Source organism: Canis aureus, chromosome 5, assembly GCF_053574225.1.
Source record: "Canis aureus isolate CA01 chromosome 5, VMU_Caureus_v.1.0, whole genome shotgun sequence".
Classification (NCBI taxonomy): Eukaryota; Metazoa; Chordata; class Mammalia; order Carnivora; family Canidae; genus Canis; species Canis aureus.
Genome location: NC_135615.1, coordinates 76,436,932 through 76,575,351, shown reverse-complemented (window position 1 = coordinate 76,575,351; position 138,420 = coordinate 76,436,932). Strand labels below are relative to the sequence as shown.

At 47.0% G+C, this 138,420-nt stretch overlaps 7 protein-coding genes and 2 long non-coding RNA genes across 32 annotated transcripts; 5 read left to right on the top strand and 4 right to left on the bottom strand.

The window, feature by feature from the left end:
* Positions 1-19,870: 19,870 nt before the first annotated feature.
* ELOA (elongin A) lies at positions 19,871-36,548 on the top strand. 2 transcript variants are annotated; one of them, XR_013380570.1, is made up of 12 exons: positions 19,871-20,029; positions 25,069-25,125; positions 25,962-26,068; positions 27,226-28,393; positions 28,756-28,870; positions 29,659-29,814; positions 29,921-30,018; positions 31,336-31,516; positions 31,833-31,944; positions 32,650-32,828; positions 33,883-34,191; positions 35,111-36,548. XR_013380570.1 is itself a non-coding variant. In XM_077899158.1 (11 exons), exons 1-11 carry the CDS (start codon positions 19,877-19,879, stop codon positions 33,942-33,944), a joined length of 2,388 nt encoding a protein of 795 aa, XP_077755284.1. In that variant the 5' UTR covers positions 19,871-19,876; the 3' UTR covers positions 33,945-36,548. The 2 variants fall into 2 exon arrangements, 1 of the variants encoding a protein (XP_077755284.1); XM_077899158.1 differs by having other exon boundaries at positions 33,883-36,548.
* A 9,462-nt stretch (positions 36,549-46,010) lies between these two features.
* PITHD1 (PITH domain containing 1) lies at positions 46,011-52,385 on the top strand. Its single transcript, XM_077899156.1, has 6 exons — positions 46,011-46,225; positions 46,946-46,989; positions 47,346-47,423; positions 49,955-50,059; positions 50,779-50,887; positions 51,461-52,385. Exons 1-6 carry the CDS (start codon positions 46,028-46,030, stop codon positions 51,560-51,562), a joined length of 636 nt encoding a protein of 211 aa, XP_077755282.1. The 5' UTR covers positions 46,011-46,027; the 3' UTR covers positions 51,563-52,385.
* Positions 52,386-54,291: 1,906 nt separating this feature from the next.
* On the top strand, positions 54,292-58,692 carry LYPLA2 (lysophospholipase 2). The gene is made up of 10 exons (XM_077899157.1): positions 54,292-54,450; positions 55,773-55,875; positions 56,193-56,224; positions 56,351-56,416; positions 56,885-56,932; positions 57,019-57,089; positions 57,232-57,305; positions 57,380-57,481; positions 57,585-57,758; positions 57,846-58,692. The coding sequence occupies exons 2-10, from the start codon at positions 55,798-55,800 to the stop codon at positions 57,894-57,896; spliced, it is 696 nt and encodes a 231-aa protein (XP_077755283.1). The 5' UTR covers positions 54,292-54,450; positions 55,773-55,797; the 3' UTR covers positions 57,897-58,692.
* Positions 58,693-58,739: 47 nt separating this feature from the next.
* On the bottom strand, positions 58,740-63,435 carry GALE (UDP-galactose-4-epimerase). 2 transcript variants are annotated; one of them, XM_077899150.1, is made up of 11 exons: positions 63,417-63,435; positions 61,260-61,385; positions 60,998-61,113; positions 60,803-60,916; positions 60,372-60,548; positions 60,031-60,144; positions 59,864-59,930; positions 59,676-59,761; positions 59,519-59,596; positions 59,247-59,361; positions 58,740-59,102 (listed from the first exon to the last, which is right to left on the bottom strand). In XM_077899150.1, exons 2-11 carry the CDS (start codon positions 61,378-61,380, stop codon positions 59,044-59,046), a joined length of 1,047 nt encoding a protein of 348 aa, XP_077755276.1. In that variant the 5' UTR covers positions 61,381-61,385; positions 63,417-63,435; the 3' UTR covers positions 58,740-59,043. The 2 variants fall into 2 exon arrangements, with proteins under 2 accessions (XP_077755276.1, XP_077755278.1); XM_077899152.1 differs by lacking the exon at positions 63,417-63,435 and adding an exon at positions 62,871-62,971.
* Positions 63,131-81,670, top strand: LOC144314703 (uncharacterized). Of its 6 annotated transcripts, none has more exons than XR_013380569.1 (6): positions 63,139-65,540; positions 65,635-65,718; positions 66,847-66,997; positions 67,680-67,827; positions 71,599-71,774; positions 78,152-81,670. It is a non-coding gene; the product is annotated as an uncharacterized LOC144314703 (long non-coding RNA). The 6 variants fall into 6 exon arrangements; XR_013380566.1 differs by having other exon boundaries at positions 63,140-64,875; XR_013380568.1 differs by having other exon boundaries at positions 63,140-64,924.
* HMGCL (3-hydroxy-3-methylglutaryl-CoA lyase) lies at positions 63,584-79,035 on the bottom strand. Of its 3 annotated transcripts, XM_077899155.1 has the most exons (10): positions 78,878-78,940; positions 78,100-78,173; positions 74,726-74,809; positions 72,785-72,892; positions 71,624-71,719; positions 70,370-70,518; positions 68,118-68,181; positions 66,493-66,681; positions 65,041-65,166; positions 63,584-64,189 (listed from the first exon to the last, which is right to left on the bottom strand). In XM_077899155.1, the coding sequence occupies exons 4-10, from the start codon at positions 72,851-72,853 to the stop codon at positions 64,088-64,090; spliced, it is 795 nt and encodes a 264-aa protein (XP_077755281.1). In that variant the 5' UTR covers positions 72,854-72,892; positions 74,726-74,809; positions 78,100-78,173; positions 78,878-78,940; the 3' UTR covers positions 63,584-64,087. The 3 variants fall into 3 exon arrangements, with proteins under 3 accessions (XP_077755281.1, XP_077755279.1, XP_077755280.1); XM_077899153.1 differs by lacking the exon at positions 78,100-78,173 and having other exon boundaries at positions 78,878-79,035; XM_077899154.1 differs by lacking the exons at positions 78,100-78,173; positions 78,878-78,940 and adding an exon at positions 78,174-78,840.
* A 9,003-nt stretch (positions 81,671-90,673) lies between the features above and the next one.
* FUCA1 (alpha-L-fucosidase 1) lies at positions 90,674-102,474 on the bottom strand. The gene is made up of 8 exons (XM_077899145.1): positions 102,068-102,474; positions 99,908-100,042; positions 97,931-98,068; positions 95,865-95,970; positions 94,188-94,388; positions 92,862-93,052; positions 91,660-91,759; positions 90,674-91,436 (listed from the first exon to the last, which is right to left on the bottom strand). The coding sequence occupies exons 1-8, from the start codon at positions 102,457-102,459 to the stop codon at positions 91,299-91,301; spliced, it is 1,401 nt and encodes a 466-aa protein (XP_077755271.1). The 5' UTR covers positions 102,460-102,474; the 3' UTR covers positions 90,674-91,298.
* Positions 102,475-102,520: 46 nt separating this feature from the next.
* On the top strand, positions 102,521-128,175 carry LOC144314697 (uncharacterized). 12 transcript variants are annotated; one of them, XR_013380563.1, is made up of 11 exons: positions 102,521-102,732; positions 103,507-103,710; positions 105,127-105,274; positions 106,078-109,131; positions 109,653-109,805; positions 111,755-111,880; positions 111,969-112,099; positions 114,762-114,847; positions 116,876-116,926; positions 124,163-124,259; positions 126,634-128,175. It is a non-coding gene; the product is annotated as an uncharacterized LOC144314697 (long non-coding RNA). The 12 variants fall into 12 exon arrangements; XR_013380554.1 differs by having other exon boundaries at positions 105,119-105,274; positions 126,704-128,175; XR_013380552.1 differs by having other exon boundaries at positions 105,119-105,274.
* Positions 106,283-127,797, bottom strand: CNR2 (cannabinoid receptor 2). 4 transcript variants are annotated; one of them, XM_077899147.1, is made up of 3 exons: positions 113,784-114,150; positions 113,298-113,437; positions 106,283-109,386 (listed from the first exon to the last, which is right to left on the bottom strand). In XM_077899147.1, exon 3 carries the CDS (start codon positions 109,339-109,341, stop codon positions 108,259-108,261), a length of 1,083 nt encoding a protein of 360 aa, XP_077755273.1. In that variant the 5' UTR covers positions 109,342-109,386; positions 113,298-113,437; positions 113,784-114,150; the 3' UTR covers positions 106,283-108,258. The 4 variants fall into 4 exon arrangements, with proteins under 4 accessions (XP_077755273.1, XP_077755272.1, XP_077755275.1 ...); XM_077899146.1 differs by lacking the exons at positions 113,298-113,437; positions 113,784-114,150 and adding an exon at positions 127,332-127,797; XM_077899149.1 differs by lacking the exons at positions 113,298-113,437; positions 113,784-114,150 and adding an exon at positions 114,740-114,825.
* Positions 128,176-138,420: the final 10,245 nt, after the last annotated feature.

The following is a 138,420-nucleotide window of genomic DNA, read 5'->3' as shown; positions in this document are numbered from 1 at the left end:
AGCCACCCAGGTGTCCCTGTAATAGCTGTTAGAGCTGAGATAAAGGGACCTTAAACTCAGACCTGCCATGTACTGTTGAGCTTGCGCATTAACGCCTCTGAGCTTCGGTTTCCTTGTCTGCAAAATAGAGAAAATACTATTGCACAAGGTCATTGAGAACTAAATAAGATCATTCCTGTACAGTGTCTGCCATATGGTAGGTCCACTACAAGCATCAGCAACTTCTAAACAGTCTTTGTCACCTGTGTAGCTCAGTGGTTGAGCATCTGCCTTTGGCTCAGGTCCTGATACCAGGATGAGGGATCGAGTCCTGCATCGGGCTCCCCATGGGGAGCCTGCTTCTCCTGCTGCTTGTACCTCTGTCTCTGTGTGTTTCTCATGAATAAATAAATAAAATATTTTTAAAAATAAAGTCTTCGTTTAGAATCAAATTCAGTCGAGTAGAACAGAACAGATAATATCTATCTAGTTACTCATCTAACAAATATTTATCAAGGCTGCTATATTACAGGCACTATTGAAGCTCTGGGTATACATACTCTTGTGGAACTTGGATTTATTGATTGATTGATTGATTTGATTTGATTTGATTTATTTGAGAGAGAGAGAGCAGAAGTGGGAGAGCAGGGGGCAGAGAGAGAGGGAGAAGCAGACTCCCTGCTGAAGAGGGAGCCTGATGCAGGGTTTGATCCCAGGACCCTGAGGTCACGACCTGAACTGAAGGCAGACACTTAACCGACTGAGCCACCCAGGCACCCCTGGAGCTTGCATTTAGTAAACAAATGTATAACTTCAAACATTGATGAACTGGTATGAAAGGTAACTGGGTAGAGCATGATGGAAGGTGTTTGGAAGTTAGGGGAGTTACATTCCAGCAGAGAAAGGACATGAGGGAGGCGGCCTTGTGAATATACAGGGGAGGCGCTAATTCTCTACAGAGGGAATTGGCAAAGAACTTGATGTGGGAAAGGACTCGGCTGCTTTGAGAAGCAGCAAGGAGGCCAGGTTACTGAGCACAGCAAGGGAATGAGAAGATGGAACGAAAAGTGACTGCGGTTGAAAAGACTGCATTTGCTGTATGGCAGGACAGTGTCAGAGGGTGGGTATGGAAAGGGGATTGAGGTGGTCTGATGGAGGTCCCCCTGCTGTGGCATTTCATCAACTACCTTTCTTCTTTAACTTTTTATTTTTAAAAGTTTATTCATTTACTTTAATAGTCTCTTCCCCCAACATGGGGCTGGAACTCAGGAGCCCATAACCAAGAGTTGCATGCTCCTCTGACTGAACCAGCCAAGCACCCCTTTAGCTTTTTATTTGGAATAATCTTAGACTTCCAGAGTTGCAAAAAGCTACAAATGAGTACAAGTGAAATGAAGAAAATGGGTAGATTGTATCAATGTTAGTATCCTGATGTAATGTTATATTATAATTTTGCAAATTATTACCATTGGGGGAAACTGGGCAAAATGTACAAGAGATCTCCATTATTTTTTTACAACTGTCTGTTAGTCTGTAATTATCTTTTTTTAAATAAAGATTTTATTTTATTTATTCATGAGAGACAGAGAGAGAGAGACAGGCAGAGAGAGAAGCAGGCTCCATGCATGGAGCCTGACGTGGGACTCGATCCCATCCCAGGACTCCAGCATCACGCCCTGGGCGGAAGGCAGGCGCCAAACGGATGAGCCACCCAGGAATCTCCCTAGTCTGTAATTATCTTAATAAAATTTTGGATTAGAAAATAGTAGAGAGTGGGGTGCCTGGGTGGCTCAGTAGGTTGAGTGTCTGACTCTTGATTTCGGCTCAGGTCATGATCTGAGGATCTTGAGATTGAGCCAACATCATCATGCATGTTTTTACAAGATTAGCAGTGAGGAGAGCAGGCTGCAGGGGCAGATGATGGATTGGAGACCCTTCAGTGAGAGTGAGCAACTTGGACTAGCTTGGTAGTGGTGAAAACATGGTGAGCAGGGAAGGATTCTGGATATTTTATTCTGCATCTATTTGAAGATGATTGACAGGATTTGTTGATGAATCAGATTGAATAAAGGGGCTCTGGAGAGAGAATGGCATCACTTTTGGCACCAAGGTTCTTGGTTTAAACACCATGTTTTGTTTTAAGGTTTTATTTATTCATGACAGACACAGAGAGAGTCAGAAATATGGGCAGGGGGAGAAGCAGGCTCCCCACGGGGACCCTGATGCAGAACTCAATCCCAGGATGGTGGGATCATGACCTGAGCTGAAGGCAGATGCTCAACCACTGAGCCACCCAGGTGGCCCTGTTTTTTTGTTTTTAAGATTATATTCATTCATTTGAGAGAAAGAGCACGGGCAGGGGGGAAAGGCAGAGGGAGAGGAAGAAGCAAACTCCTCACTGAGCTAGGAGCCTGACATGGGGCTCAGTCCCAGGACCTGGAGACCATGACCTGAACTGAAGGCAGAGGCTTAACCATCTGAGTCACCCAGGTGCCCCAAGAGTTTGGTTTTATTTATTTATTTTTAAAGATTTTATTTACTTTTGAGAGACCCAGAGAAAGAGGTAGAGATACAAGCAGAGGGAGAAGCAGGCTCCCTGTAGGGATCCCGATGAAGTATTCGATCCCAGGACCCCGGGATCACACCCTGAGCCGAAGGCAGACCCTCAACCACTGATCCACCCAGATGTCGCAAGAGTTTTGTTTTAGACACATACTTGAGATGTCTAAATGAAGATATCAGGTAAACATAAGTGGAGGAGATAGATATAAAGTTGGGAGTTACCGGAATACAAAATGAATTCATTTATGCATTGTGTATAGCAAAACACTTCTCAAACCATTAGCAGGCTTGCAAATTTCCTAGAGCTTAAGAAAACATAGATCCCTGGGCTTCTGAAGGATTCTGATTCAGTAGATGTGGGGTGGTGTTGAGAACTTGCATTTCACAGGTGATGCTGATGCTGCTGTTCTTCCAAACATACTTTGTGTAGAACCTGATGCTGGCCTTTCCCCCTGCAAATTCAGTTTTTCCTTCCTGTCTCTCAGAGAAGCAAAATACCATACTTTGGAGGACAAATGACTGAAAGTCATATGCCTCAGTAATGATTACTTCTGAGTTGAGTCTCACTTATTTCATCTTGCCTAAAATCACAACATGAGTGAATGGCTAAGTCAGAATTTGAACCCAGATCTCTTGAATGCTTTACATTATACCCCACTGCCGTATGCAGGCTGTGTAACCTGAGATAAATCCTCAAGCTCTCCTTCTGTTTCCTGCCAGGCTCAAAAAGAGATAACCTATGTGAATGTGCCATGCCAACTCCAGCACAGTACATCCTTAAGAGGTGTTCTCATCGTCATCATTTGTGTTTGTCAGCATGCCTAACATTTCTGACCTGAAAATAGGAAGGACTGTTTCAGTTCTCATTGCGGACTCAGCCTCTGTGGAGAGAACGTGGGGTGTATAATGAGCTCCTCTGTGCTCCAGAATGTTTTTCTTTGGTCTCTGTTTTAGAAATTGCCCCATGGTGATCAAAATCATAAAAGCTTTCAAATATGGCTTATCATGCCTGTCAGCTGAGCACACACGATGTGTGGTGGCACTTAGAAAAGGAGATAAGGGAGGACCAACATTTTATTGACAGTACTTCCTTTGTTCTAGACCATTTACATATTTGAGATAATCTTTGCAGTTGCCCTATGAATTATATAATATTCCCATTTTACAGATGAGGAAAAATAGGCTCAGTGTCACTACCAGGAGTGGGGGAGCTTGAATTCTAACCTTGTTCCGCTGACTCAAAACAGCTTTCACATTATGCCCTGACCCTCAAGAAGAAAAGAGAGACAAAGGTACTTGGACTCCCTTTTATATGATTCCTCTTAGTAACTAAGTGTAAGAGCAGACGGAGAGTGGGCCCCTCAAAAAGGCATGAAAACTTAAAAAAAAAAAAATCTGGAGCAAACAAGACATCCTTGTGGGCATCTTCCTTGGGACCCCTGGGCCAGAAAATCTGTCAGGGACCATTGCCACTTTTTTTTTTTTTTTTCTGTTTCTGTCTATTTCAGGCTTTCCCTTCACCCAAATCAGCTAAGTTGCCTTTTGTTCATTCACTTAACAAACAAACGGCTCGTGCTGGTCCCAGAAGACAGACATGGTTTCTCCCCCAGCTGTAGCAGAGAAAGGGAGCTGGGAGAGTATAAAAGAATGTATAAAAAGTGATATATATTAATCAGAGAATTACCATTTGATCTAGCAATTCCACTTCTGGGCATATACATGAAAGAATTGAAAGCAAAGGAACAGATGTCCGTAAGCCCATGTTCATAGCAGCACTATCCACAATAGTCAAAAGGTGGAAGCCACCCAAGTGCCCGTCAGTGGATGAGTATATAAACAAAATGTGGTACATCCATGACAACAGACTGTTACTCAGCCTTAAAAAAGGAGGGAAAAATGAAATAAATAAAATAAAATATAAAATAAAATAAATGGAGTGAAGTTCTGTCACATGTTACAAGTCGGAGGAATGTTGAAAGGATTATGGCAAGTAAGATAAGCTGGCAACAAGAGGACAAGTATTGTATGATTCCATGTATATAAGGTCCCTAGGATAGTCAGAGTCATAGAGACTGGAAAGTAGATCAGGGGTCCCCAGGAGTTGAGGGGAGGGGACAGACGGGAGCCATGGTTTAATGGCTGTTGAGTTTCAGTTTGAGATGATGAAAAAGTGTAGATGGCTAGAGGTACTGGTCACTTGACAATGAGTGTACTTAATGCCACCAATTTGGACACTTAAAAATGATTAAAATGATAAATTTGATGTTGTGTCTATTTTGCCACAATAAAAAAAAGTAGTACATTTGGGACTCTGTCTTGAGCTGAAGGCAGATGCCCAACCACTGAGCCACCCAGGCGTCCCGTTGAGCCACCCAGCCGTCCCTTGAAAAAAATGAAACAAAAATTACAAATATAGATTCATCATATATTTAACCAAAGAAAGTAACCCAGATGGTCAAATGATAGCCATCATGGTAAGAGCAACTGAGAGCGTTCCCTGGAGCTGGAAGAGAAGAGAGCAGGTACATCTGTTCTGGTTAGTGAGGTTGGAGAACCAGAAGGGCTTCCTCTAGAGAACGGCATGTACACTAACTGAGCCCTGAAATACTTAGCCTGGAGGAGGGGTGGGTATGTGTGGAGGACACAACCTTGCAGACAGAAGGAAAGCAAGGGAAGGCCAGAAGCAGGAAAGGCCCTTGATGTAGTTGAGGACCTGCCTGAAGTCTGTGCAGTGGAGCACAGGAGGAGGTGGAGTAGGGAGGGCAGATAGGGTTTGCAGGGCCTTGCAAAAGATTTTAGGTTCCTCCCGGGAGCAGATAGAGTCCACTGAAAGGTTTGAGCATGGGATTTTTATTTCTAATTTGCAAGCCCATTAACTCAGTTGACATAAGTAGGAAGGGAAGCAAATTAATGTTATTGAGGGATTACTCTGTATCAGCTAGCTGTTTTACTTACCATTCAGCTGTCACTAAACATAACACCTGGCACAGAAGAGGTACTCAATAATGATCTGAATGGTTGACTTTATGGATGAGGCTTGGGGAGGGAAAGCCATTTGACCCATGACAGTACTGCATGTGGGATTCTGGCCTCTGTGCATTAAAGGGTCCTTCCCTGGACCTCCTCTAGTCGCTGTACACCTCTTCACAGGGTGAGAAGGCCATGTGGCCCAGAAATTGTGCCAACACAGAGCCTCTCTTCTAGACCATGCTGTAAGTGCTAAAATCCCCACCTTTCCTTCCTCAAATAGCCTCAGCCCTCTTCCAGACCCTCTTCCCTGGGTCTCTCCTCCCAAGAACACTAGTATGTGTAGCCCCAGGTCCAAAGAATTGCAAAGGGGCAGTTGTTTATGGGAGTGTGACTTTGGATTTGTGGCTGAGATGGCCCCACAGGTGAACCTGAGGCCCTGTGCAGGGCAGAGCCTAGGGCAATTTACTAGTTTCCTAATGCTACTGTAAAAAATTATCAGACTTATCCTCTTTCATTTCTGGAGGTCAAAAGTCTGAAGTGGGGCTCACTGGGCTATAATCCAGGTATTGGCAGGGCTCTTCTCCTTTCTGGAGGCTTTACAGGAGAATCTACTTACTTGCCTTTTCCAGCATCTAGAGGCCATCTATGTTTCTTGGCTTGTGGCCCCTTTCTTCAAAGTCAGTAATCATATCACTCCAGCCTCTGCCTGTGTGTCACATCTCTGATTCTTCTGCCTCCCTCTCTCACTTGTTAGGATCTTTGTGATTGCATTGGGCCCACGTGGATAATCCAGGATAATCTCCATATCTCCAGGTCAGATGATTAGCAATCTTAATTCCTCTTTGCTGTATGAAATAATATATTCATAGTCTTCAGGGATTTGGCTGTGGCTATCTTGGGCAAAGGGGGTATTATCTGCCTATCTGTGTATCTGCCTACACAATGGGTGGGAAGAGATGTGGCTAGGTCAGGGACTAATTTTCCTTGTGCCACCATAATCCCAACAACTCTGAGAATTCTAAATTCAAACCTAGCCTTCCAGGTCATTATGAAGGTGTATTTATTAAAGTAGGAGAATAGAATAGAAACTATATGTAATGATTGTTAGTTTATAATTTTTAGCTCTCTGGATCTCTGGTGTATGGGCCTCCCTTTGCACTCCTACCACCAGCCCTGCATATAGTAAGGGGAGGCCTAATCCAAAGTCACATGACAAGTAAATGTATGACTTAGAACACACATTTCCACACAAAGAGAAGGAAGGCAATAGGTTGCTACCACTGCTTTGATACTGTGTTTATTTCTCTGCCTCCCCGGGGGTTCCAAGCCTGCTTATTTTTGAATTTCCCATCCAGAGCTTGGCTTCATGAGCTTCTGAGTCTACAATTCTCCTCTAACTAGTTTCCAGTCTGCTCATACCTTGCTCAGACCATTTATTATCCCATGTGATGAATACCTTTTATACAGACCCTCCTCTGAGTTGAACAAGTTCATTCATTTATGGATTCACCAAATAATTGGCACCTCCAATGGGGATAATGGAGATGGCTGAGTCGCTATCCATACCCTCAAGGGGCTCACAGTCGGTGAGGCCCCCGGACAACAAAATGGACAGTGACAACAGTAGCTACAGTGGCAGGTGTGATGATCATCAGGGCAGATCCAGGACTGAGTTGGGTCGAGCCTTTTCAGAGAAAATGGTTCTCAAGCTGAGTCTTAACTAGGGCAGGAGGCAGAGGACTGGAATTTGAGTTGAGACAGTGGCATGTTCATAGGCTGCAGAAGGGCACGTTTCAGGTCGAGATAATAGAACACAGTGGGAGGTAAGAGGAGGTAGAAATAAAGTTTAAAATACCAAGAGCTAGATTGACCCTAATAGACCATACACTTCATGAAGGGCCTAAAAGTTATTTTTGCTTAGCTTCTGTGCCAGCAAAGTGTTTGGCATATAGCAGATGCTCAATAAATATTTGAGGATAGTGTAAGTGACATGGAGTTCCTGAAAACCATGCAGAGGAATCTGTGTTCCGTATCCTGGAGCCCGGTGGTTCTCAACCCTGGCTGCATGTTAGAATCACCTGGGGGAGTTTTTAAAAACTAAAAATCTGGGCCCACCCCCAACCAGTTAGTCTGAATCTCAGCATATGGGGACTTGGTTCCTTGGGATCATCTTAAAAACTCCCTAGGTGACTCTAATGGCAGCCAGAACTGAGAATCAGGTCTATAGGCCATAGGAGGCCATGGAAGGGTTTTACCCAAAATCAAATCTCCATGTTAGAAATACTCTGAATTGGGGATCCCTGGGTGGCGCAGCGGTTTGGTGCCTGCCTTTGGCTCAGGGCGCGATCCTGGAGACCTGGGATCGAATCCCACATCGGGCTCCCGGTGCATGGAGCCTGCTTCTCCCTCTGCCTATGTCTCTGCCTCTCTCTCTCTCTCTCTCTCTGTGTGACTATCATAAATAAATTTAAAAAAAAGAAAAAAAAAAAGAAATACTCTGAATTGACAGCTCCATTGGAAATGAATGGGACTGGGTGCCAAGGTGATGGTTGTTGAGAGGCTATTTTGGTGATCCAGGTGAGAGAGGACGAGAGCCTCAACTCAAGGAGATGGAGAAGCAAGTGGATTTGGAGAGGGTTTAGGAAGATAGAGTCAACAGGATCTGGTGACTGAGGGTGGATGGGTAAGAATCTAGGATGGCCTCCCTGACATCAGCCTTGGGCAATTTAGGTGAATAACGTTAAGTGTGACTTAACATTAATTGGGTGACTGTTAAGCTCCAGGCTTTCCCTAATCTTCCCCTTGCCTCAGGCCCTGAGTTTAGCTCCAGTTTAGCTCCTTTTCTTCTTTACCATAGGTCACTACTACACATTCTATCCACTTGGGGTGAGGGGATGACACTTCTCCACAAAATCCGATTCATAGATAAGTCTCTAGCTCCTTTCCTCCATCCCAAAGACACACTCTGGGCCTGTTTTCTTTTAAAAAATTAAAGCAGTTCAGGAATAGAGGGGCAACAGGGAGAAGTTTTCCCCTATTGTCATCTAAGCAATACTCATGTAAGAACATTTGGAAGTATGGAAAATAAATTTAATCAGTTCAAGCCCATGTAAATCTAATTGCTGCCATCATCCTGATGTGTTTCCTGCCCCTCTCCCCCATTTCACTAGACATAGATGATTCTGTTTTGTTCCTTTTATAGTTGTAATCATACTGGTGAAACTGAACTGATAATAAAAATGATGAGGCAGCTTGAGTGTGGTGCAGAGAAAGCAAGAGAGAAGTATACCCAGTGGAGACAAGAGCATGGAAAGCAAGTTCTCATACATTGTGGGTGCGAATGAACGTATGTTGGTAGAGCCTTTCTGGAGGACAACTTGACAGTATCTACCAAAACCTTATATATGCATGACCTTTACCCCATAATTCTACTTAGGATTATCCTACAGAAATAAATGTCCAAGTGCACACAAATTTAGATGAACAGAGTGTTTAATACATCAATTTTTAATAAAATAAGAAGAAACTGGAGACAACCTAAGTGCTTATAAGGAGCTAAGTTAAATAAATTACACCGTGTCCATAGAAATGGACCAGTGCAGATATGGAAAGTTCTCCATGGTATGTTGTTAGGTGGCAGACAGTATGTGGTGTCCCCGTTGGGTATTAAAGGCGAACACAAATGTTTATGTCCTGAAAGGGAGGCAGTGACCTGTGAACAGTGGTGATCACGAAGAGTGAACTGGTGAGGTTCAGAATGCATGGACTTGATCCCCAGAAGCTCCGGAGGCCTGCCTGTGTCTTCCTGAGATCCAGGCTCTACAGTGAGGCCATGTGGCTCAGTCCCAGTTCTGCTTCTTACTAGCTATGTGACCTTTTGCAAGTCATTGCTCCTCTGTGCCTTCATTTTCTCACAAGTCAAATGGAGATCGTGATTGTCCCCATCTCATAGGGTTGGAGTGAGAATTAAATGATGCAATTCGTGCATAACATTTAACAGTGCTTAAAGCCTATGAATGTGCATCATCAGTATTAGTGACATCAGATTCCTGAGTGTATTCCAGCTTTGCCATTCACTGAGCAAATTTCTTCACTTCTCTGAGCCTTGGTTTCCTGTAAGGCTTGTATGGATTTGGAATAATAGTATGTAAATATCCTGCTGAAGAAATTGTCTCTGGCTGTAGTTCTCAGCCCCGTTGCTGAGTTGGTAATACCAGTCTCTGGATTCTGTCCCTGAGAGTGGATCCCATTAAATCTCCAATTGAGAGGGAGCACACTTCAGTGCTTTCAGAGCTAGAAGTAATTGAAGTGGGCACAGCAGCCCCAGTACCAAGGGCTGGGGGCCTGGTAGGGATGTGGTAAGAGGCAGGGTTCTGCTGCTACTGAGCTCCAGCACATGTTGTCCGGTGGAGACCGGGCCAATAGCTGCCAGATTTTACCATCTTTGAAGAGAAGTTGTGAAATTTCCTGATTTTTACTCTTGGCAAAGTTCAATTTTGTAAACGCTGTGAGGGCAAACAAAACATGGCAGCCAGGTGTATGTAGCCCTCCCAAGCTTCCAGTTTGCTGGAAGCTTTCCAGCTTCCACTCCAGCTTTCCTGTGTTTGGGTTAGCAAAATATTTACTGAGTGCCTGCCGTACCTGTGCTCTTTCTAGTGCCTGGTCATATTTACCATCCCATCACCTCATGTCTGCTGGCCCAGTATTCCCATCAGGTACTAACTCAGCTGGGTTTGAAATGGCATTTCATTGTGGCTTTAATATCCATTCCCTGGATTACTACTAAGATTGATCATCTTTTTATGTATCTGTAGATGTTTCCTCTTCCTCAACAAAATTTTTGTTTTGAGTCTTTGGATCATCCTCTAGTTGCTGATAGATTTAGGGCTTCCCTAATGGAATTTTTCTTTTGAATAACATCACACCCACTAGACTGGAATCCCTGTTTAGGTTTGGGGCTGTCTGTACACCCTAAGAGGCCCAGCACCGAACATAGTGCCTGCCGCAGAGGAGGGTCTCACTAAAGAGTTGAATGAATCAGGTGCTATTTCAAGAGCATGATATTTATTTACTTTGCATTTCTTGGCACACGTGTTACTGATTTACCTATCAACCTGTTCAACAAGCACAACCCCCCAACTCTGATGAGAAAACAGACTGAGAGAGACTTATCTGTGTCTTGCCCCATTAAGACCAGAAAGTAAAAAAGAGGAACTGGCTGGCCGGAAGGGAACTGTGATTCTTTTAGGTGATTAGGAAAATATCTTTTGAAAGGAGCATTAGAGCTTGAGAGAGGGCAAGATTGGATCTCTGATAATCATCAGCATAGAAATTATCCTAACGTGAGGCTGAGGATAATAATCCTGAGAGGTGAGTGTTCTTTGGGAGTAGGTGCATCACATTACTACCTAGAATTGAATGTGTCTTTTTCCCCATGACATAGAGGGCCCTCCCACCTTCATTGCTCAATCACAAAGTGAAGCCTCTAATGTGGTGAAGTAGAAAGGACGTGTTTTCACAGCCAGAGACCTGGGTTCCACTGCCAGTGGTTTCTCTTAACTCACCAAGCCTCAGTTTCTTTTTCTGTAAAATGAGAACAATAATAACCTGACTTACAAGGATATCCTTTAAATGAGAAAACATATAAAAAGCACTCACTTATGTTAATAATACAAAGTCTCCCATTTGATTTTTGCTGTTGTTGTTACCACAACTAGCATTCCCTCATACCAGGTCAGAGGGGCCTGTTAGCTAGCCGGGAGAAATCCAACACCATAGTTGACTCTGAATCAATCTGCCAGTCTTAGGCAACTCTGTTCTCATGAGTGGTTTTCCAGTGGATTTTCTAATCAAGCCTGGTCTTTGTGGTGGCATTTTCTCTGATTCTTGGTTACACAGCAACTTCTCTAGAGAGTAAGTTCCTTGAGGGCTGCAGGGCGGTCACGCTGGTTTGAACACAGTGGTTCTGTATGGCTGGCGGTCATGCTGGTTTGAACATTGTGGTATTGTATGGTTGGTTTTGCACCTGTCCTCAGATTACCTGCTTTTTGTTTTCGAGGTAGAAGGATAGGCCAGTCTCATAACCCTTTTAATCAAAACCCACTGGAGGTATTTGTGGATGTGTTTATCAATTTCAGGTTGTCTTGACGAATATTAGGGCAAAGGGAAAATACACTGTGAGCACTGCTATTTTCTTGGATGTCCTTCATTTACCTTCCACTCAAGCCATGCTTCCATTTCCTCCAATACTGCATATTCACAGACCTCCAGTGCCTTTACACCTGCTCTTGTCTCTCTGGGAACTTTCTTCTACTCACTTTTCCTCTGGCAAATTCCTTCCTTCTCATCCTTAAAGAGTTAGATCATACTATATGTTGGTAAATCAAACTCCAAAAAAAATATATTTAAAAAAAACACAAAAAAAAAAAACTAGATAAAATGATATCTTTCTGAAACCTGCTCTGGCCCTCCAGGGCAGTTAGACCTCTCTTCGTGATACATATCCATTCACTCACTCAGTTAGCTACGGCTTATTTGAGGGTCTGTTGTATACCAAGCAGAGGCTGTAGGACTCATTAAAAAAAAAAAAAAAAAAAAAAAAGTCCTTGCCCTAAAGAAGTTCACAGATTACCAGGAGAGATGGATGCAGACATGTGGACAGACATGTTGATTGTGTTAGGGAAACACTGAGGAGGAGCATCACACCAGTCTCTTGGGACAGATGACAGGGAAGTTTCCTAAAGGTCCTGACTAGTCTTAAGAGTGTGTACTGGGTATACAGGTGAGGGACTAACTCAGGCAAAGGCACAGAGGAAAGAAATAATGTGGTGTGTGCAGAACAAAAGTAAACAGTTGGTTTTGCTGGAACATAGGTGGGAGCCAGAAAATGTAGGACTTTCTAGCATCATATGAAATTATCATTTCTGTAGGTCAAAAGAAAAATAGTCAACTGTCATCAGTTTCTTTCTTTTTTGTTTTTTTTTCAGATGTATTTATTCATGAGAGACACACACACACAGAGAGGCAGAGACAAAGGCAGAGGGAGAAGCAGGTTCCCTGCAGGGAACCCAATGTGGGACTCAATCCAGATTCCAGGATCACACCCTGAGCTGAAGGCAGACACTCAACTGCTAAGCCACCCAGGTGTCCCCTGTCATCAGTTTCATATGGTTCAAGTTAATATGTTACTGTAAGGGTCTTGAATCTTAGTGTTTCTCAAACTTCTGTCATTCTTTTTTTTTTTTTTAACTTCTGTCATTCTTGAACCAACTTCATGATTTTAACCTTCTAGGAATTCCTACCCCCTAAGTATCCTGTTACTGGTTTTTATATAAAGAAGGTCCGTGGGATGCCTGGGTGACTCAGTGGTTGAGCATCTGCCTTCAGCTCAGGGCATGATCCTGGAGTCACGGGATCAAGTCCCACAACAGGCTCCTGCATGGAGTCTGCTGCTCCCTCTGCCTGTGTGTGTCTCTGCCTCTCTCTCTGTGTGTCTCTCATGAATAAATAAATAAAATCTTTAAAAAATAATAAAAAAATAAAGAAGGTCCCTTTTTTACTTAGGTAAATTTATTTTAAAAGGAAATTTTATGTCAAAATGGAAAAAAATATATCATTTGACATAAAAAGAAGCTCTGAAAACAAAACTCTTGCTCGATCCTCTTGCCCGCCATGCTCTGCCTAAAAATTGTCCACAAATATAAGAGGTCTAAACAATTGTTAGAGAAGTTTGCAGTTGGAAAGCTTGAGAGAGTGGACATCATTTAAGAGCCCAAGAAAGTTCATGGCAGGGACTTTGAGAAGATAGAATCAAGAAATATTTGGGAATGAAAATCACCATGTTTAATGAGATGTAGTAAGAGAAAAGGGGACTCAAGAATGTGCGTTTAAATGTCTAGCCTGGAAGGCTGAGGTTAACATGGTAGTGCCAGCTCTAGATGTGGTGAAAGAGCAATTTTGGGGGTGGGGTGGGTGAGGTAAATTTTGCACATCTGGCATTTGAGATACCCAAATAGGTACAGACAGTCCTTGAAGCTGACAGTGTAAGCCCTCTGATAGAAGAGCTATGGAGGTAGTCATTTTGGTGGCTATACTTTGCTGCAAATCCTCCCAGCCTGAGAATAGGGGATTTGCCCACCACTGTAGAGGAGTGTTGAAGGTGTTGAAGGGGGCATCGGTGTTCTTAGTCATCTCTGCCTCAAGAGCTTCTAGGAGGAGGAGGGGGAAGAAAGGAGGCTTAAGGAGAAGATGGCAAGTTCCATCTTGAACCTGCTGAGTCATAGGGCCTTGGGAAGGAGGGCCATCCAGGGGGAAATCTCCATCCAAACAGATTCTGAACTCCATCCTGGCACTCTGAAGTTTGAGGCTAAACCTATAGATTTGAGAGTCACCAGCCTATAGGGGATGGTAGAAACCATGAGAGTGGTTGAGAATGCCCAGAGTGTGTACAATCAAAAAAGTTGCAGGCCCGAGACTAAACCCAGAGGAACTACATTATTTAAGGGAGAGAAGTGGTGGAAAAGGAGACCATTAAGGAGATAGAGAAGTAACAGAATTAGGAGAGTGAAGTATCATGGGACCCAATAGCCTGGAGTTTCCCAGAGAGGAGCAATCACTGATGTCAGATAAAGCAGAGAAGTCTGCCACTGTAGAACATCTTGCGATTAGGATTTTACTGGTGACCTTAGAAAAGTTGTTTACAGTAGAGTGGTGAGAATAGAAACCAACATTCATACTCCATTGAGGAGATGAACAAGCATAGGCATCAAATGTAGGCTGTATTTTGAGGGAGGTATAACATAACCTTTCTTACCTATTCACTCAATATTTATTGGCCAGCTACCATGTCCCAGGCACTATTCTAGGTGGTAATGAATAAAGCAGTAAACAAAAAGTTCCTGCTTTCATGGAGCTTACATTATAAGTGTAGAAAAAGAGAGACACTATATAAAATATATCAGGAGGAGGTAAATTTTTTGAAGAAAAATAGTGACAGGTGTGTGTGTGTGCACATGTGCTATTTTATATAAGGTGATTAGAGTAAGGTCTCTGATCAAGTGACTTTTGAAAGGGATTTCTGAGTTTGTTTTAAAGGACAATATTAGATTAATTGTAGTCCTTAACTCCTGGTAGGTACATTGTCTACAATGTTAAAATATTTAATTATCTTATCACTCCTACCTAGAATCCATGAAAGATTACAGTAAAATACACATTCCTTGGCATGGCCTCTAAGACCCTTCTTAATTTGCCTTCCTCATCAAATGCATCTTCTCCTTCCCATTCTATTCCAGCCATACTTGCCAAAGCTAAATTGATCGATTGAATGAATGAAGTATCATTTGGATGGTATCTTCCCAGGTGGCTTTTCTGGCAATGGGCAGTAAGGTCAAAGAGCTTGAGCCTTGGTGCTGGACAAACATGGCTCTGACACCTGATGGTGCTGCTTACATGTTCTATGACCTTACGTAGGTTCAAATCCTTAGTTTCCTCATCTGTGAGATGGAAATTTCATGAAATCTATACTGTAGGATTAAGGATAAAGTTGAGGGGCACCTGGGTAGCTCAGTTAAGCATCTGCCTTCGGCTCAGGTCATGATCCCAGGGTCCTGGGATTGAACCCCAAATCCTTCGGGCTCCCTGCTCAGTGTGGAGCCTGCTCCTCCCTCTCTTGCTCCCCCTGCTTTTCTGTGTGTGCTTGTGATCTCTCTCTCTCTGTCAAATAAATAAAGACTTAAAAAAAAAGTTGATAGTTTATGCAAATTGTTTAGCATAATACCTGGCAAATTGTAAGTGCCAAGAGTTGGATTATTATTATCACCATTATTATTACTTTGATTAGCCCTCATCAGTTAACAGATGAGGAACCAGGGCTGGCCAGAGTCAGATAGTGAGTCAAGGATGGAGGAGAGGTGACCAGCTCTAGGTATTTAGACATGTGGGCAGGCCAGTGTGAGCTTTGGAGTTTGGAGTTTGTCATTTGCCACATTTGAGCTGGTTGCTCAACCCCTCTGAGCCTTGGGTTCTCCCTCCTTAAAAAGTCTCATGAGATTGCTGGAGGGTGGAGAGATGACACATATAAGAGTGGAACAGAGCTGGGCCCACCTACCTGGAAGGCAAGTAGCAGTTCCTCCTGCCCTGCCATGGTGCTGCCTTCTTAATCTCTACTTAACCCAGTGGGTTTTATTTATTTATAATTTAATCAAGCCAGACTTAATCCAATCAGTGTATCTCCTTCCTTGCCTGCCCTCCTTTTTCTCTCTTAACTCTCCAGCTGTCAGTTCCAGGCTCACTGTCTTTGGCTCACGTGTTTTTGAACAACTTCCTTCTAAGGATATTCTCACCAAAGACTACAACCACATTCTAAGTTTCAGGGGCTGAGGGCACGGGATCACTTATATTTCCCAAGCACCAATATCCTTATCTGTGAACTGTATAGTGAGGATTAATTAAGATAACATTATTGGTTGTTAGCCCCCTGCCGAGTATGTTCACAAACAATCTCATTTAATCTACAAAACAGTGGTTTTGGAAGGCAGATCTTACCTGCAACTCCATCAATATTGAGTGCCTACTATGTTCTAAGTACTGTTTTAGCCATAGCGATGCCTCACGGAGCTTTCACAATGGGAAGAGATTATAAAAACATGAACCACTAAATAAGGTAATTTCAAATTGTGATAAATGCCTGGGTGGCTCAGCAGTTGAGCGTCTGCCTTTGGCTCAGGGTGTGATCCCAGGGTCCCAAGATCAAGTCCCACATCGGGCTTCCTGCATGGAGCCTGCTTCTTCCTCTGCCTATGTCTCTGCGTCTCTCTCTCTCTGTCCCTCATGAATAAATAAATAAAATCTTTAAAACAAAACAAAACAAAAAACAAAAATAAAGAGCTAAGAGGCGGCATTTAGGTTACTACCTAGAGTTTATATAAATTCATATAGTACAAAACTATCAAAGTATATACATGTTACTTTAAATTTTTAAAAAATTTTAAAAATTATGGTATTTTCTTCTCCTGGTAAATACAGATTCTCAGTGGACTGCTCCCCAAGGCCATTACAGAATGCTGAAGTCGGCCCTCTTTAGACAAAGGGCCTCAGAGAGTTTCTTGGCCTGATATTCTTACATTGTTAGTGGAGAGTTTCATCTACCTTCAAGGCAGTCTATGAAAGGTGTGGATTTCGAATCTCAGACCATTCCCTGGAGCTGGTAGTCTCTGCTTGCATTGCGTATTTGAGGAAGGCAAATCCAGCCTACAAAACCAAGAAAGATGCCATCCCTATGTAAGTAACCAACTGAGCATGTTTGAAGGATGTGAAACAAAGATGAATGTAGTCAATTCAGAAAAAATGAGCCCACTGGGGAAGAAAACAGTGGCTTCAGCTGTGCAGAATGAAACTGCCCAGATGGAGGGTTTTATATCCTCCTTTACAGCTAGAATACAATATTTTCTTCACCAAAGCAATGAATTTTCCCCGATAATAGCTGCTTTTTAAAAAGGGAAAAAGCCTACTGTATACCAGTTGCTTAGCATAACATATTAATAAGCTTCACAAGAAATATATAAAGTACGAGGAAACAATTTCAGCCAGCATAAGTAAATTGACCACCAGGAGCCACTGTCAGCACTGGTAGAGTTGGGGATTGGGGCTTAGGTTGTCACTGAGCCCCAGGCCTGCATCCTTTACACCCACATCCAATCAACCAACTGCCTACTTGATAAGATAGAGGAGTAGTAGTGCCCAGAACAGGAGAGGTCCAAGAAGGAGGTCCTACCACCAGTAGTCCTCCTTCGACACAGCATTCAGCCCACAAAACCTCACCTAACCAATTCTATGAAAGGCAAGGATTCCTCTACTATTGAGGACAAGATGGTTGGTCGTTTTTAGCTTTTTTTTTTTTTAATTTGTTTTTCAGTGTTTTAAATGACTCTAGTACCAGTCAGATTAACTTGCTCTTTTCCAAAATTAAAATACCTTTGTTCTCATTATAGGGGTGCCTGGCTGGCTCAGTTGGTAGAGCGTACAACTCTTGATCTTGGGGTTGTAAGTGCGATCCCCACATCGAGTGTAGAAATTAAGAAGAATAAAATCTTTTTTAAAAAGTTATTTTCATTATGAAAGTAGACTATAGTTGTTGAAAAAACTCAAAAGTGTGCCCAACAGAAGATTCCCATCTTTCTCCCACAATATAGCCTTAAACTTGCCTTCTGAGCAGAATGAGATAGATCTTTTAATTTTTCTCACAGGGGGCTCTTTGGAGTGGGTAAGAGAGCTATGGAGTCCCCTGCAAGTTTTCAGATGATAATCTGGGCTGGCCTTAGTTTAATAATGATTAGTTCAGTTTTCAACAAACACTTCATGGAATGTCACCTGTGTACTAGGTGTTGCTGATCTAAGATGGACAAAATAGCCTCTGACCTTAGGGAACTTATTTTTGTGTGAAGCACCCAAGGATTGCAATGTTAACCCCTAATGAACTTATACAGAATACTATTTTTTAGGACTGGTTAAAAACTTTCTTTTTAATCAGAATGACACATAATTTACTGATCAGAGAAGTATTCATATATTTTTTTTAATTTTTTTTTAGTATTCATATATTTAAGTGTCAGAGTTCTTTACTTTGCAGGTTAGCAAGCTTGACTCAGATGGAGCAGAGGAGTGGGGTGCATCCTCTCCAGTAATCCCTAGCAGCATGCATTGTTTCTTTTCAGTCTGGTTGTCGAGATCTCCCTAGGTAACACGCACAAAATGTTCCGTGTGCCCCAAGTATATGCCAGGCTAGTTAGTCAGCAATTCTGCTTCAAGAATCCTCCGGTTTTCCATTACACCAATGGTACGTTTTCAAAATGGAAGGAATTGAAAATGTAAAAGCATTTGCTGTGAGGAAGAGGCGGCTCTAGGACCAGGACCAGAAGCCAAGTCTCCTCAAACCCTGCGTCATGCCTTTTCTGTTACACCCCAGAAGTGAGGGGTCATTATGGACTTTTTAATCCACTGTCGATTATAACATCTGTATTGTGCTGTGCAGCAGAGATTTAAAGCTGGACAGGTTGGTCAGTGCACTTGATGAACAGCACGGTGGCAAGACAGAAGAATAAATTGGCTACCTACACCCTGAAAAGGGTCAGTTGCAGAGGGAGGGATACCAAGCTGAGTGGTGGGAATACAGTAGGGAGGGCTTCTCAGCACAGTGAGTGAATGAAAGCTCATTTGAAGAAACTATTCTCCCCTCCCACCCTTTGTCCGGACCTGGGATCTGGAAGGCTCTCTGGGCTTTCCCATATTGAGTGAGAGGGTGAGAGATCAGGCTAAGTACATCGCCAAGTTGCTGCTGGAGATTGGCTTAGGATCTAATGTGATCCAATCAAGCGAGATGTAATCAATGCTGATAATTTTAGTTTTCAACGGTTTCTTTGTTCTTTTATTAGTAATATAGTATTATTTAGTGCTTCTAGGATGATGTCTTGTGCTGGTCTGATTCAGCCCTTACTGCTTCAGGGAAACAGCCATTCATCTGTTCACTCAAGATGAATTTATTTGGTGCCTAGGTACCAGACACTGCTCTGGGGGAGAGCGAGACACAAGGCTATTATCTTGCCTCACGTAGCTAAGCTGTTTGACTTTTGACAAATCCCTGCCTCCCTCTGGCCCTCAATTCCTCGACCTACTCAGCGAGGTGCCCTCATGGTGAAGGTAAACCATTTAGACTCCGATGCCAGCTTCATCTCTTTCCTGTTGTGTGACCACAAGCGGGTTAATGTGGGCTCCCTGAGCCTGTTTCCTCATCTGTAAAATGGGGATAACTGAACCCGTCTCACCGGGTGGCACTGAGGGTGGAATACAGGGACCCGGCACCGGCGCTCGCGGCGCTCGGCCCCCGGTGGGCGGGTCGCGACCCGGGTGGGCGGGCCCCAGCCCCGCGGACAGGTGGGAGGCGGGGCGTGGCGAGGGTAGGACGGCGCCTGGCGCGGCAGCCGCATTCCGTCGGAACCCGACGGCGGAGAGGTTGGCTCGGCTGGGGCTCCGCGCCGAGGGCCGAAGCGGAGCCGCCCCCCCGGCCCGCGCGTCCCCGCCCACGCGGCTGCCGAGCCGGTGCTGGGAAGCCGGCCCCCCCGCACCCCCGCGCCGGGCCCTGGGGGCGTGGCCTGCAGCCGGCCGGCCGCCCCCTCCCCCTGCGCCCCCGCCCCCCCGCGCCGGGCCCTGGGGGCGTGGCCTGAGGCCGCCCCTCCCCCCGCCCGGGCCCTGGGGGCGTGGCCTGAGGCCGGCCGCCCCCCCTCCGCTCCCCCGCGCCCCGCGCCCCGCGCCCCGCCTCGCCCCGCCGCCGAGGCCCGGAAGGGGCCCGTCGCTTCCGTCTCCGCCGGGGATGCACGGAGGGCGGAGCCGCGGCCCGAGGACGCGACGCGAGCCCAGTTCCGGCGAGGAGGCCGCGCCAGTGACAGCGATGGCGGCGGAGTCGGCGCTCCAAGTTGTGGAGAAGCTGCAGGCGCGCCTGGCCGCGAACCCGGACCCCAAGAAGGTGAGCGGGTGCGCAGCGCCGAGCGGGGCGGGCGTTGGGCGCGGCGCGGCCCCGTAACGGTCGCGGGCCCGGGCGCGGCGCCTTCCCGGCCGGCCCGGGCCGCGGGGGCTCGGACCCGGAGCCAGGCCCCGCCGGGCTGCGGCCTGAGTCGGCGGGTTCGCGGCCGGGGGGCGGCGGCGGGCGGGGGCGGGGGGCGGGGGGCGCGCTCCGTGCGGACGCGGCGGGCCGGCGGGGCCCCGGGCGGCTGTTCCGGGGGCCGAGCCCGCGGGCGCCGATCCCCTCCGCGAAGTGTGGCCGCTTCCCCGGCGTCCCCGGGCGGGCGCTGGGGGACGAGGAGCCGCTTCTCCGCGGGCCCCGCGCCTCCGACGGCCGTTCCTGCGGCTCTCCGCTTGCTCTCAACGTGGACCCTTCCGCTTGCCCAGAAATGCCCCTCGCAGCAAAAGAGAATAGCCCTCCCGTCCCCTAGCCGGCCGGCACGCCCAAGAACTTAGGTTGCGATTGGAACACCCTCCCCCCACCCAAAAAAAGGTTAGAAGTTAGAGTCCGATTTCCTTCTGGCCTTGATAGGAAGGTAAGACCCACCTTTGCTCCTTGCTGTGAGTGATGGGCAACCATTTTTAATTGTGCTCCGCTAGTTTTCTGGGGTTTTTTGTTTGTTTTTTGTTTTTTTTAGCTGTTTTTGTTAGGTTAAATGCATTCCTTCCTCCCTCTCTCCCGACTTTGTTTTATCCAGCTTCTCGGTGTCTGGATGTTAGAATTTTTTTTTTTTTTAAGTGAAATACACTGATGAAAACACTTACGTGTCAGACGTTCTCAGTGTGCAGTTCCTAAGAGTTGGATCTCTGAGCCCCAGAGTGCGTTTTGAAGAGGAAGTAGTGGAGGGAGCCCGGCGAGATAAAGTGGTGGTGAGATTTGAGTTCTAATCCATTTACCAACCTTAGACGTTGGGGACTTATTTTGCTGAGTCTGTTTCCTCCCCTGCTTCTATCTAGGACCCAAGTCAGAGGGGAAAGGCCAGGCTCATAGGAAGTGCTCGGTAGATATTAATCGCCATTCTTTACAAGTCTTTTTTTTTTTTTTTAATGTGTTGTTTTTCTTTTTCTTTTTTCTTTTTCTTTTTTTTTTTTTTTTTTAATTTTTTTGAAGGGCTCCTTCCTCTTCACCTTGTTCCCAACCTGTCGTAGATAGGCTTTTTCCCTCCTACACAGCATCTCACCATCAGGCCACTTTTTTTTTTTTTTTCCTTCAAGATTTTATTTATTTATTCATGAGAGAGAGAGAGAGAGAGAGGGAGGGAGGCAGAGACGCAGAGACTTAGGGAGAGGGAGAAGCAGGCTCCATGCAGGGAGCCCGAAGTAGGCCTTGATCCCAGGTCTCCAGGATCACGCCCTGGGCTGAAGGCAGGCACTTAACCGCTGAGCCATCCAGGCATCCCTCATCAGGCCACTTTTTAACTCTTCTCATGCATAACTAGCTCAAAGAGCCACTTCTTCAGGAAGCCATTTTAGTTTTAAATCTGTGAAAACTTAAATGCTTTCCATTGTTCATATTATATCTCTCATTGCAGTTTCAGTACCTAGTGCCCAGACATATTTACAAGTTTCTTTTTACAATAACTCTTTGTGGACATCTAATAAATGGTCATTATTTCTGAGCACTAGCTGGTTTCCCTGAACACTGTAGGTTTCTGACTGATTTTTAAAATCTTAAAGCAGTATTATGTTACACCCTCCCCCCCTACCAGTTTGGTCTTTATCACTATGAGGTTGGGAAAAAAAAAAAAAAAAAAAGGCACCATGTAGTATCTGTAGTTATTTTTCCATTACAATTTGAATTTTGAAGTAGCTTTTCTAGTTGATATGCATGAAATTTCAAATTAGGAAAAGATCTGTAGGCATCTCATCCTACTTGAATTATTAGTGATTATTGTGAGTGTTTGGGTTCTCACTCCCAGACAGCAAGCCACCTTAAACCTCTGCTTTTGCATTGTGAAGATGAGAAAATATTGGGAGATCCTTTTTGCAAAGGGCACAATAGTTGGCGTTCAGAAGTGAGCTAACTGCAGAGAGAAAACTGCAAGCTGGCACACTGGCCTTCTCAACCTTCTGTTAACCCAACAAGCTCCCACAGGTTGTTCTTGAAGTTGCAAGATGATTATATAGCAGGATTGAATTTGCATTTAACTCATGATTTCAAACCATTATTAGCCAAAGGGTTGATTTCAGACCTATATTCATGGATTTCCTCACATTAAACGTCAGTGTTAAACTGTAACTTTGTTTTACCTCTAAGTCCATCAGTGCTCTGGACATACTTGGGGAAAAGATATTAGACTAGGGTTACTTGGCTTCTCCTATTTAATTGGAAACTAGTTTTCATGGGTGGTAAAGTTACTTGTTCTGTATTACATTTTGAGTGTGAAAACTACCAACAACCCAGTTGATAGCAAGTGGAGAACAAGCATGTCAACATTATGAACATCTTTTGCTCTTTGGGTTGAAGGAGTGTGCAAAGGACAACTGAGCTTCCTAAGCGTGTACCATGCAAATGTTTGGCATTTCTCAATAAGCTGTTATCAGTTCTTGCAAACTCTGCAGTTGGTCCCTTGGTTTGATAACAGCAAGTTTCCATGTACCCAAGGATGCCCAAAGTGCTTTTACCTTGTTTCTGCTTTGTACTTTCTTGAACCTCATTGAAAATAGAGGGGCTCTGAAGCCTTTTTTCTCTTATGTTTTGGTAAGTCTTATGTTTTGGAAATTTCCAGGATTTTAGTTTTGTCTGCTTTCAGGTCATCCCTGCTAACCTAGAGCAAAACAGAAAGGGAGCATTTACACTTCGAATTAGTGTTAGGCTTTGAGATGAACACTCTTTCTGTGACTTCTGGCCCCATCCTTGTATGTTAGCTTTGTAGAGGTCCTGGGACTCTGTTCCCATGGTGACCTCCTTTACTCTGTGCACTCTAAACTACCTAACAATGTAATACTGAGGAGGAGCTCTTCTGCTTTGTTTCTAGGCACATGAGCTCCTGTTCTGTTTTCTTAGGACAGTGGGGTTTTTTTGTTTGTTTGTTTTTTGTTTTGTTTTGTTTTTTAAGATTTTATTTTATTCGTGAGAGACCCACACACAGAGAGAGAAGCAGAGACACAGGCAGAGGAAGAAGCAGGCTCCATGCAGGGAGCCTGATGTGGGACTGGATTCCAGGTCTCCAGGATCAGGCCCTGGGCTGAAGGCAAGAGCTAAACCGCTGAGCCACCCGGGCTGCCCTCTAAGGACAGTGTTAATCGCGTTGGATGTTTCTCCTGTCTTTGTAGTTCATGCTATTGTAGACACACTTGACTTACTAGCTCATTAAAGCAAGTTACCTAACCTTACTGGGCTATTTCAGTGTCTAAAGTGGGGAGAAAAATATCCACTTAATAGAGTTAGTTAATGAGGTTGAAATAAAGTAACACATATAAGAACGTAGCATAGTCACAGACACATAGTAGATGATCAATAAATGCCTTCCAGGGAATGGCATTAGGGGAGACAACCAGCTTTTAGCCTTTACAATGATCCTAAATTTTCCTGTAAGAATAGGAATTGGCATTAATTTTTGTACCCATAGCTTGGGTGACAAGAAGCACACATAAATTTTATCTTGAGTTGGATGATGGTGGTGATCACATTTGAAGTGGAGGATAATTTTCATTCAACTATGAAGGTGAAAACTCCCTGGATACAGTACTTGGCTTCTCATTTCCCAGCCAAACAGGATTATCACTTGTGATCCAGTTGTTCTGCCTGGAGACGAAGTTCAGTAATTATTGAAGTAGAATGACCAGAAAAACATATTTGCTACTCCACTTAATAGCAGTATGGCATACTAATTATAGCTTGGCCTACACATGGAAAAAGAACAGATCTTGTTTTCTGGTGCTTGAATGTAAAAGTAGTCACAGTTATCTATTCTGAACTATTTGTACTTTGTACCATTCCTTGAATGGTAAGTATGTTTGTGTACACGTAAACATTTCCTGAAAAGCGGCATAGCCAACCATGACTTTGGGTAGAAATGGAGTAAGTAGGAATTAGTTGGGAGAATATCTGGTCCACAATCAAGGGTAGACATTTAAAGAGCTGTCAGTTGATGAATGAAATGATTAATAATAAACATTTTTTTAAAAAGCATATACTGGGCTTTTATGTTTCAGGCACAGTGGCCAAGGACTGCACACGATTTGTTTCTGTGAATCCTCACATCTTGTAAAGTTGTAAAGAGACAGGATCAGTTTCTATTTTGCAGATGAAGTAAGGTTCAAGCAGGTTAATGACTTGCATAAGATCACCCAGTAGGGTGATGACAGGACCAAACTGAAGCCTGTCTCTGACTCCAGAACTCTGTCTCAACAGCTCTGCTGTCCTGATTTTAACCTAGTTTTAGAACTACAGAAAGGAAATGTGGCCAAAACCAGATCACTTTCCTAATCTACCCCGACATTTTGCATTCACAGTTTGTACCAGCAAACCTCTGATTCTGGTGACTTGAAGTTAGTCTTGAAATCCCCACTTGTATCCAAAAAAAAAAAAAAAAAAACCCAATTCTTTTAAACTGTGACTCTTCCTGGAAGCATAATACTCTTTTCCTGGAGGAACCTCTTCTCCATTTTGCTTTCCTCTATGCTGGGTCCGTGAGTGATTTCCCTAAATTGGCACCTTTCTCAGAAGTTCTCTCAAAACTGGGGCAATGATAGTTGTTGATAACTTTTATTAGAGTTGGTAGGTTTGGTTCTCTTATGTCTTACGTCCCTTTGTGTTAAATGGTAGTTGAAAAGCAGGGAATCTAAAGCCACAGACCTGAGTATATGTGGCCCTATTTGCATCCTGGGGCAAGTAACTTTTCTGATTCTATCTTCATACTCATAAAATAGAGATAATAACCATGCTTATTACTGTACAACACACAGAACTCAGTAAGCACTTACCTATCATATTATTATTTGTTCCAGTGAGTGATCATGATTTTATAGAAATTAATGTTTATTTTATTCTCTCTGCAGCTCTTGAAATATTTGAAGAAACTCTCCACCTTGCCTATTACAGTAGACATTCTTGCGGTAAGAAGTGTTAGATATTATATAACTATATTCCATCTCCTTCCACTGGGAGAGACTGTACAATAAGATTAAAAGCATGGACTTTGAAAGTGAAAGAAGCTAGACACAAGGCCATGTATTGTATGGTTCTATTTATGTGAAATGTCCAGAATAGGCAGATCCATAGACAGAAGGTAGAGGATGGGGGAAATTGGGAGGAACAAGATTTCTCTTTAGGTTATGGAAATGTTCTGGAATAGTAATGACAGTTGTGCAGTATTGTGTCCTGGAAACCAATAAACTATATACTTTAAAATGTTTAGAATGAGCTTTGCACAGTGGCGGTATGGTAGCCAATGAGGTTTATCTGGTATGATTATTGCTAATTGAAAATAAAATGGTTAATATGGTGAATTTTGTTTTAAAAGTAAAAATAAATAAAAGAACATTGGGTCTGGCATCAACTAGTCCTAGATGCAAATCCAAATCTTTAAGCTGTTCCTTTGATGTAAAAGTGGACAGATTCCTGCCTCCACAGAGTTGTAAGGATTCACTGAGATATAGTATGTAAAGCTCTTAGCTCAGTGCCTGACACTTGCTGTAATCACTCTTGTTATTTATTGTTAAAGTTGTGGAAGTGTTTTAATATAACTGTTTTCCTCTTCTGAGTCTGGTATGCTTTGCTACTGTGTTTGCTACTGTGTGTCATTAGAGGTTTGAGGCATAGACACAAAGTAATTTTGTATTAAGACTTAAAGGTAGTTTTAGGAAGGAGTTTCTCAAAGAGGCTTCATTTCCTTAGAAAGTCGTGAACCTAGTTCTATAACTATCTAATAATTCTTTTGTCAAATCTGTAGGAGACCGGAGTTGGGAAAACAGTAAATAGCTTACGAAAACACGAGCACGTTGGAAGTTTTGCCAGGGACCTAGTGGCCCAGTGGAAGAAACTAGTTCCTGTGGAACGGTAAGAACATTACTCTGTAGATTTGTTCAAGTCCATGATTATACCTGGCACTTGGGATATTTACAGACAGATACATTTTCTTTATTATTCTTTCTCTGCCTTCTTACTTAAAATATTTATTTTGGGAGCGTTTGGGTGGCTCAGTCCATTAAGCTTTTGACTCTTGGTTTTGGCTCAGGTCATGGTCTCAGGGTCCTGGGGTCGAGCCCTGCATCAGGTTCTGTGTTCAGAGTGGAGTCTGGGGATCCCTGGGTGGCGCAGCAGTTTGGCGCCTGCCTTTGGCCCAGGGCGTGATCCTGGAGACCCGGGATCGAATCCCGCGTCGGGCTCCCTGCATGGGGCCTGCTTCTCCCTCTGCCTGTGTCTCTGCCTCTCTCTCTCTCTCTCTCTCTGTGACTATCATGAATAAATAAATAAAATCTTTAAAAAAAAAAAAAAAAGAGTGGAGTCTGCTGGCGATTTTCTCCCTTTGCTGCTGCTCCTCTGCTCGTGTCCTCTCACTCTCTCTAAAATAAATAAATAAAATCTTTAAAAATAAATAAAATATTTTGTCTTAATTATAAAAAATAACAGTGATCATTGTAAGATTTTAGAAAATATTAAAAATAGAAATGAAATAATCAAAATTTCTTGTAATTCTACCACCAAACATAAATATTATTAACATTTTGATAGTTTCTTTCTGCTCTTTTTATTTATTTTTTTAAGATTTTATTTATTTATTTGAGAACAAAAGAGCACTCTAGTGGGGGAAGCAGACTCCCTGCTGAGCAGGAAGCCTGATGTGGGGCTCCATCCCTGGACCCTGGGTTCATGACCTGAGCCAAAGGCAGACACTGAATCGACTGAGCCACTTGCACACCCCTGTGCTGAAAAATGTTTAAGCATTCTTCATGTCCTCAAGATACTTGATCTTTGTATTCTGCAGTTAAATGCATCATTTTCTGTTTATAGAATTATTTGAGTTTTCTCAATCTCAAACCTTAATTGAGTATCTTTGAGCAGGATCCATTCACTTTCTTCCCAAGACCTTGTTTCTAAGTCTGCATCCTTCCTTTTCATCTCTTTTTGTAAGTTCAGGTTCTGTGACTTTGTCCTCTGAACAAGGATTACACTGAGATTTATATCTGCTCTATCTGCTTTTTCTTGTATTGTAGAAACCCTGAGCCTGATGAGCAGGACTTTGAGAAGACCAATTCCCGAAAGCGCCCCAGAGATGCTGTTCAGAAGGAGGAGGAGATAGAGGGGGACTACCAGGAAAACTGGAAAGCCTCTAGTAGCCAATCCTATAGCCCTGATCATAGGCAGAAAAAACACAGAAAACTCTCGGAACCTGAGAGAACTCACAAAGTGTCTCATGTTCAAGAGAGGAGAGACGAGAGAAAGAGATGCCATAGAATCTCACCAGTTTATTCTTCAGACCATGAGTCTTCTGATTATGGCCACGTTCAGTCCCCTCCATCATCTGCCAGTCCCCATCAGGTGTCCATGGACCATTACAGATCCTTGGAGGAGGACCACGAGCCTTCTGTTCCACACCAGAAGCCCGGGAAAGGGCATGGTAATGCCGTTCAGGACAGACTAGCAGGCAGTCAGGACCGACATCTGGGGGACCCACAGGGGAAAGGGGCCTCGAGTCAACACAAGGAACACAGGTCGTCTTACAAGGAAAAACGTCCGGTGGATGCCAGGGGAGATGGGAAGTCGTCTTTGAGTAGAGAGAAATCCCACAAGGCCATCTCTAAAGAGGAAAACCGGAGACCACTGTCAGGGGACAGCACCAAGGAGAAGCTGCCCTCTAGTGGTGTCAGGAGAGAGAGGGAGAAAGAAGGCAGCAGCAAGAAGTCTCTGCCCTCCTCAGACGTGGCTCCAGACAACCACCTCAGAAGCAAGCCAAAGCACAAAGACCCAGAGAAAGCCAAATCGGACAAAAACAAGCAGAGCCTAGACAGCGCAGACATAGGAAAGGGGACAAGAGACAGGGTGTCAAACAACTTAAAGACTTCGGAAGGGAAAGTAAAGCCTTCTCACTCAGACAGAAAGTCAGTGGGCTCCCTCCCTAAAGTTGACGAAGCGGATATGGATGATGAATTTGAGCAGCCCACCATGTCTTTTGAGTCATACCTCAGCTATGACCAGCCCCGGAAGAAAAAGAAAAAGATGGTGAAAACTTCAGCCACGACTCTTGGAGAAAAAGGACTAAAAAAAAATGATCCGAAAAGCACTAATAAAAACTCGGATTCAGTTCAGAAATTACCTAAAGTGAATGAAAACAAGGCAGAGAAGCTTCAGCCAGCTGGATCTGATTTAGCCAAGCTGAAAAAGGTAAGCCCTTCAGCTGCTTGGTGACCTCCCAGCTGGAGCAGCTGACCCCGCAGAGCTCCTGGGACCTAGCCCGCCTCTTGTTTGGTGGGCTGGCTTTTATGTGGCCCGTGGAATTTCACTTTCCAGACCTCTCTAGCTGCCAGGGTAGCTAGCACCCAAAACGCCTAATTCCTGAGGTGTCCCATGGTGCCGAGCCCAACTGTGTGTATTTCCTGTCTTTGGTGGGGTGAGACCTGGCAGTCCCCTGCAGCCAGGTCTGCTTGTGAAACTGTGTGCCTAGTCACCACTCCCGGGAATGGGCCACAGGGCCAGAGGCTGCACTGGCACACAGGGCTATCTACTTACTGGTCTTGTCTCTGCAGGTCCCCGCTGATGCACTGCCAGTGCTGCCAGACCTCCCATTACCCATGATACAGGCCAATTACCGGCCACTTCCTACCCTGGAATTGATGTCCTCCTTCCCACCAAAGCGAAAAGGTAATTTTCTGCATCCTCTTTTAAATGGAAAAAAAGAAAGATTTTAACAATTTAATCATGACGTCGTAAGATTTTGGTGCACTTCCTAGCCTCCCAGGCTCTGGAGTTGAATGGCTTGAGTTTGAATCCCAGTTTTGGCTTCTACAAGTGAACTGGGGTAGTAATTTCCTTGGACTTCAGTTTTATGTTCTGTAAACTGGTATCTGCCTCACAAGTCTGTTTTATGTTCTGTAATAACTGGTATCTGCCTTACAAGTCTGTGAAGTGGATTAAAAGTGATAATGGTGGTAAAGCTCTTACCTCTGGGTTTTCCCACATAGTGTTTGGTAAATCTCAGCTGTTGCTGTTACTAGCTGCCCTTCATTGGATATGTTCTGCAGGAGCTTTTTATCTTAAAAACAAGCAAAAAACCAAGGTCTGGTCTTAATAACAGAAGAATCAGAAGCCACATAAATGTCCCTTGGCAAGAGAATCACCTAAACCATGGGTCATCTACCCAGTGGCCTCCTATATAGCTGTAAAAAATGCGGAAAGTCTGTGTCTGACATGGGATGATTTCTAAAATGTAATAAATGAAAGAACAATGATATTGGATGTTAGTAATTAGTGAAAAGGGAATAAAATACATACTGGCTTATATTTACACAGACTCAATGGAAAAATAGTAGTACCATTGCTTGCCCTTGAGAAAGGGCTCTGGGAGACTGAGGAGGGGGAGAGTAGGAGAGCGCTCCCTGCAGAGTGTAGTGCCCTCTGTAACATCCGGTCCTGTCTTCCCTGCCCTGTAGCGCTCTCTTCACCCCAGGAAGAGGAGGAAGCTGGATTTACTGGACGAAGAATGAATTCTAAGATGCAGGTGTATTCTGGCTCCAAATGCGCCTATCTCCCCAAAATGATGACCTTGCACCAGCAGTGCATCCGGGTACTTAAAAACAACATTGATTGTAAGTCACGTGCTTTTCTTCTGTTCCTACACATGTTGTGGCACTGGGACCTCACTACTGGGTGGCTTGGCCAGTACTCAACACTTTCACCTTTGATTCTCTGCAGCAATCTTTGAAGTGGGTGGTGTCCCGTTTTCTGTTCTTGAACCCGTTTTGGAGAGGTGTACTCCTGATCAGCTATACCGCATAGAGGAATACAATCACGTGAGTATCCTGTTTGGGTGCAGAGAAGGCCATTTTCTGGCTCATGTCTCCGGAAATAGCTTTGTTTCTAAATCTGCAGTGGCTGAAGGGCAGGCAGCAGTAGTCAGTTCACCGTTCTGGGCATGCTGGTTTGCCTACAGGCCTTTAAAAATGCATATTTTTAGCATCTGCTTCTGGCCTGAAGTCAGGGTGGGCTTCAAAGGGAGCAGGAAAGCACTGCCCACCCTTCTCTTGAGCTTATCTGGTCACAGAGGTTAAAGGAAAATTTTGGCAGCAAAGCCCCTGGGATCAGGGGCAGGGATAGAGCTTTGTGTTGACGCTCAGGTATCTGGTGAATATAAAAGAGCACAGGAGGACTTGGGTGGGTCAGTCAGTTGTCTGATTCTTTTTTTTTTTTTTTTAAGATTTTTAAAATTTATTTATTCATAAGAGTTCTAGAGAAAGAGGCAGAGACACAGGCAGAGGGAGAAGTAGACTCCCTGTGGGTACTTGGTCCCAGAACCCTGGGATCATGCCCTGAGCTGAAGGCAGACGTTCAACCACTGAGCCACCCAAGCATCCCAAGTGTGTGATTCTTGATTGCGGCTCAGATCATGATCTGCGGATTGTGAGGTGGAGCCCCGTGTTGGGCTCTGAGCTGGGCATGGAGCCTGCTTAAGATTTTCTCTTTCCTTCTTTAAAAAAATAAAAATAAAAAGAGCACAGATTGGTACATGTCTCCTAGAGACACCCAGGTCTGTCCAAATATCTTTCTTGTAAGCTGGGATATACAATCATTTGGTTGCATTAGTTAGCTGTCTCTGATTCTGAGGGATCATCATTAGGTGGTCCCCTTCCCTGGATATGACTTCATCCCAGTTCTGCCTGTCACTGGTTTCCTAAAGGAAAAGACTGACCTTCAACTATTTTCTGTTGTCTTCTCTCCTAACCGCACAACCCCCCTCCCCCAAAAGCAGGTAGTACAGTTAACATTTTTCTTTAATATTTTATTTATTAATGAGAGAGAGAGAAAGAGAGGGACAGAGACACAGGCAGAGGGAGAAGCAGGCTCCATGCAGGGAGCCCAACGTGGGACTTGATCCTGGGTCTCCAGGATCAGGCCCTGGGCTGAAGGCCAGGCCGCTGAGCCACCCGGGCCGCCCAAGCATTTTTTTAATATAGTGATTTTTTTTTTCTAGAACTGTGATATTTTAATATAATGTTATGACCACGAGGACCAAAAAACATTAGGAAAGTGTTCACCTTGAGGTGATTTAGGATAGAAAAGAGATATGTCAGAGTGCTTGCATATAAATGATGCCCTGGTTCTGATTTTAGGTATTAATTGAAGAAACAGATCAATTATGGAAAGTTCATTGTCACCGAGACTTTAAGGAAGAAAGGCCGGAAGAGTATGAGTCATGGCGGGAGATGTACCTGCGGCTTCAGGATGCCCGGGAGCAGCGGCTACGAGTACTGACAAAGAATATCAGATCTGCACATGCCAATAAGCCCAAAGGTAAAGGGGAGTTCGGGACTGGTGGGGGTGGGATGAACCTAGCAGGATGGGGGTGCCGTGCCCTGGTTGACAGCAGGTCCTTGGTGGGCCAGGCTGATAGTAGCCTCTAGCTTCTTAATATGTCTTGCTTTTGCAGAAGTGGGATAGGGATGAGGTGTTTCTTCTGTCACCACACATACTGTGTGTAGGGGTTTTCAGGGTTAATAATCCCCTGGCTTTGGGGGCACCTGAAAAGCCTTTATTTCTTAGTAGTGTAGACTATTAATATAACAGCATCTGCTCAGAGGCCAGTATTGATCTCTGTACTTCTCAACAGGCCGACAAGCAAAGATGGCCTTTGTCAACTCTGTGGCCAAACCGCCTCGTGATGTTCGAAGGAGACAGGAGAAGTTTGGAACTGGAGGAGCAGCTGTACCTGAGAAAATTAGGTAAGCTCTCTGTAATTTCGGGGCTTCTGTGTGCTCAGAGACAAGAGCCCCAGGAGCTTGTCATTCAGCCCAATGAGGCAGCCCAGGGGCAGGAAGCAACTCATTTTTGGGGTGAGAGCATGACCTTGCAGAGTGGATTCTGGAGTCTTACCTTGACCAGCTCAGCACATGACCCACCCCAAGCCTCCACTTCTGTGACTGCAGTGTAGGCCAATAATTATTCCTGCCTCTCAGAGGGGGTCAAGATGAAATGGAGAACAGGACCTGGCTTCTGGGAGACACTTCCTTGTGCTTTCCCTTTCTCCGTGTAATCAAACCATGCCCCTGGGAGTCCTGGCTGACTCAGTCATTGGAGCATGTGGCTCTGGAACTTGGGGGTTGTGAGTTTGAGTCCTACAGTGGGGGGTAGAGATTACTCTAAATATAAGATAAAGAATAAACCATGCTATTGTGATGACTTCATAAGCTCAGTCACATTAGCATCTTCAGAATACAAATTTACATCTGAAGGGTGAAGTTAGTTGAGATCCTTCATTCTGAAAAGCTAACCCTATCATCTCTGTGCTGTCACTAGAACCTGGGGTGCTAGGGTCTGCTGGGCAAAGCTACGAAACTGGGTCTTCCTCAGACAGGCCAGCCTCAGGCTGTTGGTGCTGAGGGCAGATTTCTCACACTCAGGACTAACCAGCTCGCTCTGTGTTGCAGGATTAAGCCAGCCCCGTACCCCACAGGAAACAGCCACGCTCCTTCTGGCAGTGGCAGCAGCAACAGCTTTAGCGCCAGCCCCGAGCAGCCTGCCTATGATGGCCCAAGCACCAGCGGTGCTCACTTGGCTCCCGTGCTCAGCACTGTTTCCTATGATCCTAGGAAACCGACTGTGAAGAGTAAGTAACTTGGGGTTTCATGCTCAGATACCTCAAAGCTAGTATTTGAAGCCTCTCATGTCCTTGCCACTGCATCATGTTCTTTGTACTAGATGAGGTACGTGTCCCGTGCTCTGCATGGAGCTGGTCTAAATGTTGGTGCCTCTTTCCCCCACTTTGTGCATGATGCACGAATATCTTTCCAATAATGATTGCAGTGAATATTCACTTTGGCACTCTGCTTTTTTTAAAAACCTAAATGTAAAACCTATTTCTTCAGGCAGTAACGTGGGGTTCATAACTATTACTATGAACTGCTAAATGACAGTCCATCTTGAGGGCTTATAACCTATAACCCCAGCTTCCAAGTATTAACTTTTTATATCTGTTTATTTTTTTATTTTGTTGAGTATATGTATTTTGTATTTTATTAAGTGTGTGTATTTTGTATTTTATTGACCATTGTGTATTTTATTTTGTATTTTATTAAGCATATTACCAGAGATTGTCCCCAGTTTTCTAAGGGGGCATCCTCCCCTAAAAGCAGGCTTCTGTACTCACTTCAGGGCCCATGAGCCAAAGCTCATGGCTTTGGCTGTGCTCAGGTTAATCATTCAAGAGGACAGGCTAGCCATCCTCAGGTGGTGTCTGCATTGAGCTTATCTTGGACCTCTTGCTGCCCTGGACAGATGGGAGTGAGAGGGGCTGCTTTTTGCTGGTTTGGAGATTGGCGAAACAGTTAAATCGTGGCTCAGGATGGCCGTTAGAGTCTGGCACATGGTGAATCCCAGTTCTCCCACCTACTGCACACCCAGGGGCAGATTGGCCAATCTCTCGTATGTTGGTGAGGTGGTCAGAATTAGAGCTGGGGGTGGTTATGGGCCCGGCCGGTGCTCCAGAAGCAGAGCTGTGGGCCGCTCTTCTGTTGTGGTGCTGGGAGATGACTACTGCTTGCACCCATCTGTCTGGTGGCGCAGAGCCAAGAGCAGCAAGGCTTGGCCTTGATTGTCAGCACTCACGGTGCGTGTGTAAACTGCCATGATCTGAAACAACTGCCTTATTTCTCTTCGTGCAGAAATTGCCCCAATGATGGCCAAGACGATTAAAGCTTTCAAGAACAGGTTCTCCCGACGATAAACTGAGGATTCGCCTTGGAGATGAAATTTGTGGGGAGGAGTACCAGGACAATGGGGTTGGGGAATGGAACTTCCAAAGGAGACCAGGATCCTTTGCTTGGAGGCAACTTTTTGGTCTTCAAGCCCTGCCCGGTCCGCAGGTGTTGCCCCTGTGAGCCTGTGCACCACGGCCACTGCCTCCCGGCCTGGAGAACACTTCAGAATTCTGAAGAAGATGTGAAGCCTTCAGTCTTACTGAGGATTTTAAGGTCAATTATACTTTTGTTGTTAATTAGCTTCTTTGTAAACTATAAGACATAGTTTTAATTAATAAATATTGCCCCCAGATTGTATTTATATTACCCCAGTATTTTTTTTCTTTTCTTTTCTTTTTTCTTTTTCTTTTTTCTTTTTTCTTTTTTTCTTTTCTTTTCTTTTCTTTTCTTTTCTTTTCTGTCCTCTACTATACACTTAGCCTTTTCTTTTTAGGGTCCTTTATTAAAGTTAGATAAAAACCTGGTGAAAGCCATTCACCTGTCCCAGTTCAGCTCTTCTGAGTAGTGGACTCTGGCCCAGAGGGAGGACTGGGTGTCCTCAGAGCCCATATGGTGCCTGCTGCACGCAGGGCGAGGAGTGAGTCCCAGGCTGACTGGCCTAGAGGGGTGCCTCAAAGTGGAAACAAAAAGTGTTCAAGGTAGACACCACCACCACCCCCAGCCTCTGAGGCCCTCCTCGGTGTTGCTTTGAGTTCCTATGCAGGTGCATCTCTTTCTTCCTCATTAAATAGTATTTATTAAAGGAGGTTATTTGTAAAGGTCTGGAGTCTTTTCCCCATCCTTTTTGCCAATTCCCACTTTTTTGAGGCTCACTAGAGGACACAAAACCTTGGGGGATCGATTTGCACGGAACCCCAGCATTTTTACGATTTACAATTTCTGATTCAAAACTTTAGGGTTGTTTTTTTTTTTTTTTTTCCTCCTCCCCTACTTTTCCTTCTCCCCACTAGCAGGGGGAGAAGACGTGAAAACATGGCAGGGCTTTTTGTGCCCCCCACCCCCCATATGACTTTAGAGTTTAAAAAGCCAGCACTTTAATCTCGTTCCCTGTGAACTGCTAATAGAAGTGAGTGGTTCTAAAAAGTTGTAATGCTGTGTTAGAAATTGGTTTTGTTTTGCCTTTCTTGAAAAGGTAAGATCATGTGATTGGAAGAGCACAAGAATTTGCTGTTTGCAGAGAACGTTGCAGCTGAAGCACTCTGGTTTGGGAGTGTTTAAGCCAGAATTTGGAGGGAACGGCCAACTTACGGGAAGTGTCTGAGCTGTAGTATCAGGATGGGGGAGAACCGCGAGGACACCCATTAGGTTTGGGAAGGGAGGATCTCACTTTCAAGCTGACATAGGAGCACAGTCAGCACTTAGGAGGACAGTGTCAGTACCCTTTGTGGCTGTTGAAGAGCACTGATCTAGTAGGAACCCACTTGGTTGTGACCTAGGGGGCAGTTGATGCTATAAATTGGAGGGACCCGTCCTTAAGTTACCCAAGAGGTAGACTAAGGGCGTGGTTAATAGGACAGCCTCAGGAGTTCGACAAGCTCCCTCAAAGCCCAGAATATGGAGTCCACTGCTTTGAACCATCCTGGAGACCTCAGGCTAACTTTGAAGATTCCAGAACAAGCAGAGACTCTGTGTGGCAAAAGCGTTGTGCGGTGTGCATTGCTGTGCAGGGTGCCTGTTGCAACAGGACACAAGTATTTGCAGTGTTTCCATTTGCTGTGTTTTTGAACTGGGTAAAACATTATTTCTCTTGATCGTCTGTCTTACCATTCCACCCCTAGTCCTGGCCTGCTCCCCAAATCTGGTATCAGGAAGCCTCTTCCCTAAAGCCAATTGAACATCTGGGTCAGGTGCCAGACAGCTGTTGCCTGGAATAATTTCCTATAGGTGTCCACCAGCTGGAATTCGTCTCTTAGCTGTGTGTTCAAGTCTTTGTCATTAAAACCAGTTTTCCATATCGCAGATTCAGTTGTGTATGATTTAATTTCCTTTGTTAGGAATTTTTAGGCAGGGAGGGAAAGAAGGACACATTTGTTCATGCCAACATCACCACCCATTTCCAGCACATACAGATTCTCGATCAGCCCTGTTTGCATAGAGCCAGATCTTTCCCTCCTCCCCCTCCAAGAGTGTCTGCATCAGGGACGTGACTTGGTGAGAAGAGTACGGAGGGAAGAGGAAAAGCTGAATTTCTGAACAACCTTCTCACCCGGTTATTGAAATGGCTGCAGAGCAGACACAGAGGATGATGTCGAACCTTTGGTCTCATTTGTGAAAACGTGTGCAATTTTTTTTTCCTGTGCTACACTACATACAAATCACCAAATTACAAATTAACCTTTTGTGATCCTTGGTGTAATGAGCAGTTTCTTTGGGGCTTTCTCTTTCCGGGAAGTGGGAGGGAAAGGAGCAAGGTATCATCCTGCTCTCCATTTGTATTTTGGTCCCAAAATGTAAATACAATTTTCTATGTTACTTTTTTGTGGTAACTACCAAGATGAATATTTTAATTAGATAAGTTATATGAAAAGGAAGGAAAATTCCATGTCTAAATAAAAAACAAAAAACTGTCATGTACCGTGGTCGTCTTTCCTTTCTCTTTTGATGTGTCTGAGAGTGGCCGTTGGTCACTAAGTGTCTGTGAGGCAGAGAGCCTAATCCCCTCACTGGGCTTCGGAAAGGACGCTGGATTTCTGTCTGTAGCCAAGTGGGACTGGTGGATGTGGGAATTCGGGGGGAAGTAGCCCTTGAGCAAAGGGAGGAAGGTCCAGTGAAAATGGGTACCTCCTGGAACTGAGATGTTAACCCCCTGTCACAGCCAGACACTGGGACTCAAGGGTGAAATCATACAGCCAACCTGCTGCAAAGGGAGGGTGTGGGACCCAGGTTCTCTGTTGCAAAGTGTGTGCCACTCCACCTGTCAGTCCCTGGGGCTGTGGGTGAAGGACCCACGTAGATCTCCTCAGGCTTACACTGACTTCCCAACGAGAGCATAATGACAACTCTTGCAGAAGGGTCACATCAGCAAGAGCTTAAGGACCTGCCACATTGGCCTCTCATTAATGGAGCCCAGGGCTTGCTGGCAGCCCCTGCATACATTGGATTGTAGCTTTTTTTTTTTTTTTTTTTTCTTAAAGAGAGAACTCTCCAGCCAAGAGTGGTGGCGGGGGAGGAGGCAGAGAGAGGATCTTAAGCAGACTCTGCTGAGTGGGGTGCCTGACATGGGGCTCCAATCTCACGACCCTGAGATCGTGACCTGAGCTGAAACCAAGAGTCGGACGCTCAACCTAGTGAGCCAGCCAGGTGCCCCTACATTGGATTGGGTCTTATATCAAACCTACAACCCAGAAGCATGTTTTTATTATCCTTCTCTCCTAAAAAGGGCATTCTTGGCTTATGGACTACCTTCCCCAACTTTTCCTGGATGGAAGTTACAACACACTGAAGTAAATTCTGGAACATGGTTTCTGATGGATGATTTTGCCCACAGTTTGTCAGTTAGCACTTTGTCCTTTACTCATTAATTTGACATTTGCTGAGCCAGAACCTGGGTTAGACCCTGGGATACAGAGTAGCACACTAGTCTGGCGCAGTCAGGTAAGAGTAACTGGTCTCACTGGTTCTGCACCTACCATGGGGGAGGCACCACTCTGACTCACACACATTGTCTCAGTTGTCACAATGATCTTTCCAGGTAGGTGGTCATGGCCCCATTTTTAAAAAGAAAACTGAAGCACAGAGAAATCAAGAACATGTGCAAGCTCACACAATCAGGGAGCAGTGGTGCTGTGCGTTGGCCTGACTCCCAAGCATACGTTGTCACATTTAACCATCTCTCTACAAGCACACATCCCCAAGTGAGGCTGAACTCCAATGCAAAAAAGATGCCCTACTCGTTGCTAATAATGGTTTTTTTTTTGTTCTCTCTCTCTGCTACATGTAATTAATGCCCAGAAGAACCCTCTAGCTGACGTATCACCTTGACAGATGCCCCCTTCACAGGCTATCTCCATGAGGGTTCCACATCTCTCTCTGGTTATTTGGCTAAATGGTGAAACAGGCAGTGTGTCTTCACAGACCCCCAGACTTCTCTTTCTGTGATGCCTACCATCTCAGCCTTTCTCAAAAACTTCTATGGAAAGTACAAGCCATCGAAAATTTGGGACCCGAGAGAGGGCATTAAAAAAAAAAGAATGAAACCCAAGTAATTCTTAAAATGTACACTAAAAAGTTTGAGAAAACTGCTCTGTCCAATTTGCCACAAATAGTTTACAAGGTCTTTGCTCCTGGCCCATGGGTCGGGGCTGTAAAGTTTGCACACTCGTTTGCACAGTGCACACTTTGCCCCCACTCTGTGTTCTGAATCAGACAGACACAGCCCCTGCCTCCCTGGAGCTTCCACCCAGTAGAGGAGACAGTAATCAGAAACCAATCATTGTTTAAAATACAGGTTTCTTCTGAGTCCCAGTGCAGAAATTTGTTCAAATAGGTCAGAGGTAGGATCTGGAAGTAAGTTCTTTTCATAAGCCTCCCCCAATGAATTTGATGAGCAGTCTGGTTTGGAAATTGTGACACTTCTTTGACTTAGTTTCCTCGCCTGTAAAATGGGAATAATGACACCCCACGGGAATACTTGTAAGGATTCAATGAGAGGAAGGGAGCTCAATACATTTTAATGTCCTTCCTTCCTTCCTTCCTTCCTTCCTTCCTTCCTTCCTTCCTTCCCTCTAAATGTGAAATGAAAGGAAAAGCTTTATTTCCTACTGATGGGAACTGAAACTTTAGGTCACAAGCTGCGCGCTATTTTGAAGTCAGCAAGTCCTTCCTGATAACTGAAATCATAGTCCGTGCTGCCCCAGACAGGGTTCTCCAACTTTTTTTTTTTTTTAATGGATTCCTGTCTATTTTTTCGGGTCCCTTACACTATAGCTACTAACAACCACGAAAATGGCAGACTCTACCTAATTCCTTCTTATCTCAGGGATCACGAACTCATATGCCAGGAGTTTAGTATAATATTGGGTGTGGGTGGAAAAAGGAAATGAAAGCATTTACCTAGCTCCACTGGTTTGTCTCTAGGTGGAAGGCAGGGCCCAGTGCTGCCCCATCCTTGGAATTGTAAAGAAAAGACAAATCTAGAATTATTTTTTAAAAATATTTTATTTATTTATTTATTTATTTGAGAGAGAGAGAGCATGAGCAGGGAGAGGAGCAGAGGGAGAAGCAGACTCCCCCCTGAGCAGGGAGCCCAACTCGGGGCTCCATCCCAGGACTCTGAGATCATGACCCAAGTTGAAGGCAGACACTTAACCGACTGGGCCACCCAGGCACCCCTAGAAATCTAGACTTCTTTGTAAAATTTCCCAGCTTTTAAAACCCTGGGCCACAACTATATGAAACAGACCAGGAAACCTATATGAAGTGGATAATTCTCCAGAAAAAAAAAAAAAAAGCAAAAGAACTTAAAAATTGGGGTTGCCCTGGTGGCCCAGCGGTTTAGCACCGCCTTCAGCTTGGGGTGTTATCCTGGAGACCCGGGATCAAGTCCCACGTCAGGCTCCCAGCATGGAGCCTGCTTCTCCCTCTGCCTGTGTCTCTGCCCCCCTCCCTCTCTGTGTCTGTCATGAATAAATAAACAAAAATCTTTTTAAAAAAATGGACTCCTATAGAGTTAAGTCTAAACAGACTCGTTATCACAGAAGAAACATAGATAGTAGTTGTAGAGCCTCCCCTGTAGATGGTTTCTTAGGGAAATTCTTTCCACCTTAAAGTCAGATCATACCAATGCCACTGAAACTACTCCAAGGCAAAGCAAAGGGAGGAAAATGCTATTGATATTAGTATAACACTGACATGGAAACTGGATAAAGATTGAACAACAACAAAATTACAGACCAATCTGATCTATGAATATTGACATGACTATCCTAAATATTAGCCTAACCCAAGAGCATATTAAAACAAATAAGGGCCCCTGGGTGACTCTGTCGGTGAAGCATCCAACTCTTACTCTTCCCTCAGGTTGTGATCTCGCAGACATGGGATAGACCCCTGCATCAGGCTCTGCGCTCAGCACGGAGTCCACTTCAGATTCTCCCTCTCCCTCACACTCATTTTCTCTCTCTCAAATAAATAAATAAAATCTTTTTAAAAAATTAAAAAATAAAGAAGCGATGTCTAAATGAGGTTCACTTGGGACTGGCAAGATACTCAGACTAATAGGATAGGAATACTCAGACTAATAGGAAGGATACTGGCAGGATACTCAGACTAATAGGATAGGATACTCAGACTAATAGGAAGTCATTTTCAACGGGAGGTGTTTTTCCCCTAACAAGACACTCGACAAAAAAAATGCTAAACATTCCACAGCACACAGGACAGCCTCCCAAAGCAAAATATTATCAGCCCCCAAATGTCAATAGTGCTGAGGTTGGGGAACCCTGGACTTAGTCATGTTGTAGTAACAACTCCCAAATCTCGGTGGCTGAGCACCTCAAGGTCTGTTTCTCACTCACCTTACATGTCCTTTGTGGGTCTGCTCTAGGTCATCCTTACTCAGAGACCCAGGCAGAGGGAGGCACCACCTATGCTGCTAAGATTTCCAGGACGAGTGCAGAATATCACACTGGCCGCTAAGCTATGTCCAGAAGTGACAGCCATCGTTTCCACCATCTTTCATAGACTGCACCTAAATTCAAGGGGATAAGGAAGTGCAATCCCTCCATGTGCCTGGACACAGAGAACTGGAAATATTTGCTAACAGCACCAAAGACTCCAAAAGCAATTACAACAGCCTGGACCCCTGGGTAATCAATAAGGCCACCCAGTTTCAAATCCCACACTTCCTAGCTGTGTGCCTTTGAGCAACTCACTTGACCTCTCTGTGTTCTGTTTCTTCCTCCAAAAACGAGGAAAACCTATCAACGCTGCAGAGCTATTATATAAGGATATAATGAGTTAAAACATATAAAGTGCTTAAGACGGTGCCTAGCATGTAGACAGAGCTCAGGACATATTAGCCAGATGTTGATGATGAATAAGGTGAAGTACTCCACGTGGAATGGCATTTAGTAAAGGACTGTTGTTATGGCTGAAGATTTTTTTTTAAGATTTTATTTATTTATTTGACAGAGAGAGAGAGAGAGAGCACAAGTGAGGGGAGCTGCAGGTGAAGGGAGAGAGAAAAGTAGGCTTCCTGCTCTGCAGGAATATGATATGGGGCTTGATCCCAAGACCCCGGGATTGTGACCTGAGCTGAAGGCAGACGTTCAACTGACTCAGCCACCCAGGTGCCCTATGACTGAAGCTTTGAGGGAAATGATCATCCAAGATAACCCAGCTGGTAAGTACAGCATGGTGGTTAAAAGCCTGAACTCTTGGGGTCTCACCTTGGCACTGAGAAATACTCAATAACGTTAATTAATATTTGGAGAAGGTTCAGTGTGGTTAAGAGTTGGATACTACCTGGGTTTAAATCCTAGTTCCAGTACTCACCAGCCATGTGGCCTTGGGCAAGTTACTAAGCCTCTCTGTGCTGTAGTTTGATCATCTATAAAATGAGAATCATAATAGGACACCTGCAATTATGAAGATTAAAACACAATATAAGTAAAGCCCTAGGGACTTGGTGGCCAAGTGTCAGGCACATTATTAGTGCCCTGTGTTTGGCATTATTTGTAGCCAAGTGTTTGGCACATATCAGTGCATGTGGTTGTTAGCTATTATTTTACCACACCCTAAGCTTGCCACACAGAGGCATCCAAAAATAAAAGAAAAACAGTTCGTTTCTCTCGGCCTAATTAAGGCAGGTGAGAAGGGAACACAGATACAAATTTAGCAGTCCTTGAACCACAGAAATGTTTGCAATGAACCTGGGAATGAGAGAAGGAAAAAAATGGGAAACTTTTCCTATCTGCCCCAGGTGGTCCTAGACGTCAGTGAGAATTTCCATTTGTTCTAGCCATGCCTGCAGCATAGGAGTGCAAGAGAAGAGACCGGCAGAGGAAGCCCAGTAAGCAGAGGCAAAAGGCATTATTCCCAAATCAGAGCTAAATTAATCTCCAACTGCTGGTTTCCGCCAAATCCAGCCCTCTTAAGCGACTGCAGTTTCTCATCCAACCAGACGGGGGCGCTAGATTAAAAGTCTCGCTCTTGGCAACACTAAGCTCCTATTTCACCTTTTCCTACTGACCAGATGTTGTTCCAAACATTTTCCATGCATGATCTCATATTGCCCTCATAGTAAAACCCAACAGAGTAGGGATTCTTATTCCAATTTTAGATATGACCAATATGAGGAGAGAAATTGAGCAACTTGCCCAGCAGGCCATACTTAATATTTGCAGGACTGGGGCAGAAGTACACAGGGAAGCGTACTTAAAAAGTTATAAATGAGAGGTGGTTCAGTCAGTTAAGCGTCTGCCTTCAGCTCAGGTCATGATCCCAGAGTCCTGAGACTGAGCTCTGCATCAGCCTCCCTGCTCAGTGGGGAGTCTGCTTTTCCCTCTCTCTCTGGCCCTCCCACTGCTCATGTTCTCAGTCTCTCAAATAAATAAACAAGATCTTTTTTTTTAAAAGTTATAAATGGAGTTCATGAACTGTTACATAAAATACAGTCTGTGGGACTACCTTGAAAAATAAACCTGGGCAGCCCCGGTGGCACAGCGGTTTGGCACCGACTGCAGCCCGGGGTGTGATCCTGGGGACCCGGGATCGAGTCTCACCTCAGGCTGCCTGCATGGAGCCTGCTTCTCCCTCTGCCTGTGTCACTGCCTTTCTCTCTCTCTCTCTCTCTCTGAATAAATAAATAAATCTTAAAAAAAAAAAAGAAAAGAAAAATAAACTTTCACAATGACCTGAAAGGCCTTAGAGGGCTACTTGGAGCTATATATTAGAAGGGGGTGGAAGGTGGAAAAGCAGGGCAGTAGCCCTCCTCCCCCTTCTCTTTGCACCGCTAAGTGTGTTCCCAGGCAAGCTCAGATGTCCTAACCTGTATACTCACATTCTGTTCTAAGGTTTCAAAACCGAAAACGTCCATCAGGTCTCCAGCATAGTGAATCAGAAAAGAGGCACAACAAAGCACAACATCATCACATTTCAGAGGACTAGGGACCAAGAGAAAAGCTCAAAGCTTCCAGAAAGGGAGGTGGGACCCATGCAAAGCATCAGGAATCAGAATGGCACTGTACTTCTCAAAGCTAGAAGAAAAGAGCAATATCTTTTTTTTTAAAGAGCAGTATCTTTAAAATTCTCAATGAATTGTATCTTCAGTTAAATTACCAATTAAGTATCAGAGAAAAGTAAAGACATTGTCAGTTGTCACTTAGCATATGGTAGTGTGGTAGCCAGCCTTTAATAAATCCTCTTGGTATTTGTACCCTGACACAGTTCCTTCACACTTTGAGTATGGCTGACCTGTGGAATCATGAGGTATTCCAGACTTGACAGTATGTGATTTCTAAGGCGAAGTCATAAAAACACATTGTGGCTTCTACCTTGCTGTCTCTGCTTAGGTGAAAGCCAGCTATTTCCTAAGGACACTCAAGCAGTTCTATGGAGAGGTGTATATGACAAGGAAGTGAAGCCTCCAGCCAACACCCTGCACCAACTTGCCAGCCACATGAGTGCTCCAATTTGGAAGTGAAGCTTTGAAAGACTCTAGAGAGAACTGAGCCAGAACCAGCCAGATACACCATTTCCAAATTCCTGGCTCAGAGAGACTGAGATAAATACCAAACTCTTGTTTGGCCATTATGTTTGGAAGTAATCTGTTATACAACAAAAGATAATTAATACAGATATATTGAGGAGGAGGGGGAAAGGATCCACAGCATTTTCTAGTTCTTTCCATCAAAAAATGCCATCAATACCTCCACCCTTAAATTTGGATTTGGCCATGAAACTTGTTTTGGCTGATGGCACATTAGCAAAGATTATAGGGGCAGAGGGTTAAAAAGTGTTCATGCAATTGGGTCTTCCCTCTCTTGATCCTAGAACAGCCACCATGTGACTAAACTCAAGTGGCCTGCTAGAGGCATGTGGCCCCATTACCTCAGCAGACAACCAACATCAACCTGACACGTGAGTGAGGCCATTCCAAATTATCCACCCGAAGCCAACTGGCCCAGAAAAAAACTTCCCAGGTAATCTACAGAATCACAAGTATAATGCCTGGCACATAGTGTTCAATAAGTTAGCAAAGGGTAACAACAATGATGAAAATGACAGGAAAGAAGCCAAAAGTGGGTAGTTGCCTTCTGTAAGGCCTGGGTTAGTCCTGCAATGAGACACGGTCTTTTCAAAGAAAGGCTTCTAAGTGTATCACTCAATTAAACAAATATTTACCAGGTGTTTACTATGTGCCAGGCCCCTGGCCTGAAACTGTGATGGCAATGTAGCAATAATTCGTGACATTGTGCTGTTCTGAACCAGAACCAAGCTCTCCTATTTCACAAAGAATTGAACTAGGACATCAAAATATTTTAAGTAGGCTCCATGCTCAATGTGGGGCTTGAAACAGGTGGATATTTTGAGTTGTATTTCACCAGCCCCCAGTCTTGTCCCCACTCCAGAGCCAGACCTGAAGGGCAAGGGATATGCAGAGTATCCCATAACTCTCTTTACATCCTCTTGTGTTTCCCTCTTCCCACCAGCAGTAAGAATTCATTCTACTTTTTTTTTAAGATTTTATTTATTTATTTATTCATGAGAGACAGAGAGAGAGAGAGAGAGAGAGAGGCAGTGACACAGGCAGAGGGAGAAGCAAGCTCCATGCAGGGAGCCCGATGTGGGACTCAATTCAGGGGCTCCAGGATCGCGCCCTGGGCCAAAGGCAGGCGCTAAACTGCTGAGCAACCCGGGGATCCCCCATTCTACTCTTTATCCAAAATCATTTCAACTCTAAATAGTGGCTTCCAATTCTTTGACTTCAATCCACAATATGAAAAACACTTTACATGCACCTGAGTACACAAATCCAAAACTGGAACAAAGTTCCATAAATTGAGACTTAAAAGAGTGATATATTCTGAATTTTAAAATCATGTCCTATTTTATTTTTTTAATGCTAGTCACAATCCTCTAAATGGACTTTAAGACCCATTAATGGGTCACTACCAGCCATTTGAAAAAACTGCTCTGACGTGTCGCATGGCAAGGGGACTTAAAGGTCATGTAGTCCAATCCGTGCACTTTACAGGTGGAGACTCGGAGACTCGAGAGGTTAAACTGAGACTCGGAGAGGTTAAGTCACTTGCCCAAGGCCCCATAGCTAGGAAGTCGGCGGTGCTTAGATTTGAACCAAGACCTGACGCAGCTATCGAACTTTTACCACGTGTCAGCCCCTGTGCCAGGTTCATTATCTCATGTTAACACTCACTGTGATCCTACGAAACATATTACCATTCCCAGTTTACAGACGAGAAAACGGAGTCTCGGGACGGGGAAAATGACTTATCCACAGTGTCACACTGTTAGCAGCCGACCCGGGACTTGTCTCCAGGTCCGGCCGTCCCCGAAGCCCGCGCTGTCGACCGCTAAGCCCGCTGGGAAGACAGTGGTTAGGGAAGGGGGTTTGTGAGCTCCGGGGCCTGCAGGTGCACCTGGCAGGCGGCGATAACGCTGCGCTCCCGACCCTTCGGGGCCTTATCACCGCGCACGCTTTCCTCGACCAACTCCCCAAAAACGCGGGTGGCAAAAGGGCACAGACGTTAGCCTAATGGGAAGGGGGATTCGAATCCCAGCGCCATCATTTACTCGGAACGCCAGCCTAACCTGCGCTTCGGCTTCCACCTGTGGGAGCGGGGAGAGCGACGGCACCGGCCCGGGCCGAGCCCACGCGGGACTCTCCGGCACCTGCCAGCGCCCGTCAAGCGTCAAGCCCTCTCCGAGCCCCGCCCCTCCCTCCCCGGGCGCATGCGCCGCACTGGGGCGCCTTTTACGACGCGGCGGCCGCGGCGCGCTTGGCGGCCGGAGCGGAGCGAGCCCTGTGGCGGCGGCGGCGGCGGCGGCGGCGGCGGGGCCGAGGGGACGCGCGGGCGGCGGCGGCGCCATGTCGCACGGCCACAGCCACGGCGGGGGCGGCTGTCGCTGCGCCGCCGAGCGGGAGGAGCCGCCGGAACAGCGCGGCCTGGCCTACGGCCTGTACCTGCGCATCGACCTGGAGCGGCTGCAGTGCCTGAACGAGAGCCGCGAGGGCAGCGGCCGCGGCGTCTTCAAGCCGTGGGAGGAGCGGACCGACCGCTCCAAGGTGGGCCTTCCGGGGCCTGGGGCGGGCGGGCGAGGCAGGGACCTGCGCGGGGCGTCAGGCCTCCCGTCTGCTCTGTGGGCCTCAGTCCTGCTGTTAAAAATAACGACAGCCGGCTTGCCAAGGGCTTTCCCCTGCCCGTCACCTGCCCGCCCCGTGGGAAGAAAACAGGGTCGAGTGTCCCCATTGTGCAGATAGAGGAACTGAGGCCCAGAGAGGGAAAGGGGCGCTTTGGCCCTCCACAGCCAGCATTCTCTTCCAGAGCTTCAGGAGATAACGGAGGATGGCCGTGAGGGCGTTTTCTCTGCTGCTTGACTAGTAGTCCCAATGGCCGCGTGATCCTATCACCTGATGAAGACCAAAGACAGGCTAGGCAGATGGAGCGTGTCCTCCTCCTAGAGCGTCTGCCACTGTGGAGTCACAGAGCTGCTGGACACACTGGGGGCCGCTTGGACCCCACAGGCACAGATTTTTGCACACAGTTTCAGGAGGCTGGTTGCCTGGAAGTTTATTCACGGGCTCCCCCCATTTAGCAACCCTTCCAGAGGGTGGTCTGCAGACTGTTAGCTCCTAAGCTTCCAGCATTAGTAAGTGCTGGAAAACCGAGGGAGGTTGACTGTTTGCACTGCGCTCCAGTCGTAGGACAGGGTGGAAGATGCCTGAAATTGTAGGCTCTCAGCAAATATTTGTTGCTTTCTCCTCCCCACTCCCCATTCCCTCCAGTTTGTTGAAAGTGATGCAGATGAAGAGCTTCTGTTTAATATTCCGTAAGTATCTCCTTGGTGTTGGCCTCAGGCTAGATAGGCTGTACCCAGTTGTCTTCTCAGGACTCATTCATTGGTGGTGTCAGGGGCACACATCTGTTTCTAGAAGTGGGGGGGGAAATTACAGTGTGGTGGGTTTGAGAAGGAAAGCATAATGTATCTGTTGGAAAAAGAACTGAGCAGTTAAGGTAAATTTGTTCGAACTGCAGAATGCAGTTGGGAGATAGGATCTTAGAAATTGTTCTGGTATAAGTCTGACACGTGAGTAGGAAGCCCAGAAAGGGGAAGGGTCTTGTCCAGGGTCACACAGCTACACAAAAGTTCAGACCCAGGTTGACAACTTCTTTTGCATTCTGCAGATTTACAGGCAATGTCAAGCTCAAAGGCATCATTATAATGGGAGAGGATGATGACTCACACCCCTCTGAGATGAGACTGTAAGTGGCAAGGGCTGAGGCCCTCAAGATGCTCCTACTTCTCTTTTCTCTGGTAGCACTTTATTCCAGAATGACACACTTTTTTCTTTTTACTAGGTTAAAAGAAACCTAGTAAACCCCCCCTTAAAAATCTTGGTCTTGTTCTGCATCAGAATGCACTTATCTTTTCCTGAATTAACGACTTTTTTAGATTAAGCATCTTTAAGGCCAACAGCTTCTGTCTTTTCAAAGTGCTTGCTGTGGCGCCATTCATCCACAGAGCATCCTATAAATGCCAGTTGTTGATGACTTTGCAGTTTTCTTAGTAACCCAGCTGCAGATCTCAAATGATCTTTACGGTTTTTACTCTTGAGGTTAGTTTCCAAATTTACCCTTGTTATTTCACACAGAATCTTTGCATGTGTTTTTTGGACATGGAATTCCTGCCATCTGAGTGTGCCTGCCCTTTAGTTTGCAGAGTTCCATATACCTCTTGCAACACTGGATCTGTTGCCACCAGGGTTAGTGCTCCCATTGTGACAGCTTGCCTTAGTCCAGCATAGCCTTCCTAAGGGAAGGGGAAAATGTTTTTGAGTGCTGGAGAAACAAACAGCGGAAGAAGTTTACATTTCAAAAAAAATTTCTTCCTGAAAAATTGGTCAATTTAAATGAGAGATATAAGAAATTGACACTATTTTTGGAGGTTAGAAAACATGAATTTGAAAGCAAACTCACATATTTAATCATTTTAAGGAAACAGTCCCTTTGAGTTGATGCTTTTGGAGACTTGTTTACTGGGGAAATGGATTGGCTTGAGAAAACTAGAAAACATGTTGCATCATGGTTAAGAGTGGGCTCTGGAATAAAAGGCTTGGGTTCAAATTCTGGCTGTACCAACGGTTAGCTGCATAGCTTTCGGGCATCATTTGTCTTTCAGTGTTCTCATGTTGAAAATGACAGTAGTAATAGTATGAACCTTATAAGACCGTGGAGAGAATTGAATGATACTTAACATGGGAAGAGCTTAGAGTAAGTCTGGAACATAATAAATGCCCAGTTGGGGGAGGGCAGGTACAAACACATAGCCCTCAGTTCTAAATAAACACCTTACATATATTACACCTTATCAAATCTAAGAAGTCATCCATTGTAATTATCTTATACACCACTAATAAAAAGACTTTAGCTTATTTAGCTGTGACATGCCACTGACACATCTAGAAAATTTAAATTGGTACTTAATGAAATTTGAACACAGACTAGGTGTTAGATGATTTTACGGAATTATTGTTAATTTTTGTTAAATGGTATCATTTTAAGAGTGGTGTTTTAAGAAGCCTTTTTAGAAATACATAGGTATGAGTAAAGTGAAATGTTTGAGATTGCTTTAAAATGTCAAACACAAAATGAGGGTGATAGGAAATAGGCATAATGTTGATTATTGAAGCTGACTGATAACTAAATGGAGATTCATTGTATTTATCTCTCTGCTTCTATATATATATTTGAAATTTTCCATAGTAGAATTTTTAAAGTATATGTATCTTAGAATTGATTCTATGTAATCTCATCATTGTATGGGATATGTACTATCACTATCCCCACTTTATAAATGAGGAAATAGATACAGAGAGGTTAAATCACTTCCTCAAAATTACACAGCTGGTAAGTGATAGAGCCATGCTTTAAACCTAGAAGTCTGGCTCCAGAGACACTGCTTTTAACTGCAGTGCTATACTGCCTCTCATAATGCTACTCATAAATGTGCACTATTATTATTCTGTGCATCATTCTTAGAAACACTTTGAAGCAAACATTTGCTTTCTTAAATTACATGCATTTTGCTGCCCCTAATGTCTAGGCCCCTCCTGTGTGGGTGTGTTAATAAAACGCTCTAAGAGGTGGTGGGGGTGTGGCTGAGGTGTTTAGAATATGTGAGTTGTAGAGGGGTCAGCTGTTTCTTAGATATTTCTTTGAAAACCTTTTTCTTCATTAGCACTTTACTTGACTTTCCAAAGCCCATTGTGGATTGGCAGCCTTTTGTGCTCTTTTTGAAATGGAAACCCCCAAATTGTATTTTTTTGAAGAATTGAGAGGACTCAATATATAGGGCAATTTTAGACACAAAAATTGCTTGACCGTTACCTGCTCAAGAAGTTATCTGCTCTTATCTCTTAACTCTGTTTATAGGTTTCTGTCAAAGTATTTTTTCCCCCCATGAGTAAGCTGTTTTATTTAACCTCCTCAGCTTGGTCTGAATGTGCTGAGTTGCTGATTTTCTCCTTGCATTTGCTGCACGTGACCTGGTTTGAGCCTCCTCTTTGTGTATTGCTTCTCACGTGATTTTAACCCACTCAAAGATGCCACTGGCTTATGTTGCAGTTCTCAGCTCTTGTTGTTTTAAAGATATTTGTGTATAAATGCCAGTAAAATGCCATTCCTAAAATTTGATAAAACTGAAGGCAGTTGAGTCAATAAGTTCTGAAAAACTGAAAAATATGCACAATGTGATAATGCACATTTCTTGATTTTTCTTCCCTTTCTTTTCTCAGGTACAAAAACATTCCACAGATGTCCTTTGATGATACAGACAGGGAGCCAGATCAGACCTTTAGTCTGAATCGGGATCTTACAGGAGAATTAGAGTATGCTACAAAGTAAGCACTCGGCCTGTCTCCACTCTCTGGCTTCTCCTGAGGAACAGCGGGTGTTCATTTGCAGTGAACATACATGCATTAGCACTTACTGAGCTTGCAGTTTAATTTTGGCCCATTTCCTGCTTAGCGTGAGAAACTAGTTAAAACAGTGGAGGAAGCCTGATCCTTGGCTTAGTCAATTTTTGGCAGAGAAGCAGTGCAAAGTCATGGACTTGTTAAACTTGTAAGCAGTTGACAAATCTGAGTGCGCTCCTAGGGTGGTCTTAAGAGAGATGTTTTCACAATTACTCTTTGCAGAGTGAGCTTACAGTAGGCCACATTACACAAGACCACCTTATGTCTTCACTGGTTCTCTCTTTTTCCTAATGATAAGATTGGTGAGATCAATACTGAACTTGTGTTAGAATCCCTGCTTGGTCATACAGCATTTCTCATTCCTGCTCCTTGATGTCTGCCTTTCCAGTCAGTGTGGCCATGGGATCCCAGTGTTGACTCATTTTTCTCCTCCTGTGGCCTGGAGCAAGATCTGGGAGATGCTCAGTTTCCACTGAATCAATTCTCTAAAAGACAAGAATGGGACATAAGAGCCCAGAATGTTCTCTGACATCTACCTGGGTTTTACCACAAGTTGGAGCTAGAATTGTTGTTTTTGGGCTGGTGGTGAGGTAGTGCTTGAATTCTGACCTGTGTCTTCTCTCCCCATTCCTTTCATTCTCTAGAATTTCTCGTTTTTCAAATGTCTATCATCTCTCAATTCATATTTCAAAAAACTTTGGAGCTGATACCACAAAGGTCTTGTATATTGGCCTGAGAGGAGAATGGACTGAGGTAAGAAGGGGCAGGAAGCATTCCTGACGTTGCCTCCCCCCATCCCCTGCCATATACATATATGTGTGTATATATCTGTATGCTGGATATGGGCACTTTAAGGAAAAAAGAGCATGTGAGACACCACTTGCTCTCAGACTGTGCACAGTTTTTTTTGGTTTTCTTTTTTTTTTTTTTTTCTTGGTTTTCATTACTGTAAACTGTCCATCTCTTGACAGGCTGTAGGTATTTTTAAGGGAGTTGAAATAATACAATTGATATCAATTCATTTTTTTTTTTCTCACTTTGAGACTCTTCAACATTTTTGGTAACTTTTCTTGTTCCAGGCACCCAGATATAAGATGATAAACAAGATATAGATAAGATCTTCTTCTCATAGTGGCACTATTATAGTGGGGGAATGAATTTTTAAAGTTATGGGATGAATCATTGATAATGATCTTTGCAATCATCCTAGGATAAGAGTGTCAGAAGGGGGAAAAGATGACTTCCAGAAATGAACCTGAATAAGGACTACTCCATTGTGTGGTCTGGGAAGTGGCCAGCTGACCCAGCCTCTCACTTTTCTTGCAGCTTCGCCGACATGAGGTGACCATCTGCAATTACGAAGCATCAGCCAACCCAGCAGACCACAGGGTCCATCAGGTTACCCCACAGACACACTTCATTTCCTAAGACTGGCCAGGGCTCCCGTAGAAGCGCTGTGTCTGTGAAGATGTACAGCATCCTGTTGGGGAGGACAAAGAGAGAGAGGGTTCCAGAGAGAGTTGGTGCCACAGCCTCTGCCAAGCTTTGTCTTTGGGGCTTGCTGCAGAAATCTGGCCTATGGACCACACCACCGGGGAGGGTAGTGTGGGTGCTGAGGGACAATCGCGGTTCTCTAGGGCCTAGAAATTGAGTCTTGGGCTGGTCAGCATCTGGCAGTCATTGAATGATGTCTGCCTTTCCAGTCAGTGTGGCCATGGGATCCCAAGTGTCTTGTTGCTTTGTGGCAGGATTTTTGTGTGACTTTTTTTTTTTAATGGAAACTATTTCTTGGGCTGCAGTAAACTTTCTGAAGCCTCAGCATTGTGTTTCTATTAGCCATCAGGAGGGTCTCCAACTAGAAATACTTGTCCCTGCTTGCTCCTTCTTCCTGTCAGCGTTCAGCATTCTTGTCAAGTTGCCCAGCTTGGAGTTGTCTGTCATGTACTAGTGTCCCATTGTTATAGCTAGAGGAGCAGAAATCTCCTGATGCTTCATAGCTTGAGGAGGTCTTTTTACCTACTGCCTTGGTAAGCAGTTGGGGAGAACATGGGCATCATTTCTGTGTTTGTGAGTTGTCCTGGTTGGATAAGATTGGGACTTAGGTAAGATTCCCCTTGGGACATCCTTAATGTTTATTAGCTTCTAACTAGTGTCGTAAGCACAGTGCCAGAAATTGGAGATCTCAGTTCTGTTCATGGCTTTTTATTGACCGTAACTAATAAGCTTCCTAATAAATCTTTGCCAGACTTAATGTTTGTATATTCTTTTGATTTCTTGGTAGTACTGATTAAACTTTCATCACTTTAGGGGGGACTGTATGGAACTTTGAAATTTTTTGTTGTTTTGTATCAGGTAGGTCATAGTGCCACAGTGATATTCAAGACTAGATCATTTTCTCCAGGAAAGGTACAGTGGACTAAAAGTACTCCTACACCCACTCCCCCACGCTTTGTAAAGAGGAAGGTGAGGCTATAAACCGATGTTCCATTTCTCATGAGAGGAAGTAACTTGTGGAGTGACATTTACAAAAACAAGGGAGAACAGATCCCACAGCTCACCAGAAGAAATGAGAGCAAGGAAAGTTAAGTGAGCAGCACATGCAGACCTAAGCCTGGGCTTAAATTTTGTTAAGTCAAGACAGCAATTGGAGAGAATTGAGTATCTAAAATGAGAGGATTTGAGATGGTCAGTAGTCTTTCCTTTGCAGGAAATAGAAACAGTGGATAATGAGAATCAGTGTTGAATCTTATCGTCTTGAGAGAACACTGTTTCTTCAGCCTGTCCAAGGGAAAGCCTGCCACCTGCAAGCTTTGTCTAGCCTCAAGATTTCTAAAATAGAACTTGAAATCAACCAGAGTACAAATGCAATTCTTGGTGCACTAAGGGTCCTACTCCTCAGCCACAGCCTCTTTATTTCAGTTGGATCATTTCGGAGGTAAAAAATAAAGGCTATGTTTTAAAATTTGGAGTAGGACGAAAAAGTTAGAAATCTTAGAGCAGACTATCCCTTCATTCTGCTAATTAAAGCCTAATCATAGGCAGCCTCTGGGACTGGGCTTCTGAATTTGAAGCTTCACTCTGAAGAACTTGTTTGAGAATTTGAAGAAGTGCTCCAGGGTCTCAGGTGATTGGGGGTGCAGGAGGAACGGTTTACTCTTCTAAAGCAGACATAGCAGGGATGTGGGGGTGGGGGTGTGGCTGGCAGTTACGTGATCTGGGCACACTCCTCGCTTTCTGACATCCAGTCCAGGTCTTTGGCTTGCTGCAGTCCTCGGGACTCAAAATATTTCCTGTTTGGAATTCTGGTATCTTAGGCTTTTTGTACCTGTTGAGCACTTAGGACCGAACTGCCTCTCCACCTGGAGAAGTGCTTTGAGTTCCCAAGTTTACCGTTTTCTTTCAGTTCAAAGAAAACTACCGTAGGTTATAGTGGGAGGGAGTCCTGAGCTGGTGAGGTACCAGAATCACTCGTTTCCTGTTCGCAGATGCCCCCAGCCCGTCATCTCCGTTCGCTTCCCCTTCCAGCCTTTCTGTGGACCCTGAGCCCGTTTCCACTGTTAGCAGTGCAGCAAGGAGCAAAATGGGAACAAAATGAAGCCTTTTCTGTTCTTCACAGGAGCCCATTGATACGTGGTGCACCGTCCACATGGTCTTGCTCGAGGGCAGAGACAACCCTGCCTGTCCAGCTGCCCTGATGTGACCTGCGTTGTTTTCCCGGGGTCCTTTTTAGGTCTCCGGTCCTCACACTGTAATTTCCAGGCTGACCTCATGTGAGCCTCGCAGCAGAGCTGTGAAGCAGGCGGGGTGGGGTTTATCAGCGTATTGTAACTCAGGAAGCAGGTGCGGAGACAGCGTTAGAGTCATCCCGAGATTGCTGTTTCCTTACCCGCCCCGAGCGCCAGTTTCCTCCTCCTGAGAGCAGGACGAGGACTGGGCGGCCAGGGCCGACGTCTTCACGCGGGCGGCCGTCCGTCCCGCGCGGGCTCCCTGCGAAGCTAGGCCAGAGTGAGGGGGCGTCCCCCCCGGCGGCGCACGGCTGGTGGCGGCACGCGGCAGCCACCGACGCGCGGCGCGGCTCCCGCAGGCCACCCGAGGGCTTCCGCCGCTCCCAACATGGCAGCTCGCGTCTGGCGGGTCGCCGACGCCCACTTCCGGGTTCCGTACCGCTGGCCAGGCCACTTCCGGCAGCGCGATGGCTGGGTTCCCGGGACTCGAGCGGAAGTTCCGGCGGGGGCGGCCGAGGGGGAAGAGTGTGTGCCTGTGCGGGAGAAAGAGGAGACTCGCCCGAGAGGTCTCGGAAGCCCCAGGGAGTGGAGGTACCCGGTCCGGGGCCCGCCGGCGGAGGGGGCTGCCGGGGGCGGGCGGGCGCTCGGCGGGGGCCGGGCGGGCGGGGAGGGGAGCGCGGCGGCGGGGGTGGGGGTGGGGAGCGCGGTGCGAGGAGGCGCCGGCCCGGCTCGGGGACTCGCGGGCAGAGGGGCGAGGAGGGTCCGGCCGTGGCGGGGGGCGCTGGGGGCGCGAGTGGAAGGGCCCGCGGCGGGGCTGGGGCTCCCGGGGTCCGACGCAGACGGCCCCGGGTGGGCAGGAGCGGGGGCCCGGCCCGGGGTCGGGAGGGGGCGACCTTTGGCCGGAGCGGACGTTTCTCGCGTGGAGAGAGGGGGACTCGGGCTCCGGGTGCGAGTGTGTGACTGTGAGGAGCTCCCCCGCCCCGGGCAGCGCGGAAGGCATCACTTTGAGAGCGGGGACCCCGCGGCGAGAGGTGGAAGTCTCCCAGGGAGGCGGGGGGGGAATCCCCGTGTAGGGAGAGGGCGCCGGGGTCAGAGGGGAGGGATCCACGTGCAGAGGTGCGCTCGGGGTCCGGGAGGGGCGGGGGCGCCTCGGGGCCGGGGGCGCGAGCCCCGGGGGACTCGGGAGGATGCTGAGGATGGGGAGGAGCCAGCCAGCCGTACGTTCTTTTGTGTGTTTGGGAGTCCCGGAGCGTGGTCGGACTGGGGGGCCGGGCCGGACTCCGCGGGCACGAGCAGCAGCAGGTAGCACCGCTCAGTGGGGCGTGGGCCGCCAGTTAGGGGGTGCGCGGTGGGCCGGAGTCCGCGCCTCCTGGGGACATGGGCGCCCCCGGGGGCCCTGGGAATGGCCGAGCCAGAAACTGCTTGTGAAGGCCGGGGAGGCTGGGGAGCCTGCGGAGCCGGAGAAAATGGGGTGGGGGTGGGGGGCAGGGGCTGAAAGCAAATCTTTCTCCCCTTCTTTCCCCAGCAGCGCTGGGAGCTGGGCGGGAGGGAACCCGGGGCTCTCTTAGAGACGTGATGCTTGGAAAGCAGGGAGGAGGCAGTTGGGGGGGGATGACCGCAAGGGGTGCCCTGGCTCCCCTCCCCCACGGCCAAGCTCCCCTCTGCCCCCCTGGTCTCCAGCGAGCGCCGGCTGTGTGCGGGGCCAGAATCAGGGACACTAGGGTGCTTCCTCTGCTTCTCAGCCCAGGAATGGAGGCAAACTTCCTACCTGCTCTGGCCCAGACTTCCTGCCTGCCTTTCCTTTGTGCCCAGGACAGAGTCCAGGGAGCAGGGGGGCGCTGACAGTCTGAGTGGGCCCTGGCTTTGAGGCTCTTCTCCCGGCTGCTCTTGACCACTCCCCTAAATTTGCACAGGCCCCAGCCGTGGAGCCTGCAGTGTATGTGTGGTAACACCATGTCTGTGCCCCTGCTCACCGATGCTGCCACCGTGTCTGGAGCTGAGCGGGAAACGGCTGCGGTAAGGGTCCTCTCCTCCCCAGGCAGCCCCCAGGCAGCCCCCAGGCCGCCCCCAGGCCAGCCAGGGAGACTGGCTGGAAGGGGTGTGGGGAAAAATGGAGGTGGTACGGTTGACAAGGGAGCAATCTGAAGCCAGGCGGCAACGGGTTAATAGCCGGTTTGGCCGCTCCCACGGTCCTTCCCCTCCGCACCCCCAGCCCCAGGTCCTTGGCGGCACTGAGGGGTGGCCCAAAGTTGGAGGAGGACGACTGGGGGGGGGAATGAGAGCAGCGTGATGACTGCCCTCTTCCCACCTCCCCATGTCTGACCCTTTTTCAGGTTATTTTTTTACATGGACTTGGAGACACAGGGTGAGTGAGCTGGGGAGGGAGGGGTGTTCCTGGGGGAGGTGGGGGAGGGCCCAGAGGGCAGGATTGGAGGGACCTGCACCCTCCATCTCTCCCTTTGTACACCGGTGCCTTTTTTCCTTCCTACAGGCACAGCTGGGCTGACGCCCTCTCCACCATCCGGCTCCCTCACGTCAAGTACATCTGTCCCCATGCGTGAGTGTCACCCTGGCAAGGGAGGGGCTGAGGATGGGGATCAGCTACGGGGTGGTCTTGTGGTCTCAGGCCTGTCGTCTCCTGTCAGCTACAGCCTGCGGTTGGGCCCAGGGCAGTTGGAGGCACCGTTTTCAGCCTTCCCTCCCAGGAGCTCGCGCCCCCAGCCCCCAGCCCGAGGCCCTCCTCGGCCAGGGATCTCCTAGAGCCAGGAGATCCTGTGCCCCTTCCCCAAGTACTCACCGACTGAGCGGGAACCCTGTCACACCCGAGTACCCGGCTCTGCTTCTCTGCTGGTGCCCCAACCACAGCCTCCAGCCCCACGTGGCAGGTTGCCTGGCAACACCTTAAACACAGGCCTTGCCTGCTGGGAGGGGCCCCCAGGGGCTACCCTGCCCCCTCCTGCTCTCAGCTGCTGTGGCTTCCTCATCCCTTCTGTGCCTGATGGCTCTTCTCGCTGCCCTCCCCCAGACCCCGGATCCCTGTGACTCTCAACATGAAGATGGTGATGCCCTCCTGGTAAGCTGGCAGGGGGAAGGATGGGAGCTGAGAACTGCCGGGGGCTGGCCCGGGTCTTCCAGGAGCCAACGCTTGTCCTCTCCCAGGTTTGACCTGATGGGGCTAAGTCCAGATGCCCCAGAGGACGAGGCTGGCATCAAGAAGGCAGCAGAGAACAGTAAGGCCCAGCCCCTCCTCAGCATCCACCCTCCTTCCCCTCCACCGCCCTCCCAACCCCAAGAAAGCGTTGGGCAATATCGGGCTCCTTCCCCAGGCCCCCAGCAGCTTTTCCCCTACTCAGTCATGCCCCCTCCCTCCAGTCAAGGCCTTGATCGAGCATGAGATGAAGAATGGGATCCCTGCCAACCGAATTGTCCTGGGAGGCTTTTCACAGGTGAGGGGAGAGAGAGAGGGTGGGGGAGGTAGGTGAACAACTGTGCCCTCATGACCTCTCATTCTCTGTTCCAGGGTGGGGCCCTGTCCCTCTACACGGCCCTTACCTGTCCCCACCCTCTGGCTGGCATCGTGGCATTGAGCTGTTGGCTGCCTCTGCACCGGGCCTTCCCCCAGGTGAGTGTCTCCATGGCCCCACTCCTGCCCTTGGAGTCTCCTCGTGGTTTGGGGATTGTGCCGAAGCACTGGCTTTGCCCTCCGGGGCCTGTCTGGCCCACAGGCAGCCAATGGCAGCGCCAAGGACCTGGCCATCCTTCAGTGCCATGGGGAGCTGGACCCCATGGTTCCAGTACGGTTTGGGGCCCTGACGGCTGAGAAGCTCCGGTCCGTTGTCACACCTGCCAGGGTCCAGTTCAAGACTTACCCAGGTGTCATGCACAGCTCCTGTCCTCAGGTCAGTGATGAGGGGCCGCTTCCTACTCCCAGCCCTCTCCCTCCTCCCTTCAGCTGGGAGCTTCTCACAGTCCCGCCTCACCCCCAGGAGATGGCAGCGGTGAAGGAGTTTCTTGAGAAGCTGCTGCCTCCTGTCTAACCAGAGTCGCTGGCCTCCAGCGCACTCCCCCAGCTCCTGGGGACCCAGCACGCACGGCACCATCTTGGATCTGAGCCGGTCGAGCCCCTGTCCCCACCATCCCTGACCTGTCCTCTTCCCATAGCCTCTGGGGCAGGCGGGCCAAGGCCTGACCAGGCCTCAGCCCCCTGGCTGTCTGCAGCAGGGGGTGGGCCGCCCTTCTCCCGTGTCCCTGGAGGCGGGGCCCCCCTGGCAGCAGTATTGGAGGGGCTGTAGGCAGCGGGAGAAAGGGGCCCAAGCCGCTGACCCACTCACTCAGGACCTCACTCACTAGCCCCGCTTTGGGCCCCCTCCTGTGACCTCAGGGTTTGGCCCATGGGGCCCTTCCAGGCCCCACCCACCACTCCTCCCCCAAGTGATTCTGCCCAGATAATCGTTTGTCTCTCCTGCCCTCCAGCTGCTTCTCAATCATGAATGTGTCCATGGCCCTGGGCCCTCGTGCTGCTGTGGGCTACCTGTCCCTCGGCAGGGGTGTTGGGGAGGGGGCAGTCCTTCCAGGGGGGCCGTCCCTCAGCCTCTCCAACGTGGGGGTGGGCCCTGCCTCCCCCTCCCCCCCAGCTCCCCACAGGCCTGGAGCCTGCTGGGCTGGACTGAGGCTCAAGGTCTCCCCCAGCTGTCCCGCCCCCCAACGTCCCCACTCTAGGGCCAGGGGGGAGGTGGGGGAGGAGTTGTGTCTCGTCTTCTGTCTCCATGTGGTTTTGGGTGTTTTTCTTGTTGTGTCCTGGATTCCGATAAAATTAAATTGCTTCAGATCTCAGGCTGGATGATTCTATCCAAGGAGTAGAGAGTGACCACGTGCAAGAATTCTGTCCCAATGTTAAAAAACTTTTATTTTAAATACTTTGGGAAGCTCTTTCAGAGCAGTATAAATTAGTGCCTCTCCCAGGGCCCCTGCTCCCCCGTTTGCTTCCGGTGGTCCCGATGCTTCCTGGAGCCTGAAGGGCTCGAGCCCCAACTCCTGCCCAGCACAGTGCTGGGCCTTGTGCCCGGCGGGCTGAGCAGGCCCATCTGGGGCTTGAGGTAGGGAGGCTGAGGCCATGGGTGCCCACCAGAGGCCGGAGAGCAGGCTGTCCTTTGTCTCCTCTACTATGCGTGGCAGGGGAGGGCCTCAGGCCTGGCCACCAAAGCCCGAAGGGTTCTGCTTCTGCCAGCGCCACAGGTCCTCACCTGTGATGGGCAAGTGTGCAGAGGGGCCACGCTGGGATGCAGGGCTCCCACCAGCCCAGGTTGGACATGCTCAGACCCAGTCAGCCCCCTAGCCCCTGACTCCCAGGGGTCGGGGTGGGGGCCGGGGATGGGGCAGAGACTCACACATCCTGTCCAGCCCTAAGACGGCTGTCCAGCCCAGCTCCTTGAGGGCCAGGCTGGGGTTGGCATAACAGGCAGCCACGTCGCCTTCCCGCCGTGCCACCACCTTGTATGGGATCTGCCAGAGATGAAGTGGTCTTAGCTGGCCCTGGCCTCAGCCACCTGGCTGCCCACCAGGCTCAGAAACGCAGGTGCAGGCACCCAGCACCAAGGCAGGCAGAGGAGCCCATCAGGGAGGCTCATGGGAGGGGGGCCCAGGGGGGCAGCTGGCCTACCTCCTGCCCAGAAGCCTTCTTCATGGCCTCGACCATCTGTAGCACTGAGTAGCCCGTGCCGGTGCCCAGGTTGTAGATCTGCCCGGGAGAGGGGGCGGCATTAGAGAGCAGGTTGGACTAACTACCCCCTTGGGACCGCCTCTTCCTCTCCCCCTACCCGACAGCCACACTGCTCCTTCAGCTTCCTCAAGGCCGCGATATGGCCCTTGGCCAGATCCACAACATGGATATAATCCCGGACACCTGCGGAGGAGGTGGTTGGGTGCGGGGGGTGCTCAGCAGAGTCTGTCCGACCCCATTTGGCCCCTGGCTCCCACTCTTGGATCCTCATGGTCCTGGGCTCACCTGTGCCATCCTCTGTGTCGTAGTCATTACCAAAGACATTCAGCACCTCCCGTCGCCCAATTGCCACCTGGGATGGAAGTCAGGTCAGCTCTTCCCAGGCCCTTGGCACCAGCTGTTCCGTTCAGTTCTAGGGCCACCCGTCCCCTGACCCTCCCCTTCTCCCTTACCTGGGAAACATAGGGCATGAGGTTGTTGGGGATGCCCTGGGGATCCTCGCCAATGCAGCCCGAGGCATGGGCGCCTATGGGGTTGAAGTACCGCAGCAGCACTGCGTTCCAGGCCTGTGGGACACAGGTCAGGTGACGCGCTGGCTGTGTCCAGGCTGAATCCAGAGCTCTTTACCCCATGCCCCCTCCATGCCTGGTCTGTGTCCACCCAGTGCTCTGATTGGTGGGCAAGTCCCTACCACTTCTGCCTAGGTGGGCAGTGCTCAGGATCCCACCCTCAGGGTCGTGGGAGGCCTTGAGTCCGTGAGTGGAACCCGGGCTGGGGCAGGGTGGGCCCTTACCTTGTCTGCCTGGCACAGGTCCCGGATCATTTCCTCAATGAAGTACTTGGACTTGCCGTAGGGGTTTGTACAGCCACCTGTGGGGTGGGCCTCATCCAGGGGCAGGTACTGTGGGTTCCCGTACACGGTGGCTGAGCTGCTGAATACCAGGTTCTTCACCCCATGGGCCCTCATGATCTGGCCACCGGCGGTGGGCGGGGGGAGCAGTGTCAGGGGCCTCGGCCTCACACGTCCCTTCCCCCACCCCCCCATGTGAGAGGGGCTGCGGCTTGCAGGTGGGGAGATCGAGGCAGAGATGTAGAGACCGGAATCTAAAATGATACAGCGTGGGCCCCCTGCCTGACCCTCCCCTTCGGGCCCTCATCCACCGTGTCTGGCACACCCGCCTGGTGGGGGCCTCCTGGTGTCTGTGCCTTTGCCGCACGTCCCACCTCCAGCAGTTGGATGCTTCCCGTCAGGTTAACTCTGTAATAATCCAGAGGCTTCTGCACGGACTCTCCCACGGCCTTGAGGCCCGCAAAGTGGATGACTGCCGTAAAGCTGTGCTGCAGGGGCAGAGCCAGGGTCAGAGGTTGTTGCTCTACAGGCCTGGCCCTCGGTAGTGCCCCCTTGCCTGCGGGACCCACCTTCTCGAAGAGACGCTGGAGGGCTGCCTGGTCCAAGATGTCCATCTCCTCAAACTCCACAGAGCGGCCCGTCAGCTCCTGAACCCGCTGCAGGCTCTCCGGCATGGAGCCCTTTCCTGGTTGGGCACGAGGAGGCCATCAAAGGAGGACACGGGTCCTGGGCTCCCAGGGGACGAGGCTGACCCACACCCACAGGTGGAGGCGGGACGCACGGTTCCTTCCATCCCTGCCTGAAGCCCTGGCCCCCGACCCCCGTGCTCACCACGAATGGCATTGTGGAAGTTGTCGATGACCACGGGCGAATAGCCGGCCTCCAGCAGCTCCAGCACCGTGTGGCTGCCGATGTAGCCAGCCCCGCCTGTCACCAGCACCTTCTCTGCCATGGTACCTGGTCCAGAATATAGTGTCGGAGGTGGCCGAGACGGCCTGCTCAGGGCCTCCGTCTAATGTCGGAGGGAGGCAGTAGCGTGTCCTAGTTAATAGGGTGGCTCTGGAATCAGCCCCCATCCGAGTCTGGATACCACCTCTTTCTGGCCTTAGAGCAGTTATCCTCTCCTGGCCTCAGTTTCCATCTCTAGGAGTTGGAGCTTATTGTACAAACATCACGTGGCAGTGAGGATTAAATGAGGGGACCTGAAAAGCCTGTCACGTTACGGGCGGGGAGACCGATGCGCAGGCACCACCGTCAGGCCCAGCGCACCTGGGATTGAGCGAGAGCCCAGGAAGAGGCGCTCTGCTCGCATTCGGGCCTTCGCAGTCCCTCTGCCCTCACTGGTGTGAGCCGCCCAGTGGTGAGGACTTCCTGCTCCGGGCTGCCCCCGACTCCTCTCCCTCAAGAGTCGGCTGGGAGGAAGCAGGAAATACAGCCAACGGCCCCAGGGTGGGGTGCTGTGCCAGGCTGCAGCACCGAGGTCCTGGAGGGGGCCGCACCCTGCAGCGGGGGCCAGGGCCAGCTGGGTCACTGCCCGCTGGGCGCCGGGGATCCCACCCCACCTCAGGCGGCACGCGGCCGGGCGCTGCAGACGTGGCCCTGGCCCCGGCTCCACTGCCAGGTGTGCACCTCCGCCCTGAACAAACTCTGCGGGCTGGGGTGGGGGGGCCGCGGGAGGACTCCGGGCTCCAGACACTGAGGTCTTTCATTCGGCGGGGCTCGGCGGGGCTCGGCGGGGCCCGGCCGGCCGCCTGCCTGCCTCCGGCTGCCTCCCTCTCCCTCGGGCGTCCACTCCCGCCCACTGCACCGAGCGCCGCCGCGCGCCAGGCTCCGGAGCGGGCGCTTCTGCATTATCCTCCTGGATTCCTGACGAGGCAGGTGTGCAGCTGGCGCTTTACCCAGAAGGATACTAAGGTCAGAGAGGGGAGGGAATCTGCCTGAGGACACAGCTGATAGCCGGGAACCAGCCCGCCAGCCTCGCACCGAGCAGCTCGCCCGCCCCCCGCCCCCCGCCGGACTCTGCTCCGGGCGCCGAGGCCGCCCCACCCCCACTCCGCCAGGCGGAAGCCCGCAGAGGGGTCGCGGGGGGACCCCAGGAGGCCGGAAGGCTGGTGAGCCCAGCCTCGCCCCCCACCGGCGGGGTGACCCCTCGGCTGTGGCCGCCCCGGTGTCCCCAGTCTGCAAAATGGAGGGGAGGCGGCGGTGGGCGTCGGGCTGGGATTGGGGCCGTGGCTCTCCGGGTCCGAGCTCGGAGCCCCCGGGTCGGGAATGAATGAACCAGGGCCGCCCCAGCCAGGGCGGCGGGAGCAGGGAGCCGCAGGGCCCGCCCTACTGGGACCCTGCCCAGGACGCAGCCGGGACCCCCGAGGTCCTCCCTCGCTCCCCGCAGCCCACCCGGCCCCTCGCGAGCCCGCCAGGCCTCCCACCCTCCGCCTCCCGAACCTGCTCCGGACCGCGCGCCCCGCGCTGCCTCCAGCGGCGCCGCCTCCCGCGCCCCGGGCCCGGGCCCCTTTAAGAGCCGACGGCCCGCCCGGCCCCGCCCCCTCCCCGCCCCCAAGGAAACGTGTCACCGGGGAGCGCGGGCTACGGGGCGCCGGGAGGACCAAGGGCCGCGGCGTCAGGGCGCCTGCGCGGGCCCCAGGGAGCCGCGGGCCGAGGGCGGGGCGGACCAGCCCGGCTCCGCGCGCACCGCCTCCCCCCGAGCCTTGCGTGTCCGCCGAGCCCGTTCGGAGGCAGGCTCTGGGAGGGCTGGTTTGCGGCCCCCGCGCCCGGCCGGGTTGGCGCGGAGGCCCGGGGGATGGCGCTGCGGCCTGCGCTCGGCTCCGCCCGGGCCGCCGTGCCCGCACCTGCCCGCCAGACCCGGCCACAAGATGAGGAGCTTCTGTCGGGAGGGAAGGTGGGGCACAGTCGTGGCCTCCTGCGTGAGCAGCCACAGCGCAGCAGAAGCGGCGGACGGACCGACGGCAGCGCCCCCGCCCGCGCCCCCACCTGTCAGGGTGTCCTGGCCACGCCCGAGCCGGCCCGCAGCCGCTGGTGTCCAGGAATGAATGCGGGGCTCGGGCGGGGAAATGGAGATCGCGTGTACATGCCCCTCCGGAACGCCACGCTGTAGCCCCCCCGTGCACACACACCTGCACAACAGCAGTACCGCATGCTTCCGTGTCATCAGACCTTTAATTACATAAGCTGTGTTCAAACATCATGTTCAGAGGGGACATTTTCCAAAGACGCTTGGAAGGGTTGGCAGGTGGTCAGCAGAGCAGCTCAGCCCTCAAGCCCTTCCGCAAAGGCCCTCTGCCAGCCTGGGAACAACTCCTCCAGGCCCCTGTGCTCTCCGGACTCCGCGATAGCCCCAGGGCCACAGCAGGGTCAGGCTGTGTAGCTAGCTGACCGACTTCACCCAGAGATGAGGCCTCAGCACCAGGGAACTTGGTTCCAGGGAGCCCCCAGGCGCTCAGGCTTCTGACTCTGACCAGGGTCTGGCAGGGAGGGCCTGGGGCCAAGCAGCTCCTGTCCCTTACCTCCCACCTCCCCTCTGCAGGTGAGACCTAGGTGCAGACCTGCCAGGCAGGTGCCTGCTCCTGTTCATTTCATTCCCATGTGCCCTTTCCCGAATCATTCATGTGTGCCCCTATTCCCACAGAGTCCCCCAAAGGGATTCACAGTTTACAGGCAGCCTGAGCCACTTTGGAACTGGTTTTTCTGTTCAGGGCTTGGCAGATAAAGGTTCCAGCTTCCAGGAGCTTCTGGAGGTTCACACCCTTTGAGAAACAACGCACTAGGTCATGACATGCCTGCAACGCCCAGGGAAATATCAGACGACAGAAAACCGTGATACTGAGAGTACAGGTCCCTCTTATGCCGGGACTGCCCCTGCCTGCAAGGCCCAGCCTCCTGCCGTCTGGGGTTACCCATGGGACTCTCCTTGTAGAAGATGCCTTAGTCTGTGGATTGGTGTCCGGTGCTGCCACCAGGGAGCGCAGGGGTCTCGACAGTCTTGTTCAGTCCCCATCTCCAGAGCCCTGCACAGGACCTGGCCTGCAGTCGTCGACAAGTGTGTACTGAAGTAGTGAAGACTGCCAGGCAGCATGGATTGGGAGGTGGGGAGGACACACTACCTGAAAGGGCCACCCTGAAAACCAGTCCGTGACAGGAGCTCACAGGTGCGTCCGTTGTCCTACCTAGTCCTCACTACAGGCCCACAAGAGGTGCTGTCAGCATTCCTGTTTCTTAGGCCCACAGAGGTGAAGCCCTTTGTTAAGTCACACAGCCTGTCAATGGCAGGACTAGGGTTTAAACCAAGTTCCACCTGGTCCCAAAGTTCAGAAGCAATACGGCTTCCAACCACCGAGGGCCCTCACCGACTCTGACAGAGCTCTGGGGAGGGCCATCTCCTTCTCCAGCCCTCATTCTACATGGAACAAAGATCCAGAGGGAAGGGACTCAGGTCATGGATGTGGCCCTTTCCCTACACCTTGGTGCCTCTCTGTTACCTGGTAACTGCCCTATCACCAAAAAAAAACCTAAACAAAACCATCAGCTCTGTCCTCTGGCTTCAGGGATGGTTCCAGTCAGTTCGGGGCTGTCGCCACTAGGGGGCAGGCGCGCTTACCGTGTGAATGCCCAAGCCAGACAGCATGTAGACAAGGTCCTCAGTGGCCAAGTTTCCAGATGCCCCCCGTGCATAGGGACAGCCTCCAAGTCCTGCCACGGAAGAGTCCACCACGCTCACTCCCATCTGGAAACACAAGGATGGTGAAATATGGGTGTCATTGTGGGGCTCAGAACCTACAAAGCTGTTCCTCGGCAAAACTCCCAATCAACTCCCTGAAATTCCAACAAGTTCTTTACTTTGGCTAAGGATTCTGTTAATGTTTCTCTTTTTAGTTCAACAGTGTCCATCTTTTTTGTGGACACCGGTTCCTCTGCCAGGGTATCTTCCCTCATTCCTTCCATGCTCAACTCCTCACCCTGAGAGGTCTCCTCAGGCCCTTCCGGATCACAAACTCAAAGGAAGTGCCTCCCACAGCTGAGATTTATTTCAGACCCCTGTTGTTTACTGTGACTCCTTTACCCACTCCACCACCCCCGCCGAGGCTGCTCTCACTTCAGGTCGGGTCTCTAAGCCCAGGGGGCTTATCCCATTTCCCTGGGTCTGCACCAGCCATTCTCCCTATGACTGTTCCTCTTTCTCCTCCCCCATCAGACCTTAACCTGGACAGCTACAATGGAGAAACCAAACCCAAAAAGTTACCGAATCACGTGGCTTAGAGACCTGAGCCTCCAGGAGGTAAGAGAAAGAAGAAGAAAAAAAAAAAACCCACTAAGAAATAAAAAAGGAAAAACACCAACCAAGAAACAAATATGGCCCAGGATTGCTTTAGCGAACCTAAAGACAACAGGCCAGACTTCAACCAGTGTGACAGCAAGGTCAGACCCAAGACACAGACCCAGCCTGTGGTCAGACACTCAGAACTTTCCTTCTAAGGGGTGGCCAGCCCACAAGAACAAACCTTAAAGGAAACCCAATCTGAAGCCTCAGTTCAATCTTTGGGAACAGCATGAAAGGCTCCCCTGGAGTGACCTCTGCCTGCCTCTCCACTTCCCGTCTCCTTGCAGGGGCTCCCCACGTGCATGTGCACAGTCACCGTACTCACTAGGCGGAGGTGTGCATCCTCCCCCAAGCCCCACCTCAGCCTTATAGCACAGGGCTGTCAGCTTCCTGCTTCCCTTTTCCAACTGCTTAACTTCCTCACACCCTCCAAGCCTCATTCAGGTCTCTTCTGGCAAATGTTCTCCGACCTCCCCTGCTGGGATGCAGGCCTTCCTTGGCCCTGTGCTTCCTCCCTGCACGTGATCTGTCAGAACGCATGGGGATTATCACGAAACTCCCTTGCCTGTCTTCCCTAACACACTCTCATAGGCCAGGGTCACATGTCTGTGTCCACCGTGGCCGGCCCAGGGCCTGGCACACACCTATGCATGAACGCTCGCTGAAAGAACACATGAACCTAGCTGTCCTGCCACTAAGCCCTTTAGGAGAGTGGACTCATGTCCTGAATACCTGCAAGGCCATCAAGGTGTTGGCCAGGGCCTGGCCATAGGTGTCATGGCAGTGGACAGCCAGAGCAGACACAGGAACCTCGTGCATGACCGCAGACAGCATGTCCTTCATAACCCCTGGGGTTCCCACACCAATGGTGTCCCCCAGGGAGATCTCATAGCAGCCCATTGAGTATATCTTCTTGGCGACCTGGGGAGGCAAGCAAGCACTTGGAGGATATCGGATTCTTCGGACCTCAGACACAGGGGTCCTGGGCCTGTGTAGAACATCGCCCTGTTTGAAACCCCAAATTCCTGTCAGATCATGGGCTCCTTACGACTGAGTGGGAACTATATTCCCCAATCTACTCACTAGAAAGCAGAGACGTGAGGGCACAGAGCTGATCACTGGAGCGGCCCTGCACTGCAGCCCCATGACGTCCTCCTGCCCTCTCCTGCTGCTGTGCCTTGGACCTCGTTCCACTCTTACTGCCCCTACACAGTGTCAGAGCCAAGTCCTGGAATCAGTAAGTTCACCTAAGACCTATGATTTCGTGGGTCTGAGGTGCTAGATATATATTTTTAATAGAAGTACATAACTGTTTCAACTTTTAGCTCATCTGCAAATCCCGAAAGTCACTGAATAACCAGTGCAGCATATGCCCCACTTGAGGGGATGCTGCCTCCACAATGAGCTGCCAGAGAAGGTGCAGGGTGTGACAGGGCCAGGGACACAGGTGACACTCAATGGAGATGTGCTGGGTAGATGGAACAGTGAGTCCCTCAGTGCCCAGGCAGCCGACTGAGGACAGCCGGTGGAGGCAGAGGCTGCAGCAAAGGAGCAGGCTCTGGAGCAGCAGACACTAGGGTACCAGCCCAGTGCAGCGGCTCCCTGGCTGTGGGGCACTGGCAAAGGGCTGATCCTTTTGGAGCTTCCACTGCTTCTTCTGAGAGCCGAGAGTTGTGGTGAGCCTCTGTGGGGAGGCAATGAGGACTGAGGACTGGTGGGACAGGAGGGGAGGCAGAGACGGGAGCGCAGTCAGCACCATGTTCTCCTTGCTGCTACCCCGTGTGCAGGAAGAGCAGGTGGGTTTGGAGGTAAAGTGGGGGTTGAGACCTAGAGTCACCATCTGCAAGCCATGTGGCAAATTATTTAATCTGCTACCTTGCTTTAGAAATGGAGTAGCATTAACACCACCAAATTTGCAGGGTGACACTGACAATCAAGCAGCGTAAGCTCTGGGGTTGCTCAAACTCAGTTCCCACGGTGCGCTCTCCAGTGCTGACCTGGTCACAGCTCAGAGGACTCGGAGGCCATGGCCCCTCCGACCACCGCAAGGAACCGCAGGGAGCCAGGGTAAGGAGCCCTTCCTCAGATCACCTCAACTATCACCTGCCATGGACCAGACTGGAAACCAAATCAGAGGCTTTCAGGCTGGGGCAGAGGGGAAGGCTTCAGAGGCATCAGGCCAAGCTGGGAGGCGGGACTCCAGGAGCAGGTGCTGGGCTGCGCTCCCAGAGGCTCTTAGTGAAGGAGCGGGAGAAGGAATGACATCAGTGACCCACCATGAAAGGGTGGCGAGGGGAAGCTCAGGGGCAGGCAAGGTAGACAACCCACAGAAAACCCCCACCCCAACATACACACACCTCAACTACTTTAGCCGGGGAGATCTTGCCTTCATAGGGGCATCCAAGCACACAGGAGACATACCTGTGGGAGGACAGAGGAGGGATGGTGTCAGTGCCCCTGAGCTCCCCAGCAGGGCTGACGCAGGGTAGCTGTTTGACACAGACACACATCCCTGAAGTAGGGCAGGTCAAATGCCTGGGGGAAAGGCCAAGTCAATACTGCGGAGCCAGAACGAAGGGAATGCCGCATAATGCCAGGAGGGGGCAGTGGAGAGCAAGGGCAGGGCAGGGGGGGGGGCGCTATTAGGCCGCTAGCTCCAGAAGCAGGGGTGGCCTGAGAAGTGAAGCCAGGGAAGGCAAAGTGAGGAGGCACCTGAGCCGAATGGTAGTGAGATAAAGCAGAACATGTGCCACAAGGGCAGCTGGGGCCTCTGCTCACAGGAATGGATCAAGGACAGATGAAACCCAAGAAGGAACAAAAGGGCTGGGTTGGCCTGGGGCCAAGGATCAGCTGCTCCAGTGGACTGCCCAAGGATTCACACACTCATTTATTCAACTGATATTTACTGAGTTGCCCACTATGTGCCAGGCACCAGGTCACGCAGTGAACAAGAGGGACAAGGTCCCTATCCTCACGGAGGTGATTTCCAGTTAGGGAGAGAGCCGATAAAAGAGCAACCAAAGGGAAGGGTGCGATGATCTCAGAGTAATGCGCAATGAAGGGAAGAATAGGGGATGTGGCAGGAGCAACTAGGGGAGGTTGACAGGAGCCGGGGTGACCCAGGAAGGCCTCAGAGGCCGTGATGTGGGAGCTGAGGAGGGGAACAGGTGGTGGGAGAGTCCCTGGAAGAGCATTCCAGGCAGAGAGAGAACAGTGCAGAGGCCCTGGGTGTGCTCAAGCCACAGAACGAAGGGCAGAGGCACAGAGAGCCAGAGGCAGAGCAGCACAGCCTGTGGCTGGACCACTGGGCACGGGCCTGATCACCGCAACTTGCAAGCTGTGGGAAGGAGTCTGGATGTCTGGGTCCTGGTGGGCTTCTGTTCCTACCTGCTCTGCTGGAGCTAAGGCCCCCACTGAAGCCTCTCAGAGTCTACAAACTGCTCTGCCTGTGAGAGGCATCACACATGTAATTTCAGGCTCAAAGATCTCAGGGTGTTTTCTCAAACTTCTTTCTGCCCCTTGTACTCCAATCATTGCTGAACAAGGACAAGGGAGATGATGAGGAATAAGCACAGGCTTGGGAGTCAGGATCATGAGAGGCCCCTGCTTCCCCACGCACCCACCTAGCCATCCACCCTCACTTCCTGAGTGTCCCGGCCCTGTGATGTGGGAAGGAGCCCACCAGGAACACTGGTGTGTGGGCTCTGCCCTCGTGGGGTGCATGGTCTAGAGGGGGCAGGAGGCAGGGGAGAAGCCAACATGCAGTCCAGGGGGCCAGGAGAGCCTGACAAGAGGCACCACACCAGCTGACAGAGAAAGCTCCCTGGAGAAGCTGACCTCCCCATGGGGATCTGAAGGATGAGCAGGAGTTAGTGCAAATAGGATATAGGAGCAAGACAGTGCTGAGTCTATGGAAAGCACGTGCAAAGGCCCAGAGGTGAGAGAGTGGGAGCATGTGACACAAGGAACAAAGTTCCAGTCAAGCTGGAATGCAGTGTGCTGAGGAGTTGGGGCTGGAAAGTGAGGAACAGTGAATGAGGAGGCTGCAGAGAAAGGCAGGGTCTTATAAACAGGTTGAAAAGCCCGAAGTTGGGGGGTCATTGACAAGTTTTTAACCAGGGAGTGAGATGATCAGATGTGCACTTCTGAAAGAGCACTCTGGCTGCAGTGTGGACAGTGGGTCAGCCTTCCTGAGCCAGCTGTCATCTGGAAGCAAGGACAGCCCTCCCTGCTGGGAGACTGTGAGGTCACAGTTAAATAACAAGCTGGATAACACCTGGCACTCCTGCCATTAAAGATGTGACGTTGGAGACCTAGAGGCCAAGGGGGCTCTTTAGACATGCGTGAAGAGGAGGTGGTGGAGCTGGGATTCATCTGGCCTCCACAAACCCCAGTTAGTGTCCAGTCCTGCTGGATTCCTCTGGTGAACTGACCCCAAAACCAAATTTGGAGAAAGCACCTGCCAGGATTTGACCACAGCTGCTTGAGGAAAGATGTGGAGTGTGGGCAGCGTGCGGCCCGGATGAGGAGTTTGTAGGGGGAGGGTGGCTGGAGTCAGAGCCTGGCCCCCTTCCAGAATGGTACTGAGGGAAAGGCAGTCTTGACTCACCCACGCACAGGGATACCAGCGGCCTGAGCTGCCCTGAAGATGTCGTCGGACCTCTGTAAACACTCATCAATGGAGCAATTGGTGTTTTTCTTGGTGAACTGCTCCGAGGCAGCTGCAAAGATGGTCACCTCCTTCGCTCCAGCAGCAACCTGCCAACAGCACGGTGAATTCCTTTCAGCCTTCCTCTCTTTGAGGAACACCAGCGTGGCAAAGCCCTTTTCTTACAGCGAATTTTATAATACACAAGTACTGTGGGCTCAACTATGTCCTCCTCAAAAAAGATCTGTAGGAGTCCCAATCCCAGCACCTCAGAATGTGGCCTTATCTGGAAATAGGGTGGGTGTAGAAATTGTTAGTTAAAATGAGGTCACAGCGGTCCTGACTCCAACATGAGGGGCGTCCTTCTAAGACGGAGGCCACGTGAAGACACATGCAGAGGGGAAGGCCAGTGAAGATGGAGGCGGGAATGGGAATGAGGTATACAAGCCAAGGAACGCCAAGGACTGCCAATCTTTACCGAAGCTATGGGAGCCATGGAACAGATTGGTCCTCCTGGCCCTCAGAAGGAACCCAGCCCTACCAACACGTTTTAGACTTCTTGCCTCCAGTGTTGTGAAATAATACATTTCTGTTGTTTTAAGCCACCTAGCTTTTTCTTATGGAAATTAACACAGTGAATTATATCTCCATTAAAGAAACAGCATCACCCTTGGCCTTCCCCCAAAGACCAGCACTGCTGCCATCATCACCCTGGACATCACTCTTAAGAACAGCTTTCTGCCTAAATTCAGAATCAGAATCCCTAATGATGTTCTTGTCCAACCCTCTAAGAAAGAAGGCAGATACTAGCAACCTCTGTGGGGAGTGTGAGCACCTTCTTTAAAGAGGAATGGATAATAACAACAGGAGCTAATGCTTTTTTTTTTTTTTATGGAGCTAATACTTATTAAGTGCTTCCCTTCTCCCAGGCTCTTGGCAAGTAACGCAGGTGCATCGTATCCTCTGAAATCCTCCCAGCACTAGGTACTATGATCAGCTCTAACTTACAGGCAGAGTCTGAGGCTCAGGGAGGTTAAGTAGCTGGTTAAGATCGGAGAGCTGAGGGTGTGAGGACCAGGACTGCCTTAGGTCTCTCTGACAGTGCTCATCATTACTTCAGACAAACAGCCCAGGACAGGGACTAGGGCCCATCGACAAGACAGGGACCAATGCCATCAATCTCATTTCAGGGACCTCTGCCATCAAGTTTCTTACCGCTGCCTGGAAGCCTTTGATATTTGGGGTTAGGACTGGGTAGTTGATGCCAGGGAATTTCTGGATGCCCTTCAAGACTTCAGCACAGTCAGCCATCTGGGAGCCAAAGGAGACATGGCCACGTCACTGCCAAGGCAGGCAGAGAGCTCAGGTAGAGAAAACATTTTTTTGTTTTGTCTCGTTTTTATGAGAGAGAGAGCTCGCAAACACGCGTGCACAGACAGGGTGAGGGGCAGAGGGAGAAACAGACTGCCTGCTGAGCAGGGACCCGGATGTGGGGCTCCGGGATCATGACCTGAGCTGAAGGCAGATGCTTTCTGCCTGAGCCACCCAGGCGCCCTGAGAAAACATTTTTATCACAAAATCTGTTGTCCAGAACCATTGGAGAATGAGTCCTCTTGCAGAGGTGTGTCTCCCCCGTGCTTTTTTTTTTTTTTTTAAGATTTTATTTTATTCATTCTTCAGAGACACAGAGAGAGAGGCAGAGACACAGGCGGAAGGAGAAGCAGCCTCCATGCAGGGAGCCCGACGTGGGACCTGATCCTGGGCCTCCAGGATCACGCCCTGGGACGAAGGCGGAGCCAAACCGCTGAGCCACTGGGGTTGCCCTCCCCAGTGCTTTTACTATCTATTTGACCGCTGATGGGCCAGAAGGCTCTCTGGTGCCAGTAAGTCCCTCAATTTCTCTCTTTGGCTAATCCTGCCAGCTTCACATAAGCAGTAACAACACTGGCAGCCACTTCCTGAGAATGACTCTGTGTTACTTAACACTCAGCTGAAACAGGATCTTTCTTCCCACATGATTGTTTCTATGAAAGAGCTGTTGTCTGTCTTTCCCTTTTACAAACCAGACACCACATCTCTAGACAGGGCTAGAGATTCCAGACTTCCAGAGCCAGAAGAGGCCCGAGAGGTAACCCTCAGTCCGGAGAGGGAAAGACCTCAAGGTCCCCAAGTGAGCCGGGGGCAAAGCCAAGACAGGAGCCATGCCTCCTGCCTTCCAGGTGATGTTCTTCTGCTGTACCATGCTACTAGAAGTCACCTGAGACCAAGCCAGAGATCTGGAGACCTCTGTTCCCAACCTCTCCTTACTTCCAGAGCAAGTGCAAAACCTCACCTCTTTCATCTGAGAAATGCTTATTACTGAGGGCTGGGGCTCACCTGGGGAACCCACTTGGGGGACACAAAGCTGGTGGCTTCTATAACAGGGAGTCCTGCTTCTGAAAGCATGTCTATCAGCTTGATTTTTGTAGAAGTAGATACAATATTCTGTAATGGAGAGAGAAATGCCAGAAAAGACAGGTTAGCAACGATGGGAATAAAATGGTCTTAGATACAGTGCCTGGTAGTTCAAAGCTCTGCTACAGCATGCACTTCACTATCTCGGCTTCCAAACATGAACACGAATTCACACATAATCCTTGCCAGATAGCATTTTGCAGTGGAGGCAGCTTCTCGTCTGAAAAGGAGTTAATATTTACATGGAAACAATATTTTTCTATCATAAAAGTTTTTTCTTAACTGTTAATTTATGACCCCATCATAAACAAATTGAGAGCAATGTGCCATGGCCTGAAAGGGCAGAGAGGACTAACCCCCTGTCTGGGTCTTATGAGATGAGGCCCCCAAAGTATCACACTGTCCCCCTTACTGTCTCCTAACTGGCACAGGACTTTGTCCTCACATGATTGACCTATTGCTTCTTTCTATCCCTCCCCTACCATGCCTAGCTGCTCGCCAGATTCTATGGATCCCTCTTTCCAAATCTATCATTCTCCCCTATCTACTACGGCATGGTCTCACTCTAGTAATTCATCCCACACAGGAATCTTTCTAAAACAGTCTCCATTGTTTCACTCTCCTCAAAAGCCTTCCATGGCTCCCTAGTGCTTACAGTATCAGGTAAAAAAAAATTCCAAGAACTGCAAGTCCTTCTCACCAGGCCCTTCCATCCCAACCCTCTCAATCTTTCTCCCATTCCTTTACCTTAATCCATCCCAAAAGTAATTTCTGAGAATTTTCCATGTTTCAGGGATTGTGCTAGGTGCTAGGGATACAGCAGTAAGCAGAACAGACATGATTCTGCTCTCACAGAACTTACAGTTTATTGTTATCAATAAGCTCTAGTATAGCTAGACTTTCCAAAAAATAAAATAAAAAGCTTCTCTTGATCGTACATGATTGAAAAAAAAATCATGTACAATTATTTCAGAAAATGTGCCCCAAACAAAAGAAAATCCTTAAAATCTCCCAGAATAACACTAGTAATGCTGTGATAATGTGACATTCTAGATTTGTGTAGTCCAGTACATTAGACACTAGCCATGTGGTTATTTAAATTTGCATTAACTTAAATAACATAAAAACAAAGTTTCAGTTCCCCGACCACACTAGCCATATTTTAAGTGCTCAATAGCCACTTGTCCAGAACAGCTCACATCTAAAATGTTTCCATCTTCACAGCAAGTGCTACTGAACAGCACTGTTCTAGATCCTTTTCTAGACAGATGTTCCCACAGATATATAAAGTCTCTTTACACAAAAAATAAAATTAATGAAGATGTATCTTATTTTATAATCTGCTTCAGTCACTTAACATAGTCTTCTATTAGTAACAGCTTCCTAATCCATTTTATGAAATCATTAAAGTTATCTGGACTAAAATAAATAAATAAATAAAGTATCTGGACTTTCTCCACACTGAGCACTGAGGTGGTTTCCAACTGTTTCATTATGAGGCTGTGAGGAACATCTCTAAGGCTAAGTCTTTGCAGGTGGCCTTCATGATGTTCTTTGGATGAGTCCCCTTACATGGAACTAGAATTACCAGTTGAGAGGCATGCCCTCACACTCCCCTTACTCTCCTGCAGCCTTTACCATCTGCACTGTTCCATGAAGCCTTGAGATGGACCCAGGGACACCATACTTTTTGCTCTGCCATTTTAGATTGCTTTACTATCATGCGCCTGCCTGGCCTCCCTGACTTTGCTCTGTATTGGGTGGGGTGATCATATCTTGCATAACTCCGTCCATCCCTGCTGTGCCCTCCACAGGCAACTCTTGCTGCTCAAAAAACCTCTTTTGGTTGATTTCTATCTTTACCTTTTCATTCTGTAGTCCATCTCGGGCACCAACTTCCACAATTTTCACTTGCTTTGGAAAAGTACCCAGAGAAAAGGTGCTGACCTGCGGTTTAAAAGAGGAAACAAGAGGTAACAGTAGGAGATTGTCACAATTCTCCAAGGCGACAAATCTAAAAGAACGGATCCACCTTCACTGAGACAAGAAGCAGTATTTCTCACTGTAAACACTATGTACTCTCACATTTGGTTTGTTTTAGAAGGAAGAAAAAAAAGAACCAAAGTATTTCACTGAGGAATGGGCAAGAGAATCATGCTCCCAGTACCGGCCCATTTCCAACTGCCTGTCTGCTAGCTGAACATTTCAGTTGTTTCTTTCACAAACCCGTTTGTACCTCCTAAACTTAGAAGTCCCCAAATAGAACTGTTCAAATTCTAAAGCCCTGTCTGGCTTCATGCTTTCTCAGTAAAAAGCAACACATGCATTCTAATGCTTAAGCCAGAAACCAGATTCATCACCTTACCCGACTCACTATGGGCTATAAGGTTCTTATCACTTGGTTCCTGCTGATCTCAGTGAACTCATGACTTGTTTCTACTGTCTCACATCCCCCAGTGAGCTCCTTACTTGTCCTCACTTGAGCCTCCCTGAGTGGGGTCCCTATACTGCAGCCCTAAAGGCCTTCCTCCCTCTCAGGGGTCACTGCTCCCTCTGCCCAGAATCCTCTTCACCTGGCTCTTCCACATCTGACTCCTTCTCACTTTTCAGCCAGACAGGCTTCCTCTGACTGCCCTTTGTAAAGCTGCCAATCCCCTGACCCTCAATATTTTCTATTTCAAAACTCTAATTCCTGGGACGCCTGGGTGGCTCAGTTGGTTAAGCGTGTCTCTCTCTCTCTCTCTCTTTTTTAAGATTTTATTTATTCATGAGAGACACAGAGAGGCAGAGAAGCAGGCTCCATGCAGGGAGCCCAATGTGGGACTCGATCCCAGGACTCCAGGATCACGCCCTGGGCCGAAGGCAGGTGCTCAACCGCTGAGCCACCCAGGTGTCCCAGCATCTGACTCTTGATTTCGGCTCAGGTCGTGATCTCAGGGTGGTGAGTCTGAGCCCCACACTGCGCTCCACGCTGGGCATGGAGCATGCTTGAGATTCTCTCTCCCTCTCCCTCTGTCCCTACCCTTAAAGAAAACCTCTAAGTCCTTCAGAGCACTAACAATAATGAGAATAAGCTCTATGAGACTTTGTCTTGACCTCTGTTCCATCCTTTGTGTGTGACCTTGTGCTTGGCACAAACCAGGCACTCACTCATTAAAGTCACCGAAACAATAAATGCGGGAAGGGCATAGCTGCCCTGAGGGGAGGGCATTTCCCAGGTATGGGGAGGAGTAGTTAGCCTTGGACTCTGTGGGGTTTGGGGATGGAGGAGGACTTGTTCTGTTACAGTCATAGGCTGGGTGATGATGAGGAGTGGGTCTGAGGAGAGAGGACACCAAAAATTGAACACAGTAAAAAAGGCTTTGAGTCTCCTCCATTTAAAGTCTGCCTCAGGGACACCTGGGTGGCTCAGCGGTTGAGCACCTGCCTTAGGCTCAGAGCATGATCCCGGAGTTCTGGGATTAAGTCCCACATCGGCCTCCCTGCATGGAGCCTGCTTCTCCCTCTGACTGTGTCTCTACCTCTCTGTCTCACATGAATAAGTAAATAAAATCTTATATAAAAAAAAATTAAAGTCTGCCCCAAATCTGCCCTTCCTTACCACCAAACAATATGAGACTTCTTTTCCCTCTTTTCTTCTGTTCTTCTTAATACTGTAACTCTTCAAATTAACTCTGATTTACCAGATTTAATCTGGGTAAACCCAACTGCAATGGGGCAAGGGGAGAAGTGCACTGGGTGACCTGGTAAGGATCCCAAACTCCTGAAACCCTTGAGGAAGGAAACATTCCGGGCTATGAATCAGCTGGAACTTAAAACAATTCACCTGAACTGGCCTCGCTTTCAGTCAGGAAAACTTCCTAGAGACTAAGGTGATGAGCCACTGAATTTCATGAAGTCAACAGGCTAGGTTGGAAGGTCCCTGAAAGTTGGATGTCACTACCACAGGGGTGTTCCTATACTGGTACATTGCCCTAAGTTGATCCCACTGGAATGGAAGCTGCATGAGGCACGGACTTGGTTTTATCTGTTGCTATAATTCCAAGGCCCTGGGACATAACAGGGGTTTGGAGGATAACTGTTGGATGTTGTTGAAAGCAAGCAAGACCTGCCTCCAAGTTCCTTTTACTAGAACAGGACACACTTAATTCCACTTCCTTCCCCATAACAACTCTTCACATAATAATAAAACAATAATTCACATTAATTCAGCATTTAATATTGGTCAGGCACTTAGAAGAGCTTTTTACATATAAACCCATATCAGGGATCCCTGGGTGGCGCAGCGGTTTGGCGCCTGCCTTTGGCCCGGGGCGTGATCCTGGAGACCCGGGATCGAATCCCACGTCGGGCTCCCGGCGCATGGAGCCTGCTTCTCTCTCTGCCTCTCTCTCTCTCTGTGTGACTATCATAAATAAATAAAAATTTAAAAAAAAATCCATATCATCCTCTCAATAACCTTATTAGGTAGGAACAATTACAATCTCCATTTTACTGTGAAAAACATGAAGCCCAGAGATTAAGCAACCTTCCCAAGGTCACATATGGTTAGCTGGTCACAATCATTATCTGAACCTGGCATTGTAGATCTACAGCCCTGGTTTTTAACCTGTAAACCACCTTCCTGTCCCATTCTTCTCTGGTCTTGGTTAAACACCTAGTTTATTCCCTCTGTACAGCTCAGCTCTGTGGTTAGATGATCTCCTCTAACCACAAAAGTCCTAGGCCAGGCCTCCTGAGTTACAGCGTACCTCTACCAACAGCTAATACCAACTGAAGTCCAGTGCAAACTTCAGGATCAGTACCTTGTTTAGTCCCTACATGGCAGGGGCTATCATTATCTCAACTTCATATAGGAAGAAATAGCCTCAGAAAGATGATGAAAATCACACAGCTAGCAAGTGAAGAAGTCTGACCTTGAACCATCTGTTTCTGATACCAAGCCTATGCTCGTAAACCCACAGAGGGCCTAGGACCACCACCTCATTAAACCCAGAATTTTTTCAAAGCACATAATCATCACCATCTCGTGTAATTTTTTTGGTTTTTCAAGTTGGAAATACCATCTTTATTTTACACCTTAACAACTGGCAGGTGGCCTAGTAGCCATTAAAGTGGTTTTCTGAAGGGCCCACGGCTACGACAGTGTCAGTTCCCCCACCACACGTTTGTAACTCCTACTTTTCTCACTCCTTCTACACTTAAAGCAAAAATAACGCCAATGATTTATCACTTACTGTGAGCTAAACCAATGTCAGATGCTTTACCTACGTTTCCCTTCCTCTCCAGAGAACCCTGGGGCAATGTTTACCTGTGTCATACATGAGAAAACGGAGGTTCAGAGAGCAAGTAATCGTCATTCAACCTAGAAAGTGGCAGCACCACTGGAAGACCCACAGCTTCAGCTGTAGCCCAAACAATTTCTTCAACCCTGAGGAACCAGCTCTGCTACACTTCCCCTGACTCCCTGAGCAGGGGCGGGGGTAAACACCGGGCCCCACGCCCGAAGGACCATTCCAGGGGAGTCGCACACGGCCCGACGCGGCCCCAGTCCTCCCTGGCGCTGCCGTAGCTCTCCCAGTGTCCCCCAGGCACAACACCGGCTGGAAACGCAGGCGGAGGCGGAGGGGGGGGCGGGGACCTTGCTTTTTTCCACTCGGAACTGGAAGATTATTCGTGATTTTCACTACAAAGGAGCTTGGAGAGTTCGGAAGCTCAGAGCGAGAAGGCGCCAGGGTGGCCGGGAAGAGCCTTGGACGGAATGGGGACACCTGGGATGGCGCCCCAGGTCTCTACGACCCGGGCAAGTCGTTCCCCATCTCTAGGCCTCAGTCTCCCCGTGCCCCTCAAGGGATCTGCGCGGGACAAAGGATCCAAGACTCCAAGGCCCTCCCGACTGTGGCGTGAGGAGCTGTCCGGCTTGGCCTCTCAGAGAGCAGCCGCCACGGGCCGGGGCCCCGACCCCGACCGTCACGGTGCCCGCAGGGCCGCCCCTCGGCGGGCCGGGGCACTTACAGCCCGGAGAGACGCCAAGCCCACCAGTCTCCGCGGCACCACCTTCCTCATGGCCGCCATCTTGGCCCAGCTTCCCCCGCGCGCCTCCGCTGAGCCCCACGTGACCGGTGACCGCCGACCGCCGAGGGGGCGTGTCCTCGCCCTTAGGGCGGGGCTTCTGGGGCGGTGTGATGACGTCAACGCGGGCTCTGTTTTCCAGCTTCCGGGTTTTGATTCTTTCTGGCAAGTTCTTCCTTCCCCCTCACGTTTTTCCTGAGTGCTTCCTACTTGCCATGGCAAAGTGAGGCTAGGACTGTGAAGATAAAGATAATCGAAGGATTTAGAGTCTGCGCGTTGTGGGAAGACAGATACTGATAGTCACACAAATAGTTGTATAATTAGTACCTTTTGCAATAGTAAGATGAAATTTGCCCTGCACTGTTCTGAGTTCTTCGCAAATGTTGACTCTTCCATCACCATCTCCAGGATTCAAATGCAGGCAGTGGACGGGAGGGAGAGAGAGAGAGAGAGAGCGCACAAGTGAGCGAGAAGCATCCTTGATTTCATACTTTGAGAATAAGTAAGATTTATCCAGGTGAAGAGGGCACGAGAAAAGCTTTCCAGAGAGTAAAGCAAATGCAAAGACCCCGAGGCAAAGAAATGGAAGGCTTAGAGCAGTGTTTTACAAAATCCATGTTGTTCTCCATCAATTGGTCGTAGCAATCAAGTGGGTGCCAACTTTCTAAGAAAAATAAAAACTATTGGAGTGTATTGCATAAGTAGTAAAGCTAAGAATTGCTTTGCAAATCTTTTGTTGTGATATATTCCAACCAGGTTGCAATGTAAAATAAATTTCTTACTGTAGGCTGCAATTAGAAATGTTTGGGGATCCCTGGGTGGCGCAGCGGTTTGGCGCCTGCCTTTGGCCCAGGGCGCGATCCTGGAGACCCGGGATCGAATCCCACCGCGGGCTCCCGGTGCATGGAGCCTGCTTCTCCCTCTGCCTATGTCTCTGCCTCTCTCTCTCTCTCTCTCTCTCTCTCTCTCTGTGACTATCATAAATGAATAAAAAAAAAAGAAATGTTTGAAAAAAAACATTTAGAAAGATGGAAAGAAGGCCTGAATGACTGCAGAGCAGTGAGGGAGCCGGGATGAACTTACTAAGATGTATTGACTGGGAACATAACAGTGACCTTGGAGAACACGTCAACAGCTATCCTAATAGCAATGCATTTGATGGGTTTTAAGCAGAGAGAGATGATCAAATTTGCATTTTGTGAACAGTCATTGTGGCTACTGGGTGGGTGGATAGCCAAGTGGTAAGTGCACTGACAGGCATTTTCAGGGGAGGTGTAGAAGGCACCGTTCCTGCCTTCTGAGGCCTCAGGTTTTAGCTAAGGAGAGAACAAGACCTGAGAAGTGTTTTGTTATGCATTTGCCACACCAACAGTTTCCTCCATCATAACAGAGCAGTACTCACCGAATTCTCAAATCTGCAGCTAGAGGACTGAACATGACCCAAAACTATAGCGTGGCATTTGTTTTAAAATACTTATGTATGATTTTCATGACTATAATGACATATTTATTTTTGTGCACTGAATTGCGCACTGAAAACTACAAACTATTCCTGAAATTAGACAGGAATAAGGGTGGCTCACTTGGTTAAGCATCTGCCTTTGACTCAGGTCATGATCTCCGAGTCCTGGGATAAAGCCCCGAATCAGACTCCCTGCTCACTGGGGAGTCTGGAATCTGCCTCCCTCTCTCCCTCTGCTCCTCCTCCCTGCTCATGCCTGTGCTCGCACTTATCTCTCTGTTAAATAAATAAATAAACCTTTAAAAAAATAAAGAAGAAATAGATGGAAAGGTATTCCATCTACATGAACTGGGAGACAATATTAAGATGTCAGTACTATCCAAAGTTTGGATCTGCAAATTCACGTGCAATCCCCAATGATATTTTTTGCAGAAATAGAAAAATCCAACCTAAAATTAATGTGGAACCTCAAGGGACCTGAATAGCTAAAGTAATCTTGAAAAAGAAGAACAGGGATCCCTGGGTGGCGCAGCGGTTTAGCGCCTGCCTTTGGCCCAGGGCGCGATCCTGGAGATCCGGGATCGAGTCCCACGTCGGGCTCCCGGTGCATGGAGCCTGCTTCTCCCTCTGCCTGTGTCTCTGCCTCTCTCTCTCTCACTGTGTGCCTATCATGAATAAATAAAAATTAAAAAAAAATCATTTCAAAAAAAAAAAAAGAACAAATTTGGAGGACTAACATTTTCTGATTTCAAAACTTAGTATATTAATAATATAATAATATTATTATAATTAATATAATATAGCATTATATAATAATATAATATTAAAAATATTAATAAAATAATAAAAACAGTGTGGTATAAGCACAAAAGGAATACATATAGATCAATAGAATACACTAGAATAGAGAACCCAGAAATAAACCCTTGCATATATGGTCAAATAATTTTCAAAAAGGATGCCAAGACCATTCAATGGGGAAAGGACAGCCTTTTCAATAAATGATGCGGGGAAGATTAGAGATCCACATACAAAAGAATGAAATTGGACCCTTACCTGACACTACATACAAATGGATCAAAGACCTAAATGTAAAAGCTAACACTCTAAAACTCTTTGAAAACAACATGGGGGATAAACTTTATGACATTGGATTTGCCAATGATTTCTTGAATTTGACACCAAAATCACAGACAACAAAAGGAAAGACAGATAAATTGGACTTCATCATGTTTGGGCATCAAAGAATGCTACTATCAAGAATAAAATCGGGGGATCCCTGGGTGGCGCAGCGGTTTGGCACCTGCCTTTGGCCCAGGGCGCGATCCTGGAGACCCGGGATTGAATCCCACATCGGGCTCCTGGTGCATGGAGCCTGCTTCTCCCTCTGCCTGTGTCTCTGCCTCTCTCTCTCTCTCTCTCTCTGTGACTATCATAAATAAATTAAAAAATTTTTAAAAAAGAATAAAATCGTAACCCACAAAATGGGAGAAAATATTTGCAAATCATATTCCGATAAGTGATTAATATCCAGAATATTCAAAGAACCTCCTAAAACTCAATAACAAAGGAACAACTCAAAAATGGCAAAACGTAAGTAGACACACACTCTCTCCATAAATTTAAAAAAATGGTTAACAGGTGCCTGGGTGGCTTAGTTGGTGAAGCATCTGACTCGTGATTTTAGCTCAGGTCATGATCTCAAGATCATGGGATCAAGCCCTGCATCAGGCTTCATGATGAGCATGGAAACTGATTAAGATTTTCTCTCTCTCCCTCTCCCTCTGCCCCTCCCCTCCTGCTTGCTCTCTCTCTCTCCTAAATAAATAAAATGGTTGAAATGATGAATTTTATGTTCTATACATATTTTATCATAATAAAAAGTTAAAGAGTTACCAGATCAACCAATAATTCCACTCTAGGTGTATACACAGGAGAAATAAAAATATGGCCATGCAGAAACTTCCACATAACTGTTAATAACAGCCTTATTCATAATCAGCCTAAAACTGAGAACAACCCAATGCCCATCAAGTGATGAATAGGTAAATAAATGTAGTTTATTTGGCATGCATACAACAGAATATTATTATTCAGCCATAGATAGAAAGTTCTGATAAAAAAAAAAAAAGAAAGTTCTGATACCTGGTAAAACATGGATCAACCTTGAAAAAACTGATAGGTGAAAGAAATCAGACACAAAAGTCCACATGTTGTTATGATTTCATTTATATGAGGTACCTAGAATAGGTAAATTCACAGAGAAAGTAGACTAGTAGTTGCCTAGGGCCAGGAGAGTTTTGAGGGGAGATGGGAGTCCTGGCTTTTAAAAGGTATGGAGTTTCTTTTGGGGGTAATAAAAATGTTCTAAAATGGGTTATGATTGGATTACTCTGTATATGTACTAAAAGCCCTGAATTGTACATTTTATTTTTTATAGATTTTATTTATTTCTTTGAGAGAGAGCGTGTGCGCGCACACAGGAGGAAGGGGAGGGGCAGAGGGAGAAGCAGACTCTCGGCTGAGCAGGGAGCCCCACGACAACGTGGGGCTTGATCCCAGGACCCCAGGATCATGATCTGAGCTGAGGCAGATGTTTAACTGACTGAGCCACCCGCGTGCCCCTGAATTGTATGTTTTAAACATGTGAGTTGTATAATGTGAGTTACAGCTCACTAAAGCTGTTTTTTAAGTGGCAAAAACATAATAAAGGGAGGAAAGTTCCTGAGATGATGGACAATGGAGTCTTTTAGGCCCAGTCTCACCTTCCTACCTGCTCAAGGTTGACCACCTGGGCCTATGGCCTAAGGTAGCCCCCACAAGTACAGTGTCTTGAGCCTCATCAAGGTTTCTCAGCTGCAACCCATGTCCCTGGGTGGCCACTGTGGCAGGATTGCCTGACCATCTGAAAACTCGCAGCGCATTAACAGACTATGAGAGTCACTTTTGTCAGTTTCCTAAGATAAGCACAGTGACAAAATAATTTGTCAGCTTAGGACTTGACGATAGATGAGAGGAAGTGGCCTGCCAAGGTCCCCAACTGAAGAGTCCAGAAACTTGGGCTTCAGCTTCGTAAGGGGTTCGATCTATTCTTCATTGCAAACCATCCAGCCCTGGGCTGGTAATTCCAACACGGAATTACTTGAGACATTTGAGGCGAGGGCAAGCCTTGTAAGGTGTTTAATTTACTTGTGTCTACTGAGATAGATCCTCCCAAATGAATTTACTTGATGCAGATTTTCTAGAGACCTTTGATACAATATTGAAAGGTTGAAGAGTTGGGGATATACCTTGAGCTAAACGTTTTGTAAGGGGTTCCATCTATGTTCCAACAGCAAACCATCCTGCGCCTCTGACCCTCCATGTGATCAGGGAGGCTGAAAGGAAATGACACACCTCAGACCTCCAGTTTGTAAGAAGTTCAGTCTACTTATTTCCATCATAACGATCATCTGGAATCAAGTCTAACAGCCCAGATTTACTCCAGACATTTGATACAATATTTAAGACTTAGGAGTTAGCGAAAACTCAATTTTGTCAGGAGTTGAATCTGCTGGTTTTCATAGCAGTCACCCTCCAAAAACAACCAACAGTACAGATTTACTCCAGACACTGGATGAAATTTTAGAGTTAGGACCACACTTTGGAATTAAATTTTTAAGAAGCTGAATCTACTCCTCTCCATGAGAACCATCCTGGAATCAGTCCAGTTGGGTATCTCCTGGAAGACTGAAGAGCTCAGGACACACATGGGGTTAAGAATTTGCAGGAGCTGGGCTCAGCTTTGTACTCGGACTCGACCAGCAGGATTTCCTGGGGACCTATCATACAATCAAGGAGGCTTAGGTGTGAAAGCCACAAAGTAGCCCTGCATCTCCTTTCCAAGAGACACTATGGTTAGGGCCTGGGGGAGCTGTGGTTCTTAAATCTCTGATACAACTTTTGCTCATTTTGTTTTAGGTATACCTTATATCTTTTGCTGTTACAGAAGATGGGAGGTTTTTCATTGTTTTCTAGTTTCTTGACTGTAGAAATGCAATTGATTTTTGTCTACTCATCTAACATCCTGCTAAAGTATCTTATTTATTCTAATAATTGAATTTGTATAGTTTTTGAGGCTTTGTATGTGGACAATTACATCATCCGAGAACAGCGATGGCTTGGTTTCATCCTTGCGAATTCTGATGCCCCTTATTTCTTTGACATGTTTTCCTGCATGCGTTAAGACCTCCCAAACAGCCCTTAGCGCCGTGCTACTGGGCAGCCCAGCTCACTCCTGGTTTGGAAGACTTGTTTCTCAACCTCCCGCTTTTAGGTGAGATGGTTGCTGTAGGTTGTAAGTGTGTACCTACTTCTGGTCCTGCTTTGTACAGAGGTTTTCTGTTGTTGTTGTTGTAAATCACAAATATGATTCATCAAAGGGTATTTCTGAAAATATTGAGCTCATCCAGCTCTACTCCTTTAACATAACGTGTTGAATTCATTGGCATGCTTTCTGATGTTAAAGGCAACCTGAAATTCTTGCAACCAATTTTGACATATGTTGTTATGCTTTTATGACTGTTGCCTGGATTCAGTTTCTGATATTTTGTTTAGAACTTTTTGCATCTTTGTTCATGAGTGGATAGAGCTACCCATTACTCTTTTCCTCTAATTATGGTGTCAAAGTTATGGTACTATTATGCATAAGGTGAAGTGTTTCTGTTGTCTGAAAAATAAGAATTTCAACCTCTTTGGAAGTTTTGTGGAGCTCCTCTGTAAAACCTAGGGCTGGTCTTTTCTTTATGGGAAGATTGTGCATTACTGACTCAGTGTCTTTAAATGTTAGAGGACTTGCGAGTGTTCTATTTTTTTCTTAAGCCACTTGGCTTAATGCTATTTTCTAGGAATGTTTTCATTTTTTTAAAGTTTTATTGGTATAATATCATCCATATTATTATTATTTTTTTATTTATTTATGATAGTCACAGAGAGAGAGAGAGAGAGAGAGAGAGAGGCAGAGACATAGGCAGAGGGAGAAGCAGGCTCCATGCACCGGGAGCCTGACGTGGGATTTGATCCTGGGTCTCCAGGATCGCGCCCTGGGCCAAAGGCAGGCGCCAAACCGCTGCGCCACCCAGGGATCCCCATATTATTTTTAATCTGGCTGTGTAGTGTGCCCTTTTTCACTCCTAAAATTGTTTATCCTTTTTTTTTTTCTATTTGTTAGTATTTCAAACAATCAACCATTGGCCCTGTTGATCATTATTGTGTTCTGCATTGTTGTTTTTTTTTTTTGTTTTTGTTTTTAGATTTTATTTATTTATTTGAGAGAGATAGAGAACATGAATAGGGTAAGGGGCAAGAGGGAGAAGCAGGCTCCCAGCTGAGCAGGAAGCCCAACGCAGGGCTGGATCCTAGGACCCCAAGATCAAGACCCGAGCTGAAGGCAGCCACTTAACTGACTGGGCCACCCAGGCGCCCCTACTTTCTGCTTTTAATTTCATCACTCAAATATTTCCTTTGGATTGGTGCTCTGGTTTCACCCCTTCCTCCCCTTTCCTGATTTCTTTACAGTGACATCCAATAACCTATAAATCTCAGCCTTTCATTTTTTCCAGTATAAACATTTAAGGCTATACATGTCTTCTATTTTTTTCAATTTTTTCCCATTTTTTTATTGTGCTAAAACACATATAACATACAATTTATCATCTTAACCATTTTAAAGTGTACAGTTCAGTGGTATTAAATACGTTCACGGGCGCCTGGGTGGCTTAGTCGGTTAAGTGTCCAACATTTTTTTTTAAGTGTCCAACTTTTGATTTTGGCTCAGGTCATGATCTCTGGGTCATGAGACTGAGCCCCGGGTTGGGCTGTATGCTCAGTGGGGAGTCTCCTTGAGAGTCTCTCCCTCTCCTTCTTCCTTTCCCTTTCCCCCTGCTCTCACTCTCTTAAATAAATTTTTTAAAGATTTTATTTATTTATGAGACACACAGAGAGAGGCAGAGACATAGGCAGAGGGAGAAGCAGGCTCCCTTCCCTGTAGGGAGACTGATGAGGGACTCAATCCTAGGACCCCGGGATCATGACCTCAGCCAAAGGCAGATGCTCCCTCACTGAGCCACCCAAGTGCCCCTCTCTTAAATCTTAAAAAAAAATACATTCATAATGTGCAACCATCATTACTATCCATCTTCATAACTCCTTTCATCTTGTAAAACTGAAATTCAGTATCCAGCATCCACCATTCTACTTTCTGACACTATTATTTGGATAATGTTAAGTCCCTCATTCAAGGAGAATAGTATGGTTTTTGTCTTTTTGTGACTGGCTGATTTCTTTTAATGTTCACAAGTTTTGTCTGTGTTGTAGCACATTGCAGAATTTCCTTCCTTTTTAACATTGAGTAGCATATATATGTGGATAAGCAAACCATGCAATATATATGTGAAATAAATAATACACATAATGGAAAAGCTAACTGTGAAAATATATATAACTGCAAAATACATACACATATATGTTTCAGTTTGCTTATCCATTCATCTGTCAATGGACACTTGAGTTGCTTCCATGTTTTAGCTGTTATGGTGTACCAATAATCTTTTTGATACTCTGCTCTCAGTTCTTTGGGGGTATATACCCAAAAATGGTATTTCTGGGCCATATGGTAATTCTCTAATTTTTTTCAAGAAGTGCTATATTTTCCATAACAGCTGCACCATTTTACATTCCCACCAGTACGTAATGTACAAGGGTTCAAGTTTCTCCCCATCCCTGCCAACATTTATTTTCTGGTTTTTTTTGTTTAGTTTTTTTTGTTTTGTTTTGTTTTTTTTGTTTTGTTTTGTTTTGGTAATAGCCGAATAGTTGGGAAGTGGTGTCTCTTGGTTTTGATTTCTTTTTTTTTTTTTTTTAATTTTTTTTTTTTTTTTTTTTTTTTTTTTTTTTTATGATAGTCACAGAGAGAGAGAGAGAGGCAGAGACATAGGCAGAGGGAGAAGCAGGCTCCATGCACTGGGAGTCCGACGTGGGATTCGATCCCGGGTCTCCAGGATCGCGCCCTGGGCCAAAGGCAGGCGCTAAACCGCTGCGCCACCCAGGGATCCCTTGGTTTTGATTTCCATTTCCCTAGCTATTAGTGATTCTCACCATCTTTTTATGTCTTATTGGCCATTTGTATATTTTCTTTGAACAAATACATATTCAAGTCCTTTTCCATTTTTAAATTAGATTCTTTTGTTAGTTGAGTTTTAGGAGTCCACTTTATATTCCGGACATGTGATTTACAAATATTTACTCCCATTCTGAGGTTTGCTTTTTTTTTTTTTTTTTTTAATAAAGTAAGCTCTATGTCCAATATGGGGCTTAAACTCATAACCCTGAGATCAAAAGTCTTATGCTCCTCTGATTGAGCCAGACAGGTGCCCCTCTATTCCTAGTTTCTTGAGTGTATTTGTCACAAAAAGATGTTGAATTTTGTCAAATGCTTTTCTGCCTCAATTAAGATGACCATTTTTTGGGCAGCCCCGGTGGCGCAGCGGTTTAGCGCCACCTGCAGCCCAGGGTGTGATCCTGGAGACCCCGGATGGAGTCCCGCGTCGGGCTTCCTACATGGAGCCTGGTTCTCCCTCTGCCTGTGTCTCTGCCTCTCTCTCTCTCTGAATGAATAAATAAATCTTAAAAAAAAAATGACCATTTTTCCCTTTTGTTTTGTTACTGTGTTACAATGATTGATTTCTGTATCTTGAACCAACCTTGCATTCCATGAATAAATCCCATTTAGTGATGCCATATACTTTGAATGTTGCTGATTTTGGTTTGCTAGTATTTTTTGGAAGAGTTTTTGTATCAATGATCATAAGGGATGTTGGTCTGTAGTCTCCTGGTGTCTTTGTCTGGATTTGGTATCAGGTTAATGCCAGCCTTATAGATTAAGTTAGGAAGTTTTTTCTCCTCTTTGCTTTTCTGGAAAGTTAGTTCGTCTTTAGATGTTTGGTAGAATTCACCAAAGAAGCTACTGGGTCCAGGGCTTTTCTTTGTCAGGAGATCTTAAAATTACTGATTCAATCTCCTTACTAGTTATACATCTATTCAGGTTTTCTATTTCTTTGTAGTCTTGGTAGGTTTTGTTTTTAGGAAATTTCCCACTTCATCTAGGTATCCAATTTGTTAGACTACAGTAGCTCATTAGCTCTTATAATCCTTTTTATTTCTGTAGAATTAGTGGTAATGTCCCCATTTTCATTTTAGTAATTTTTTTTAAGATTTTATTTATTCATGAGAGACACAGAGGGAGAGAGAGGCAGAGACACGAGGCAGAGGGAGAAGCAGGCTCCACGCAGGGAGCCCGATGTGGGACCCAATCCCGGATCCCCAGGACCACACCCTGGGCCAAAAGTGCTGAGCCACCCGGGTTGCCCTCGTTTTAGTAATTTGAACCTTCTTTTTCCTTAGTCCATCCACTTGTCATTTTACTGATCTTTTCAAAAAAACATGTTTCATTTATCTTCTCTATTCTTTTTCTCTATTTTGTTTATCTCTGCTCCAACATATGATCTTTTCTTCAATCTTGCTTCTTTCAGTTCCTCAGACTCAATAATTTCCATTGTCCCATCTTCAAGTGCAGTATTATTTCTTCTGCCTACTCAAGTCTGCCTTTGAATTCCTCCGGTGAATTTCTAATGTCAGTTGGACTTTTCAGCTCCAGAATTGTGTGTTTGTGTGTGTGTGTGTGTTGTGTGTGTGTGGTTTCTTCTTAGGTTATCTAGCTATCTATTGACATATCAGCTTCATTCATACATCATTTTCTTGACTTTCTCCACAGCTTTAGTTTTTTTGAGCATCTTTAAGGTTAAAGTCTGTCCAGTTTATCTGCCATCAGGTCTTTTTCAGGGCCTGTTTCAGTTTCCGTTGACTTACCTTTTTTTTATTTTTTATTTTTTTTTGAATGGACCATGTTTTCCTGTTTCTCTGCATGCCTTGTGATATTTTTGGTGAAATCTGGACATTGGACTCAGTAGTAACTCTGGATATCAGATTCAGATTCTCCCCCTCCCCCCTTCCCAAGGCTTGCTGGGTTTTTTAAGTTAATTTTACATTTTGTTTTGTTTTTTTTTTTTTTTTTTTAATTTTACATTTTGATTGTTGTAGGCTATCTGCTGAGGATGAGCCAGAGATGTAAATTCTCAGGTCTTTTCTGAGCCTTTCTCTAGGCATGTGTGGTAACTTTCTAATATTCCTCGTGCATGCAGTTGTTTTTGAATGCCCTAGTTTTTAATATCTGGCTCCCAAAAGGAAAATATTTGAATGGGGGTGGGTGGCGGGGCACCAGCCCTTTAAATTCATGGAAGTGACTTTAGCCAGAGGAGGAGTAGCTTGCAGCAGTGGGGGAGGTGCAACAATGCCTGCCCATATTTTTGCCTCAGAAGCAATAGTCAGAGATCAAATCCCAGATATTTGGAGGACAGAGTCCTTTTTGCCCACCCTGGCTCCCACAAGCTGTGTAAAAGTTTCTCCAGGAACATGTTTATAGTTGCCTGCCACATGACTGGGGCTGGAAGATAGGTAGGTAAGTTGATCAAAACCACAATTTATCATCCAAATCTTCCTCTGGAAGCTGGAGCCTTGGTAGACTCCAGAGTTCTACAGAATTTCCACCAAATCCTGCCAGTGTACTTGTTGTCTAGGTCAGGAGACAGCTTCCTGGTGCCTCCTCTCTGCCATCTTCCCAGAATCCTCTCTAAAGACTTCATTCCATCTCACAAGGTTCACTACACAGCGGTCTCATTATTCTAACTATTTTCTATTTTCTTGTATGGTGCCTTCTTTGATCAGTGAGTTATTTTGAAGTGTGTTATAAAGTTTTCAAATATTTAGGGTTTTTTTCCTCCAAGTTTTTATTTTTTTATAGGTCCTTGAATTATATTGTAGACATATAAATCTTTGATAGTGCTCCTTTGATATTTACATTGGTCAGTATTCCATGTGCTTGAGAAAAACAAATATTCCTCAAATGTCAGGTAAAAGATTTATAAATATATCTATTAAATAAAAAAGAAATAGAAAATCTGATTAGATCTGTAATAATGAAAGGGGCTGAAATGATAGCCAACTCAAAAGAACAGTACTAGGAGAAGCATAAAAAGCAAAGGAATTATGTTCTTTGTTTGGCATTATGGAGACTTGTCAAGTCCTTTTTTTTTTTTTTTTTTTTTTTAACAGAAACAGAGCTCTTCATAAGTAGTCCATAAGAAACTGGGAGAAGAAAACTACAACATGCTTTTTGATAGAAATGATTTGACATAAAAATTTATTTATTTGATTATATTTTAAAAAGCAGGGCAGAATCACATTCATTTTCTTCATCCTATCACTGTAAACAGACTGAATTTCTGAGCACCTAGTTTGCTATGGAAACTTCCAAAGAGCTGACCATTGGCAGCCCTTGCTAGCCTCTTGCTTCCCTTCCAGGATCTCCTCCTCTTGGAGGGGTGCTGGTGACAACTGATGCTAAACACACAGCGTATGGTTGAGATTGCCAGATCCTCTTCACCTTCTTCCATAGGCAATGGGGTGACTTGGCTCATTCTTTATCTGAAGTCATTGAGTAAGGAAATAGGTTTCAAACACAAGGAATGGAGGGAAGTTTCTGGGGTAGATAATTTCCCAAGTTAGGAATAGAAGGATGAACGCAGAGCTTAACCAGCTAGTGCCTCTTGCTGATCAGAGAGAGGTATGCTAGCAATGGATCTCAGATCTCTGATCCATTGAGACATCAGTATAATGCACTCAGTTCCTTTGATTAAAATGTGTTGGAAAAGCCATCTCTGAATAGAGAAGTAGTTTATTACAACGATGGTGCTATAAGAGGAAAACCAAAGCAGCCAACAGGAGGCAGTTCCTCCTGAACTCCAACAATCATTCCACTCCTGTCAGCTTTATAGTCCAACCAAACTCAACTGGCAGAGTAAAGAGTGATAACTGGGGCAGATAAATGAGCAGACCTTCTGGTTCCGTGGACCACTTCAGATCTTTCTGGATCCCCAGCATCGTTATCTGCAGATAGCAAAAGGGAATGGAGAAGACATCAACACCCTGAGTATAGAATATGGCTTGAACATTTTGGGAGACAACTGCCCTGGGCCAGGGCAGGACAGATAGTCTAGAAGTGGGGAGGGTCAATATGGAGGAGACATGGGGCAGGAAGGAAGAAGTAGAGAAGACCTCCAATTCCTTTAGGAAGGTCACCTCTCAGAACGGACTCACTGAGGTTCCTCACCTGTGTAGTCGAGGTAGTTACTGGGGATTTAAGGCTTAAGACTCCATTTTCTGGCCAGCGCAGGAAAATGGCATAAACAGTCATTCCTCTTGAGGTATACCTGGGAAAAAAGAAATGTCAGTATCAGACATACCTGGCTAGTGACCCTGACACATAGCCCCATGTATCCCCCTTTCAATTATCTACTGATGCCAACACCTTGAGTCTGTCAGTGCTGCTGGGAAGTGCTACTAACTCAATGCCTATTAATGTCTGTGGGAAGAAAGCAGCTCTGTAAGACTATTTCTGGGGATCTCTTCCATTTTTCCTATTGGGTTATCAGTTTTCTTTAAAAAATGTTAACGCTTACACTAGTTATTTAACCTTGAAGCCATTTGGTTATTATTCAAATCTTTTTTCAACTCCAAATCCACTTGAAAACAGTAGAGGATCCAATAAGGGCAAGATGTACACTAAAGGAGGATTTGTTCTGAGAGTTCACCATGCTTAGAGAAGATGGTAAAAATCATAAATAGGAATTCACCTCAAATGGAAGGATGAACGTCTTTCCCCTGAGGCAAAGACCACTGTACCCAATGGTATAATACCTGCAGATGCCTTTCACTGAACACTTCGAGTACACCTGGTGCTTTACATAAATTTACACACTTCACCTCCAGGACAACCACAGGAAGCTAAATATCATCACCCCATTTCGCACTTGAAAAACGCAGGCCCAAGGTCAAATAACTAGATCCACAAATCTACATTTGAGTCACAACTTCTCTGCTAGGTTAGCTTTGTGATCCTAGGCAAGGTACAGAGGGGTCCTGGGTCCCCCTTCTCACTTGTAATATGGGGATAATGACAGTATCCACCTGGTGGGATTGTTGAGGGGATTAAGTGAGTGAGAAGAATCTGGACTGGAGCCTTAAACGTGGGAGGTGCTATGCGAGTATTGGCTATTGATGTTTTTAGGAGGCAGGGTAACAAGGAACACTTTGTAGCTTTTCCTTTCACCAAGCCTACCATACCTCTTACTAGTCAAAGATATTTTGGTGGCTTAAGACATAAATTGGGGTACACATTTAATAGCAAGAGTGCTGCTTTGGGGTTTCCTCCAGATAGCTTCTGCCCTGGTTGCTAACACTGTGGACCCGAGGAGACACCAGCCGGTGAGGGGCCACAGTCCTGCTCCTACATGTAGCAGAAGACAAGCTCACCACACAGACGTCGTGTTCTTTTCCAGTTGTACCCTCCACGGTTTAGAGGCATAGATAGCCTCCCCATTGATGCTTAGCCACTTCCCAATGGAAAGAAGCCTTTCTTGGAAGATGGGGACAATCAGTCCATCTTTAGTTGGTCCAATGTTGAGGAGGTAGTTGCCTCCCAAGCTCACTGTCTGAACCAGTTCCTGGAGAGAGCAGAAACAGTGAAATCCTAGCTGCAAGTGCCAAGCCCGGCAGAATGTTTGGAGCACACAGGTGTGAAGAGAAGAATCTACGGCACATTCTCTCCCTTGGTGAATATCCCTTGCCCTTTTGAAATGCTATCTGTATTTTGTCATTATTGAAGGACAGGCTTATCTGAGAAAACTGAAAAATCTTGCTACGTAGTGGAGAAATATATTAACTCAAAATCCAGGGAATGATCATGGGCACTTCCATGTGAGCCTGCACTTCCCACAGCACAGCATGTGGTGGAGAAGATCATGTGTCAGAAGCGCAAAGTGTGAGCACTGCAAGAAATTAAAACAACCCACATATCCAACTGCAAATAATCCTGGCAAGAATAACTCTGTATGTAAAACTTTCTTCTGTAATTACAGTTATTTCTTTAGGACAGGTTTTGTTTTTTAGTTTTTTTGTCTTAAGATTTAATTATTTAGGGCATCCCTGGGTGGCTCAATGGTTGAGTGCCTGCCTTCAGCCCAGGGCGTGATCCTGGAGTTCCAGGATTGTGTCCCGCATCGGGCTCCCTGCATGGAGCCGGCTTCTCCCTCTGCCTGTGTCTCTGCCTCTCTCTGTCTCTCTCTCAAAAAAAAAAATTTATTTATTTGAATAGGGTAGAGGGGCAGAGGGAGGAGAGAGAATCCCAGGCCGACTCTGTGGTGAGCACAGAGCCATGTGAGGCTTGAGGTCATGACCCTGAGATCACAACCTGAGCCGAAACCAAGAGTTGAATGTTTAACCAACTAAGCCACCCAGGCACTCCAGGACAGGTTTCTTTAAAAAAAAAAAAAAAAATTATTTATGTATTTGAGAGAGACAGCAGAGTACAAGCAGGGGGAAGGGCAGAGGGAGAAGCAGGTTCCCTGCTGAGCAGGGAACCCAAAGTAGGGCTCTATCCCAAGACCCTGGGAACATGACCTGAGCTGAAGGCAGCCGCTTAACCAACTGAGCCACCCAGCTGCCCTCCAGGACAGGTTTCTATGGGTGTGTTCAACGACCCCAGTGGATTCTGTCGACCTGCACTTCCATCCAGGGTGCTCCCACCACTCTTAGTCAGAAGGCTAGTTTCTCAGTAGCTAACAAATAACTAACTCTTACCGAGATGATTTCACATTCACTTGCAACGTCCGACATCACCATGTTACGACGATAGCCCCAGGAGACCTTGTCTATGGAGGTACACATTTCCCACTTGTGGTCTGGCAAGCTCTCTGGCTTGTATTTATCTTGACAGTTGTAGTATCCTCCATGGTGACAGGAACAGTTCTGACCCCACCGGTCATTTACCACTACGTGATCCTAAAGGAAGAGAGAGTACTGGGTCATCTGGGGTAAAACTACTTTGCTTCCTTACGTAATGCAGTTTGGTAAATTAAGTGTGTATTGGGACATAGGAATAGATTTAGTCTAGAATGGTTCTCAACTGGGGGCTATTTTGCTCAGGAGACTTTTGGCAAAGTCTAGAGACATTTTTGGTTGCCAGAATTGGGGTGGTGCTAGTGCCATCTAGTGAGTAGAGGCCGAGATGCTGTTGCAATGTCTTACAACAAACAAGACAGCCCCCTCACAGCAAAATATCCAGCCCCAAATGTCAACAGTGCCGAGGCTGAGAAATCCTGGTCAAGCTACATATAATGTTAGAGCTGGGAGAGCCTGATTTAAAGGTAATCTGGGAAATGACTTCTTGGGGAGAGGAAGATATTTTGGGGAGGAGGTCATATCCCTGGGCACAGTTTCAGGAAACTGAGACTGTGAATCAGGTATGTGAACCCAGCTCAGGATGCTTTCCACTATATAACCCAGACTTTCTTTTCCTTGATAAAGAAAAATCAGAAAATATTCTTTTCTTTCCTTCAAATCTTTGTTGAACTATGAGAAATCATTACATAGAATATCTTAATGTTATGATTAATACTATTAAGATTCTTGTACTGGGGTATCCAAGGTGAATAAACAGTTCTTGCCCTTAGAGATCCAGCAGAGACTGTCTGAGTAGACAGATATGTGGACAGTATGACATCACAACAGAGTTAATTACCTAACTTAAATGGGGAACATCAATCCGGGTAGGGATGATTCAGGTACGACCTCACCCTAATCTATGGTGGATATAAGAGAAATGAAATTTCCTCTTGAGATTTTTTTTTTTTAATTTTTATTTATTTATGATAGTCACCAAGAGAGAGGGAGAGAGGCAGAGACACAGGCAGAGGGAGAAGCAGGCTCCATGCACCGGGAGCCCGATGTGGGATTCGATCCCGGGTCTCCAGGATCGCGCCCTGGGCCAAAGGCAGGCGCCAAACCGCTGCGCCACCCAGGGATCCCTCCTCTTGAGATTTAAACTGCATATCCAGCAGAGATGAATGAGGTCATAAATATCTGCATCCTATACCCATTATTTAATTTTATTATTTGCACATTAATTTTTTGGGTGGTTTTCTCATTTATGGTGTTCGTCATTTATTTTAATGATTTATTTTACTTTCTCTAAGTCTCTGGGACTTCTACATACTACTTAAGTTTAATAAGCTTTAAATCTCTATTGTCAAAATCAGGAATTAAAGGAGAAAAAAGCTAGCTTATTCTCCAAGGAAGGAGGGCAAAAGAATTAAAGGCGAAACCTTTCACATCTATGAAGTCTCCTGGTCCCTACCACCTCCATGTCGCTACTGGTATTTATTATTGTTGCTGCTGTCACTGTTCATACTCCAGATCTTGGCTGCTCATTCTTTCTTTTCTCATGACAAATAAGAAAGAAGTTATACAATCACATGCCTTGACTGGACTATCATTGTAGAGCCAAGAAAGAAACTCTGTAGAGTTCCAGTAAGTATCAGGACATTCCCACTCTCCATCAGACCAAATCAAGTCAGGTTCATACCTGAAAGACATGCGATTAGGACAAAGTTTGTTATCTGAATCTATTCACAGTGATATCTCATGGATCTATTTTGTAACAAATATTTTTAAAACTTTTCCCATTTGAAAGTATCATATAATTACCAAGGTACCAAGAGAATGTGGAAAACTAAACAGACAAAACAATGACCATAATTCTGTCATGGCTGCTCACAAACCACTGTTTAATAAACAGTATTTTGGTGCATTTCCTAATTTTTTTTTCAATGTCTTCTGAAAAAAAAAAATGAGGTTGTAATCAATATATAAACAATTTGGTGTCCTTCCAGCAACTGATTCCAATTAAAAGAGTGGTGCTCCAGAACTATAGAATTAGGGTTTCTGCCTCCAAGATGTACTAACAACTCAGGAAACAACAGATGTTGACAAGAATGTAGAGAAAAGGGAACCCTCTTACACTGGGGTAACTACATGGGGTAACTGGGTGACGGGCATTAAGGAGGGTACATGATGTAATGAGCACTGGGTGTTATATGCAACTAATGAATCACTAAACCCTGACCTAATAATACACTATATATTAACTTGACTTTAAATTTAAAAAATGATGTTTTTAATTTTAAAAATGTATTAAGAGCTTGAACTATTCCAGCAAATGCATTGTTTTGGACAGCTACCCAAAGCTTCAACTATAAAGGATCTATAGAGTACACTTGAGCCACAGCTGCATCTTTCACATATTCTACCCTGACCTCTATGTGGCATGAGTGTGTGTGCGTGCATGTGTGTGCCTGCACATGTAAGGTAAGCCTGATTATTCTCATTTAGAGAATGAGAATCTGATGCTCAGAAGGGCAATCTGTTTTAGGTGACAAATCTTACAAGTAATAGGAGCTAGAACTCAAATTCGTATCTGCTGATGCTTGATCCTATGCTGTCCTCTGTAATCAGAACAGCAAGCCAACTCCAAGAACGACTGCCTAACAGGCAAGTATAATGCAAACTGTGTTTCACTGTGAGTAAGAAACTGTACTAGGTACTTTATGCTCATTACCTCATTAGTTTTTACAACAACCCTGAGGTGTATATTATTCCCATTTCACAGATGAAGAAACTGAAATCTAGAAAGATTAAAGAATTTAACCAAAGCCACACAGCCAGTAAGAAAAAGAACTGGATTTCAGACCCAGGTCTGTCTGACCCCAAGCCTCTGCTGGTCTCTCACAATTGTACTGTATCCTAAGGGAAGTTGTCTGGATGCAAAAAATTTTGTTTTGGTTTTGGTCTAAAATGAGAGGCCAGGCAGAGATGGCTGGCTGTCCCTAGAGCTTTAAAGGTCCACCATCTTCTATGAGCCAGCCCCCAGTGTAAGAAGGGCAAACTAGAAATAAAGCATGGTGAAGACTACTGATGGGTCCCAAAGTGAAAGGAATCATTTTAAGAAAAATAATGATAACAACACCCATATTCTGTACCATGCAAGATGACAGATACTTTGCACATATCATTCTGAGCCCATAATATTGAAAGAATTATTTCCCTACTTTACGGAGCAAGAATCTGAGGCTCAGAAGGTTGGTCATTTAAGGTTTGTAACAGGAGCCAGGATTCAAATACAAATCTACCAGATGCCAAATCCGGTAGGGAAGGAGGGAAAGTGTCCTTGGGGACCACACTGCCTCTCTCCAAGGTCCTGACAAAGAAACCAGCATGCAAGGAGGGACTGAAGTTTTGACTTAACCCCCATCCTTGGTTTTGTTCATTTCAATCTATAAAGCAAGATGACTACATTGCAGGAGTTTTGAACCATAGGAAGAAAAACATTCTGTTTTAATGCAAACCACCATTTTTATTTTGATGTCTTACAGATTTTTTTTTCCACATTCCCTCCTTTCCCGCTTTCCCCGAACTTAACGTTATCCTATAGGAAGCTTTGATTTCACTGATCAAAGTCATAAGGGCAAAAACTTTTTTTTTGTTACCTGTTAACAAGATCATATAGTTCTGGCATTGTTTTTGCACGGACAAAAAACTGTGTTTTGAAGTTGTTTTTCTTATCAAGTAGGTACAGTGGGTGGAACCATTCTAAAAGTGAGTGGTAGAGTCCATAACGTATGTTCCTTAAATGGAAAAACAGAACAGCAAATGTCCATTAAGTAAAGAAAAAATGATGTAGTTTAAGAAAAATCAACAGCAGCATTGTTTACATCTTGGTGAAACTTACCAGTAAGGACATGTAGGGGCAAGTGGGATCCCAAACCATTTCCTTAAATTATCTCTTTCCATTAAACAAAATGGTTGAGTTTTTGATCTACAGACAGGACTCCTTTTATTTTTTTTATTTTTATTTTTTTTTAATTTTTATTTATTTATGATAGTCACACAGAGAGAGAGAGAGGCAGAGACTTAGGCAGAGGGAGAAGCAGGCTCCATGCACCGGGAGTCTGATGTGGGATTTGATCCCGGCTCTCCAGGATCACGCCCTGGGCCAAAGGCAGGTGCTAAACCGCTGCGCCACCTAGGGATCCCCACAGGACTCCTTTTAAACACAAATACCTTAACATCAAATGTCATTTAAACCATCTTTTATCTATGTCAGTTATCTCAATAATGATACACAATCCTTTTTAAAAATAGTTTTCTCTGTCAGTTGTAAGAATACATATTGTAGAGATGTTGGAAGATAGAAAAAAGTATAAAGAATAAAACATCCCAGGTCTTATCACTCAGAAGTAATCATTAGTAACATTTTCTATGTAGTTGAAATTGATGGATACAGGTTTATCGCTTCCTTTACTTAAGATTTACTAATAGTTCTTAACATTGAAATGTTAAGAATTCTCATCCAAAATATAAAAGGGTCAAAGTAACTTATTTTTGTACACAATAAAACTTGTTTTGAGTTATAAATGGTGAGTACCACGAAGCGCTGTACTGCAGTGAGAAGTAAGAATGACATTGCAACAGCACAGATAAGGCAGAAAGAGTTAGATATTTCATATCACTTGGGGACTAAATAGATACAAAGAAGGTAAAATCAAGGATCGTAAAGTCCAGTCTTTCAACAGCTGAGTTTTACAGTAGGACTGTTAGCCAAGCACAGCACTGAGAAACTGAATATTGACCAGGTGACCAGAAAATGCGTTCTTCATGGGCCACTTAGCATTTTAGGCTTCACAGGCCTTGCGGTCTCTATTCCAACTCTGAAATTGTAGCTTGAAAGAAGCCAATAGACACAACACATAAATGAATGGGTGTAACTGTGTTCCAATCAAACTTTATACAAACAGGCAGCTGGCCTACCCCTGAAATAGGGCATTAAGTTTACCAAATCATAGTAGAACTGAGATGTACAAATACCACTTTTCCTCCCTTTAGGCAATCATACCCAGAACTATAGGGTCCCAAACCAGAATAACTGGGTTCAAATCCCATCTCTGCCACTTCCAAGCTATTTGATCTTGGGAAGTTACTTCTTATTAAGTGGCAAATATTAAGGAACATTAATTACAATCAACCACAGTGGCTCCTTATTTCACTTTTTGGCTCCTTTACCTGCCCTTGTCAGTTTCCTCCTGATGTAGCATTCCTCCAAAGTTTCTCTGAATGCCTGCAAAGCTGCATGCTGACAGCTAAGAAGGGCACAAAGGTCACAGACCCAGTCCTTCATCAGACACTGGAAAATGCCTTGGGCTGGCAAGCCTTCCAGAAAGAATCTTCACAGAATGCAAATGAAGCATCGTGGTCTACACTGGATATCCCTCCCCTAAACAGGGCGATGAACTTCTCTGATGATATCACCTTTGATCACATGAAAAGTGTCCAGCCTCAAACACTGCTACTCAAAGGCCAGAAGCCCGTCAGGTTTACTTACTAGATGCAAACTTAGAAAACACACAAGAACAGAGAGGAATGAAAGATCAACAGAGATGACAGAGTAACCATCTGTAGATGCTTACCTCTTCCGGAGGGCTCTTCCCAACTCACCAACCAAATCACGATGGGGACCCACATCATTAGAGTTCCAATTCCAAGACACAGAACTTGGCCAGTTTGTGAAGCCTTCGTGGTGCTTTGTCGTCAGGACTACATACCTGCGGACATCAAAACTACATAAGCACAGGAAGCAAGCAGTGGGCCATAAACATGAACTCACCCAGCACACCTGAGGAGTTTAAGAAAAGTTGGGAGAACTTGACCTTGCATGTCTCCTAAGTTCAATGTACTTGCATGATGAGTGACTATACCGGTGACACCCAGGGAAGTGATGTAGTCACAACTCCCCTTGGGTACTGCTCCAGGAATGGTAGCAAACTTAAGGAAGCCGGAGTCCTTAGTCTCCAGCCAAGGAAGGAGGCCCAGGGGGAAGGGAAAATAAATGCCCCTTCCTTAGCTCTCTGGTTCTGGAAATAGCAGATGATAGAAAAGTAAAAGAAAAGCCTACGTGAATTGCCTCTCATTTGCAGAGGTGACAAAAGACCAAAAGAGATAGGGAGAAAAGTGCAGTGTTGAAATAACACTCAACATTTCATTTGTTTTATGGCAGAAAGGCAGATGACACCTGCACATGATGATTTAATCATGGGCTGGTGTGGGGAGCTCCAAGACTTTAAGGCCCAGATAGTGTTTCACCCTCAGTGGGCCCCATTCCTCTCTGTGGCATATACTTTTTTCTTTTTTAATCCTTTTAAAATAAAATAAAAAAAATCATTCTCATGGTATTTACAGAAACAGGCAGAGAACCCATCTCTCTGGCCACAGTTTGCAGACCTCTGGTATGGTGGAAAGTATGTTTGCCTCGGAGTCATGAGATTTGGAGGTAGGACATTGGTTCCCTTCCTCTAAGTGGGCTTGTCACCTGGGCCACAAAATAAGGGATCTTTAGGAGAATTCTCCAAGAACAAAAGAGCTACAAAATGCCATTTCTTCCTACTTGCCTACCCCTACTCCAAGCCCAGATAGCCAGACACTTGATGAAATAAGGGGTCTGGACAAAGGTCTCCCACATTTCCTTTTTTTTTTTCTTTAAAGATTTATTTATTCATGACAGAGAGAGAGAGAGGCAGAGACACAGGCAGAGGGAAGAGCAGGCTCCATGCAGGGAGCCCGACTTGGGACTCAATCCCGGGTCCCCAGGATCACACCCTGGGCCAAAGGCAGGCGCTAAACCGCTGAGCCACCCAGGCTGCCCTCACATTTCCCTTTTTTTTTTTTTTTTTAATTTGTAAATTATGGATCTCTAAGGCTTCTATTAGACGGTGACCACCACCTCTCTTTATTCAAGCCTTATATTCCCATCCATTTATCAGCAAACATTAAATGTCAGCTGTAATTTCTCTTTAGTACAAGAAAGCTTGTCCAAAAGAACCTGAAACCCAGGAGAGGACTGAAGAGGCTTGGTAAGGGTGGAGACTGCTCTAAGCCAAGCACTAGGGAAACTCCCTGGCTCCACTCTTAACCCTCCTCCAACCCCGCTTCCCTCCCGGCTGTCAACTTTACTCTTCTAGAAGCTGAGGGCAACCACTTCCTGACTTTACAGCTGGCAACACACTGCCCTCAAGGCATCAGTCCTTCAGGATTGGCCCCAGGCCTTCAACAGCCTCTGCCTCCCGCACTTTCACTTCCCTGAACCCTCGCACAGCAAGTTCCCTCTGCTCTCCACACAGCGCAGACATCGCTTGAGCACCTCCTGTGTGCAAGGCGTTGAGAAGAGCCGGGGAGGGTCGGCCCAGTTCACCTACACAGCGCCCCAGAACTCTTCCCCCCCTGGGAGCGGGGGGGGGGGAGACAGTAAAGCTGAAAAGGAACTAGTACAACCGCTTTCCATCACCGTGGAAGGAGGCTGCAGGGAGGTGACAAAGCTCCAGACCACGGGATGAAAATTCTGGAATCCTGATTGTCTTGTTGACCTGGAAGGGGCCGGGGGTGCGGCGCAGCTCGATCGTCTCCATACACAGGCCTAGACACGGGGCTTCCCCCCCCGCCCCCCCCGCCCCGAGCAGACGCGCCCCCTCCGCGAGGCCAGGTGCGCCACGTCCAGTGCGCACCCCTCGGGGGGCTCCTGGGCCGGGCCCGCCTCCCCGCCCCGCGCCTCCCGCCGGCCCGACCCGGGCACTCACCGGGCCCCCGCCGCCTGGAAGAGGTCGGCCCAGGTGTCGGGGTGGAAGAAGCGCGCCGTGAACTGCGGCCCGAAGTCGGCGTAGCTGAAGCCGGGCGGGTAGTTCTCGCTCATGAACTGCTCGTACTGCGGCAGCCCCTCGCCCTTCCAGTGCCACCAGAACCACTCGCTGCCCCAGGCCGGCACCGCGAACACGCCCCAGTGCACGAACACCCCGAACTTGGCCTTGTCGAACCAGTCCGGCAGCGGCCGCGAGTCCAGACTCTGCCAGTCCGGGGTGTAGCGGCGCGGAGGCGGCGGCCCGCGCACCAACGCCGCGCCGAGCAGCAGCAGCAGCAGCAGCGGCAGCGGCAGCGGCGGCGGCGGCCCGAGACCCACCGCCCAGGGCTTCATCGCCGAAGGCCGCGTCGCGGCGCCCGAACCTCCGCCGCCGCCTCTCTCCGCGCAGGTACGCGGCCGCGTGGCCCCGCCCACCCCCACTAGTGATTGGCTCGGAGCGGAAAGGGGGCGTGTCGCCCCGGCTGCCTGGCGACTGGCTCCTCCCCTCCGGGTCGGCCGTTCCTGCAGCGCCCTCTGGCGCTCAGAGGGAGAAAAACGCGAAGAGTCGTTGCCCGCGCTCCGCCGGGGGGACGGATGAACTCGCTTGGGAGGGGACTTCGCAGCCGGGTTAAGTCGCGGGGGTGTGAAGGCCCGCTGCGGCCGAGGGTGGGGGGAAGCGAGCGCATTTCTGCCATTGGGAGCCGTAGGGGACTTCCTGGACTGTAGTATAGAAGACCGAGCCTGGGGCCGCCCCGGTGGCTCAGCGGTTTAGCGCCGCCTTCCGCCCAGGGCGTGATCCTGGAGACCCGGGATGGAGTCCCACGTCGGGCTCCCTGCGTGGAGCCTGCTTCTCCCTCTGCCTGTCTCTCTCTCTCTCTAATAAATAAATTAAAAAAAAAAAAAAAGACCAAGCCTAGAGGCAGGAATACTAGATGGAAGGAAAGGCACTGTGACAGCCCTGGCAGCAATGTGGGGTGGAGGGAGGGTGGGAGGAAGCATTATCAGGGGAAGGGAGGAAGAGAGGAGGCCTCTGTGATCTTTTTCTCTGTCTAATATTTATTTACCGTGCTTGGGGAATATCTAATTGGAAAAATAAGGCACATGCACAGGTTGCCACAAAGCAACATTTTTTTTTTTTTTTTTTTTTTTTAGAGTAGCAGGGTGAGAAAATTGAGAGCCCCAGGGCCCAAGGAGTGCCTGTGTCAACCTCCCCTGGCAGGGAGGTCACCAATCCCTCTACAGTTTGTACTTGCTGTGTGCTCAAACAGGAGGTGGGGCCAGCAACTGGGGAAATCTAATGACCCCACGTGGCACAGCCAGTCCCCACAAATGGCATATCACAGTTTGAAGCGACTTTGGAGATCCTCGACATTATCCCTTTCCCTACTCTTCCCATTTTAGGAAGGAGGAAACTGAGACCCAGAGGGAGGATTGGAGTCACCCAAGGTCAATAGCACTGCTAGTTTGATCAGGGGTGGGACCGGAACCCAAGTCTTCTGATGTGGAATCTGTGCCTTTTAACAAGCTGCTTCCCTCTTGCACCCTGGGAGAGGTTGGGGCTTTTGTTGACAGAACCAAGCACTTCCTCATTCTAGGAGTCATAAGGTAACACAATGTTGAACATTGTTGCTGATTGAACAGCTGTTTTATCTTCTGTGTTTCTTTCCAAAATTATGTTGAAACAGGGCCCTAAGGTAAGCACAGACACCTCAAGACACAAAACAATAAAACCCATTCACACACATCTTCTAGTGATCAGAGTGAGTAATGGTCTTTGATGTTAGAGAACTCATCTTGGGGAAGATAAAATGGGACACTGTGACCTCCACTTCTTATCCTTATAACCAAAATGTAAATCTGCAGGGACAGGCAAGAAACATTAAAACAGAGTGGACAGAGCTAGAAGTTGGGAAACCTGCATTCCTGGCACTGGATACCACTTTGTTGGGGCTTCTTGGGCAAGTCTTGTCTAAACAATGAGGGCAGTTCTCAGTGATATCCGGGGTCCCCTTTCCCCACTTGCTCTCCTCCATAAACTTGTTCTTTACTTAGAGCAGAAATTGAGCATCAATGTGAAAAGAGAGGAAGAGAGTGTGGAAGTGAATCATTTAATTCGATGATTTTTTTTTAAAAGATTTTATTTATTCATGAGAGAAAGAGAGAGAGAGACAGAGAGAGAGAGGGGCAGAGACACAGGTAGAGGGAGAAGCAGGCTCCACGCAAGGAGCCTGACGTGGGACTTGATCTTGGGACTCTGGGATTATGCCCTGAGCGGAAGGTAGATGCTCAACAGCTGAGCCACCCAGGCTTCCCTAATTCAGTGATAAAACTCTAGTTTTATTCATTGAACATCAGATATTTACTAAGTATCAATTTATGCCAGGCACTTGGGCATTTTCTTTGCTAAAATGAGAAAAGACCCCACCAGTGAATAAAGAAAGGCATGCCCAAACTTTAAGGAATCACAAATTTACCTTAGAAAATCATGCCATGGGCAGCCCCGGTGGCGCAGCGGTTTAGCGCCGCCTGCAGCCTGGGGTGTGATCCTGGAGACCCGGGATCGAGTCCCACATGGGGCTTCCTGCGGGGAGCCTGCTTCTCCCTCTGCCTGTGTCTCTGCCTCTCTCTTCGCTCTCTCTGAATGAATAAATAAATAAATCTTTAAAAAAAAAAAAAAAAGAAAATCATGCCATGTCTTTGCCTTATAAAAAGATAGGTATCTGGATTAAAATGTAATCTGATCTTTTTTTTTTTTTTATAAATTTTTTTTTTTAATTTTTATTTATTTATGATAGTCACAGAGAGAGAGAGAGGCAGAGACACAGGCAGAGGGAGAAGCAGGCTCCATGCACCGGGAGCCCGACGTGGGATTCGATCCCGGGTCTCCAGGATCGCGCCCTGGGCCAAAGGCAGGCGCCAAACCGCTGCGCCACCCAGGGATCCCTGTAATCTGATCTTTTAAAAATGTTTGTTTGTTTGTTTGTTTGTTTGTTTGTTTGTTTGTTTATGAGAGGCACGCAGAGAGAGGCAGAGGGAGAAGCAGGCTCCCTGCAAAGAGCCTGATATGGGACCCAATCCCAGGACCCCGGAACCACAACCAGAGCTGAAGGCAGACACTCAACCACTGAGAGCCACCCAGGTGCCCCTCAAAATGCTTTTGGCTCCACAGGTATTCACCAGCCCTCTTAAGACTATAGCTAGATTATGGAAAGAGCCCTAGTGTCCATTGACTGATGAACGGATAAAGATACGGTGTATATACACAATGGAATATTACTCAACCATCAAAAAGAATGAAATATCGCTATTTGTGATGATGTGGATGAAACTAGAGTGTATTATGCTAAGTGAAATAATTCAGTCAGAGAAAGACAAATACCGTATGATTTCACTTATATGTGGAATTTAGGAAACAAAACAGATAAATATACAGGAAGGGGGAGGAAGTGAGAGAGAAAAAAGCCCTAAGAGACTCTTAACAAAACAGGTTGTTAGAGGGATGTGGGTGGGGGAAGGGCTAAATGGGTGGTGGGTATTAAGGAGGGCACTAGTCATGTTGAATGCTCAGTGTTGTATATAAGGTATGAATCACTAAATTCCACTCCTGAAAACAATATTATACTATATGTTAACTAACTAGAATTTAAATAAAAATTTGGAAGAAGAAAAAAACTCTATGCTAAATTGTCAGGGAACATTGGGGACCAGGAGAGGTGAGTGTGGAGCTCATCTCATGGGGAAGACTAGCCAGTGAGTGCCACTTAACACAGTCCATGATATGGGCTATAACTGAGGGGTCGACTTCGTCCTTGGGGGGCTGTACTGAGTTGACTAATGTCCCCCCGCATTTCACCGACACTCAGAACCAGTGAATGTTTCCTTATTTAGAAACAGTCTTTGTGGATGTAATTTGTTAAAATAAGGAGGCCGGTTTAGGATGTGTCTTAATCCAATGATTGACATCCTTAAAAGAAGATGCCAAGAGATAAGGTGGGGAGAGGAAAGCCATATAAAGATGGAGTCAGAGATTGGAGTTACATTGCCCCAAGCCAAAGAACTTCAGGAGCTGCCAAAAGTCAAAAGAAGCAATGAAGAAGACTCCTTGAACCTCTGGCGGGAGCATGGCCCTGCTGATCCCTTGACTTTGGACGTCTAGCTTCCAGAAGCTTCCATGAAAGAATAAATTTCTGTTGTTTTAAGACACTTGGTGGACAATTGTTTTGTGTTTTTTTAAAAAGATTTTTATTTTTAAGAAATCTCTACACTCAACATGGGGCTCAAACTCACAACCCCAAGATCAAGAGTGGCGTGCTCCACCAATTGAGCCAGCCAGGCGCCCCAGTTTGTGGGAAATTGTTACAGGAAATTAATACAGGACAGAAAGTGAAGTACATTGAGAAGTAATGGCGAGTTAAGATTGCAGCAATCTAATGTTACAGAAATTGAGTATTATTCCTAAACAAGAAGAATTTGAACGAGGCCAAGAGGTTAGTGGTAAAGGGGGCAGGCTTTGGAAACCCCAGCTTTGGGTATATATCAGCAGTGTGATCTCAGGCAACTGATTTTGCCACTTAGTTACTTCCTTATCCATAAAATGAGGGCCTTATTGATCAGGTTATTGTGAAGACTAAGTAAAATACTTCCTTCGAAAGCACTTATCCCAGTGTATGGCACATAGTAAAGACTCTATAAAAGCCAGCCAGCATTTATGACAGAGCACGTAGTATGTCTACCCTACCTAAAGTTGCCCCAATTAATCCCTATCACATGACCTTGATGATTTCCTTCATTTTACCACCGGTAATTATCTTCTTTAGTGGTTGTCTTCCCACCAGAATGTAGAATGTCAGCCCCGTTAGAGTCTCATTTATGGATGTACAACCATTTATGGCTAGCACAAAGCCTGGCACATATTTGTGAGATGGGTGCATGAGTGAATGAATAGTAGACACCTTGTCTTGTAAATATTAAATGAATATTTTTAATTTTCATGTTTAATCAATGTCTTTCCCTTTATTCTATGGTCCCACATCATTGCATTAGAACTCCTCTGTTATCCTTCCCACCAACAACAGTTTCTCTTGCCTATTGTTTTAAGTAAGCTTCTTTGGTAGGAATCTACCTTCCCTGACATGTAAGATATGGGTGACCTGAAATCTTCAAAGGCATGGGACTGCATTCTTGCTTGAGATAATGGACTGTGGGATGCCAGTCCCATACCTGGCACATTGTAAGGGAATTTCCCTCTTCTCCTACTTGCTCTGCTCATTTTTTTGTTATACAGGTGCGGAGGAGACAAAGGAGCTGAACTGAGGGGCAACCAGGAACAATGTGGGGGTTTATGAAATCTTAGTGAATGTCTTCCTTTTTATTGGAGTTGTATTAGGCTGGGCCATTGCCTGCTTCCAGTGGAAGGACTACAGAGGGTCCATAAAATTCTCCGAAAATTCTGTGTCTCAATCAGTCCCAGCTTCCTCTGTATTCCCCAGGGACCTAGGAGGTCACAGTGGCTGTGAGTGGAGATTATCAGGGTGTCAAGTGGGGCCGTTGCCCTAATAAGATTCCCTGAACTAGAGGCTTGTCAATTACCTGTGAAAGAGGTGAATCAACATGCTTAATCCTTATTATATCAAAGTTTTTGGTCCTCAGCAGGCAAAGGTGACAGAAAGTGCGGTCTTTCATAGCCTTAGAACCAAGGATGTCCCAACAATGAAGCAAGAACATTGTTGGCCAGCTATCCTACCTGACATCTTGAGATATCAGGAACATAATCCATTCACCTTCTAGATTTCCTCTGAGTTCCTCTTTGGTGAGCCTGCAGGCTCCCTCTGGATCCTGGGGTCTCTGGAAGATGTAAACACTAAGCTATTTTGTTGGGGAGGTTCTGTAATCTGAATGTGCACTGAGCCTGCACAATCCTCTCGCCCACCTTGCCACTCCTCACAGGGTCTAGCTATCCAACAGTCTCATGCAAATAGGCACAGCCAGGCTACCTGCCAGGTGTTAGAGACATCAGTTATCAACAAAAAGGGGTAAGTGTCTAAGCCCCTGGAGCCTGACTCAAGTAAGACAATAGGGTCAAGGCTGCTCTCTTTCCTCTGAAGAGTGAAATGATTCTGACTCAGCTGGTTTAAAACTGTGGAAGAGGTGTCATCAGCAATCAGGGCAGTTTAGGACTCTGGAATCTGGCCATGGGGTGATTTTCACATCAGCCTCTGTCTCAGTGACTGAGGACCTTGGGACTTCTTTGTTTCCTTCAAGCCCAAGTCTCCTCAGATGCCTTCTCCAGTGGGCCAGGCAGTGGAAGGCAGAGGAGCGGATCTCCCCACTCCGCAGGGCATAAATGATGGGGTTGATCATGGAGTTGACAAGACAGAGCAAGGAGCAGAAGGCGAAGACCTTCTTGACCTGGTCACTTAGGGTAGTGGTCAGGCTGTAGACCATGAGGGCCAGTACCGGGAGCCAGCATATGAAAAGGACAGCCAGCACCACCCCCAGGGTCTTGGCCAACCTCACATCCAGCCTCATTCGTGCCATCCCTGGCACCTGCCTGTCCTGGTGTTCAGCCAAGCTGGCTACATGCCGATGGGCCTTCCACAGGACATGCCCATAAGTGTAGATGATGGCAAAGAAGAGGAAGGCAACGAACAGGAGCCAACCCAGCAAATAGTCATTGGGGATCAGGGGGAAAAGCTCAGAGCAGGGATTGGGACAGCAAGTCCATCCCATAAGGGGCAAGTAGGAGACCAATGCAGAGAGGGCCCACATGATGCCCAGGGTTACCAGGGCCCTCCCACAGGTGAGTAGGGCTTTGTATGTAGATGGGTGGCACAGGCAGAGGTAGCGGTCAATGGCGGTCAGCAGTAGGCTGCCTACAGAGGCTGTGAAGGTCATGGTCACGCTGCCAATCTTCAGTAGGAAAACAGCCTTGGAATCCATGCCATGGAAGACGTGGAAATTTACAAAGTTGCAAGCAAAGATCACACTGGCCAGGAAGTCAGCCACAGCCAAGCTGCTAATGAACAGGTATGAGGGCTTCTTGCGGAGCCGGTGGGAGGACAGGACCAGGTAGAGGACGGCCAGGTTCTCCAGGGCACTTAGCAGGGCGAGGGAGGTGCATAGCACCGCAACAGCTATCCTTTGGGAACTGTTCAGGACCATGTATTCCTTCATGGGGTTGAAATCCAAGGCATCCTTGCAGCCATTGGCTGCCTCCATCACCCCGCGGCTCTCCATGGGGTGGGTCCCTTGGCTCCTGCTGGGCTTGCCACGAAGCCTTTGCTGCAGCACAATGAGAAGAAGAAACGAGTCCTTTTCAATTACCGCAATAATGACTTCACACAACCAACAGCTCTAGGCAAACCCTTTATCTGTGTGGGCGGATCATATGTTGAAAATAGCAATGCATATCTTGGTCCTCTATATTTTGCCCTCAATCCGTGTTCTACTGGGTCAGTAGGTCTGTACTGGTTGCCTTGGGAGTGGTATGTGGGAATTCAAGAAGCAGAAGTGGCCTGCAAGACTTTTGGTCTTTTGTTTCCAAAAAGCCCAATCCTGAGACTTCCCATTGAAAGTAAGAGAAATCTCTGAGGCTCAAAAACCACAAGGAAATCAAAACCAAGAAAAAAATGGAATCCAGAACGATAAGATGGAGGGGATTTTTCTGTTGATGTTCTACTCTGTTCTGTTTGCCCATTTTGGTAAGTAAGATGCTGCAGTTTTGACAACAAAGACAAAACTTTTTGGCTTCACACCAGCAGGGTTGCCAGATAAGATATAAGAATCCAGATAAATCTAAGTGACAGATAATTAATCTTTTTTTTATATATGAGTATGTTCTAAATATTGAGAAACGCCAAACCCAAATCTTGTATGGGACATCATTAGATATTGTTAGAAAGCAAACTTGAATTTTCTCTGGAGGAATATACTTTCTAGCCAGGTCACTAGAATTTTTGTTCCATTAGAATTTAAGTTCCATGAGGTCAGGAACTATTTTGTCCACTGATATAAGGTCTTAGAATAGTATCTGACACATAATAGGTACTCAGTAAATATTTGTGGACTTGCCGTGAAATGAAATTGAATAGTGACTGATTCTAGCATTCTTTTCTCAGAAGCTGTTAAATTAATAGAATGTATAAGGTTTGAACATCCAATTAACAACGTGGATTAAATAGTCATATATGGAACTCAGCACCCAGTCATTGGAGAATGCACATGGTTTTCGAGCAAATGTGGACACTTACCAAAACTAAGTCTTAGGTGAAAAGTAAATTCAACAAATTTAAAATAATCTCTGAATACAAACCATGTCCTCTGACCACAGTGCAATTTGTTAAGAAATCAAGAACTTAAACAATATAACTAACAGACTTCATAAACACAAAGATTTAAAAGACACACTCCTGCATAATTCTTGGGTCAAAAAATCATAAAGGGAATTAGGAAATACTTTGAATTGTGGGTTTTAAAATATATATTTTATTTATTTGAGAGAGAAAGCATGAACAGAGGGGAGGGGAGAAGAGGAGGGGCAGGGAGAAGCAGACTCCCCTGGAGGCTGCTCCTGGGATCCTGACCTGAGCCAAAGGCAGAAACTTAACTGACTGAGTTACCCAGGAGACCAGAAATGTTTAGAATTGTAACATTAAAATCTGTGGGATGAAGAATAAATAAATAAATAAATAAATAAATAAATAAAATCTGTGGGATGTATCTGAGCAGCCCGGAAAAGGAAATATATAGCCCTTCATGCTCAGAATAGAAAAAAGACAAATGCGATAAACAGCACAAAATTAGAATAACAACAACAGCATAAACACAAAGAAAGCAGAAGACAGAAATAATAAGACCAGAAATTAATGACATAGAAAAACCCATGGAGACTAGAAAGAAGTGAAAAGACTGAAACCAGGTTTTTTGTTTTTTTTTTTTAAGATTTCATTCATTTATTTGAGAGAGAGAGAACGAGGATGAGTTGGGGGAGGAGGTAGTGGGGGAGGGAGAAGCAGACACCACTGAACAGGGAGCTGGGGAGGGACAGGGCCTGGATCCTGGGACCCTGAGATCATGACCTGAGTGGAAGGCAGATGCTTAACTGACTGAGCCACCCAGGTACCTCTGAAGCTTGTTTTTTGAAAAGATAATAAAACAGACAAGCCTCACATCAGACTTCTCAAGAAAAAAGAGAACCCATACACAAGAATAATAACGGCATGAAAGAGAAATGGTCAGTGATCCTTTGAAAAGATGTCTCACCTCAGTAGCAACCACAGAAATGCAAGTTTCCCTCCCATCAGATGGGTGAAAAATTAAACCTGTTGATGCTGAGTGTTGGAGAGGGTGGAGACCAAAGAGGCCTTTCAGCGCCTCCAGGGAAGGGTAAGTTGGCACAACCACTGTGGAGAGCAGTTGGGTTTGCCCAACTGATGGGGCTGACATGCCACTGCCCTTGGGTGCATCAGCTCCACTCCTGGGAATATGCTCCCGGGGGACTGTGACGTGTGTGTAACTGAAGAGGCCGCTACAAGAATGTTCATTTCATTCTCTTGTTCCTTCTTACTCATTGATTCATTCATTCATTTTTAATGTGGCAACTAGAAAATTTTAAGTGACTTGTGGCTCATGTTGTGTCTTCATGGGACAGCGCTAGCCCACGCCAACGTGGTGTAGGGCGCGTGGACAGCCGGGGCAGGCCTCACCGCTCACAGGCCACTGCAGGCAGCCCTGCCGGCTCCACTATTCCTCCGGATGCTCCATCATCATTTCCCAGGTAGCTCTACTTCCTTGCACCTTTGCCCACACCTTCACCTCAGGGTTCCTTTTCTCTGGCTGACCTTCCTTCTTTACCTTCCTTCTAGACTCATCTTTCATCCAGTGAAGCCTTCCTTGATGCTCCATCACAAAGGAAGCTCCCCGCATTACTCTGCTTATGTTGTAACCAGTTCTGCACTAGGCTTTTCTCCAACTGGAACTAACCACCATTTGGATGGTATCGAAATTCTACGAAATAATTTCCACAGCCACAATCTAATGTAATCCATACAACTGTATAGCATACAAATTATGGGTACTGGGGGGTGCCTAATTGGCTCAGTCAGTAGAGCATGTGACTCTTAATCTCAGGGTCAGAAGTTTGAGCCCCACATTGGGTGTAGAGTTCACTTTAAAAAAAAATAAAATAAGGGGGCACCTAGGTGGTTCAGTTAAGCGGCTCGGTTCAGCTCAGATCATGATCTCAGGGTCCTGGGATCTAGCCCCAGGTCAGGTTTCATGCTCAGCATGGAGTCTGCTTGGGATTCTCTCTCCCTCTCTCTCTGCTCCTCCCCCTGCTCATGCATACTCTCTCTCTAAATAAATAAATAAAACCTAAAAATAAATGAATGAGTGAATGAATAAAATAAAATAAAATTATGAGTATTGTTATTTCACAGGTAAAATGGGCTCAGAGATATTAAATCACTTGGCAGAGGCCCCACAGCTTGTCAAGGTCAGAGACTGAGCCTTCATTATTTCTGGTCTTCAGTGCCTTGCATAATGCCTACATACAGTAGGTGCTCAAAAACTCCCTAACGAATGAACCCCAGTTGAATGGCAAGGAGCTGGACCCCAAGGGAGAGTGTTGGAGGGAGTGTAGTACATCCTCCTGCAGCTTGAAATTCCAGCCCAGTGGCCTTGTTCAAGATACCGAATGCCTTGGGTTTTTCATTTCTCATTTGTAAGATGGGTTTTGTGAGGATTTCAGTCAATTAATACAATACCCAGAAATGATGATGATAATGATGATGATTAATATCCTGAGCATCTTCAAAGGGGATAATTCCCCTACTCCATGAAGTTTTAAAAATAATATGCCCAGCACATCACAAGAGCTCAATAAATGGCAGTTCGTATTATAATCCAGTGATTTGGGGCAGCCCCGGTGGCGCAGCGGTTTAGCGCCGCCTGCAGCCCGGTGTGATCCTGGAGACCCAGGATGGAGTCCCACATCGGGCTTCCTGCATGGAGCCTGCTTCTCCCTCTGCCTGTGTCTCTGCCTCTCTCTTCGCTCTCTCTGAATGAATAAATAAATAAATCTTTAAAAAATATATAATCCAGTGATTTTAAAGTTTTTGGGAGAGCAGAACAATTTTACAATTGATGGAACTTCTATTCCTAAGTCAGGTAAAGTCTGAGTTCATATCACCTACCTATGCCCTGTCTTCAAGGCAGTCCAAGGAACAGATCGAAACCCTCTCATCTAATCCAGCTCCGTCATTTTAGCATCGAGAAAACAGTCCAGGGATGGGGGAGTAATCTCCTGAGGTCACCCAACAAAACAGCAGCAGAGCTGGAATGAGATTTCACATCCTCCAAGTCACAAGATAAGACCCTTGTTCTGTAGACACAAAGGTGACCCTGCCTATAGAAGCTTGAGATGGTGCCTTTGTCTGAGACAGATAGCTATTGCTGAATGTTGCTAAAGTCACACTTGAGTGAGACAGGAAATGGTGCCAGCTTCGTTCTTAGCTCTGGTCATGAATGAGTGACAGACAGTGCAAGCCTTCCTCAGTTCCCATGTCCCCACTCTGCCACTTCTGGAACCTTCCTCCCTGCACCCCGCTGTCCCAGCCAAACTCCCCCTCTCTCCAGATTTCTCTTAAGAAAAAGCCTCCTCCCATCAGAGAGTGGCTTACCTTACGCAGAGTCCAGCCTAGAAGAGGGATGCCAGGGTGGTGGCTGCCGGTATTTAGTGCTTCACCCAAGTCTGGTGTGGCCACCGACCTGTGGTATTGTCCAAATTAAATAAGGGCAGGAAATGCAGGCCTTTTGATGGAGAGACTAACAAGAAAACATCCGACAGCAACAGGATGCACACAGCACCAGGAAATGCAGGAAGCCTGGCTTCCCTATGGAAAGATAGAAATACCTTCTGGAATCAGAGCATCTGGCTCCTAGATGGGCCTTCTTCCAGGGCAAGGACTTAGGTCTGAGTGCCCAGCACAGAGGGAGACCCAGTGTGAGCGGTGTTGCAGGGTACTAGTTCCACCTCTGCCATGGCTGGTCACGTGACTCTGGGCAAGTCCCTTTGACTTTCTGAGCCCCTTTTCTCACATACGAAATGACAATGACAATACCTATCTCATTCTCCTTAGAAAAAAACAATCGGCTGATGACCTCTACCCTGGCTTTTTCAAAGGGGTATGCTGTGATGGGTATCAATCCTTTCAAGGCGTGCAGAAGACTTTATGTCTGTGCATTCGTTAAGAGAAAGGGTTCATATTTTTTAATCACTGTGTCTGTGGAGTTTCAAATAGTAACAAGCACTGAGGCACACCAAAACCATTTCGTGACCTGACTGTACAAATGCATGATTTTTTTTAAAAAAGATTTTTATTTAGAGAGAGAGAGAGGCAGAGATACACAGGCAGAGGGAGAAGCAGGCTCCATGCAGGGAGCCCGATGTGGGACTCGAGATCTCAGGTCTCCAGGATCACACCCCAGGCTGCAGGCGGCGCTAAACCGCTGCACCACCAGGGCTGCCCTACAAATGCATGATTAAAAGAGAACCAACCAACCAACCAACCAACCAACCAACCAACCAACCAAGTGCCATCCCCACCCAAGAACAGTGCCAAAGCCCCAAAACTACCTGACACTCTTTTCTTCGACAGCATGTTGGTGCTCAGTGGGTAAGGTGGACCTGGAGCCTGCAGCCTGACCTATACTGATGCTGAGTGTCTGGGAAAGGAAACTTCAGGTGAGGAGGTAGGAGGAGGGGGTTGCCCCTGGGGGGTTTTCCTACTTGAACTGAAAGTGTGAAGTGAAAAAAGGAGTGCCATGGTAACAGCTGCCCCCGCATTCCTGGTATTTAAAGCCCAAGGCACACCAGGGACAAGGTGTGAGGTGAGGTGAACTGAACGTGACTCTGATTATGGCCACTATACCAGCAGTGAAAAGCCAAGATTGAGGGCAAGAGCCATCATTTTTCCCTTTGACCTAGAGTTGGAGGGTCTGCTTTCCAGTTCCTGTTCTGCTATAGAGTGTCTTTGGGCAGCTCCCTTCTCCTTTCTGGATCTTTCTTTTCTCATCTCTAAAGCAGGTGGGTAGGCTCAGGGTTAAGCATCTGCCTTCGGCTCAGGTCATGATCTTGGGGTCCTGGGATAAAGCCTCACATGGGGCTCCCTGCTCAGCGGGGAGTCTGCTTCTCCCTCTCCCTCTGCCATGCCTCTGCTTGTGCTCTCTGGCTCTCTCTCTGTAAAATAAATACATAAAAAATAGTAAAAAAAATAAAGCAGGTGGGTAGACTGGGTGACTCCTTAGGTTGAATTCAACCACGCTGAATCCCAGCGTTGCAGGTTTTGTGCCCAGACCTCCCTGGATTCCAATCCAGCTCTCTACTTGAAAGGGCCATGTGACATTGGGCAAGTTACTTCATCTCTCTGCACATCTGTTTCACTCATCTGTAAGCTGGGAGAAATACCGTCCATATCACATTGCCGTGCAGATGAAGTAATAGAAGTTTACTAAATTCATGGCACTCCACCTGGCTCAGCACATGTTCAGTGAAAGGCAGGAAGTGACTCAATTGAGTTAGTTTATACGGTTCCTACAGGATTCTGTGTTTGAGTCTTGTCTGAGCTTCAACTGAGAGCTGAGGCAGATAGAAAGATCTCCATTCACTTTCAGCTGATACTTTATCACCATGAAGGTCAAAATATAAAAATATATAAAAATAAAAACCTGTTTGACCTGCATGAGTCAAAGCCCATGCAGGCTGGGCTCTTGGTATTGTGTCCAGCTGTAGGAAAGGAAATCATGAGGCCTTCCTTCCACATTTCTTCTCCTAGTTCCCCTCTATGCTTAATAGCACTTGACTACAAGTTGCCAGGAAGTTCTCTGGAGTTTTGGGCTATAGGCTATTGGCCTTTGCCCAAATCTTATCTATTTTTTTCAAGTCCTATATCAAGGCCACCTTCTCCAGAAAGCATTCTCTGGTTTCCCCTAACCCCTTCAGGTGGAGGAAATTCATTGCTGCATGGATCACTGTCTACCTTCTACTATTTGTATCAATAATATTTGTCTCCTCTTGCTTCCTGGACTGTGAGCTCCTAGTTTGAGAGTAGAATCTGGATCAGGGAGTGATGACATCTTTGTATTCTAGTCCCCTCTCACACTGAAACAAAGTTTTTTTAGTGAGGGGTTCCGTCCAAGCTGAGCTAAGCAGTCCTTAAGGAGGTGGAAGTCAGCCCAGTTAAGTGAGACAATTAGATGGTCTCTAAGCCACCATTCCCTGTTCCCAAGCCATGACTGATATTGCCCATTGGGACTCATCCTGAGCCTCACCCTGAGCATCTCACCATAACACTGCTTACCCAGGGAAACAGACTTCTGGAAAGAGGTGGGAACCACAAACAGCAGGTCTAAAGCAGAAAGTGAACTAAAAGGCTGGCAACTCTCCAGGCTCTTGATCTTGTAAATAGACCACTACGGTAGTCATCCGAGTGGGGGTGGAACAGCATGTGTGTGAAGGAACTTAAAATCTCTCCAGTGGTATGTGTCCCAGGAGAAGGCAAAGTATGGAAATTGTCCTAGGGGACAGATGCAAAGGGCCGCCCTGGCAGATTTCTTTAATACATTTCTCCTGGGATTTCTAGCACGTGAGCACCCGGCCTGGCATAAAGGAGGCACTTAAGTATTTTAAAATCGACTTATTGAATAAATGAACAAATGTCCACTGAGGAAAAAGCAGGCTTTTTCAGAGAGACTTTGTGTTTCTTTTCCCCAGCTGCCAGGAAGCTCAGAACTAAATCCGATGCAAGCCTGTGGGTCATTCAAGGTTGGTTCCTGATTCATTTCTTCTTCTTTTTTTTTTTTTTTTTTTTTTTTTTAGTGGTTTCTAATGCTTTGCTATTATTTCCACTGCCCTAACTTATAATATAGGCCACCTCCAGTCCTTTAAGGAAAGAATTTGTAATTTTTTTTTAAGTTTTTTTTTTTTAATTTTTATTTATTCATGATAGGCACACAGTGAGAGAGAGAGAGGCAGAGACACAGGCAGAGGGAGAAGCAGGCTCCATGCACCAGGAGCCTGATGTGGGATTCGATCCCGGATCTCCAGGATCACACCCTGGGCCAAAGGCAGGCGCCAAACCGCTGCGCCACCCAGGGATCCCCAAGAATTTGTAATTTATAGAACTGGCATAAAGGATCATCATTAAGGCCATTCTCAAATGTCCGTCTAGTGGTTGGCGAAGAAACTCACCCTCCCTGAGTCTGCCCTGTGGGGCTGGAAGAGTCTGTCTGCTGTCCACTCACCGTTCATCGCTCCCACCCAGGGTCTGTGGGGTCGTCACCACCTGTTGTCTGGACACTTGTTCTCCCTGGACCTTCCTCCTGTATCGATCTGTATCATCTCCAGCCTCCCTCTTGGAAGGAATTAAGCTTGATGGTGTCTGAGGCCTCTTTCCACGACAGCAAAGGTGAAGGGCCACGGCTTTGGAATAAAACGTTGCTGGCTTCAGATCCCAGCTCTGCTGTGGGTGGGCTGTGTGACCTGGGGGCAAGTTACTCAAGATCTCTGAGCCTCAGTTTCTTCATCTGTGACTGGGGAAACTATTACTACCTGCATTCTCGGTGTGCAGATTAAATAATGATTTAAAACAATTAAGCAGGAGTGTGGGTGCCTGAGTGAACTGTAGTGTGTTTGTGTGTAATGTGAAGAGGGTCCCAAGTTAGGATGGATGCTCGGGGTTTGAGCCTGGCTCTGGCTTCAGTTGGTTCTATGGAGAAGTCACTTTCTCTCCCTCTCTCCAGCACTGCCATCTGAAAAGACGATTGGAGGATAACGATGATGAGGCCTGGCATTGTACTAGCGCTCTCAGCACATTATCTCACTTAGACCTCAAAACAGCCCTGCAAAGCTGGTATAATTATTTTCCGTATTGTACAGATGAGGAAATTGGGGTCCAGAGATTAAGAAGCTTGCTAGGGGTGCTGGGAACCCACGCTTTTGTTCATTTCTTCGAAGACCAGGGTCCCATCCTGTTGTTTTACCTTCTTTAATTCTTGGTAATTAACTGACTAATCTGAAGTCTCCACATGGGACAATTTTGTTGAGTCTTTTCAGATATCTTCCTCTTTTCTACTACCTTTCGCCCCAGCAACTTCCTTTTTAGAGGATGAACTAATAATGCCCACATCCATATCATATTTGACAGCTTGCACAGTGGGGCAGAGCTCGTGATTGTTATCGGAGACAGGTAGCGTTTCTTGAACAAATGGATTTGGAGAGGGCACATCACCCAAAAATTCACAGCAAGTGACAGGCAAAGCAAGGACCTGAGCCCTTGTGCTATGAGAGTCAGGTTGGTAAAGGGACAGGATCTAATGCATGACCCTGCTCAGGGTGATTGCCCAAACAACTGGCACAGGCAATCTTTGGTCTTTAGCCTCAGGAGCAAAACACATTGTTTCTCTTCCTGGCTTTTTCTTCTTCTGACCAATTTCACTCAGGATTGCCTCCATTGCTACATTAACAGGTCTAGATTTTCCTCTTATCTCCACCAACCTGGTGAAATCCTGATCTCCTGAGACCCAAGGATTTGCCAGTCAGGCTCTTTGGCTTTAGAGTCAGACAGACCTGACTTCTAGTCCTGGCACAAAGTGTTAGCTCTATGACCTCAGATGAAGTCACTCACTTGTTTTCCTTAGTTTCCTCATCTGTAAAATGGGGATAACAAATTGTACGTACTTTATTGGCAATAGTGAGGCACAAGAATTAATTGAGACAGCATCATGCTTAATACAGTGCCTGGGCCACAGTAAGCCCTCCATTGTTGGCTGATTATACATAATATAATCTGTAATCTATATTATAGAGATTTTATATATATATATATATATATATATATATATATATATATATATACATACTATGCATGCATATTACAGCTTTCCCCTCACTCTTCCAAGTTCTTTGCTAATTGGCACCAAATGAGAGGGACATCATCTCTGTCATGCTCTTGGGCTGGTGAAGGGGGGGTCAAGGAGGAAGGCTGAGAGGCAGGAGGGAGCAGGGGACAGAGTTAGGAGAGCAGAGAGGGAAGATTCTGTTTCCATTCAGGATGTCTGGGGTTGAGTGAACGGGAAGCTGAGAATGTGCTGGGGAGCCTGATGGATTATTAACCAGGCTGGGGGAAAGATGTTGGCACCTGTCAGCCTGCAATCTGGACAAGAGCCCTGGACCAAGGAGACAGGATTCTGGTTCCGTCTGGGGTGGCACTGATGGCTGAGTAACCTCAGGCAAAACTGTCCTCTTCTCTGTATGCCCATCTGCTCCATGAATGGGTTTTCGATGGCACCTCAAAGTGTCTTTCGAACTTGAAAGTTGTGCAATTAACCACATGGGGCAGGGCAGTGTTGTCAGGTTGCAGAAGAGCTGGCCTGAGAAAGCCTGCTCAGGAAAGCCTAGAGCAGGAGTACTCAGACTCTGCACTCTCAGTATCCCCTTTACCATCTTAAAAGTTACCCAGACCGTACAGGGCTCTCGCTGAGGTAGGCTACATCCTTTACTATTTACAGTGTTAGAAAATAAAACTGAAAACTTAAAAAATATGTCAAACGAACCTATTACATGCTAATAGAAATGATGTATTTTTAATGAAAAATTGGGGGGGAACCTCTTAATTGTCTGGAATCTTTGCTTCTGCGTTCAGCCTGTTGCCATATGTCACTCTGGTTAAAGTAGATGAAGAAAATGAATTTGCCACTGTGCTTTAGTACTTCTTTTGTGGCAGGCACTCCAGGCTTTTTACCTGTATTACCTCCTTTATCCTGTGAAGTGCACTTTTGGATAGATTGTCTTATCCATCACCCCTCTTTTTTGATAGGGAGAGGATCGAGGGGAGGCGCAAAGGCAGAGAAAGAGAGAGAATCTTAGGCAGGCTCCACGCCCAGCACAGAGTCTGATGCAGAGCTTGATCTCACGACTCTGAGATCATGACCTGAGCCGAAATCAAGAGTCAGATGCTTAACCAAAGCCACCCAGGCTCCTCTTCCCCTGTTTTAAGGTGAGGAAGCTGAGGCTCAGCTAGATGGATTTGCCCAAGGTCACATGGCTTGCAGGTGGCAGAGCCAGAACTCAGACCTAGGCCTCCATGCTGGTGTGAGACCCCGTCCTCAGAAGGCAGGCCAGTCTGGAGAGAGGGGCATCTTCCTCATACTTTGGGCAACAATCTCTTCCCTCTACTCTCCATCCTTTCCTCCTTGGGCTATTCTCTCCAACCAGGGCCTTCAGCACCATTAATGATCAGGGCAGTAGAATCTCAGCTCCAAGAGAGCAGGTGCTCATCGTCCGTTTTGTTCACTGCTGTGTTTCAAGTGCCTGGAACACTGCCTGGCACATAAATAAATATTTGCCAGATGAATTGGTTGAAGGACTTCTCTCTGATACTTGTGAAAATCCTCAAGGAGGGTAACTAACTATCTTCAAGTTTTTCAAAGGGGACATCACCGATCTATTTATTTATAGGGGGGAAGAAGGCTGATGGAGTATATATCAGCGAGAAGGGCATGCCTGGCCAGCATTTCAGAATAATTCAAAGGATCCTTGGCAAGAGGACTTAGGACAAGCCTTTCAGAGCGTCACCTGCCCGGCTGTAGATGTGCGGGCAAGGGTGGGATCATGGGTGATCCTACCGTAACACTGACAGCTTCTGAGTACCAAGCATGGCTTTGCATGTGAACCCAGGCAATCCTCACAATAAGCAAGGGAGGGCGGTACTATTATCACCGCCTCTGTTTTGTAGACAAGGAGACAGAAGCACAGAGAAATGACTTGCCTGCAGTCATACGAAAGACCAAGTCCAATTTGAACTCAGGTTCAGGCACATAATTATCAACTGCTCCTAGCGCTCAGACGGCTTCTACAGCTTTCTTATGGGGAATCTCTATCCTGTTTTTGGGGGGTGGGCTTCTTGAAATTCTGTGAATAGCATAAGGACCCCAGTTTCCCATTTCACCAGGTCCCAGGGGTCAGTGTCTTGGGATGGGCTGTCTGATGATGTGTATTTTAGTTCTGTCCCAACAGGGAATTCCCCTGTGATTCAGGGCATGTCACTGATTCTCTGCCCTTCACTTTCATCTTTACAATAGGAATTACAAAGCCTATACCTGTTTTTCAAAGAAAACCTGCTATAGAAAAATTCTGAAGACTCGGTCACACTAAAGTCTAAATGACTAATAACAGGGTGTGGATCTCAATCCCAAGAGTAGGTTGCTACTGGTGAATTGGTCATTGGTCATTGGGAAAAGTGTGTGTGTGTGTGTGTGTGTGTGTGTGTGTGTGAGCATTGTTAAAGTCACACCTGGAAGTGGCTGGTCATCCATTCTGACCATGAAGTGCTCTCTGTGGGGCAAACAAGGCCTTATAACCACAGGGCAGAGGTGTTTGAAAGACAACAAGGACTTTCCATGGTGGCTTCCCTACAGCAAGAGAGTAGGCAAGGCTTGAAGGGGTGGTGGATACTCTGAGTCCCCTTTGGCTTCCCCCAGGGTCCTCTACTTTTTCCTGGCTTGCTGGGAAGCAAAGGTGGAGTCCCTGCCCTTAACCTTCATTCTGGTTCTTTCTAGTGGCAGCAGTGGGGGTTGCAGTTCAGACTGGTTCTCTGAACAGAGGTGGGAGTGGTGGGGTGGCAGAGCTGTGGAGGCCAGTTCTTGAAACACAGTAGTGGTTACGACACTAATAGAGGGTAACACGGAATGAACGCTTACTGTATTATCTGTATTAACTCATCTATTCTGCATGACAAGCCAACCAGGGGATTGGGAGCACTCCCATTTTATAATTGAGGAAACTGGCACCAGCAAAGCGGCTGATTCATAAGCCTTGGGGCCACTAACATCTGTGTGGTGACAAAGTGGCTAGAGGGTCACAGGGACAGCTGGATGCAGGCTGAGGAATGAATTACATCTGGTGTGGGCAGTGAGACCATGGAGAGAAGAGGAGAAGCCAGAGATGGGCCAGACATCTGGGGAGGTGATCGTCACGCACACTCCACCGACCCCTTCCTGATAGAGCGAATTATTTCAGACTCGTGGATCTGTTTGCTTTGGGCTCTAGGGCCATTTCTGGCCTGGGATTTGGGATCAGACCCAGCGTACTGATTCCCTCGGTACACTAACTTGCAAGGAGACCTGGATTTCCAGCTCCTGCTTCTGTAAAGAGACGTGGTAAACAGGTAAGGGTCAACTGAGAGTCAGAAGGAAATTTACAGGGGGCACCTGGGTGGCTCAGTCCATCAAGCATGTGACTTCAGCTCAGGTCATGATCTCAGGGTCTTGGGATCAAACCCAGCATCAGGTTTTGCACTCAGCATGGAGTCTGCTTGTCCCACTGCCCCCACCTCTCCCTTGCTCATGTGCTAGTGATCTCACTCTCTCTCAAATAAATAAATAAAATCTTAAAAAAAAAAAAAAGAAGGAAATTTACAGAGATTTAAGAGGCATCCGTGAATCACAATTGTGAGTTCTGATTCTGCCTCTTATTAGATCCGTGGTCTCTTGAGCAAATTGCCTCACTTCCCTGAGCCTCAGCATCCTCATCTATAGAATGGGGATAAACCAAAGTACCTCCACTCAAGGCTGTTGTGAGGAGTAAATGGGGTAGGTGGCATGTAGCAGATGCATAGCAGATGCCTGACTGGCACGTAATCTACCTTCAATGAGTGTTAACTATTATGTTTGTTGTCTATGTGCCAGGCTATCTAAGGATCATGCCCCAAGCTGAAAGAGTAAAAGAAAATAGAATGAGGGGGTCAGACTGGAATGTCTCCAATGTCTTCTGACTCAACAACTGTTTCACAGTGATGTATAATGTTAGAAACTCCATCAGCAATCAGTTGAGCCATGATTTTGTATGGCCCATGAAAAAGGAAGCGATTTTAAGCCAAATGTACTATTTTTCAATCAGTTCAAAAATCTCCCTAACATTTATTTTAAACCATGTAAATTGTATGCATGATATGTGAAGATAAATTTTGACTTCTCACTTTCCAAGTGGCATCTGCGCTTGATCCACTTCATATTCACGACAGAAGGGAATGTATGGTTGGTGAACACATATTGAAGCGATGTTTTATTGGGGGACCAAGTGGACATTAAAATAGGCTGAGATGTAACAAGAGAATGGAAGTCACTTTCAAGACCTGAGGGTTTAAGTTCTGGCATTTGACGCCTAAAAAGCTGATCTGTATCCTTTTAGAAGAATCCCAACGTTTGTCATATGCAAGAGAAAATAGATCTCAGGTCCTGATTGGCAAGCATCCTTCTGCATGTGCCCTGACGGTGTAGATTAACTTTTTGCCCGATATGGGTGAAGAAAGAGCACATATCATTTTCTCTTTTTAACACTCTTTGAAATTTTGGGAAGTGCAAGAATTTCCCTGATATGCTATATAAGAAATATAAACAGATAAACACAATTTATGAATCCTGAGGTAAATTTGCAGGGGACGTACCATCTTCCTTCTCCTTATTTCCTTGTGTTTCTGACATCAGAATGCCTTTTGCATCCTGCCTTTAATCACTGGTTCATTAAGGATATACATTAAATAATAAATGACTAAGAATAAGATCCGATATAAAACCATGTATCAGCCAAAGCCACTCCACTGGCCAAATGATAAACATCCTGGTTGGGAGAAATTAGATCATCATTTGTTTGATCACTACTAACTTCTGCTTTTGATTCTTCTGTTTATCCTAAGAAGCTCTCACACTGAAAAAAGTATCTTTTAAATAGCAAAATCATTATTCATTAATTATAAAAAAAAAATGGAACTAAGCTCCATGACCTCCTAATGGTGTGAACCTTCTGGAAAACCTCCCTCCCTGTTGGGCAAAGCTGGTGGAAGGTAGTGAAAACACAGACCTGGGCTTGAGTCCTGTCTCTGCCACTTACCTGATGTGACTGAGCCTTGGTAACCTCATCTGCTAAGTGAGTACTGCTAAGAAGGGACTCGTGTGAAGTCTTGGAGAAAGTCCATGACACTTTGCACCCCCTCCCTGATCTCAGCAGGCTCCTGTCCCCTGCTTTCGGATCTGTCAGATTCCCCTGGGACCCAGGCAGATCCACGGAGACACACAGAGGATGGATTCACTGTCTAGCAGAGGTAATAGTGTGAATGCAGCTGTGGTTCTCAGAGGAACTTTGGGGTGGCCTCAACCCCCCAGGGAGAAAAAGACAGAGGGGAGGGAGGGAGCCGTGGTGGGAAGAGCTGTCTCTGACTCATTGTGTGAGAAGGAGATTCAGGGCCTCCTTTGTGGGGGGTAGGAGCAGGTGGGGGAGGAGAACAGAGGCAGCAAAGCCCAGAAGAGGCCCAAACCAACCCATTTCTACCTGGAAGTCTCACCATCATCCTCCTGATTTGGATGGGAACCTGGCCGCCTTCCTTCCCATGCTTGGGGAGGAATGACACCAGAGGCTCCTCTCCTTCTGGGCTACCCCATTGATCTGCCTTTTCTACCATTTTCTTTTCTTGGCATTTGGCATCACTTTCCTTGCATGGGGGCAGGGCAGGATACACCCCATGCTCTGTGGACCCTATCTCTCCCCAGGAAGTGGAGGGAAGAGGGAATAATGGTCTTAAATTCTTTTCTGAGCTCAGCTGGAAGAGGGGATTGTTCCTGGAGGCTGCATTGCACCATAGCGCTTTCGAGGCACTCGCCGCACCTGTTCTTTTTGGGGGTTCTTGCTGCAGTATAGCTGGTTTCGCATTCAGACAGATCGGGGTTTGAGTCTTGACTTTGCCATATACCACCAGCTATGCAACCTTGCGCAAGGTCTTAATCCTGTGTGAGCTTCAGTTTCTCACCTCTCAGATGTGGGTGGTGACAGTGTGTCTCTCTCATGGGCTGTTGTGAGCCCTGGACAAGAGAAGGCAACAGTGCTAGCAGAGTTCTAGCATGTAGTGAGCGCTCTGGAAGTGTTAAAATAAATGAAATTCCCTTTGAAGCAGGTTGGTAATGCTGTTTTGCTTCATTTTTAGAGTTGGAGAAACTGCAGGTTAAAAAGGTGATGTGGGACACCTGGGTGGCTCAGCGGTTAAGTGTCTCCCTTCAGCTCAGGGCGTGATCCTGGAGTCCCGGGGTCAAGTCCCACATCAGGCTCCCTGCACAGAGCATGCTTCTCTCTCTGCCTGTATCTCTGCCTCTGTGTGTGTGTGTGTGTGTGTGTGTGTGTGTGTGTGTGATGAATAAATAAATAAAATCTTAAAAAAAAAAAAAAGGTGATGTGACTCACCCAAGGCCACCTGACACATTGGTGAGGGGGACCTGAGTCTCCCACGGGCTCCCGTGACTGACAGCACAGGTTTGGGAGCGCTGAGAGTGGCTGCACTCTTCCTTGGCCAGGTGACCCTGAAGGTGTCACCATTGCCTCTGAGACTTGGTTTTCCTTCTCTGTAAGATACAGCTGCCTGTCTCCCTTCAAAGAGTAGCCTTGGGGACGCCTGAGTGGCTCAGCGGTTTAGCACTTGCCTTCAACCCAGGCATGATCCTGGAGACCCGGGATCGAGTCCCGCGTCAGGCTCCCTGCATGGGGCCTGCTTCTCCCTCTGCCTGTGTCTCTGCCTCTCTCTCTCTCTCTGTGTCTCTCATGGATAAATAAATAAAATCTTAAAAAAAAAAAAAAAAAGAGTAGCCTTGGTGTTTCCTGGCCTAGACATTTTTTGCAGGAGTTGAGGTAGAAAGCAGAAGCTGTCTGAAGACAGCCCTTTTTTCTGTCCTTTGTAAAAACCTGAGTTTAGTGAGAAGATGGAGCCGGGGTCCTAGGTGGGTGGGGAGAGGAGCCTACATCTGTGACCCAGAGGACATAGGAGAGACAATCATGGGTCCCTTGAGTGTTGACATCCTGGGCTCTGCTGCCTTGGGGAAATGGTGGGCCTCTGGGTGAAGGTACTGGGTGATAACCCAACCCTGAGGTTGAACCCAAGTCACAGTGGTTTCAAATCTTGGTGAAGAATCTGGACTCGAGGCATGCCAGGGAAGTGGACGGGGCTGGACTTTAGGAGATCAGACTCCTTTGGACAATGGGCATCTATCATAGGAGGAGCCAGGCTGGCATGAAGGTCAGGTCCCTCCCCTGCTATATGCTCTGTATGAGATCCTAGGATTCAATGTGCAATGCTGGAACGTGAAAGAAGCTCCCTATACACTGAGACTCAGTTTCCAACCAGCCCAGTAGGGGGAGAGCCCTGAGTCCTATTGAATATGCTTTAATAGGAATGAACAAAAGAACATTCTGTGCACATCTGAGAGCACAGGGTAAGAGTGATAGGTGCAACAAGATAAGGAGGGAAGAGAGGAGACCCTGGAAGGCTCTGCTCGGCTAAGCCATGCTACCACGTTGCCCACCGTAACCACCAGGTCTTAACCCACCAAAAGGTAGAGGATGTGCTTCATTGGTAGAAATCAATGTGGGGCCAGGGCCTACCCAAATTCTCCTGAGCCCCTTCTCTGCCTTATTCCTGATCTTTGTGTCCTCAGGGGGTCTTCCTGCCACCCACTTGAGGGAGAAGCAGCCTGAAGCCTCATCATCCTTATCTCTATTCCACAGCAGCAGCAGCAGATGGTATGAAGCTCAGAATCTCCAATGAAGCCATTTGCTGAGCCCAGGTGCCCATCTGGTGCCAGCATCATCCAGCCAACCCTCATCGTGGCAGGCCCATGAGTGCTGGTCTCGGGCCCAAAGTTCTCAGAAGAGGGAGCTGAATGGGAAAGAGGGGGACTGATATCCTGAGGCCACGGAGTTACCAGTGCTGAGATTCACCTGGGTGCTGGCGCAGGACACACTCATAAACACTAGTGTCCTGCTGAGTGGAACGTCTGTGGAGTGGACCCCTGGCCTCCTGGACCTAGTGTGGCTCTCACCCTACTGAGCTGTCTGCATGTCAGTGACTGTCTCCTTCTGTCTGGACCTTGGTGGGCCTGCAAAGCTGAATGCTGATTCGTGATCCTGTCCAAGGGTGAGGACGGCACCAGCCCCAAGCCTTCCTGTGACTGGTCCTCACACACCTTGGGAGTCCTCTTCATTCGGCATCAATCTCCTGGCCCCAGTCAGGCCCCCCCAGCTTCTTAAATCCCTGAGAGGGGAGGGGGAAAGTGGGAACCCAGGTTTCAAAGAATACAGGTTTTCTGAAATGAGGAAGAGGTCCCAAATAAAGCAACAATGGAAAGCTACTCACTGTGGTCTGTGGGCTGAGCTTCCTGATCCTGCTGGGTGCTGAGGAGTCCTGGTAGTTGTGCGTTAAGGAGCTGGCCCTGGGTCCCAGTCAGAGCTACTGTTCAACAGCCACCCAAGTCAGCTTTCTCTTGCTTTTACTCTTTTTCACAGATGAGTGAGCATGAGGAGGTCTGGCCTTCCGTCCCTCTCACCACTTCCCCTCTGGGTCCCCAGTACCACAGCATTCTGTCCCTGTAATTGTGTTATTTCTCACAAGGAACTCTGACCAGGGAGGGAGGGGCATCTGTATAGCCCCTGGAGTCAAGGGACTTGAGTTCTAATCCCATGTAGCTCTTATGACCTTGAGCAATTCACTTAATCTTCTTAAACCTTAGTTTCTTCATCTGCAAAATGGAGGTAATGCACCAGCGTTACACAGACCACCTAAAAGGACATTCCGTTCCAATCCCTCTTGTCTATCAGATCAGAACTTTGAAATTCAATGCCTATCAGTGTCCGCCAGAAAACATCAATGGGTGAAGAGTGCTGGTATGGGGCAACAGAGAGTGGTGGGGACAGGGACATAGGACCCAATCACAGGGGACTGACATCTTTCAGCTACAGCCAAGTCTTGCTACATGGGAATGCAGACCTGAGTGCCAGCTGTCCCAAACATTTGGAACGTGCCACATTTTCCAACAGATAATAGAAATCCTGATTTTTATGTAATGGCTTCCCATTTTAGAATATTGACCACAAAGTCAAATCTTTTAAAAATGCTATGTGGGTCAAACCAACCCCATTTTTCATTTACATTTGCTAGACCATGGACTCCCTGAAGGCAGGGATTGTGTCCCTAATGCCCAGTAAAGACTCAGGTACCTGGTACAGACAAAAGTGTTTCCATACCTATTATCTAATAGAATATTAATTTATTCATTGTTCCAAGTTTTTATTTAAATTCCAGTTCGCTGGGCAGCCCAGATGGCCCAGCGGTTTAGTGCCACCTGCGGCTCAGGGCGTGATCCTGGAGACCCAGGATCGGGTCCCATGTTGGGCTCCCTGCATGGAGCCTGCTTCTTCCTCTCCCTCTGCCTGTGTCTCTGCCTCTCTCTCTCTCTCTCTCTCTCTCTCTCATGAGTAAATAAATAAAATCTTAAAAATAAATAAATAAATAAATAAATAAATAAATAAATAAATAAATTCCAGTTTGCTAACATACAGTGTAATATTAGTTTCAAGAGTAGGATTTAGTGAACCATCGCTTACATAGCACCTGGTGCTCATCACTACAAGTGCCTCCTGAATATCTATCACCCATTTAACTCACCTGCCCCCACCTTCCCTCCAGGGACCCTCAGTGCATTCTCTATAGTTAAGAGTCTGTTTTGTGGTTTATCAGACAGATGAAACAAGAATCTCCTTCTTCCTAGGGGTACAGAGATGAGTATGATGAAGTTCCTGTTCACCCTGGCAAATAGCATTTGATTATCTCGTCAGATCTTTTTACTCACTGCCCTTTGTACATCTCAAATCCCAATGGACGGTTCTAGGTCAGTGGTTCTCAGGAAGGGAGATCTGCCCCCGAGACAGAGCTGCCACGTTCTGCAAGTAAAAATATAGGCTGACAATATCTGACATACACATCTAAACAATTATTTATCGTTTCTCTGATGTTGAAATTTAACGGGGCAGTCTATATTTTATCTGCCAGCCTTACATAAGAGGGCCATCTGGCCGTGTCTGAAGATACCACAGCTGCATGGTTGGTTCTACTGACATCCAGGGAGTAAAGGTGGAGAATGCTAGGAAACATCCCACAGCACGCAGGCCTGGGGATTGATCCCGCTCAGCGTCCATGGGGCTGAGGTGTTGAGGCCCCACTGCAGCCTGCAGTGCCTGATGGCAGGTCCAATGCATGAATGATGCATGCATGAGCAAATGAATGAAGAAAACAAGGAAGCTACCAAAGGACCTACTGTGGGACAAACACCCTGAATGTGCTGTCTCGGCCCCTGCCCAGCTGTGTGCTGTTACTTCCTTCGTCTAGCCTGAATTTCCCCATTCCTAAAATGAGGAAGTTGGAGTTAATTGGTGTTTCTATAACTTCCGCATGCATCCGAATCACCCAAAGGGCTTGTTAAAACAGATTGCTCCCCATCCCACCCAAGGTTCCTGATGGGAGTACACGCAGGAGGCCTGAGAATCTGCATTCCCAATAAGTTCCCAAAAGGATGTTGTTGGTCCTTGGACACACCTTGGGTAGTCTGGATGAGATGGGAGGTAAGGGCCCTTTTTGCCTGGTGGGTTCAGCCAGGATCTCCAAATTCCCTGGGTACCCTGGGCAGGGCTGATGGGACCCACACAGGAAATCTGTTTTCTTTCTCCCTAGAGAAGGCCAGGTGCATCTGCAGGGGGCCATGGGGGGCCCTGAGAACTGATTTTCTCCAGCTGTCACCTGGCCTGTGGACAGCCAGCCACACCAGCCCATGTTCTGTGAGACTCCGCCATCTACTGGATGCATCTATCCCATGCTGGAACTGGGGCGGTGCTATATTTAGGGCCTGATTGAAGGAGGAACTTTCAGAGGTGAAGTCCTTCCCATCACGCTGAGGGGGTGGGGGAGCAGCCTTTGTAACATCTGGGCCATCTGCCCCTTCAGATGACTCAGTTTCCAGTACGGATGTTGGTGCCTGAATTAACCTAGGAAAATGAAAACAACATGCACTTGCAAGCATGTGGAGTAAGTTTTCACCAAACTGCTACTCTTTTTAGCTTTTAAAAACTCAGTATCCAGTTATTTTAATGTACTAAATGCAAATGTTGGTGGTAACATTTAAATGGAAAATGATTGTGTATCTTTATGAAGTTTTCCTACAGGTACTCTATAGGTGGTTGCATAAAGCGTGTTTAAAATGTGATGATTCACTTATCAAACTAAGAAAAAAAAAAAAAACCAAACCAATAGCACTGTTGGCAAGCATGTGCTGACACAGATATGCTTGTACATTTAGTGGGAGTGTGACCCAAAAGTAAGTTGACACCAGTTTTTACACTGTGGGGTGGTGGTTCAAGTACAGCCTCTGGAACTGGGCTAGACCTAGGTTTCACTTCTGGCCTGGGGAGAATCTGTGTTACGTTGATCAAGGCACTTTCTTTTTCTGGTACGAATTTCTTCAACCAGAAATGAGGAACTGGAAGATGGTCGATGTATCTCAACTTTATTTTTTTAATTTAATTTTAATTTAAAAAAATAGATTTTTAGGGGATCCCTGGGTGGCTCAGAGGTTTGGCGCCTGCCTTTGGCCCAGGGCGTGATCCTGGGGTCCCGGGATCGAGTCCCATGTCGGGCTCCCAGGATGGAGCCTGCTTCTCTCTCTGCCTGTGTCTCTGCCTCTCTCTCTCTCTATGTCTATCATAAGTAAGTAAGTAAGTAAGTAAGTAAGTAAATAAATAAATAAATAAATAAATAAATAAATCTTTTAAAAAAATAGATTTTTATTAGAGTGCCTGGGTGTCTCAGTCAATTAAGCGTCTGCCTTCTGCTCAGGTCATGATCCAATGTCATAGGATTGAGCCCCATGTAGGGCTTCCTGCTCAGGGGGAGCCTGCTTCTCCCCCTCCCTCTGCTGTTCCCCCTGCTTTTTTTTTTTAAGATTTTATTTATTTATTCATGAGAGACACAGAGAGAGAGGCAGAGACATAGGCAGAGGGAGAAGCAGGCTCCCCACGGGGAGCCCGATGTGGGAATCGATCCCAGGACCTGATCATGACCTGAGCTGAAGGCAGACGCTCAATCACTGAGCCACCCAGGCGCCCCTCCCCCTGCTTTTTTTGAGAACACAAGTAGGAGCCCGAAGAAGCTAGATCCCAGGACCCTGAGATCATGACCTGAGCCCAGGTCAGACACAACCGACTGAGCCACCCAGGAGCCTGGGTGTTTCTCAAACTTTAACTTCATCAGATAATCACCAGGGAGGAGGGAAGAGCTCAAAATACAGAGATGCTGACTTGACAGGTCCAGGTGGGCCTGACAGTCCACATTTCTTAGCCAGCTCCCTTGTCACCTATGAGACACCTTGGTCACATGCCCCTCCAAGCCTTAGCTTCCTTACCTGGGAATCTTCAAAGGGTGATCGCAGGTATTATATGAGACGGTGCTATACAACGCTATTGTTGCTCTCATGAATCTTAAACATGCTCATAACATTTGAAACAGTAATTAACTTGTAGAAATCTATTTTAAGAAATTCATCATAAGATCAAAGATGATCAGAGATGGTTACATTGGTATTATTTATGATAGTGAGAACCCAGAGGCACTCTAAACATCCAATAATAGAGGAATTATTTCATACATTATGATACGTCATGTGTTGAAATGCAGCTATTACAAGTTTTTATTTATTTATTTATTTTATTATTACAAGTTTTAAAAAAAATCACAATGACTTTGGAAAATGCTCACAATATAATATTAAAAGAAAAGAGCAAAAGGCTTGGACATTGAGAGATGCCCTCCACATGTTAAATATATGAAGAGGTGCTCAACAAAGATGGGGGTGGGAGGTAGGGTTATTCTTAAGGTTTTCAGGGGTTAGGGCCCTCTTTAAGAATCTGATAGAATTTAAGGCAAGTATTGTAAATGCAACTTTGTGTAGGGGCAGGTAGAGAGTTGGTTTTGACCTCAGAGTGGAGGCTGGTGGCCGACCGGAGAGCCCTAGCCCGGTCTCCACTCTGCTGGTTGTCCCTTGTGGGAATGGCTCAAGTGGCCAAACTATCTGATTTTTCAAAAGAGGTAAAAAATTTGGATTTGCATGTGGAATTCCTTGATTTTTTTAATGGAACACCACGATGAACAAACAACATACAACCATGGGCTGGATCTGTCCTGCCTACTTCTCACCTGCAACCTTCACAGGGCCCTGCCCACTCTGGCGTTGCCCTGTGGCCCATTTGCTCCGCCTCCTGCCCCTCCCAGTGAGGATAGCTGGAAACTCCTAGATGAATACATACACATCCCCTCCCCAGCCGTACCTCTTTTCCCAGGTATTGCTTTTGTATTTCAAAAGAAGGAACCATGTGACTTCACATCCATTCACAGCTACCCCTGAAATCCCTCCAACTCAACCTTTGTTTTTAGTTGTCAGGCCTTTTTTTCTAATTATGAAAGTAAACAGCAGACACAGATAATGTTCCCATAGGTGTCAGGTTAAAAAAGAGAAGAAACAGAATAAGACGGGTAGGACACTACTATTTTTAGATTAGAAAACACATACTGGTACAAAGCAGTGCAGCATATCTTTCACAAGGATACATTTAAAGGTAAGGAGACTTAGGGACCAGAGGGGTTACCTGTGGTGAGAGAGGAGAAAAGGAGAGAAAAGAAACTCAGTACATAGATAAATCAATGCAGGAGAGGGGCCTTGCCCAGAGTGCAGTGATGGTGAGCTACAGACCAAAAGGGGTCTGCTTAAGACAGGAAACTCCCCCAAGGGTCTCCCAGAACAAGTAATAATTTTCAAGGTAGATGCTTTTGAAATTTAGAAAAATATAAGGAAGGAGACAAAAATGCCCTCAGAGCCTGCCACAGGGAGGGAGGTGGCCATCGCTAACTTTTACCTATTTCTCTCTGAGCTGTCACACATCCAGGCCAGAGGTATTGAGAGACTCAGCGTGCCCATGCCTGCTTTCCTCTCCTCCATGGATATGCCCATGCCCTTTCCTCTCCTCCATGGATAGAGGAGAGAGGGTGGTTGAAGTGTTGATCACGTCACAGGGGTGATCAACAAAACTGGACTTTGGAGCCAAACTTTGGGCTCGAGTGCCCAGCCTCTGCAGGGGGTGATTTCAGCCTGTTCTTTGTCCTTGTGGCCAGCCCAGCCCCAGCAGTAAACATGTTATAAATAACAGTGTGGGCAGGGGCCAGTGCAGACAAGACTGGAAGCATCCAGTAATAGCCTGGACTTTCATCATGGGGCTCAGACGGGGGTGTGAGCACAGTCCCAGTAACACCCTGGCTCTAAGACAGCTGGGCGGGGTATCCTCAGTAGCAGAAAGCTGGGTTTGGGTTTTTGAGAAGCAGGATTGCTCACTGGTTAAGCTTTGGGGCTCTAAACACAGATGGCCTCTATTCCTAGTCCTGCCAGCGAACCTTGGTCAAGTGACTTGATTTCCTTAGTTGTCAGCTCTCCCACCTAATAGTACCTAGCATTTAAGTGCAAAAATCGGGAAGCACCATATAAATACCAGGGACAAGTGGAAACACAAGATATATAAGAAAGAAAAAGACTGACAAAGGCTCTGACCAAACTGTAGTTGGGCTCCTCAGAGCCCTTTTTCCAAGTCAGCTTTGACCTTGGGCCCTGGCCTGTTTTAGGTCTGTCTGCCCAGCCAGGTTTTAGCGAAGAATCCTGCTAAATCATCCCCCACTCCTGATACCTGATTAAGTTCCTTATCTCTCACCTTTGATATCCAAGTCCTTGGCCTTCAGCAAGAATCCTGTTAGGTGGGTTTAGAGTGTCCCTACTCTGGAGATCTCCTGGGAGTGACTTCCTGTCCACTGACCCCCCTTACCTTGCTTCTTGGCTGTAAATCCCCAGCTGTTTGTGCTGTGTTGGGGGTAGAGCCCCATCTCTCTCCCCTATTGCAGTATTCTTCAATAAAATCTTCCCTACTATTTATTTTTTATAAAGCTTTTATTTGTTTGAGTGAGGGCATATGGGCAGGGTTGGGGGCAGAGGGAGAGGGAGGAGCAGGCCCGCCACTGAGCAGGGAGCTCTTGGCATGGGTGGGGGAGAGCTCCATCCCAGGATCCTGGGATTATGATCTGAGTTGAAGGCAGACTCTTAACCGACTGAGTCACCCAGGCGCCCTTCCCTACTGTTTAAACAAGTGTTAGAATAGTTTTTAACATCCCCAATCTGAAACAAAAAAATGTAAACATTAACCCAGAAGAAAACTAGTATCAGGCAGTAAATCCTACACTTGCATTGTAAACTCCTTACTATCCCAGTACCTGGGACAAAGCCCCAACCCAGGGTAGGGCCTCAGCAAGCATGCATCGAATGAATAAAAGTGGAGTGTCCTTCATGAAAAGATGCTCAATGTCACTCACACTCAGGGGCATGCAAATTAAAACTACAATGAGGTATTACCTCCTGCCTTCAGAATAGCTAAACTCAACAACATAAGAAACAACAGGTGTTGGGAGGATGCAGAGAAAGGGGAACGCTTTTGTACTGTTGGTGGGAACGCAAGCTGGTGCAGCCACTCTGAAGAACAGTAGAGAGGTTCCTCAAAAAGTTAAAAGTAGAACTACCATGTGATCTAGCAACTGTGCTAGGAGATGTTTACCCAAAGAATACAAAAATACTAATTTAGAGTATTCAAATTCAAACCCTAATGTTCACAGCAGCATTATCTGCAATAGCCAGAGTATCAAGAGGGCAAATATCTGACTGATGAATGGATAAAGATCCATTCATCACAACACACACATATATATGTGTGTATATATACATATATATATGTATGCATATGTATTTTACTCAGCCATAAAAAAGAATGAAATCTTGCCATTTGCAATGATGTGGATGGAGTTAGAGTGATATGTTAAGGGAAATAAGCCAGTTAGAGAAAGACAAATGCCATATTTCACTCATATGTGGAACTTAAGAAACAAAACAAACAAGCAAAGATAAAAAAGAGAGAGAGAGAGAAAGAGAGAGGCACACCAAGAAACAGACTCTTGACTACAGAGAACAAACTGATGGACACCAGAGGGGAGGTGGGAGGGGAGATGGGTGAAACAGGTGATGGGAATTAATGAGTGCACTTGTGAAACTCAGGGTGATGTACGGAAGTGTGGACTGACTATATCGTACACTTGAAACTAATATTACACTGTATGGTAACTAATTGGAATTTCAATAAAAACGTAAAAAAAAAAAAAAGTGGAGTGTCCTTGGGACAATAAAACTAATGGGAGCCAGAGTGTTGAAGAGCTGAGGTCCATCTGTTCCATCAGCCCAGGAAGGTGGGATAGTGTGAAGAGAAGGAGCCCCATGGGCAGGAGGTCTGTGTCCAAATCCCAGTCTTGCCCGAGCTGCCTCCCTGAGCCCCGTCTCCTCATCTGTAAAATGAACAGGGGTTGGTAAGAGGATTTTTTTTCTTTTAATAAAGATTTTGTTTATTTGTTTTTTTAAGATTTTATTTATTTATTCACGAGAGACACGGAGAGAGGCAGGCCCCATGCAGGAAGCCCGATGCGGGACTTGATCCTGGGACCCTGGGATCGTGCCCTGAGCCAAAGGCAGATGCTCAACCACTGAGCCACCAGGTGTCCCCTTTTAAAATTCCCTTTAAGTGTAATGCATGGCAAATTCACTTTACACCACGGGCCAGTACACTCACATCACTTCCATACCGTAGCTAAGACTGCAAAGTCAGTTTCAGGAAATGGTGGTCATCCTTACTCGGTGGGATACCCTCTGGCATTGTCGTTTCCATCTTCTTCCCTTCTACTCTATTCTCTCTCATTTTTAAAAAACACGATATGCAGCCACAAAAATAATTTTGGTCACCCACCATCGGGTCTCAATCTGAAATTTGAAAAACTGCTGGTTAAGGGCCTCCTGCCTCCATCCGAATTCGAGTCAGCCCGCACAGTCCTGCATCTGGGTCCCACCTGTCTGCCAGCCTGCTGCCCCCCAACCCCTTACCTATTTGATCTTGACTCTACCAGGCCCAACCCAAGTCCTAGCTGCCGCAAGGAGTCCTTTCTGCCACAGCATCAGTCCCACTTCTCAATCTGGTTTGTTTCTCGGAAATGGTCCCATCTACCAGTTAGGGTCTACTGGTGAGCTCGGGGGGGGGGGGGGGGGGGGGGGGGGGGGTCTCCACCTGTGCTCGGCGGGTGGAAGAGTCAAAAAAAGGGCCAAAGACACATTTAGGATCCAGATGTTGAGTTGGAGCGAGCAAGAATCAGAGGATAGGGACGGTGGGAAGGCAGCCTGGGGGTGTGGGACAACCTCCTGGAGGAGGGGGGACTCTCTTTTCACTCCCCGGGTGCACCCTGCCCCGAAGAATTCAGGAGAGTGGAAGGGGAGACGGAGGATTGGGGACAAAAGGAGCCGCTAGGCTGGGGGAGGGGCGGGAAGAATTGTGGCCTGAACCAAGAGGGGCCTGCATCCGAGCTCCCAGGGCAGGGGTCAAGGGAAGTGGGTCAGAGGGAGGCGCTTCCTGCCACCAGGCTGGCTGGGCCCCTGGTGATTCAGCAGCCCCCCCAGGTCAGCAGCTGCCGTTTCCACCCTGGGCAGAGGCCAGTTGGCTGGATCCTCCTGACCCACAGTTGGCCCCAGAAGGGTTTATCTTGAGCCTTCCAGGAAAACCAAGTTGTTTCACAGTGTTGCATCATCAGCCGAAGAGGAGGGACAAAGACTCTCCCCTTGACCAAACTCTATTCAAGCTTGGTCCCAGGCCCCGACTTCTGGATTTCTGTGCTCATTTCTGCACTGTCGGGTTCAGGGAGAATCCTGTTAGGTCAGAGTCCCTCCTTACTCCTGCTGTTTCTTCCCTGTCGTGTTTTTAATCCATGGACCGCCCCACCCCCACCACTGCCCCTTATCACCTTAAATAAATGCTATGAATAACCTTTAACAATAGCCTGCAAGACCCACGAGAGGACACAAGAAACAGTCAACAAGCGGGGTGTCTGTGTGTGTAGGGGGGTGTGGGGAATCTGTTCGATGAGGAAGCAACAGCGCGGGGACGAGGGACCGAGTTCGAGTTCTGACTTAGCCTCAGCATGGCCATGGGATCTTGAACAAGTCTAGGCCTTAGATCCCTCTTCTGTAAAATTAGAGAATGGGACAGACTATGAAGTTCTGACTTTCTGTTGGTACTTAAATGTGCGTTGAATGCATGAGAGGAAAATTCTAATAATCTCCACAGGGTGAGCTGTGTACCAGGTGCAGAGCTAGACTCATCATGGATGTTTTCTCATTTAATCCTCACCACACTTAGCAGTAAGGATTTTTTTACCCATGCGATGTTATATATGAAAACGTAGTGTAGTATTCCCCAGGAAGGAGGGAAGACGAGCTCCAGGTGCTTTGGGTAAGTCCTTTGTGCCCTGGACTCTTCCCTTCACGTGGCCCCATAGGCTCTTCCCACATCATCCCAGAATTCTCGGCCTCCCAGTTTTTCCAGGGTACTTATCATCTGAAACCCACTATATATTTCACATATTAGTACATTTGTCTGTTTCTCCTCCTTGAAATAGAAACTCCCTCAGAGCAGGGATCTGTGGCTTTTTTGGTCCCTTCTACATCCCCGGTGCCAGGGATGCCAAACAGTGTTTGGTACCATGGCCAGCACAGGACTGGGGGTTCCTTCCCACTGGCCCCAAAGAGTGTCTTCCTATTCCTTTCCCCAGAGACTGACCTGCCCTGGGGAGATGGAGGGCGAGGAGGTTTGCCAAGGTACAGATCGAAAGACCCTAGTGTTGACCAGATTGTGTGGAGGCTGGGAGTGTAGCCTGATGGAAAGAATGGACAAAGGCTCTAGAATGGAGCAGTTCTGGGTTCAAATCATGACTTCTCCATTTGTGTGACTTTGGGGCAGATCACTGTACCATTCTGAGCCTCAGTTTCCTCACCTGTTAAATGGGGATAATGCATTTACTTCAAAGGGTTGACATGAAGATTAAGTGAAATAATCTCTATCAAGGGCCTAGCTTAGTGATTGGCACATAGTAAGCACTCAGCAGGTGTTTGAGGAGTGAATAAATTAATACATGAGTGATTGAAAAAGTGTTCTAACAGGGAAGGCAGACAGTAAAACAAGTCTAGCAGATTGTCTTTTCTAAAGATGACCTCCCATCCATATAACTCGTCCCATGGAGAGGTGAGGTCTGTGTCCCCTCTCCTTGAAATGAGGACGACTTTTGTGACAATTTCAACCAGAAGTGATGCTCAGAAGTGATGACTTTCAAGGCTGGAAATACTCTCAGAGCCTTTGGTTACCACGCAAGCAATCTGACTGCCCTGAGGTAGCCATGCTGTGAGGAAGCCCAAACCCTCCCACGTGGAGAAACCAGAGGGGGTGGC

Coding starts and splice junctions, on each gene's coding strand:
- ELOA (XM_077899158.1), top strand. CDS start 19,877: ATGCACGGAGGGCGGAGCCGCGGCCCGAGGACGCGACGCGAGCCCAGT. Junction 30,019..31,335: donor GCATAGAGGAATACAATCAC/GTGAGTATCCTG, acceptor TTCTGATTTTAG/GTATTAATTGAAGAAACAGA. Junction 31,945..32,649: donor GCTGTACCTGAGAAAATTAG/GTAAGCTCTCTG, acceptor TCTGTGTTGCAG/GATTAAGCCAGCCCCGTACC.
- PITHD1 (XM_077899156.1), top strand. CDS start 46,028: ATGTCGCACGGCCACAGCCACGGCGGGGGCGGCTGTCGCTGCGCCGCC. Junction 46,990..47,345: donor GAGCTTCTGTTTAATATTCC/GTAAGTATCTCC, acceptor TGCATTCTGCAG/ATTTACAGGCAATGTCAAGC. Junction 50,888..51,460: donor TGAGAGGAGAATGGACTGAG/GTAAGAAGGGGC, acceptor CTTTTCTTGCAG/CTTCGCCGACATGAGGTGAC.
- LYPLA2 (XM_077899157.1), top strand. CDS start 55,798: ATGTGTGGTAACACCATGTCTGTGCCCCTGCTCACCGATGCTGCCACC. Junction 56,225..56,350: donor CATGGACTTGGAGACACAGG/GTGAGTGAGCTG, acceptor TCCTTCCTACAG/GCACAGCTGGGCTGACGCCC. Junction 57,482..57,584: donor TGCACCGGGCCTTCCCCCAG/GTGAGTGTCTCC, acceptor TCTGGCCCACAG/GCAGCCAATGGCAGCGCCAA.
- GALE (XM_077899150.1), bottom strand. CDS start 61,380: ATGGCAGAGAAGGTGCTGGTGACAGGCGGGGCTGGCTACATCGGCAGC. Junction 60,549..60,802: donor GAAGCATCCAACTGCTGGAG/GTGGGACGTGCG, acceptor GCCGGTGGCCAG/ATCATGAGGGCCCATGGGGT. Junction 59,931..60,030: donor TCATGCCCTATGTTTCCCAG/GTAAGGGAGAAG, acceptor CTTCCATCCCAG/GTGGCAATTGGGCGACGGGA.
- HMGCL (XM_077899153.1), bottom strand. CDS start 78,937: ATGGCGGCCATGAGGAAGGTGGTGCCGCGGAGACTGGTGGGCTTGGCG. Junction 66,682..68,117: donor CCCCGGCTAAAGTAGTTGAG/GTGTGTGTATGT, acceptor TTGCCTCCCCAG/GTCGCCAAGAAGATATACTC. Junction 65,167..66,492: donor ACACCTTGATGGCCTTGCAG/GTATTCAGGACA, acceptor TTGTGTTTCCAG/ATGGGAGTGAGCGTGGTGGA.
- FUCA1 (XM_077899145.1), bottom strand. CDS start 102,459: ATGAAGCCCTGGGCGGTGGGTCTCGGGCCGCCGCCGCCGCTGCCGCTG. Junction 100,043..102,067: donor TTCCAGGCGGCGGGGGCCCG/GTGAGTGCCCGG, acceptor TGATGTCCGCAG/GTATGTAGTCCTGACGACAA. Junction 98,069..99,907: donor GGAAGAGCCCTCCGGAAGAG/GTAAGCATCTAC, acceptor TTTCCATTTAAG/GAACATACGTTATGGACTCT.
- CNR2 (XM_077899146.1), bottom strand. CDS start 109,341: ATGGAGAGCCGCGGGGTGATGGAGGCAGCCAATGGCTGCAAGGATGCC.